The following is a 124,050-nucleotide window of genomic DNA, read 5'->3' as shown; positions in this document are numbered from 1 at the left end:
CCTTTCTCACTTCAATCCCAACCCCAGCATTAATAACAATCCCTTATAAACCTAGTGTCAAAAATATTGAGAACACCATATCAAATGAACAGATCCTATATAGCAAGCAATGTACAGTTGGCTTGAAGACAGATTCCTATCCAGAACAATCCCGATTTCAATCCTGTTAAAAACCTGTGGATCCACGTGTTGCACATTTCAGTTACATACAGCATCCTGCAGGAAAGAGTGGACAGGATTGTCCATCACAGACTCTGTCTGGCCCAAGCCAGTCGGGCGTGACATCTAGGAGGTGTGAGCAGAGGGCCTCCGACAGGTCGCCTTGCTCTAAGGCCAGCAGCATGGAGTCTCACTGTCCTGTCACTGATGCAGGCATTATGTCTGCTGGCAGTTTCAGCAGCAGTACGGGTGGCAGATCTGAAACGATGTCTCAGATGGACCAGTCTGATGCGTCGGTCCTACTCTGGTGTGGTCACTCGAGGGTGACCGGATCTTGGACGGTCATCTGTCCTGCTGGTCTGCTGAAACCTTCTCTGCAGTTGGGACACAGTGGAGCTGCTTACTCCATAGTTTCTGGCAACGCTGGCACATGACATGCCTGCCTGCAGCATGCCAATGGCCCTCTCCCTTGCTTCTGGTGACATTATGACATTATGGAATGCACACAAAACTGACTAAGGGTGGCCTTTTTCTTGCAGTGACCTCAACTTTGAATTAAGGTCTTTTTAAAGGTAACCTGATCAGGCATTGGTCCATCTGGACCCCGTTGGGTAATAGTGCACCTAACAAGCTTTTGTGTGATTGGCAAGTTGCAATGCCTCACTGCACAAGCTATATTGCTGGTCAGAGGGTTTAAAACAAATTGACAACTTTTTTGTGAAAGTAGATAAGCTATAACTATAGTATTCTCATTCCAGAAAATGTTGCATTTCTTTTTTCCATCAGTATATATGTCATGTGTTGTTCAAGCTGTTCCAGTTATTTGAAGAGGTTCAATACACCAAGAGATGGGTGTTCCTAATATAACCAGTGGAGCTGCATTTTATTCCAGAACAGAACACATTCTGGTGCTCTTCTTCAGCTCACCCAGAATTCATTCATGGTGCAAGAATCTGTAGCTCATAGTGAGTGAATTCAGGCTCTCAGGAGGACCTCAAGCAGAGGTAACTCATGTGCCATAGACCAGACTGACTTGAGAGGTCCTCCGATGTCTGCAGGTGCCATGTTGCACAATGGCCTCTGACCTCTGAAACAGCCTGAAGAGCTCTGCTTCAACAGAGCCAAACTGTGAAATATTCAATCTATACTGTGGCAAAACTTAAAAACCAGAGCAACACATTAGTTGTATGTTTTAGCCACAGCAGGGGATTATCTCCCCAATAATCATTACATCACCCCAGACGTTTTATTACTGGTAATTAATAGCTTTGCTTCATAAAAATTCTGAGATTTAAAATTCTACAAATAAGGACAGTGCATCCTATTATCTTAAAAGTGTTGATTAAAAGAAATCACATGAAGAGAATAACACCTCTCTCCACTGCTGATGTTGATTACACGCATAAGCATTTGTGTAAGACTTAGCGCCTCCAGGTGCGATCGAGGTGAAAGCTGTACTGAAACAGAATTTCCTAATAGTTTTTAAAGTGTCTTGTAACCATTTTAACCACCTGTCTTCTGATCTAACCAGCTGACCCCATTTTACCATTTCATCCTGATTCAGCCTATAAAGCACTGAAATGACACACCTGTGGCAGCTTAATCGATGATGGGGTGTCAACCAATGGTCATCCTTAGGGCAAAAATAGTGCCATTTCGAGTTTCAGAGGCTTCTATCTCGGATACAAAAATAATACAATACACATCAGTCGGGCTCCAATTATGCTGTAAATTGGTGACAATGACAAACCTTATTTCTCGCGAACAGCCCATCCCCAACAGCTAATGTGAAGTGTGTACAGTATGCAGTATTACCAATAGCCCACTGTGCCCAAATCCCCAAACCCTGCAATGAGCACACATGTGAGATGTGCAAAGCCACAGATCTGTGCTACCAGAGCTCCTACTTATTTTTTGTCTTTGACTGGTCGATTATTAAAAATCCCTTCTGCAAATATTTACTTCTACCACACAGTGTGGTCAACTAGTGGGAGGTAGCAACTCCTCACAAAAAAACCTGAAAGCGCTTTTAAGGCACAGAAAGACAGAAACCACATCCTTTTGGTGCATGTTTTGTATAAATACACACGTGTGAGAGGAGGGAGAGGAAGAAAGAGACGGTGGTGAAAAAGAGAAGCGGTTGTTTGTTCCTCAGCTCAAGACAGGACGATCAGGCGAACCGATGGCAACGAAGGCAGCATTTCACCTGCGCACCAGTGGGGAGGAGGCAGGCCAGGCCTACTTCAGGGTAAGCCACGAAGCAGAAGCCGGCTCGAGCAGCAGGGCGCAGTGGTGGAGCTGTGGCACAGCCACAAGTCCCATTAACCAGAAGGCAAACCTCAGGCCAGCGCGCAGCTTCGTGAGAGCTTGATTATTACATCTTTATTCTACACAGCAGGTGCAATTCTTAATCTGAATTTTTTATAAATATGTAGCTGTAGAACTAAGTATTCAAACCCTGCTATTTACTCTATCACTTGTAAGAAATACAGTAAATACAGAAGGAATATAATGCAGAATCCACGTATTTATGACTTATTATTATTAATGCTGTGGGGTGCAGAGATTAGGCAGCGAGACTTTGGTCTGTGGCTATATACACACATAGCGAAAAAGAAAGACAGAAGACAGTATGTGATGCATAAAGGTTTAAATATTTAAATATTTTTTTTCCAAATAAAATCTTTTTCAGCTGTGTGAAAACAAGGAGTAAGCAGTGCAGTAATGCCTTGTTTTCCAAAACATTTTGACAAACTCTACCTTCGGACATTCTTAAACATTAAATATAGAAGCATGTTCTAGGGGAATTACATTTTTTATTTCACTACAAACAACACACAACTGTCGAAAAGCCCTATTAGATAGCAGTAACCTGCTGTGCTCGGCTTTAAATTCAATTATTTTGGTTTTTCAGGATGTTAGATGTTTTTTGATATAACTTATATTCACTTGTATTTTTATAAAGCGTGCCAAAGCTCATGAGTTCAATATGCTGCTCACCTTGATGTTTAATGGCTAAGGTAATAGTCAGCTTAGCTAAAATTCAACCATATTCAACTTGGAGAATTTTCTGAACTTTCCTTAAGAAAACAGAACCAAACCCATTTTTTACTTATCCCATTAGGAAAATGCCTTTCCAGCTGACAACGTAGAAGGATTTTTTTCATTATTATTTTACTATAGTCTTGAATATTTGTGTTTGAGTCTAACACTGCATACAGATGCAAATACAGTGATACAGGGATCCAGAGGGAGAATCCTCTAATATCCCACAGTTTCGCAGAAGCAAAGCACCATTATCGTCACTGGGTACTGCCCAGCCAGGCATAATCCAGCCTCCCACTAAGAAGAAACATCTTTCCGGACGGGTGTGTGAGGAGCTGTTCATTCACTTCTTTCCCCTGTGGCACTCAGTGTATTTGAGCCTTCACAACAGCGGTGCTCATTTCGAGTGTCAGTAACACAGCAGAATTACTGAATGACATCATGGTTATTATTAGAAGTGGGAGAAAGTGATGATGACTGCTCCACGGCTGCTATGCCATTTGTTCCTCTAAACTTACAATTCAATCCCCCCGTAATAGGCTTTGTGTTTTTTTTTTTGTAGCGTGAGGTTAAAGATACTAAACAAGAACACAACGTACCCTTTCTCCCTTCCTGCCACTGGAGACACATCCTCCAAGCTTTAACCCCCAGGATAAGATCAGACAGAGGCTCTGCACAGCAAGGGCTTGACCACATCAGCACTTTAAGCCTCCCTGCCCGCAGCATGGAGCTGGAGATTCGAGAGCATCATGTGAACAGTACTGAGACAGGGCAGGACCCTGCCATGCAGGGGGGGGGAACAACATTTAAGGATTTTAATTAAAAGAACGAATCAAAAGCATAAGTAAAAACCTGCAGTCACACGTTCTGCTCTCTTGATCTCACCTGAATGCATTCTCTCTCTTTTTTTCCTGTTTGCATGCCTTCAGTTTGACCAGGCGAGGCAAACCGAGAACCCAATTCTCATTCACAACGATGACCCTTTCAAGACTCGTACAGAAAATCAATGTTATTAGAAGGACAGGTGAACACCACCAAAAGCACTAAAGCACCACTTCCATTTTTGATTTTGCAGCTGAAGACCATGATGAAGAACAACACCGAGTGGCTGGCGTCTGACACCTTGGAGATGAGTCCTAGCCTTGCCTCCTGTGAGGTGTACGACCCTGTGACATATGTACTAGTGCCAGTGGTCTATGCCCTGGTTTTTGTTCTGGGGTTGCTGGGCAACATCACGGCACTGGTGGTGTTCTGTAGAAATGGGAAACGGCTAAAGAAAGCTGTGCGCATCTTCCTGATCAACCTGACAGCTGCCGACCTCATGTTCAACATCACCCTGCCATTCTGGGTGTCGTACTACTCCAGGGGAGGGGACTGGCTTTTCGGGGACATCAGCTGCAGACTGGCTGGTTCCCTCTACTATGTGTCCACCTACTGTACCATCTCCTTCATGACTTTCATCAGCATCAATCGCTACTGCATCCTAAGGAAAAGCCAGCCCAAGAGGCCCATTCTCCGGAAGAGAGGAGCATCTCTGGTTTGTATTCTCACATGGGTCTTCTGGCTGGGCTGTGCTGTGCCCAGCCTGGTGACCAAACAAAGCTCCTCTGCTCAAGCTGGGAAGACCAAGTGCTTTGAGGCCTTCTCTGAGAGCACAGCCTACTCCCTGGCGGCCTGCATTTTCTTCACTGGCTGCTTCATTGTAGTCGCCACCTCCTGCCTCTCCATCATCAGGTCCCTGAGAGTCCGTCAAACCAGGCATGGCGCCCACCGGCAGACGGCCAAAGCCATGATTCTGGCAATGCTCCTGGTCTTCGTGGTGTGTGTGGCACCATTTCATATCACCTTAGGAATATGGTCCCTGAATCGGACGCCTGGGAATCTCTGCGAGTTTCCATCTACTCTGAACATCTTGCACCGGCTTCACACTGCCCTCCTGAGTATCAACAGCTGCATCGACCCCTTCATCTACTGCTTCTCTGTACGCCACTTCCGCCAGGAGCTGACACAGCTGTGGCAAGGGCTAGGGCGGGCTCTCCTGGCCTCCTCCTCAGCTTCCCAAGACATTGCCAGCAGCTGCAAACCTCCTAAGGCCCAGCAGCGGTACGTGCTCCCTAGCAGATCAGCCACCAGCAGCAGTATTTGCTCTTAGAGCTGCTCTTCTCAACCTATAGTCCCCAGGACTTCAAAGGTCTGCTTAAATAAACTAAGGGTGTCTCCAGAGAGGTCTAGAAATGTTTCACCTGACCCCAATGGCGTGTGCAAATCTACTGTATGTTCCATAACCCACAGCTTTGTGCTTTATTGCCATTTATTAGCATTATAAATAAAGAGCATTACATTACTAGAGGTTCACCTGGGTGCTAGTTTAAATTGTTAAGCAAAACATAGCAGTATGTTACAAAAGCAAGGTTAATTCGAGCAAGTACAGCTAAGGAAGTCATATCTTAAGACACTTGCAAGCTGTCTGGCTCCAGTCCCTCACAAACACTGTGCCATGTGGGCCAGCAAAGATGGAGAAGGACTGCAACACTCTCTTCCGTTGCACAACAAGAATCCCAGCTCAGGGCTTCCCAAGCAGACGCCCAGAGGAGACACAGAGGAGGTGCTCTCACCTCCACAATCTATGCAATGCCTATTCTGGCACAAGTGCCACTTTTTAAAATGATATCTGCGAGGTACAGATGCCAGGGTAGCAGAGCGGAGCCTGAACGAGTGTAATTATTTCTGCTTTGTTAAAGAATCAACCATCATGAAAGCACGTTGACTCAAGCTTCTGTGCTTTCTGTGGACTAATTAATAAAGCGTGGTGTATTATTTTTCATCAAATAAAGAAAAAGAGGTGAAGGTTTTTGCCCTTTATGGTTGGTTGGAGTTCAACTGCAAAGCTTAAACTTTTAACTTTGGGCTGTGATTTTACTGATTTAAAAGGACAACCTGAACATTTTCATGAATGAGTTCTTATAAGTAGCATGCCTGCATCATACTGTGTAGTGCACAAAATCTTGTTATACATATCTTACGTACAGTGTATTATATAATTTTTATTTTTGTTTTTTTTAAATATAGACAGGAAAGCTAGCAAAAAGGGGGGAAATAAATAGTTTGGCTTTCAAAACTTTTTGACCTAATTCTGAACTCAAACACATCCACAGCACAGTAATTTTTGCTTCCATACGTGTAAATAAAATATAACTTTCTAAATAAAATAGCTAAGGAAGCTGGCAAGTGAACACTGTTTAATAACAGGAGCACAATATTAGAATATTTTAGTGTGAAGAAAAGCAGTAAAGAAAACAGACTGAAGCAATGGCCTGTTGTAAAATGTGTAAACTCTACTGCTTGTCACTTTAATGAATAAAAAGTGTTGTTTATAAGACTGGCTATGGGTCTCCTTTCTCGTCCCTTCTCTCTTTTAATTTCTGCATTAGAAAACTCAAAATAAAGTGCCGTAAAAAAGTATCTGCCCCCTGATTTCCTCTATTATTGCATATTTGTCACACTGGATGTTTTCAGATCTTTAGAGAAAATCTAATATAAGCTAAAGGGAACCTGAGTGAACAAATAGGACTTTTTTAATTATGATTTAATTTATTTAATAAACAAAGTTATCCAACACCCATATCCCCTGTGTGAAAAAGTAATTGCCATTACTTAACATCTTAATAACTTAATAACTGGTTGCGCCACCATTAGCTGCAATGACCGCAACCAAACGCTTCCTATAATTCAATATCAGTCTTTCAGATCGCTATGGAGGAATTTTAGATCACTCTTCTTTGCAGAACTGCTTTAATTCAGAAACACTGGTAGGGTTTCGAGCATGAACTGCTCGTTTCAGGCCCTGCTGGCTTTAGGTCTGGACTTTGACTAGGCCACTCCAAAACTTTAATTTTGCTTCTTTTTAGCCATTCTGATGTGGACTTGCTTTTGTTTTTTGGATTCTTATCTTGCTGCATGACCCAACTACGCTTCAGCTTCAGCTCTTGGATGGATGACCGGCTATTCTCCTTAAGAATTTTCTGATACAGAGCAGAATTCCTGGTTCTTTTAATTATGGCAAGTCGTCCAGGTCCTGAGGTAGCAAAGCATCCCTTAGCCGAGGCAAGAGAAGCCTGCAGTTCTTTGGATGTTTTTTTAGGATCCTTTGTGACTTCCTGGATGATTTTTATGCTGCGCCCTTGGAGAAATTTTGGCAGGCTGGCCGGCCACTCCTGGGAAGATTCACTACTGTTCCAAGTGTTCTCCATTTAGAGATGATGGCTCTCGGTGGAGTCCCAGAGCCCTAGAAATGGCTGTGTAACCCTTTCCAGACTGATAGATATCAACAACTTTTTTTCTGATCTTTTCAGGAATTTTCTTTGATTGTGGCACAATGTGCTTGTTGAATCTTTGTGCTGGCACCTTGACTCTGACGGTAAGGGTCAAAATACAGTAAGTGAGGTTTATATTGAGCAGGGCTGGCTGTAATCAAGCCTGGCTGTGTTCAATCAGCTGACTCTAATTATCCCTTTAATAGGGTTGATTTAACTAGAGGGCAATTACTTTTCCACACAGTGCCAGTTGGTGTTGGATAACTTTCATTAAATAAATGAAATAAGTAAAAAGAATGTGTTATTTGTTCACTCAGGTTCCCTTTATCCAATATTAGATTTTGGTTGAAGACTTGAAAACATTCAGTGTCAAAACTTCACAATAACAGAGGAACTTGGGAAGGGGGCAGGTACTTGTTCATGGCTCTGCAGCTGTATTCACAATATGAAATAACAAACATGTTCTGACAGAATGGAACTAAGAGGGCCTGCTGAATATCTCAGGCACTTCCTCTTCTTTGTAGTGAATACAACTGACCATAATACCACTAAATACCACCCACTGCAAATCAGCACTAACCAGAAAGCCTGTTATTTTAAATTTGTACCGCTGAAGTTTTCAAATGCAAACACTGAATGAAATTTGATTAAGCTAATTCATTTGATCACCATGCAAAAAAAGGATTTAAACGAGTAAAAGTTCTTATAACGGCACGGTGCGGAGCCAAACTCAGGTCAATTAACTTTGGCCCCAAACTTTTAAAGCCACTCCAGCAACCCATCTCCAAAACAAAACAAAATGACAAAAGTTAAAAGAAAAGAAAGATGTGGTCAAAAGTGTAGATTAAGAAAATGCCAGTCGGTAGAAATATGTGTACTGGGATCACTACTGGTGAAGGGCTGATTTGGGCAAGTCTTTGGCAGGAGGGAATGGGTCTCCATGAATGGATCCGGGATAAGGGTGTCAAAATCAGCCACAGGGTTTCAAACAGGGATCTGCCATTTTTCTGATCTGGACGAGTCTAATCTGGCTTTACACACACTCTGCCTGGAGCAGAGAAGGCAACGCTTACTGAACAAGCTGTCCTGGTGGGATGCAGCTTGAGACTTCCTTCAAGCAGGTCTAGGGAGATGGAGATGGGGCAGGTGAGTAGGCCCACGTGCACACAGGAAGAGAAAGGCACTCGAGGCTCACCACCTGAGTTCCCCTCTGGAGTGATGGACGTCCTCTGCTCACCAGCGGAGACTCAGAATTTGCTGATTCTGTGTCTGTGTGAGCCAGGCACACAGGTCTGAGGGTGGGGTGCCTTTTATCTGTGAAGTGAAATCACAAAATTGATAACTGTCAAGAGAGGTTTTGTCATTTTTGTCTGTATTTGTTTGTCATTCTGATTCAGCGAGACGGTCCGCTAGACAGCGTCTGTTTTTTGGTGGCGGTGGCGAAGGCTCTTACCCAACCACGCACGGTATTTCTGTTCAGGCTGACTTCCTGTGGCTCTTTCAGAGACGGGCGTCGCCCTGATCGCAGGATAACAGCAGCTGTGCAATCATTTACTGCAAGTTACCAGTACCCACAGCGAGAAACAAGGAGGAAAGAGCACGTTGTCGCTCAAGTCTGCAGGGGCTCAGGGTGTCCCATTTCTAAATTTGTGTGTCACAAGGGTGCTAACGAGCACCCCAATGCACCCTTCTCCACTGAAGGGAATCACCCCCAGTTCGTCGTGGAACAGTGATGTTTCATGTTCTAGCCTATCAAAGCAGAGAGAAGATGCCATGGAGAATAAAATATTTACGTTAGTAAAATTTCACAGTTTTAAAATTCATATTTTATGAAAAACACATTCTCATTAGGCTACTTTATATTCATACTGTATGTATTCCAGGAATGCAATTAGTAATACAAAGCCCTGAATGAACAGAGACCGATATTGACAAGTCTTTCTTAGTTTACTTCGCCTGTGGAGTGGAGCCTGCTCAACACGAAGGAACACGATGCATCACTACTTTGATGCAGGGACAGACGAGATTAAATTCAATTTCATCAAGCTGCGAGCGGAGCATGAAAACTTCTTTTAAAAAAAACAATTATCTGCCGACGTGCACTTAGCCACTGAAAAAGCAGCATCATCAACAACAGAAAGCATTTTGACCCTGAGCCGTGCAACCGCGAGTGACATCATGCCCTTTGCTCTTTTTATAACGATGCGCCCTCGAATGCTCTCGCACTTGAAGTCCACGCTTGTTCTACGTCACAGAAGCACGGTCATGGAGGAAGGACTTGGCGCCATGCGAGAACTAATCGGGACACGACACGGCCACAGTCAGGGCTCAGTGTTAACGAATGCATTAACCCGGCTAAGTCACATGACGTCACCTGCGACTTACACGTACAGTCTCAAGTTAGCGTGCGTGAAGTACACTCAGGAGTTAGCTGTTTGTACTCGTGCTTTGGGTTTCAATTTATGCTCATTATGTCCCCAGATAAACTTCGAGAATCTACCTTTTCAGTTCAGATTGAAGAGGGCAGCCGCTCTCCCTGAACGCTGGAATCCGTACCAATAAAAGTCGCAGATCTTCCGTTGAACTTTTCTTTTTCTGCAGCAGCATCTCAGAAAATGCCGCCTTCTCCTCTCTGGCTTGTGCGTTAACCGACGCAATGTGATGACGAAAGCCGTTAACCACGCCCCCGGGCCGCCACCCTCCACCCTCGACCCGCTCAGAGCTGGTTTGAAAAGTCGGTTCCTGTGTAGAAGCTGTAACACGGGACGAAAATATTCTTGTGGGAAATCCTCTCAAAGTCCTTTTGTGCACCAATGACTCAAGGGTATAAAAAAAGCCAACTCTCCTTTCGTTCGGTAGGACGGACGGTCTCAAGGACAAAATTAATAAAAACAGAGTGGGATTGATAAGCGTTTTGTGTGTGTAACTCTAGCTAGGGCCTCCTTGCAAACTCGGAGCTTAAATCTCTGCGGCTAATATTGGCCCTCTTAAACGAATTACTAATATTAATACTTTGGAGAACTTTTTATCACTAATGTTTAAAAATTCCATCAGCTTTAAAGTTATTTTTTTCTACATATAAATACCTAGTAAAGATCTCTGCAGGTATCAGGGACGACTGCAGTTCAGAAAAAAACGTCAGATGGCAGAGTAGTCAAGGGAAGCGATTTAAAGCTCTGCCATGAAATCTGATTACTCAGAGGTTGGACAACGAAACCGGTTTCAGAAAAATCTTGGCCATGTGTCGGAAAATTATGATCTTGTTGAACTGTCTATTCAGAATGAAACAAAAGCCAGAAGACACTAGGCGCTCCAGGAAATCAGTTTGACACCTCTGCTCTTAAACAACCACTAGGAAATAGATGGATCAAAGAGATTCCTCTTGTTTGTCCTGTACAGCAGGGCTGCCACTCGGTGACCAGGTCGTGTCAGATCTCGGGAGCCAGGCAAGGCTGGGCCTCGTCCAGAAGAGACCAGGCCTGGTGCTGGAGGGCTGGAGTGCCTGCAGGTTTTGTAGATCCTTTCAATCCGGGGAGGAGCTAAATTGGTTGCATTAAGTCAGTAATGAGCTGATTTAGGTGAAGAGCTGAATTGGAATGAAAACCTACAGACATGCAGGCCCTCCAGGACCAGACCGCCCATTGCTGGCGTAGCTGGTACTGTCACAGGGACCAGACCGCCCATCGCTGGCGTAGCTGGTACTGTCACAGGGACCAGACCGCCCATTGCTGGCGTAGCTGGTACTGTCACAGGGACCAGACCGCCCATTGCTGGCGTAGCTGGTACTGTCACAGGGACCAGACCGCCCATTGCTGGCGTAGCTGGTACTGTCACAGGGACCAGACCGCCCATTGCTGGCGTAGCTGGTACTGTCACAGGGACCAGACCGCCCATCGCTGGCGTAGCTGGTACCGTCACAGGGACCAGATTGGCCATTGCTGGCGTAGCTGGTACTGTCACAGGGACCCTTAAGGCCAGGCTCTGTGAAGTTGGCCCTACTGCAAATAGCACAAATAATGAAACCCCCACACATTTGTTTGTGCTGTTGAAAGTATCCTTTGTGCCACTCTTGTCCCCGAGATATAGGCCTCAGCCCTCCCCCCCCCCCCCCCCCACAATGACAACGAGAACGGTGTGACTTCCCGGAAAAAAAGAGGGTGCTATATCTAAGAAACGCAAGTACCTCACACGCTACTTTCAACAGCACAAATGAAGCACAAACGAATGAGACCAGTTCAGTTTGCTTGAGCCTTTCTGACTTCACGTCCCCGCAAAAAGAAGGTGCTAAAGGTGCTATACACCGAGAACAAAAGCAGCACAAACGTAACACAAACAAAGGCGGTGTCACCTTCGCAGAGCTCTAAGAACAACCAGGTGCCGGTCTATGTAGTGTTGGTGGACCAGTAGGTGGCACTTTTCCCGCTAGACCAGAACTGCAAAGAGTAATCTTTGTGCAATCAAGTGTCTTCTTTTGAATAAGATGTTAAACTGATCCTGACTGCTTTATTCAAACCCTGCAGCCCTGATCATAGTGGTCTTGGGTATTAATTCAGCTCAATTCCTTTCGACTCTTTTGCAGTCTGGCCTCCCTAAAGTTCATCCCTCTTAACTCAAGCAGCTAGGCATTTTCCCATTTCTTATCCTGACCTGCTGAATGAAGTGGGTCCCCTTCTATTTGAAAAGCGATTCTTTGGGATTGAAAGTGCTATGTAATTATGATTTTAAGCAGAAAGGATTTTGTATGCAAGTTTCTCTCACAACAGTTTCACTCAAAGACACCATCACTTCACATCCAACTACACAGAAGGGAGTTCAAATGGCATCTTTTTATATTCAACTTATGGCTGCCCTTAATCTCTTTCCTTATTATCCTTGAGAAGTGTGATGTCAGCTGCTGCTCCGTCAAAGACCGTTATGAAAGATTAAAGTGTCAAGCGGTAGAAAAGAAGACGCAAACTCTGATGTCATTTCTTTCGCTAAAAATAGCTTTATAATAATAATTAGAAAAAGTTGACAACATCAACAGTGATACATTCTGTGTTTAATAAATCACATCACAGTGTGCCTTCTCTAGGAATTGCAGTAGCTTACATTTATCTGTACAGTTTGACAAACGAGAATATAAATCGGACAAAATCAGTAAAAATATTATACCCTAATACAGTTGCTTTTTTCCCTAACATTGATTAATTAGACCCCTTTCCCCAGAGCACTCATCGCCTGCTTTTTTGTGCTGAAGGATTTCTCCACTCACGTAGGCGGCCACACACATCCCAGACTGGCAAAGGGACTCATGGCTTGCTCCGACAGAGCCACGTGTTCGGAGCCCACTCCTGCGCCAGCTGTGTGCACACCTGCGTGCCGCGGCGGAGCCGGCCTGATCCACACGGGGACGGCCAAGGCAGGGACATCGGAAGTAGAGCGGGGTGGTGCAGCCTCGGGGACCCATCCCGAAAGGAGGCAGCGGACAGCCCGAAGAGCTTGAACCCCGATAGCGCGCGAGCCGGCCACTGCCAAGCTGCTGTAGCGGTAACGAGCGCCCCATGTGAACTGTCGGGGTGGCCCGGTGCAAGCGGAGGCATACATATGCATGAAACGCAACGAAATGGTCCCTGTCGTCAATGGCAGCCCGTGGTTCGTGAGTCGAGATTTTGCTCTTCTCTTCTTGGACAGAAGCGTCGTGCGTCTGTCGGGCAAAGGGAGGCCATTGTTTCAATCACTGTCATCCCTGTGAGGCCTGCGCTTTGCTGACAACGATCCACCCCCATACCAGCAGGGCCAGAGCCTATTCTTCTCTGAGGACTTCTGTTATATACTTGATGTAATAATAATAATAACAATAATAATAATAATAATAATAATAATCTGCTTCATAAAGGTTGGGCTATTTACAAGATCATATAAAAAACAAAGGTGTATGTAATTACTAGGTAACTGCTAAAACATTTCATGGGCACTGCAGTAGCACAGTAGTTTAGAATGATTTCAAACAGAAGGCTTAAGTTTCAACACAGCAGCTCACGTGTGTAGCTCACTGCCTAGACAATGCTGTTTAAAGAAGATTCATTCCTAAGATAGCTTATATGCCACAGAGATAACAATACTTTCCTTCCTCTTTTACATGTCGTAATATCCATGGCCTGATTCTGAAATTCAGCTGTCCCTGTTCGGCTATCAGAGTGCTGTGCCTCACCGGGCGATGTCCAGTCCTTTAGTATTAATCATTTCACACTTGTTCTAGAGCAGGGGTCTTGCGCTGAGACCCTCTAAGAACTAGTACCTTCTAGATTTTGTTCCAACATGAGTCACAGCATTCTTCACTCAAGATACAGCTAACTGTTAAACGTAACCTGTTTAATTGTATCAGAAGTCTGCTGCTATTGAGCTAATTAGTCCAACAGTAACAAAGAGCTCAGGTGGGACAAAAACCAGCGGACATTGGACAGAAAAATCATTAGATATCCCTGTTAAAAAGTAAAAGAGCCATTACCTGTCATCTCTGCCAAGTAAAAAATAAGATAACAACATGTCACATTAAGTGTCCCTAATTAGTGACATTTTGAAATATAAATGCTTACAAACCCATATGTAACTTCATGGAGCTCCTTAGGCTTTGTGACTAAGCAAAATGACATTTCTGGGAAGATTTAGATCACAGTGGTATAAATCTGGGGTTGCTTTTTTTTAGAATGGTTATTTTGCTAATTTGTATATAAAGTAACATAGTGGAGTGAATAAGAACAACTCCCAGTCACGTATTAGAGTTCCTGTTCCATTCCTGATTGCATTGAAAATGCCTGCGGAGCTGAAGGGCAGAGACGCCCCAGCTAAATCTGGTTTACTAATGCACTGTAGCTCACCTGCTGGGTCACATGTAGGAGACGGGTAAACTCAACTCACCTCACAGGCCAATACTTATTAATTGCATTTACAGTTCCTTTCAGTAATTTTAACAAATGGAAGGTACTGAATGGAGGTAAGGGGCACTTTGGTTGATCAAAGTTCCTCTTAGCTGTTGTACTGTACAGGGGTAAGCCAATAGCTAAAGGGAGTACGTGAGGTATTACTACTCTTCACATTTGGGGAGGACATGCTGTTGGCTTGTCCCTGGGCTTCTGTGCACCACCACAGTTATACATTTACAGTAATCTTGCTGCAAATGAAATTAAATGAAGTAGAGCCTCCTTTCCAAGGCAGACAGTCCTTTCTCAGACAGCTCAATTTCTACACTGCTGAAGTATCAATCAACAGCAATGTGATTTTCTGGAGCAGTGGATACTTCACAGCTGTGGAACATTGCTTTCGAAAGTCTTTGTGCTCATAAAAGAATCACTTTATCTTGCAATCTATAAGCACTGAAAACCAACTCCATTTTGCACTCTATATACACTTTCACACTAAATGCGATAAAGAATGTTTTTTTAATCAGAAACTGAGACAGCTGCAAAGTGTGAGCTGAGATGCATTGCAAGAAATGTGTTTTTCCAAGTCCTGAATGTGGTGGAGATCTTGGGGGTAACAGAAATGAGACTGTGTAGTATACAGTACCTACATTCTGTTTTGTTCAATTGGACAAGTGTCTGTCTGTGTTCAGTTGCAGTCATGCCTTGGAGGTTATAATGAAATAATTATTTTTAAAACATTTAAAGTTCTATATAGCCTATAAGTATATTTAGAATCGCTACATAATACTGATACACTTAAATTACCGATACCCCTCTCTTAGGCACGTGTTGCTTATTACTAGAAAAAGGAAGTCAAAGCAGATGTTTGTGAGCTGTGAAAATAAAACAGAAAACATCATTAAACACACACACCTCCAGCTCCTGAATTCTGGAGAGAGAGACCCGCAGACCCAGAGTCGCCAGTGTGAACATTGTTCATTTTCCTTCCTCGAGAACCTTGTTTCCTTGTGTTTTCTGAATTTGAAAGTTTTTCTTGGCTTGAGCTATTTATAGTTTTAATATTTCATATATGAATGTATTTGTATATACACTATATATATAATCAATCTCATACTACAAACATAGATAATTAAACTGTACTAAAATATACATTTCACATTAAAATATTTTATGAGATTTCATTCAGTTCAGTTAGCAGGGTTACATGATTGTTTATTAAAAAGGCAAGTGACACACCCCTTCAGAACAGCAGTACCCAGGTATCCATCAGGATAGCGAGTGTGACATTGTATTCTTTGTGATGGCACATTTTAAACACAAGGGGGAGCAGAGAGCTTCACCTTCCCCACCAAGAATCCATATTTGCATTGTTTCACCTAAAAGATGGGATTTGGCACAAATCGGCTCTGATCTGGCACTGATATGCAGAAATTTTCGCAAACATTAAAGAAAATTGAATTGTCACATTTGGGCACACTCACATATAAATGTAATGTATATATATAAAATTATTACCATACTGTTTCCACAAGCAACTGGTTTTCAGTTTTGCGGAAAATATACCACAGTACCACAGTTATAATTGTATGCATATTCTGCTGTTTCTGGTAGGAGAAAAAAAGTGAAATATCAATAATAGTAATAAATGCAACAGCAACAACACAGTGGTTTAAAAAAAACTCAATACTCATTTGTTCTGCAAGTGGTTTACAGTTACAGCAGATACAGTACTGCATCCTCAATAAAGACAGTACCCTGCACAGAGCTGGGGTCACCTTCTAGACACCCCACTATGCTTTGTGGTACTACGGAGATTTACACTGTGTGAAGACTGTGCTTGCACAGTTAATGGGATTGTCTTGATCCCCAACCACCACAACCACAAGCTGTTTTTTTACAGTATATACATGCATTCAACTTGATTGCAAAAAATCTTTGAAAGTGGCTTAGTTTCCAGTGATCCTGAATTCTGTGCTCAAGTGCTATAACAGTAATACTGATATTGTGTACTTCTCACAATGGATTTGTCAGAGACTGGCCAGCCTGGTGATGGTGGGAGAACTGTACCTTAATTTTGATGTTAAGAGAGTCTTCATCACTGAGGCTCACTGTGTCCACAGTCCACTTCCAAGACTAAAGCAACTGTGGCTACAGGAGAATATTAAAAAATAAGTATAAAGTATAATAAGTATCCAGTATATGAAGGCGAATTGTGCATTTTATATGTGTCCATTGTTAATTTTAAACACCTTGGCAATACTGAGTTGTTTCAAGACTTTTTTTTTACTGTTTTGACGTCTAGGAGCTCCACCCGGAGAATCTCTGAAGATCCTTGGAGTCCCTTCCCTGTGCCGCCGAAGTTTGGTGAGGGAATGAGACGTGGAGCGCGGCACTCCCTAGAACAGAGTCTGAATAAGCAGTACAGCACGAGCACCCTTGATCACGTTCTGATTTGCTGCCTTTCACGTCGTTCATCTGTCACTCAATCAGTGGGCCAATTAAAGGAACCTCACGGGGACTGCACATGTTCCTTGTGCGTGGAAATGAGAGAGCAAGTGATGATCTGAACGAGTCGTCTGTCTCGATCTGAACAGTCTGGTTATCCCTCTGCAGTGGTGTTGCATCAGAAGACTTTTAAAAAGTAACAGTTCATTTCAAATCATTTCTGTCCGTGTTGTGGGCACTGGGATGTCAGCTTGGTATGTGAGGCTATTGTCTATTATCACTCAGCTCAGTTCTTTTTCAAGCACTATAACGCTGACGATCCTTTGTAGTTCCTTTGCGGGATCTTTTCCATTCACACTGCTTAATTTTGCTATGTCTATTCTGTCTGGCTTTGTTAATCATTTCTCCTTTTTCACTCCGTTCCTGTTGAGCAACAAGAAATTCTCCTTCGGGCCAATGGGCGATGATTTAAATGTCTGTGAACAACATCCCTGCTCAAGTGTGACGACAGTGCGATGAGGGTGATTTCTGTAGCATGGGCTGAACTGCCTTCAGGTTTTGGTCGGGGAGATATAACTTATATGAAATCATTCACAGGAACCTAGTTCCAAGAAAGAATCTATGGTAGGAGAAATGTTTGAACTTTTTTGCCAAATCTTCATCTTTTGCATAGTCAAGACTATGCGATCCCCTGCCTTTCTGTCTGCTCCCTTACTGTCCTGCTGACAAAGTGGGAAGTTCGTGAGTAGGACCTGTGCGTACTTTGTCTGACAAGAAGAAGAGATGGGCAGGGAGGGGGAGAGGGAACTGTGAGCCCAGGTTTGCCAGCTGTGCTCAGAGCCGGGTTTGGGCCTCAGGGATGTAGATCTCGATGCTGTCGGCACTCTCGGTGGCAGAGTTTTGCCGGAAGGACGCGGCACGCTTGGCGGCCTGGAGTCTCCTTCGAGCTTCCTGTCGCTGCCGGTCTCCCAGGTCCAGGGACTTCTCTCTCACAGGGAGAGCTTTCCCCCCTCTTGAAACCAGCATGACCCCAGCTCCACTCGCGCCTCCTGCCCCCGGTTTCTTTGGTAACGGAGGAGGAGTCTTCTTATCCTCCTGAAAGCGACGGGGAGATGGAAGAAGGAGGAGGATGCATGGAGAAGCAGGGAGCATCGGAAGGAGGAAAACAGTGATGGAGAAGGTTGAAAAAAGCCAGAGCCAGGAGTGATTGGGTACAGCGAAAACCAAAGAGGAAAAGGAGAGAGCATGTAGACGGAGCACAGGCAGCATGAAAAAGATAGAGGGAAAAGAAGAGGGTGTAAGGAGATTCCAGGTGGAGAGGGTGAGGAGAGGGAGAAAGGAAGGAGAAAGAGTTAATTAGGTTGTCTGTATTTGTGTGACACTTCAGTTTTAGTCATCTTACTGTTTTAGGGGTTTGGCAGAGAAGGGAGGAGATGGGGGAAGGGAAAAAGGGGAAGAAAGAGAGATTCTTATGAAAGTTTACCATGCTAAATGAACACAGTATTTTGTATAGTAGCGTCCTGGTTTTATTGTGACTGTTTATGGCATGCAGCGCTTTCCTACAGGCTGCATTATGTGTCTCCACACCTCTCTGTTCTATGGCACGGATGTGATGAGGTTCAGCACACTCCAGTCAGCCTTTATCGCAGTATACCACAGGTCCAGCAAACTAGTATGGAGGGATGAGGCGCAGCCCAGGGAGCAGAGGGAAAGTGAAGCGGGAGCTAAGCAAGCAGAGGAGGAGGAGACGGAGATGCTCTTGGCTCCTGCCGTACCGCTCTCTCACTCGCCTTCTTGTCGGCCAGTCTCCAGCCAGCATCCTTTATCTTCAGCAGCTCCTGGAATTTCCCTCGCACGTCCTCCATGGCCAATTGGAGCAGGTCCCAGAATCCTGCCAGGTCTTGGGAACTCGGCTGTGGGTAGGCAGAAGGATCCTGGAAAAAGTGGACAGGCCAGCGTACAAATGCACATTCACAGACAGAAAGACACAGGGGAATTGAACCGATATGCAGTTTCTGAGATAAATCGATCCTAAATGAGCGGTCCAGGAAAAGTGATATAATTGCGAAATTGTGAGGCCGAGATAAAGCGCATGGTTCAGGAAAAGACGCACTCACCACGCTCTGCTGGCACAGCCGGAAAAACTGTTGCACCTTCTGGGACATCAGCAACTGGGCACTGCCCACCGCACTGCGGATCTTCTCCAGAACTGCAAGGGCAAGGAGGACAAAAATGCAAGAAAATCATTAAGACCACACAAAGCTGTTTAATCCCTATCAGGTTTGCCAAGCTGCAGCTTTTCTCCATGTATATATTTAAAAGAGGCAGATTCACTCAGTCTGTGCGATTTCTACCAGACCTGCAGTTTCTAAAAAACATCAAGCCGAATCTGGCCCCTCGGTCTCGTTAGAGCTGTAAGGCCTTGAAGAAGGCTGCTACGATGGTGGAAGCTTAGTTGGAAACTTGGAAAATGTTGATATCCAATATGACAGAGCTGTAGGAAAACAAACAGCTGGGTCACCCGAGGCTCTCCCCTTACCCCCTGGCCTGGACCACCTGCGCTCTGCTACTCACTCTCCTCGGGTAAGTCGTGCTCCTCTGCCTCCCTCTCCATCATCTGACACCAGCCCTCCATCCTCTCCACCTCCGTCTGCAGGAGGCGCAGGAAGAACTCTCCATCGCGGAGGCAGGGGGAGGCGCGGCCGGAGTCAGGGAGGCTGCGGGGGCCCTCCGATTGCCAGGCGCGCTCCAGAGGCCTGGGGGCCGGTGTGCTCACGGAGCTGGGCCCGCCCTCGTAGGCATTGTGGTAGTCCTCGCGGTAGGCCCACTGGCCCTGCGTGTGCACGGTGCGGTACTCGCTGTACTGGCTGGAAGACTCGGGCTCCGAGGAGTGCCGCTGGAAGGAGCAGCCAAACTGCAACCCCTTGTCCTGCGTAGAGATGCTCAGCCCAGGGAAGCCCTCGGTCTCCAGGTCAGCCTGCACACTTGCTGTCACACTGTTCGAGCGCTTGAAGCGGGCACGCCTGGCATGGGGCAGAGCACAGGGCAGGAGGGCTGTCAATCATACCGCTTCTGTAGACATCCACTTAACTTCACTCTTTCCCTGTCCTTCTCCCACTCTCTTTCCTTTCACCTCTCCATATTTCTTTCCTCAGTAGTTTTCTAGATCCATAGTCTCCTTGGGCACACTGCAGCTGTGTGTTGTGTGCTTCTCCTACAACAGTGCCAAAGAGACAGCATGCCAAACACCCTTCGTCACATACCCATTCAACACACTCTGCACCATCCGCCTGTTCAGCACATGATACACATCACACCTGCTGCCCTCTCCCTGCATGGCAAAGCACCTCCTACCCTCTCTTCCCATCCACTGGCCGCACTCCCCCTGTGCAGAGAGGTAAATGATGGTCAAGGAGGGTGGCTGTGAATCTTGCACACTGACAGGAGAGCTGAATCATCCCTTCACACCATTATGTGCTGAAGAACAAGCGTGGTTGTGGCTCACTCACTCCTAACACAGTCATTCCTTTAGCCCAACTTCTGAGCCACATTTCCTTTTTGCTCATATTTGTTCTGGTGAAATGTTTGTTTTCACAAATCAAAGGGAAAATCAAGTCGAGAGCAATAAATTGAAGGAACTTTTATTTTTGTAGCAAAAGTTGCCAAGCTGCAAATATAGTAAAAGGAAGTATGGAAATGTCTATTCCTATATTACTCAGGACGGACTTGTGCGAGACTCCTACAGTAGTTACCAGGTAGACAGGCAACATCAGAATCTACAGTAATGAAATTCAAACCTCTATACACCATCCATTTCCATATCCCAGACACCCCTGTTTCCACAGTGTCCTCAGATTTTTATGACATCAAGAGCTGCATTTAAATAACTGTTTAGTCACCTTGGGCTTTTTGGAGTTGGGCGCAAGTGTTCGTCTTAGTTGCAAAATCTGTAGGAATCCAACGAGGAGACGGAAGCGAGCAAATCTGCAGAGAACGGATTCTTCCAGGACTTACCGCTTATCCTCTTCCACCTGGACTCCGATGGAATGCACCTCCCGAAGTGCCTTGCTTTCCGTGTCCGAGTCCGAGAGTGTCTCTGAGCTGTCGACCTGCAGGACAAAGAACAGCAGAGTCACAGAAATACCCTCTCACACCCTGTCCACCATGCTTCTGGTCACTGCCATAACCCATTCACTCTGTCAGGTTGATTTCAGTTTAACGGAGGTAAGGTCATTCACAGAATGTGTTGGTGTTTATTATTTAAAAGACCCATCAGACAAGTTTAATCTTTACTTTTTCTTTTGTAACAAGCTCGTGAGCATGAATTAGAACTGGGGTCTCCAACCCTGGTCAGGGAAAGCTCCAATCCAGAAAATCCTATAGGTCAGCCTAAACTACTTTTTTTTGAAAGGATGGGAATGCCTGTACATTGTTGATTAACAGGTGTTGTGCTCAAATAAGGAATTAATGACATAATGATCTCTTATAAAACCGGCTAGATTGTGGCTCCCTAGGACCAGAGATGGAGACGCATGCATGAGAGCATATCAATTTTCTATCTGTTTTCAAAACTTTCTGAAAGATATAGTGATATTACATGAAATGAAACTTGGGAATTAACAAATGCTCTCAGTGGAAACTCTGTTTCAGCAAGTATTTAGAAAGGGGGTTTAGGTGACAGACTGGCTCCAGGATTAGGCCGACTGAAGCGTCAGCTGTCAAAGCCCAGCGTGCTCCTGCTGTTACCTTGAGATTGTTGGGTGTGCACAGATAATTCTGAGCCGTAGGATCTGAAAGCTTTTTCTCACTATCTACAGATCCTGCTCCAACACCGCTCTTTTAAGACAGCAAGTGATAGGGCAGCATGGTCTCTGGGTGTGCTGCAATGATCAGCTGTACCAGAGGCCCAAGATCGGGATGCTCTGTCAGAGGTGAACTGACCTGCACTGCGATGGAGGGCCTCCACTTCCTCCCCCGGCTGTCCTGCTTGTGTTCCTCTGACCCAGCGCTGCTGCTTGGCCTGCCCACGGAGAAGCTGTTCTGGGGGAGAGACGCGGACTTCCCCAGGCTGCCCCCGGGCCGGTCCCTCTCCCGCGAGCTTCTCCCCCCTTCCAGCAGGTTATCGGCGGAGTTACTGTGTTGCTTGGCTCTCGCAGGCCCCTGGCCGCTGTGGTAATAGGCATCCCGGGACCCTCTGCTCCCATCCAGGCTCTCTGCAGAATTGCTGTGCTGCTTGCCACGCCCAGTGCCTGTGCCAGAGCCGGAGCCGGAGCCACCCTGGTAGTAGCCGCTACGGGATGAGCGCCCCCCTCCATCTAGACTGTCGGCTGAGTTGCTGTGCTGTTTTCCACGTCCTGCTTTGGGCTGCCCTGTGTTCTGGAAGTAGGCGTCCTGCGTGGATTCAGTGCTGCTCTGCGCGGTCACTGAAATGAGTGGCTTGGACATGCGGGGCGGGAGAGGAGGGGGTGCCTTCCGGTGTGGGAACACTGCGAGAGGGAGAGGGACACGTGGGGCAAGGGGGGAGTGTTTGGTCAGGGAAAGAGAGAGAGGAGGAAAACGAGAGTGAAGAATTAGGGGAGATAGAGAAAATGAAGGTGAAAGAAGAGGGAAAGGGAAGGGGGAAGATGGGAGAAATATAGGATTTGGAAATGAATATGAAAGAAGGGATGAGACGACACAGTGAATGAGAAATAGGGCAGACAGAATTTGTATAAGAAAAAGGACTGCAAGGACAAAGCGCTCCCTTTCAGAAAATTGAATGCACATCATTTTCTTTGAAGAGACAGAACGTTATTTCAAACTGCGCATCACAGCCACAGCACAAAGCCTGCGCTGTGCTTTACGATTGTGCTACTGTACATCTGTATGTCTTGGACAGCTGTGCTGGACAGGGGGAAAAAACATCACACAAATCTCTGTATTATAACAACCTGGCCTCTCCAGCTCATTTCTGCCATTCTGAGAGAGAAGCCTGTCAGGGCTGTCAGAACTGAAGGCAACCAGATTGGAGAACATGGAATTTATCTCCTGAAATTGAGAAGATACCCTCTTATACCCTCTTTTATATATATCCTTTTTCTTTTTTCTCTTCTTAAAGCTTCCATCCTTACTACAGTGTTCGCAGCTCCCAGCATGACTACATTCTGTGCAGAGATGTACTGCAAAATGTGACACCTCCGCAGTTTTGAACAGATTTGCTAAACTTGCAGAAAGGAAGCCAGGCAGGGAGCTGAAGACTTAAAGTACTGAAGGAAAAAATCCCAACAACAAAAAAAATCATTTTACTCCCTGGAGGGTTTTGAAGAATTCCTGAGTGATAAAAGACGAGATGGAGACAGACAGAAACTGAATGAAAGGGAGAGAAGAAAAGAGGTGACAGTGCAGAGAAAGGCGAGGGAGAGAGAGAGAGCTGTGTCTCACTACCTGCCGACTTGCCCCCTCCCTGGGACGCAGCCAGAGAGAAGACAGGCAGACAGTCATCGTCCTGCGAACAGCCGGCCTGGATGGCTCGTATGTAGCTGTGGCTGCGCATCCGAAAACATCCCGGCAGGTCCAGGGCGTCCACGGCCTGAGACTCCACCTCGCCGAACACCGACTCGCACACTGCTTCGAACTGCCGATTCAGCGTCTCGCCCAGCTGCGACACAGGGCGCAGGGTTATTACAGAAGCCTTATTTCACTTCCTGGCCCAGGGAGGAGCAACAGTTATACAGGACTGAAAGGGCTGCTGTGAGCGGTCGTTGAGGAAGACACAGTGGTGTGTGCTCATTGAAGAAGCAAAAATGCCTCAGTAATGTAATATAGAAGATCAGAGATAAGATCACTTTGTTGGCCAGATACAATTTCTTGCATTAGGAATTAGTCTTTTCACATACCCCAACTCGCTCTCTATGAGACATACAGACAGGGAGAGAAGCTTGGGGTCAGAGCGCAGGGTCAGCCATTTATACGGCACCCCTGGAGCAGTTGGGGTTAAGGGTCTTGCTCAGGGGCCCAACGGAGTAGGATTCTTCTGCCGGCCGGAGTAGGATTTGAACCGGCAAACCTTCCAGCCACAGGGGCAGAGAACTCATCAGCAGTAGACACAGTGATTCACACCAAACATATCACCCTCAAGGTCCCTCAGGGACCAGAAACAATACCACTATCTTCAAAGATATGCTCTCTGCGTATCACATGGGATGGACACATGAATAGCGTTTAATAAAGACACTGACTGCAAATTCTTTGCCAGGAGATGTTCCCCTTTAGCACAAGTGTAACGAGTCTGCGTTTGGTATAGGGGACCACTGGCTTGGGAGAGGAAATAATGAGGCTCAAATAATGTGTTGCAGTTGGTGTGCAGTTTGGCCCATCTGCTGAGTACTGATGCATGCCCAGTTTCCAGTGTTCTAGCTGAGCTTTGTCTGAAACAAATGACCCCTGGTGGCTAGCTAGGCACATTACAAGAAATTGCTTTGAAGATTTTACTCAGTAAGCTGCTGGCACTCTTTGGTTGCACAGCATCTCCACATACCACACACACACATCCCTCGATTGAACGCATGCTTTGCACATGGAGAGTTACAGACAGTGGCAGGCTTACCTGTGAGCTGGTCAGCGAGCGGGTATAGCTGTGGGACCTGGAGCTGTTTTTTGGTGTGGTGCGGCTGGTAGGGTACACGTCGGTGCACTGCTTACAGGGGTGCCTGCAGGGTGGCAGACATGGAGCACATGAGATCAACAAGCAACCAGCCTGCACAGCCACCTCCTTTCGTAATGCCCTCCCTGCTTATTCCTGATTTCAGTGGCTGGTGGTTCTGTGCATGAAGGAAACACTGTCCTACCTATAAAAGGCTACTGTGTGAACATAATATAATATTTATATCAAAGCATGTGATTTAAAAGGAATTTGGAAAAACATATAAGAAAACAAAATTACAGGGTTTACTTATAATAAATTTAGTATTTTTAGTGCGATCAACTGCATGGGGAGTATAGGCTGTGCAATGGTCTATTATAGTGGTCCTCGTCACCGTACAAGCTATACAACGTTGAACGTTTAAAGGAGGTAATGAGCGTCTTAGGTGAACCCCAGAAAGAAAAGCACATGGCGGAGGGTACTTGATCGGATAGGCCGGAAAGAAAATGGCGGGCGGGGTGGGGGGGGTCTCACTTGGAGCTGCTGCAACGCTGATCCATGCTGACGGACCTCCGGAGGGCGTCCCTCTGGGCAATCAGTGCCGACTTAGGGGAGGCCTTGGGGCTGGCGTCTGAGTCCCCGCTGTCGTCGTCGCCCATGGCCTTGATGTAGCTGCCGCTGCGCATGCGCCGACAGGGGATCTCCCCGCCCGAGTCCGGGCCGCCGCCCGGGCAGCCCCCTGCCCAGTCGTCCGACGGGACCTGCGCCACATGGACAGCGTGATTGACGCAGACACGGGCATGTCTTCTCACAGGCATTGCGACTGAATGAGACGATGGCTTATTGGGACTTTGAATGAGCGGAGAAGATTTTTGCACCGGAACAGAATATTGTTGGCACTCAACCTAGTGATGCAGAAATGGAATGTACAGCCCTTCAGCATGACTCTCCTTGGACTGGACTGGATTTTGAACTTCTGAAGCATGCAGTCTCATTAAAACCTGTGTTGTTGCTATTCACTTCACTATTACAAACTAATATACTAATCACTGTCCCACATTTACTTGCAAAGCTACGAAGATGACGGAAGTATTGTCACTGAGGGCTGTCCTTAGCGGTAAATGTACAAAAAAAACATACACTAACAAAGAAAGTTTTCTAACTGGACAAACACACTGTAATACAGAAAATCTGCAGATAACAAATGTCAAACACTCAGAAATTAGAAACTTGGCCGCAAAACAATTTTTTTTGTTAAAAAAAGCATCTGAGCTGCTTCATTCAGATCCCACCAGGCAGACGGAGTAATGGGACTGCAGCCGCCTTATTGGCTAAGAAATAGATTTGCTTGATTTTTCAGTGTCACCGTGACTCAGAGGTAGCAGTTGAGTACAGAGTTGCTCTGTGAGTGACAATCTGTCTGCCTGTTTGCATTCTGCTGCAATTTTTCTGGAGTCCCGAAGGGCCCTGAGATGGGTCCCCCAGAGAGAGAATCTGTCTTAAAGTGACATGTTTAATAAAGCTTTTAATCCTAATTTCAGCGAGGCTCTGCCTGAGTGCCAGTATGATTCACCATCAGCAGGAATGGACATGAAAAACCAGACTGGATGAGCACACACCAGGACACAAATCTTATAAAGGGTCACACACATGTCTACAAGCTATCAGAGGTTAGGAGACGCACAAGCTCTCACCCAGTTATGGATCTTGTCACATAGTGGGATTTATAAATAAGAAGCTGCAAGTTGCGAGTGAACAACAAGATGTTTCAGCAGAGCTGGCCAAGGAGAGGGAGGGAGAAACTCTGGTGAAGAATGATCATGACAATGGTAGATATGATCAGTTCTTCCGCTAAGTCAAAGAGCAAGTGCAGAACGTCATGACACCTTCGGTTTCAAGAGGCAAAGGAGAAAAACAGGCTTCGCCCTAGCAGGCCAGCCCTTCTCAAGTACATGTAAAACTCAAATCAAATGTTAAATGACAGCAAGGACGGCATCTGCAGATATGAGTGAGGGTTAGACTGCTCACTTCCAGTCCGCCATTAAGGTTCTGTGTCTACAGGATGTGCTGAACTTACCACTTATGACTTAGGAACAGGGGCTTGTTTGCTGTTAGAGCTCATTTCATCCAGTCACTAGACGGTGAAAAGGGTTACAGCACAGAGTGCCGCTCTAGGACTGTCCTAGCTGAGTGGGGGCACTGCAGAGACGTGCCACAGAGACACGGCAGAGTCTGCAGGCTGGCACGCGCGGCTGCTCCATGGCGAAGGCATGCTGCTTGACACTTAATTAAACTGCTAATAAATTGTCCACCTGCAGTAGCTGGCAGAGGAGCTTGGCTGTAGTGCTGCTAGACTGTCACAGTGCCTATAATTACCTGCCTGGTGACAGGGCACCAGGTTAACCTGCTAAGTCTTAGCCCTATTTTAGGCTCCTCGGCTATTTTGGAAAACTGTATTTCCATACAGACATGCAGTAAAACGGTTATTTTCCCACCGGTATCACAGTGTCATAGCAGATGGTTCAGCTGCCTTACAGCTGTTCTTGGTCTGATTCTGGGGTGGGATTCCGCCTTTCCTGTGGAGTTCACACATGGGCTTCCTCCAGGTGCTCCCCTCTCATCCTGCCTCCCGCAGGCATGCAGGTCAGTGCTAAACTGCCCTTTTCCACAAAGAACAGGCACAGGGGCCTCACTTTATTAACTGGCTCCCTCTGGAGAAGCTCTACTGTCTCCAGGTGACCCCAGCTTAATTAGAATGAATGGAAATAAGGGTCAGATGCAGAAGGTAATGGTTATTTCCCCCTGCTCACAAGGAACTGTGTAAGAGCAACCAAACATCTATTCCTTTTATACTCTCAACCTTTTTTGCTGTTGATGTTTTCTAGCCAAAAACCTAGAAAATGTGTGTAGCTGACTTACAGCTGCAGGGTCTGTAGGGTCAGAAGTGAGAGTGTGTGCCTTGCTGTCGTTCCACAGAAGTGCTTCATTTTCTCACTCTTAATTCATTTCTTGGCCATCATGGGGCACCAGAGCCTGGGTGGTGCAATTTATTTGGAGGTGTCAGCTGCTCTGCGCAGCTTGCAAGTTTAGGTACGAGACCAACTCTGCATCTGACGCGCCGAACAGTAGAAGCATTGTCCTGGAGTGTGGGACACAGGAAAGGTCCTAAAGATGGCTATCATCAACCTGTAATAAGACTGGGATTGGTTATTTGATCAGTGGAGTGTACTTTTAAAGGTCAAGCCTTCACAAACAGAAAGCAGCGGACTAGAAAGAAGGCATTTTTTCTAGCTCTGCGGAGGCAATTTACAGAAAGGAGAGGGCGAGGGGCAGGTAGGGGCAGTGTGCTGAATGCATTATTTGGTGCAAATGTTTAGCCATTCAGTGTGTCACCACCCTGGGTTATCAGAGCAACCTTTGCAAGCACACAGGGCTCAGAGGGAAGGACAATGCACTGATGGCTAGGAGTTTGGTTTGGAGAAATGTGCTTGCTTCTAATGTGTTCCCTAACCCCTGCCCCTCCCTGCGCCACACTCGTCCTCATGCTCGCAGAACGAGAGACGCGCTCATTAACACCCCCACGGGCAGCCCAAGCGAACAATGACACTGCCATTGCATTTAGTAGCCAGTTAACGTCTCTCTCCTGGCAGCCGAGACAGTGACAAATTGGCTCCTGCTCCCTCACCAGCGCTACAGTCACAGGCTCTGCTGAGAGCAGTCGGCGTCTCTTCTGATCAGGCCCGCCGAGCTGCGCTGCCCATTAGCACTCACCGCAATGCCTTAACTACAGCTGGGCACCAGGTTAGGAGTGGAGCGGTGGTAAGGGAGGGGTGGAAATGGCATCGGGGGGCTGGTAATTCATCTTCTGATTGATGCTGACCTAATGAGGACGGCTGGAAGACTGTATGCTGGCTCTGAAGCCCTTTGAATTTTTTTCTTTTGTTTTTCCCAAAGGGCACCCAGAGCACTTATTACTGTCGTCGCACAGGCAACGCTGTTGCATTTCCCGTGTTCGGCGGTGATTCCCTTTTCTGCCTCATGGGGTTTATTAAAATATCGATCGTATGTTACTGGTCAAAGGCAGACATGTCAAGCCGGTGGTGTTAGACTTATTAGGGGCCTGGTATATCAGGTGGGGAGCTGCGTCAGCATGCGCAGGCTGCAAAGGAACAAGTGAAAGGTTTATTCCTGCTGAAGAGAGAAGAAAGAAACACAGCGTTTCGGCCGTGGAGCCTTCTTCAGGTGTGTGAGCCTTCTTGTGTTTCCTTTCGTCTCTTTTCAGCCTGGTATAACTCTAACTTGACAACTAAAATGAGCGGAAATGAACTTAATATTTTGGCTTTAAGAAACATTGTTCGGAGTTGAGACAGTTTAAGGGGAAGTGGAAGCTGCTGTCAATTATTTGATGTAAGAATGTAAAGGAGCCATTAATAATAATTTTACAATAGCCAATAATAAATCAGGCCATTTCTGCTTGCACTTAAAATGTTGAACAGTATATCTTATTCCCAACATGTACTGAAAGGCATTAAAATGCAACAAATACTGCTGATGCTAATACTCATGTGTTATATTTTTAATGCCTCTTAGTATATTAAGGTGTGGTATGTAAGTTAAGGTACAGCTATACCATACCAATGAATAAGGATAAGGGCAAAATCAATATTGTGGTTCCTTACCCTCACTCTCTTAAGAGAGTTCTACTTTTTAATTTTGTGAAGTGGCTAAAACCAATTATAATTCGAACGTACCTGTTATGAGTGTGTCTAACAGCTCTGAAACAGCTTTTGTATCTTTAATGCATCTTTAAGGGCATGGGGAAAACTTATAAAACAAAAGACTACAAAACAGGCACACATTCAAAGGTAAAGAAAAATCGTGGAGGTACAAAAGACTGTGCTCTTTCCTGTCAAGATAAGCTTTTTCACACAGTCTAGTGTACCTGCATGTGACAGTTCTGTTACTGTGAGAAAGCCTGGGGACATACGGTTGTATGTTAATGGTAACTTCAATAAAACTACAATTACCTAGACATTGTATTGAAATATCACTATTACAACAGTGTACTGAAGTTGCAGGAGCCTGCAGTAATAGTGCAGACGTATCTGGGATTAAATTGCAAGCTCTCAGAGTTCCTCTGGGTATATGGTCTTGAGTTATCAGCCTCATTGCAGATATAGTCCCCATGTTTTCTGTGGAAAAAGTGGCACGCATCAAAAAGGGAAGCAATAGGTCTGGTCCTGTCTGTACTAAGGATATCAAGGATACTGACTTTCCCCGCGCTCGCAGTTTAACATTCTGTTCATTCTTCAGTGAAACATCTGTCTAAAGGGAAATCAAACCAAACTGTTTCATGTCCGCCTTTACTTGTAGGTCAACATCAGCAGTACCACCAAAAAGGAACCCAAACAAAAAAATCTAAAACTCATCTAGGACAGTTAAACATGTCCTCTGTGTTCTGAAACAAGGTGTGCTCTGTCAGCACTTCTGCTTGTAGAAGGTGTGTGAGCGTGTGTCGCTGGAGGTGAAGGCAGGTGGCTTCCTCGCCTTGGATGGCCTCTTACCTGTAAGTAATGATAGCTGCGATCCTTGGCCTTGCCGGGGTCCAGAGGCACCAGCGCCTTGTCGTAGCCTGCTTTGGAGGAGGGGTAGACCTCCCTGGCCTGGCTCACTGTCATGGAGGACCAGGTGCTCCTCTTCAGGGAGTGGCCGCTTTCCCCAGCCAGAGCCATGCTGGTGCAGGCCAGGCACTCCCCAGGTGGCCCTTTGCCTTTGAGGGCCTTGAGCGTCAGGTCTTGCAGCGCCCCATCCAGACCCTCGGGGCCGGGGGGCACCCCTCCCCTCCCGGCCGCCCCGCCCCCCGGCACCAGGAAGCTGCTGTCGCTGTCGAGGTTGTCGTCGGAGCTCCACCAGCCGGCCGTCTTGCTGCGGTGACGCGACTCCCCGCTCTTGCTCCGCTCCCGGCTCTTGCTGCGGCGCGGCTGGCGGGAGACGTGGTGCTGCTGGGGAGGGTAGTGCGGGTAGGCACCTTCCTCGGGCCCCTGTCCGCTCCCCCCGCCCCCCCTCCGGGGGTCCGCCCGCGTCCCGTTGTACTCACGCTTGGAGGGCGCCTCCAGGGAGTGAGACTTGGCGAAGAGCCGCTGGACGGAGTGTACCAGGTGCCGGATGCGGCTGGGGCTCTCGCTGCGCTGCTCCCCGCTGGCTGCCCGCTGGTACTGCAGCGTGTGGAAGCCGTCCGGGTGGAAGGGCAGCTGCTTCTCGAACTGGTCCAGCAGGTTAGGGGGCAGCCGCTGCATCTTGCTCGAGGAAGAGGAGGGAGGGTGGTGCTGCGCCGCCGAGGAAGAGGCCAGGCATTCCTCGCAGGAGTCGTAGGTCTGGCTGGGGTGCGACCGGGGAAAAGTGCCTCCGCCGGACAGAGGCAGGGACTCGGGCGGACCCCCGGGGGGATAGTAGGAGGGGTGGTCACCCTGGTAATGGTCAAAGGAGGGGCGGGGGTCGTGGTAGAGAGGCATGTAGTCGCGGGGCACGTCCTCAGGGATACAGTGGCAGGGCCCCGAGGATGAGTGCTGGGACAGGCTGCGGCTCACATGGTAGCCCTTCATGACCGGGTCATGGTGGGTCACGCAGAGGGAAGGCACTGCGGGAGGGAAAAGACTGGCCTGGGATCACCTGAAAGAGAAGAGCCAGACAGGGAGAGGAATCGGAGAGTCAGGGGGGGCAGCCACGTGTGCTCTCTGCTTTCTCTGCGCGCCGAAAACGATTGAGCAGAATTGCATGTGCTGGTCGATGTCAACGACTCAACTCTGAGAACCGAGTGGAAAGTGTTGGTTTTGCCAGCAGTCTCGTGATCAATCTGTTTCTGCCATCAAAAGATTGTGGGTGAGTTGGTTACAGTTGAACTAAAGGTCTAGTGTGCTGATGCGTCTACTAGAAGGTCACACAATTTATTACATCTCACAGAACTATCTATAGATGGCTTTCCTTAATATTACTACTGTTTGAAGTCTAAGAGCCGTTAGAGTATTTTCAAAAACAAGGGTGCATTGTGTCTGACTCATAGCAGTGTTGAATGAGTCCTTGGACAAACTGTGTGAGGGTGGCAGTCACACACAGGAAATCACATCATTGTATTAATGGCATGGTCGACATCCCCTCCTCCAGAGGGCGCTCTAATCCTCTCTAGATAGTCCTTTTAATAATTACTTCCTGGTGTGTCTAGTTAAGTCTCTTATTTAAGTTTTCTTCCCCCAGCCTTTGGGCCTCAGCTTTGGAAAATGGTTGTCTCATGGCCCGCCTACCACCAGGGTTCACTTGGAAGTCTGAGGGCATAGGCCAGTCGTAGTCACCCTGACCTTCTGAGCCCGGAGCCTGGGACGAAGTCCCGTATTCCCTGTTCTTGTTTTTCGTGTGTCTGTTCCTGTTTTGTCTCCGGATGGATTTCCCGACAATGGATATGGACTGTTTCCTGACTCTCCTGTGGACCTCCCTGGATTTGTTGCAATGGATACCCACCCTTCACTTCTGCACGGAAGTCACTGTCATCACTGTTAGCACCAATAGACCTCGTGTGTCTTCCCTCAACTCCGTTCCCTATTCCTTTCTGGATTTGCTGCCTCGTATAGGGTCTTAAAATACTCTTTTCACGGGAGCCTCACCCGGCAACTGTTACAATTAAGGATTGCTTCTGTGGAGTAGCAGACTGTCTCTCCCCAGGTCTGTGGAAAACCAGGTAGAGACTCCCCTACCTCTAACAACAGTGCGTTCTTTGTGAATGTTTTAAGAATGTCCAAATTTGTAATGGCCAACATGGTTAGATTGGGTACGTTTGCTATAATCAGGCCATATAGTCAAATAAACAGAAGGGAAAAAAAACATTAAAATACCTCTTCAAAACTCATTAGCTCAGCTCTCTCCCTCCACTCACCCACTCTTCCATTTTGTCTCTCTCAGCCCTGGCTGGCTCTGAGCTGGCACAAACACTCTCAGCACCTGACCTTCGCTTGCCTGTTGAAATCCATGGATCACTGCAGACACACTACACTACGTACTGTATATTGACTGAGGTCTGGCATCTGTTAATGTGCTGGATCCATAGAATTACATGGAGTGGTGCAGCATGCTGTAGAAAGCATGGCATCAAATTAATAAAATAATCTGTCTATCCATCTTCACAAATCCGCTTATTTCTGGCTAGGGTCATAACACAAAAACTATTAATGATTATTATTTTTTATTAAGAGATTCAAGTTTTTAAATGCTACAGTCTTTAAAGCTAAAGCAATTAGATCTCTCTCAGGAAGCTTTTTTTGGATACTTTTTGTCTGCCAGCATTATTGCAATGTGAGTGTTTTCCCCATTCTGACACAAAGTGCGGTCTAGAGTCCTGACAGGACTGTGCCAAGGTAAATGCACATTGCTCATTCACAGTTTTCTCATGACTTTAGATCATTGATCTGGTAAAGTCAAGCTTTATCAGTACAATTAACATTTCATTGCATTAGCAAGTACTGCACTATGCACTGTTTTTACTATGGTGTGCCAAAATACACCTTTGTACAGGAAGTGCTTTGTGGAGACACTGTGACTTTAAGGCCACCTAGCTGCAGTGGTGCTGAGTGACAGATCTGATCAAATCCAACTCCCCCCTCCCCCCGAGGGATCCTCATTCGATTTTGCTTCTAATGAATTGATTTTTTTCATGTGTTAAAGCTGGGATGATACTTTTCCAGGCAACGGAAGCTCTTAATGCAATTCAAAGGGGGTTGAGTTGCACCTATCCAACAGCCGGAAAACTTAAAGGGCCGTGACTCCCTGTCCCAGCCGGGGAAGACTGACCCAAAATGATGGCTCCCATTGATAATGGCTGGGTGGGTCTGGCCACAAATGGCATCCAGCTGGTGGCCCAGCTCCCAAGAGTTAAAACAGCTAAAAATGAAATTTGAATGCAAACAAGCTGCCAGTGCTGAATATAGAGTAGTTTATATTCCTGAAATGATGCACACATTGCGTATTTAACGTTCTCAGAATAATTACCACAGGATATGCAATGGTTCAAGCAGTGGGGACATGCCTTGGAAACAAGTCAAGTCAATTAGACAATGTGGTAGGACAAAAACACATAAGAAAAGTTATCATCGAGGAGATGGCATTCGGCCTATCTAGACCTTTTGCTAGTTAACTGATCATAGTATTTCATCAAACAGCTTTCTATCAAGGAAAAAAAACACCCCAAAAGTAAATCCCCAGGGTAGAAAGGAGGAAGTGCTTCTTCAATCTACCCTTTTGTTTGTCTCAATTGTCCAATTGTCCGAACATCTCTGTGCATATACAGTACCTGCAGGTCCTGTGTATCTGTACATTGTGGCAGCAGAGTTGAATAGCAGTGTGAGCCTCTGGATTCCTAATGGGAAGGTTGAGGTTCAAATCCGACAGGTTTAATGTGGGAAGCAGCTGTAGTACCCTTGACCAAGTAGAAACCCCTGTTGTACAAACTCATCAACTAAGTTAAAGCACATTTGATTTGCTAATGTGTTAATTGCATTCGCTCGTTAAATGAAGGATAATAAAGTAAGGATAGGATCTAGGTCAGACAATCACAGGTGGCCTGGTTGAAGTGCAGCAATAAAGTTAGACCTGGCATCTTCTCCCCACACTTTTATCTTGCGCTGTGCATTTACTTGGTTTTTACCATGGTTTTACCATGATCTGATGGGAAGCAAAGGACAAGGGTGGTGATTTCTTAAAAGGCATTATGGCATGGCTGCCCACAGCACACAGCATACTGGTGGCAGCAAGAATCAAGCAGGGAAGGCTCCAGCTGGTGACAGCTGTGATGAGTTCAGCTAACAGGTGGATCTCATCAGGAAACAGATGTTCTGCCCTGACCCCACGGGCAGGGCTATCTCTCGCCAGCCCTTAGGAACTGTGAAGGCCAATGAGACTCTTCATCAGAAAGGGCGGTTGCTTGCCCAGGCTCACAAGGCTCCAAGAGGCAAAGTTTTCAAGGGAGTCAAATAGGAGGCATTTGGGGGATTTACTATGACATGCAAGAAAGGAGAAAGATTTTTAAAAATCTGCAGTCAAAATATATGGTACATGTAAATCAGAGAAGTTCTTACTATGTGGTTGCAGTGGTAAAAAAGGCTGATGAAAAGTGACCTTGCTCAAACATGGCTATTCGTGTAAGTGCCTCTGCTGAATTAGGAAAGGCAGCAGCAGACCTGGCTCATGGGTCAATTGTTGGCAGCCCAATCAGGAAGCAATCATCAGGACACAGGTACCCACATTTCACTGGTGTGGCAAGTGCTGCTGGCTGAGTGGTCAAACACGTGTACACCCTTCACGTAGAACTGTTGCAGCAACATTATGTAACTGCTATCACAGCCAGAGGAGAACTCTGTTTTAGGGACATTACCTTAATATTGTGGATTCTCCAGTTTCCACCCATAGTACAAAGAAATGCCGCCTAGGTTAATTGGTGTCTCTAAAGTGTCTGTTGTGTGAATGTGTATGCCCGTGATGTACTGACATCCTGGGTGAATCCAGCCTTACGCACATTTTCTATTTAGTTAGAATCCGGCTCAGTGTGACCCTATATTGGACTAAGCAGTTATTGAAAATGGATGGATGCACACATACAGTACAGATCCAGACAGAACGGATCATTGCCGATGTCAACAATGTCCTCTACACTCTATTTTTGCATAACTTTTCTCTGTGCAGACAAGGCTTGAAAGGTTTTGCAAAAGCTGAGAATGAACAGAGATAATGAAGAGCATCAGTTGGGAAAACTGAATGGTAAAGGGTTCAGGAGCCCTGCACCTGCTACTTGTATTTGTATAACAGTAACAATAGAAGAAGAGAATCACGAGCAAGCTGCAAGCCAGGAGATATTCTGTGCTCAAAAAGAATGTTATCACCATTTTACATATAACCCTGTGCATTCTCCTTAGAGTTAGAGTACTAGCCACAGCTAAAGAAAAAAAAGACAAAACAAGAAAAACATATACTTCTAAAAGTAAATGATAAGCACCCAAATATAATCCCACTATGAAGAAAATTGCAGTGGATTTTGGGACAACGTGGCTTTCAGAGCCTGTAAGAGCAGCACATTTTATCTCATTTTAAACGAGAGACCAGGGGAAATGAACACTCCACTGACTCTGACAGATACTGTTGGCTGTGCTCCCAGGTCCTTTCCTTGTAATAACATGCTCTTAGCTCCTAGTTTCTCTTGTGGTACAATATACTGAAGAGGAAGATGAAGAAGAAGTCAAAAAAGGGATGATAAGCACATCAAGTCTGGAAGGCAGACTGGCAAAACATCTTCCCTCTTCTTCTCTGGTAAAAGAAAGAAACAAGCTCGATGTGTTCACAGACATATTGTTACTCCTGAAAAGCTGGCCTGTGCTGTAATCTCAGCTAGACTGCAAACAGAGGTTTGGGTTTTTTAATTGGATGTCTTTTGCAGTTTGAGGCTGAACTATCTGTCCACACTATCTTGAACATGACAGAAAGGCTTGACTAACTCTCTCTCACTACAATCCAGAGATTCAGGGGAGAGCTGACAGTCTGGAGAAAACAGTAGCACTACAGAAAGGCTTATTGCATTTTCACAAAGTAATCAGGAAAATATGTTTGTTAAACTTTTCCTGTTGACTGTTGAAATGCTCAGTATTCAACAGAATTTAATGCTAAACACAACTTAAGCAGTCATATCTGATGAGAAGTGAAGAAGAAATGAATTTCTTTAAAAGACAGCAGTGGCATAAAGATGTACAGAACATATAATCAGATCTATATTTCTTACACAGATGCTTTCGCATTCACATCTATAAGAAATGGTGGTGTTTCTAAAAGATGTCCTGTACTTTATGCCTTGAGTTGAGCCATTCATGCAGAGATCATCCACGAGAAATGCAGGATGTGGAAGAGCACAGAAAGCCTAGATACACAACCCTGTACAGTAAGGTGACCTTGTCATCAAAGTGAAAACCAGACAGTCGACACCTGCCATTGCAGAAGGCATGATGGAACGGGATACACACCTGAGAACATGAGTTGGGCGCAGCAGGCTGTTAGAAAATGGGAAACAAGCACGACTTTTTAGGGGTTGAGGGAGAGAACTGGCCCTGGCCAGGCACATGAATGACACGACCACCTGGATCTTTGCAGATCAAGCACTCTGGAGACTCCTTCCACAATGTGACATTGCTTCACTAAGCACTCTGTCATGTCAGTCCTCAGGGCTATGCCTGTAATTGATAGTGCACCACTTTGACAAAACCACATATAGTTGCAAAAAACAGCAGCCACAAAAAATAGAACTAAAAATCCCAGGCTGCTTCACTTTGGCCCCTTTATGTCATGTGCCAGTCATTCAGCGCTGTGGAAGAATGTGGAGTTAAGCAGCTCCAATTCCTTTAGACCTGAAGAGCTGAACAAGCTTTCCATTCACTTCTGCCCATTCAGTCTAGGAATTCTCCTCCTGTAAGAGTCAATTTTGTTTTCTAACCTTGTTATGAGGAAAAATAAGCATCTTTATATACAATTTCTTGCATAAGGAATTTGTCTTTTCACATACCCCAGCTTGCTCTCCCTGAGACACAGACAGGGAGAGAAGCTGGGGGTCAGAGCGCAGGGTCAGCCATTTATATGGCGCCCCTGGAGCATCTGGGGTTAAGGGCCTTGCTCAGGGGATCAACAGAGTAGGATTCCTCTGCCGGCCACAGGATTTGAAGCAGCAACCTTCCAGCCACTGGCGCAGACCCTTAGGCGCAGTGGCGCCGCTCCACCCCCAATCTCGTTTGGTTTTAACTAGTGTCGCTTCAGTTTCCCGCTTCACTGCAGAGTCTGGCCTGTTACGTTTGAAATGGTCTTAATTAAATAGGCATCACCTCAATGCCACATCCTCCTGAGCAATGGCTGCCCACACTTTCTCAGTATCCACTCCGATTCCCCTGTCCACCTTTTGTAGCTTTTGTGATCAACTTGGTGTTAGGGAATATTAATGAGGACCCTATGCACAAAAACCAGGACGAACTCCAGAGGCGTAGTTGATTAAACAGTCCGAGGTCCAAAAGCCGAAGGTAAACAAACTGGTGCAAAAGTACAAAACCAGAAGAGGAGCCGTAAGCCGTGAGGAAGCCGAGAGTCGAAACCAGAACGATAACCAAAGTACCAAAACCAAAAGCAGGAGATGTAGTCGGAGAACAAACCAGGGTCAGGAAGCCAAAAACCACGTAGTAATTAATTGCGAAAAGTCGAGGTTGCTCTAACCAGGAAAAACCTAATACTGAGCACAGGGGAGAGTGTGAAGCAGCATTAAATAGGCTGGGGTAAATGGGCTAATTGGGAACCGCGCTGGAATGCGAGGTGGAATGATGAGTCCTCCGGACTTGGAGAGCCAGCTACTTACAGTAAAATGGAAGAGCTGAGTCATTGTGGGATCAGGCCTGGGTCATGTTACAAGCTGACTGTGGCTGGGGTTCCCCAGGAAGCATGTAATGTCACTACTCCAATCTGCAATGAACCTTCTGTACTTAGCTACATAGCCTGTGATGGGTTAAAAGATGAATGGCTCAAAGGTGGGCAGGTCAGAGGAGTCTGCCTACACTATCTCATTCTCCCTCTGCTCTGTGGCAAAGTTTGTAGCTATATGCCTAGACACGAAAAAAAGCACCACAATCTTCAGTAGTGTTTGCAGGAAAAGTCTCCATGACACTCCAAAGCGATTTGAAGCCCAGTGCATTTACAGCACAGGCGCAATTCAAAAACTAGTAATTCCTCCTGTTAGATCAATGTAAATCTAAGCTGACCCAGAGCCCTCCCACGCTAAAATATGCTGTTTTATCCAGCTCCATTCCTGACAGCCATTAACAGAGAGCTTTTTAGATGGCAGTAATAGTATTAACAAATACATCTGTTTAGTGTAATACAGTATAAATGTAAGAAGTGCATTATGAATTAACATACTGAGCAAACTGTGTTTTTTACACGTTTTAGTTCTTACAGTATATATTAATTAAAAAGTCAGCTGTGCAATAATATGCAAAGGAACAAGTAATAGGTTTATTCCACGCTGAAAAAAAGAAGAAAGAGAGCACGTTTCGGCCATGGAGCCTTCTTCAGGTGTGAGGGAAGAACACCTGAAGAAGGCTCCACGGCCGAAACGTTGTGTTCTCTTTCTTCTTTTTTTCAGCATGGAATAAACCTATTACTTGTTCCTTTGCAGCCTACGCATGCTGACGCAGCTCCCCACCTGAACTACTACTGTCTGCAATAATATGTTGAGCTGTAAAGCAATATGAAACCATATAAAAATATAAAAGGCCTGCAGGCTCCTAGCCTGTGAGAAAACCAAGCACTGCAAGTATAACCACAGTTTAAGGCATCTCTCTTCAACAGCGGCTAGCAGCAGTCCGCAGAGCTGTGCCTAAGAACCAGCCGAGAAATTTATCATCCGCATCAGTGACAGCAAATCAAAGGGAGCCGGAGCCCGGCGCTCCATGGAAATCAGCACTCCAGTGTTTAAAACAGCTGAAACCTTAATCTGCTGTTTATTAAAATCTAGCGCTTCTGGAGCCTGCACTCTCCTTTAATAAAGCAAGTTCCCTCTTCTATTCTTACCATTTCTTATATCCCCATGAGAGAACAGCAGCATTCGTTGGAAGCGACAGGGAACCGATCAATACTTTATTACATTTAGTGTGCTGGTTGTTATTACTGTGTTCTCCATTTGCTTTGTATCTTTGTGTAAATTTGAAGAATGGATCTGGAACCACGTGGCTCGCTGTTGGGGAGAGGCGGAGTGGCTGCGGTCAGGCCGCGGTGGAGAGAGTGCGGCCGCAGTGGTCTCTGCTCAGAAAGACCGGGGCATCGCAGTGTGTTTGCTGAAACCCGGGCACCTTATTTCTCAGATCCACTTGGCAAGCCTGTATTTAAATAATTAGGAATACCTTAGCCGCTGCATCTGCATGCAAGCTGCTTTGCTTACGCTGTTGTCCCCAAACAGAACTAGCTTTGGTTTTCCAACTCTGTTGATTAAATTACAACTGTCTTCTCTAACAGGGAGAAATAATGGACAAAGCAAAGGTTCATGGCTCCAAACTTACTGACAGCATCCAAGCTTTGGCCTGGAAAGGAGGTTACAACTGCGCTCATGTTTAGTAAATGGATCCTCTGACATGACAAAGGCTTTATGTTCAGCATTGCGTTCAGCAACGTTAGTAAGGCTAGTGACAATTTTTTCATTGCTTTTTCCCAAGCAATGGAGGCAATCTTTTCCCTCCTCTGGCTTCAAGCTGTTTGCCTTGTTAGCAGTACTAGCTGCTTGGGCTCTCATCCACACTGCTGTTGCAAATGAGAAAATTACTGATTTTCCAGCTTGCCATATAATTAACATCCCTTTTGTCAGCGAGCTCATTAGGGGGCCTCCAGTCTTACTCGGCTGTTCTGTAGAAAGATAATTAGCACTTTAGACAAATGAATTACACGCGGGGCAGTTTTCATAAAGAGAAATAGTCAAAGTTTCCTTTTTAACACCCCTCACACTGTTTGGACTGATGGTGCCAATTTCCCCGTCGACTCTCTTTGCTCGGCGTCGTTTTGGTGACCCCTGAGACCATCCTAGGAGTCTCCGAGTGGGGGGAAACACATTTCTCCACTTATCTGATGGTGCAGCCTCCCCCCCCCCCCCCCCCTTTAATGAGCTGAAACAGTCCTCACCTCAGGACAGGGCCTCTGATGTGGTGTGGTGTAATTTTCGAAATGCAGGAAAAGCACAACAAAAAAGGAAACCAAAAACAGGAAGTAAACTGCGCGGTAAAACAACCTGCTATAGCTGTCTTTGCCTTGGCCACGAGTGAAACTTCTATTGTGCTTCATGCACCAGAAACTAACACCGCTTTAAAGAGCAAATTACAGAGCTTCCAAACAAATACACTGTCCAGTACACCCTTACATCTTTGCTTGGAGCAATAGCTGGTCACTCACATTCCTTAGTGCAATATATATTATTCTGGAAGCCTACAACTTTCCCTTTACGAATATTCTAACACCGCTTTAGTTTTTGAGAAATCCTTTGTCCACCCGTGTGGTTGGAGAAGGTTTAGTGCACAGAGAGTTACTGGTGTCAGTGTGTGTTTGAAGCCTGTATAAAATTTATTCAAGAGCTCAGTGAAATCATCCACTAGCTCTATGCATTCTCAGCTAAAACATTTCTTCCTCTGTTGGACTGTTGAAAGAAATCCCTTGCGCTCTTTGATTTAATCTACCTATATCTTCTCCCAAGCACCAAAAGGCTGGTCTTGCCATACAGTATACTAGCAAGCAGAACTGAATTCAGGTCTGTAGGAGGGGAACTAACTTTGACATTATGTGACTCAAGTTAGTATGTCACTTTATAACTAAGATTTTCCTTGGTCTCCTTGAAATTGTTTTACAACCGGAAGGATCAGAATTACCAAGTTTCTATTCTGGCTAAGAATGCACACAGCTGCGCGTAACCTCTGTTGGAAAACAGGATTAACTGTTCTCAGTGTGATAAGTGATGCTCAGTTTGGTCTTTTCTTGGATGCTCTGCCTGAGCAGGCTGGGATTGCTGAGGATTACGTGAAGGAGAGTTCTGGGAGTTGAGGGTCCTCAGCAAGGGTGTGTGCATGTGGGGGTACATCTTAAGACTGGGGGAGGTGAGCAGTTGAAAATGGTGACAGCACAGGCCTGAGCTCCAGCCACATACCATACTCATAATTTTGAACTCAATGGCTGCTGTCCTTGGGATCGCAGAGCTTACAAGTTATTTGAGCCATTGTGCTGGGAGCTAAATGTGGAGGTAAAGTTCATGGCATGGATTGGGTAACCTTGACAACAGCCAGTTGGTCTCACTAGTGAGAGGCTTGTAATTATCAGGTGGGGATAGTGGGGGATGGGTTACTGCAAGAGAGAGAACTCTGGTCTCCACTGAGACAACATCTATGCATAATGGAGCTTGCAAGGTTTCAGTGACAATAAAGGTGAAGGAAGGAAGAAAACTGTATTGTTAAGAGCATAAAACACTCTGCCAATAGCATGCAAAGTTATTCCGATTACAACCAGAACAGTAAAATCTTTGCCATTGTCCTAAAGAGCAAAGGTCCACAGACGTTAAAAATAGTCAGAATCTGCAATCACTCCAGTAAGAGAGTCATCTGGAAAACAAAGCCCTGTGTGGCTTTTTACCCTGCTCACATTCAGTGGTGCCTCGCACACACAAGCTTGACATTTTCTGAACCTGGGTGCAGAATCAGCGAGAGAGAGCGCGTTGATTCCATGACTGTTTCATCATATGCAAATCACAGGGGGAGAAGGCGAAGGAAATTTTGAGGTGTTGAAGGAAAGCGACAGCTGTAGCATCTGAATTAATTCTAGACCTGCCACATGCTCACTGTGGTGGATGCTAGGGAATAAAGCTCAGGAAGCAAGAGTAGGAGAATGTGAACTATCTAGTGTGCAGGAGAACATGAGACGTCAAGCACAGAACATGAGATATTTACTAAGTAGGAGAACATGAGATATCAAGCACAGAACATGAGATATTTACTAAGTAGGAGAACATGAGATATCAAGCACAGAACATGAGATATTTAGTTAGTAAGAGAACATGAGATATCAAGCACAGAACATGAGATATTTAGTTAGTAAGAGAACATGAGATATCAAGCACAGAACATGAGATATTTAGTTAGTAAGAGAACATGAGATATCAAGCGCAGAACATGATATATTTAGTTTGTAGTAAAACATGAGATATCAAGCACGGGGCCCATCATGACCAACAGGGTACCTCAGGAGGTTCAACCCAGAGCCCTGTTTCAGTGAGTGGCTAAGCAAATGAGTATCTCCAGTGGGGACTAGTGATTGAACAGCATTTTCCTGTATGGTGCTCAGGTGTCAGGATCTTTTCCTTTCTTGTGCTTGTTTAGTTTCTATAATCTCATTAGAATTTCTGAAAAAAGATACCAAACTAGAAAAAATCAAAAACCTACAGTAAACCTATAAACCTACAGTGTAGCCAAGGGCTTCTTGAAAACTCTATAAAATATTTAGCCCTCCAAGAATTTTGTCAAGCAGAAAATGTAGGCTTATGAAATTATTACTATTGTATTTAATTAATGGATAGATTTTATTTGCCCAACATTTTTATTGAAATGCACATCAGAAAAAATGCTCTCAATGCAAATTTTGCACCTACGGCTCTTTCTCTCCCATGCACAATGAATGAGGATGCATGCAATTAGCTTTCGATTTTCCCAGACCCCTCTTATGCTAATATGGTCTCCTTCTTCAGGCCTGTGATTGTAGAAGCCTGGCCACTTTGATTCTGGTGATGCTGCCTGATGTGCGGACTTGGCTTTTCACAAGAGGAATATATTAAGATCTCTGCAGCCATGCTGTCATCCATCCTGTTTGATGTTCCTTGCAGGTAGTTGGAGCAGAATAACATTGCATATTCATTGAGAAGTATTAGGCTTTTAACGAAAATAACTAGTGAATCACTGACAGCCTAAAACACACTGTAATCGACAGCACAGGTGTTCCACAGCTAATTATGTTTATAATAACTGTTGCCAACTTCTCAATACGCTTTTATGTGAGTACTAACGATTTAGTTGAGGTCATGCAGTTAGAGGATAGCTTTATGTACGTTTTTGAGCGATGAGTGAGTAACAGTGTCAGGATTTCTGTGTTTCAGCATAAGCCATTTGCTCAAGTGAAAGAAGCACATTAAGTGAACGTCCTGCCCAGCTGTGGTACAATCACATGTAGAGCACAAATTAATACTAATCCATCACCACCAAACAAGCGTGATCCGAGGAGAACACTGGAGGTTAGGGTTTGCACATGCTGTTTCTCAATATTTGTAAACAGAATATATTAACAAAGTATTACGTCTGCTGCAGAGCAACAGACCCCTAACTCTGACATTGGGGTCTAACTACAACCTGAGCCACATACTTAATCCTGACATTGGGGGTATTTGCAAAATAAATCTTGTTCCTTGTGTGGAATGTTATTTTTGCAAGCATAAGCTAAAGTGTGACCATTTGTCATGATCATCTTGCACAAGCACTGCTAAAGGAGACCATGTCAACACTGCTAGGTGATGCTGCATTATACCTTTAAAAACAGCCATACTTAGCTTCTGGTGAGGAAGAATTTTAGCTTTTACCTTTTTCAAGTGTATAAGATAGTGACTATTTGGCTTTGCTAACATGTCTTTTACCTAGCAACAGTATGAAAGGACGATTGCAAGCATATTATTTGGCTTTTTGATGCTAATGCTATAAACCACAGAATATCCAGCTCAATTTCACACCTTTTATTTACACACTTCCTTTTGTCTATATACAAGGTAAAACTGCTTCTTAAGAATATAGTGGTCAATTACAAAGAAGTGTTTGTAGAGAGAAAACAACTCCTAATATGGAAATTTAGAATGAGCTAGCCTGAGTGAATTTGCTGTATAAATACAGATTTACCATCTCGATTGAGAGGCTGCTCTCAGATCTGTATGACTGTATCCGCTCCATGCACATGAATAAAGGACTCTACTGAACCACACCTAACCCGTGTGAATAGTTTTCTTCGACACTGGTGAGACATGAACTTAATACCTGCCAGCCCTAAGTCCTTCATTTTTGCTTATCAGTGTTGTTCCTCGATCTCTATCCCTCAGTGCAAAAAAGACCCTACTCTCCAGCAGAAGTGCTTTCCTTCCCAGCCAGCCAGTGGAGGGTAGGGGGCAGGAAACAACTGTGCTGTGTGGCAGCGTGGGCCTGGACGAGTGTGTGTTTGTGGACAGAGCCAGCCGGGGGCTCTTTGATGTCGCAGCGTGTGCAGCGTCTGCCTGCTGAGCTCATCGCTCATGTGTCAGACAGCCCTGGGTCTTCTTCGGGACACAGCATCGGCATTTTATTCTTCCGAGTATCAGGGGCTGCAGGATGGCAGATGGGTCGTGTCTGATAATCTTTAAAAAAAACCCATAAGAAACAACAAAAATATACTGTATCTATTTCAAAGCCTACTTTCTTTCTGTTCTATTGTCCTTCATGGCCTGATTCAAAATGGCACCACCCTGTATTGTACCGTGGCTCACACCCGGGCTTCACAGAGCAACAATGCGCGCTGTCCGGGGAAAAGCAGAAAATGAGGATTCAAGAGCCCTGAGCTCAGCTCAGCCCATCTCTTTGCTGTGTAGGGAGGTGCTCAGTGTACTTGGCTCCAGCGTGGTGTGTTGAAAGGACTCCACAGCCCACTGGACAGCAGGGGCCAACATGATGCTCCTTGAGAAAAGTGTGCAAAGCAGGAATGCCAGCTTGGCAGGAGCTGACTGAAACGAGTGTTACACCCAGGCAGGTTGTGAGACAGCTGCTGTTTCTTTATTCTGTAAGCTTTTCTCAAGTGGACACAATTACCCACTAAAACACACATGACTGGATCCAGAACACGGCACAGGAACAACCTGAATGAAGCTGAGCTAAGAGGCACCAAGGTGTCCGGAGAATCACATTACACGAGCATGAGTTGATTAGCAGGGCTTAATAAAGATGGTAGAACCCATCAAAAGTCTTTCTACTTGGAAAACCTCAACTTTAGATTCCTCTAAAACAAGGCCAGCTTGAATTCCTAAGCTTGTCCCTGCCAATGTCAGCCTGCGACAATGTGAAGGGAGACCATGCTGAGAGACGTAAAAATAAACTCTGCTGATTTCCTTCCTGTGGGTTGGAGATCGTTTTCTCTTCAGGGTTGTTTTTTAAGAAGTCACCATGGGAGAGCAAGCCACGTAAACGCTCCTGATGACTCTCGATGGCTCTAATTAACCTGGCTGCAGTTAATTTCTCCAGCATTACCTCGAATGAAGCTATCTCGTTGATGTCGTTGATTAACAAATTGCAAGGCGGTCCTCTCCGCAGGCGAGCGAGAGAGCGAGAGAGCGCAGGAGTCTCTGTCTGTGCAAGAGAGCAGAGTGATTTGGCCAGGGAGATAGATGTCAGCAGGACTGTTACATTGCGCTGCTGTTGTGCTATTTTTTAAATGTATTTGATTTGTTTTAAGAAAACTCAGGTGAGCAACTCTGCTCTCCTTCTGAGCAGGGCGCGTACAGGCAGGCATTCTGGGTCCAGAGCTGCCAAGTGACACACTGCTCTTGTTTTATTGCACTTTATTTATTAACTTGGCTGCGGTCTGTTCCTCAGGAGGAGTGGTGGGGTCGACGGCTCCGACTTAATTGTGGCACTGGGAGTTCTTTTAGGAGGCTGACCCTCCGGGCACCGCTGCCAAACTCTTCTAAATTGTTCTTGTGCTGAGATTTTTGTCAAGCGGATTAATGTCTCACCCGCTGGGGAAGCTTGAGCTGAACTCACCCATCTAATTTCTCTCATGGCCCGAGAGAGCCAGATCCAAACAGTGGCATATTTCCAGTGTCCTGATGGGAAAGAACTCGGAGCTGCCGAGCTTGTCAGTAATCTTGTTAAGACGCCTAGGGTTACTTGCAGGATGCTTCGGTGTAACTATTCTGAGGAACGACCCCGGTTCTGTGTCGCCTTATATGAAATGACATTTCCTGAATCCCTTTTTAATAATGATCACTGTAGGATAAACAAATTAGCTTCATTAGAACCTCAGTAGAAAGGGAAAAAAGGCTGTGCTTTCAACAATTTTTCTTACTGTGCATCATCCAAGAGCTCAGGAATAAAGGCAATCCGTTTCACGGGCTTAAGAATGCTGCATTTGTCAAGACGTTGAGAAAATCTGCGACAGTAATTCTGTCTTGTGACATGGAAGTCCATGCTGTAGCAGCACAAGAGCAGGCGTGCTAGGCTGGCTCTCTCTCACGGGACAAGAGCACCTTCTTCCTCTTTTTCCTCTGCCACTCCTCAAGAGACCAACCCCGAAAGAGCTCTGTATCGGGCGAACATTTTCCCTTGTTTCACCTGAAACACCAGACTGTAGCTTCTGATCCTGCTGCACATGGATCTCCGGGCAAATTCCACACTGCTAAAAACCACTGCCCAGGCCGCTCTGCGCAGATCGCCATCAGCATCGTGTCTTTGAGGAGCCCTCACATGGTTACAACCACCTGTTTTATCTCTTTGTTTTCTTGGCTTCTGAAACTGTCAACTAAAGCCAAGTTGTTTGTGTTTTTTGTTCTGCTTTTTAGGTGGATTTGTGTGCATACTGTCCACCGTAAAACAGCTAAAACATAATATTTACCTAGATAAATTCCCACCAGAAAAAAAGGAAATAAGCCAATGCAGACACACACATAAAAAACGTTTGCTTTTGGAAACAACCGGATTGATGATCTATTTATTGTTTGAGAGATTCTTCTTATGCTTTGGAGACAGAGCTGTGAAAGACAAAGACCACTGATGCCTGCAGCAGAGAAATCCTCAGGCCCTAGTCACATTTTCATGTCTTCTGTGACACAGGAGGATGTCTGATGCGACTGAAAATTCAACAGCAGGTGGTGGACATGCTGGCCTGCTGTGATTTGTCTAAAGAGAATGGTGAATATGATAGACATGTGATCAGGGCAGTCAGAACGGTTTCATGGGCACAGTTTTGTTGTGCAAGACTACCTCAAGCTGCACGATGCTTCATGGGGGAGGGTTTCGATGTTGGTGACTGACGAGCACCTGACACCTCCTCTCATCCCACAGCTTTTCTTGCCTTAAGGATTGTAACATTCTTTAGAACCAGCTCCTAATATTACAAAATTAAAGCATGCGTTTTAAACGGCCTTCAAGGGGACCTTAAATTACCCCCCTTAAAATTTATATGACACTTTACAACTTCATTGGGTTGTTTTTTATTAGCCAGAAGAAAAACAAACAGCTGTAAACTGAGCGTGGTGTTTAAACATTATATGAATATAGCCCCAAGCTGTCAGCATGATCAAAGCTCTGCTATTATTCAATTTCCTGAGCTTGCATGTTTTATTTTCATGATTTCTCTGCATGTTATTCATTATTATTAATTTAGTGTGTTGATGCTTTTTTTTCCCAAAAAGCTGACATTTCCATAGGTGGGTATTTCACTTAAATAAACTGAGGGAATTACCTTGCTCAAGGGGATGACAGCAGGGCCCTACCAGGCTTTTGGACCCACAACCTTCCTGTTCCAATCCAGAGCCCTGCCCACTCCTACCGGCCACTGCTTGTGTCTGTGTCAGTGCTGTGTGCTCTTGGTGACTCCAGCATCAGAATTATTAGAAGTCAAGATTATGAGAGAATTAAGACAGAATTATGTATAAGAAGAATAATAAGGAAAAGGATTAAGAGCTCTTCAGAGCCATGAACACTGTGGTGATCTTGATGACTGTGTGGCTTTATGATTTGCATTATAAATGTGGACTTTTCCCCATGTCTTTTCTTAAATAAGTACTTGTTCTAGCTAGAGCCACTGCCTCTTACTGTGATATAGAGCTGAGCCATGTAAGGTTATATAAATGCTAAACATCAATTAATTGATTAATTGGTTTTGTAAGCTATTATTTACATTGTTTTTGGATGCCTTTGTTCAAAATGGCTCACAAAAAGAGAACAACAGCTGTAGACCGATACACAGCAGCAATCATGCGGAGTATTAGAGAGAAAGACCTGTGACAAAGAGGCCAGAAGACACGGGACATGGTTCATGGAGTGATTTCACAGAGAAACCTGGAGGGCAGAGGGAGTCTGATTGGAGCAGATTAGATTGCAACGCCTGTGGTGGGCTTGATTAGGACAGATTATATTGCCTAATATGCGACAGAGCAATGGGCAATTTGTAACCACACGTGGCATTGCTTTCCCAAAACAAAGGTGTTACAAAAGAGCCCCCACCCCTTTAAACTCCTGCACTGTGACAAGGCAGCAACTAATGAGTTAGCCAAGGTGCCAAATGAGCTGGCTGCGTTGAGCAGATAACGCAGGAAATAAACCAGCTTACAAGAAATCCAGTTTTCATAACTGTACCTGGAAAAAAAATACTGAAAACTACTAACAAAATTATGAAGCCTTTCTAGCTGGGGGTGAGGAGGTAAGTCCCAGGAGTGGCTGCTCTGGTGTGTGCAGAGAACACAGGAGTCAGTCAGTCAATGGCCCAGCCACTGCCCTGCCACATGCACATATCCTGACTTCATTACATGTGATGTGCAAAGATCGTGGAGACAGAGATGCTGGCAAGAAGGTCAGTAGCGAACCATGGAGAACCACAAAGCCACCAAGAGCCTGAGTGCAGGGCAGGTTGGTCAGTAAGGACCCGTACTAGAGTGAAGAGTACAAGGAACTGTAAGACAGACTCCGGTACTGCTTCAGTAATCTATGTTATTCTAAAAATGATCTTTATTAATTTACTTATTCTCTCACATGACTGTGATGGGCTGAGAGCAGATCAAGTGCTGTCAGTGGTCTCCGCGGCAACTGGTAGATCTGTCTTTTGATGTGCCGTTGAAGAGCAAAAACTGTCAGGGCGTGTGTTCTAGAGAGCAGGGTTGTGATAAATCCTGGACTGGAGCTCTACAGAGAGAGGGATCCTGGTCTGCACAATGTCTTCGCAGGTTTTTAACTATATTAACCTCTTCTCCCTAGACCTTGTGGTCAGTCTGCTGAATATGTGCCATCTGCCACACTGTGTCCCAGAAGGACTGTGTTGTGTTCCACCTGGAATTAAGACAACAAAGTCAATGCTGCAACTGCAGACTAGGAGCACGCTATTTCATTGTTGTGGAGGTACTTATGCGAGTCACAGACTGCTCTAGGGACTGGAGATAGGCTATTTACTCTTAAGGTACAAACTACTGTCAGCAGCTGTTGGAATTTGGAGAAGCACTCCTAACCAATGCCTCTTATGCCAAACAGGAATGAGTCAACAATGGGGTGAACAGCACACTACCAAAACCTAAACTCCCAAAATACGGAAATTTGGAAAGCTGCAAACTTCATTTTATACAGCTTCTAAATGGCTCAGGATCAGGCCAGTAAAGACAGGCTTCTTAAAAAAGCAAAAGGTTTTCAAGGATTAGATGTGAAAAAAAGAACCCAATCTGTTCAGCTGTAAGTCCATTAGGTAGCATTAATGGACTCTGGCTGCAAGTTGTGAGGAGAACTCTGCTCTTCATTATCATGTAATGGGCCAAAATTCAATTTAGATAAAAAGGAGGATAATAAATGAAGTATGATAGAGAAAACACCAACAGCAGCACTGGAAGTATCTGCATCCTTTCCAGTAAGATCAATTCCCTGTCTGTGCTCAAGCTTACTCAGTCAGTACAGCATGAGACTCTTAATCTCAGTGTCTCAGGTTCAAGCTAGATATTGGGCATTTGACTTGCATTGAAGCGCTTTAATTATGTAGTACTGCTGCGCAAATATGATGCAATTTCACATTGTCACTCCCCATGCCTTCTGTCCACTGTGTAATTCTGATTTTACCCATACCCAAAATTCTCAAGACACTGATAAAGTAAATCCAGACATCTTCAGAATAATAGGTAAAACACAAACCAGAATGACATAAGTGCAAACTACGTGGAAGTACATTTAAAACGCAGGAGGCACCTCTTTAGCCAATGGCCTGTGGGAATCTGTTATAAGCAACCCTAGCTTCTGTCACGAAATGGCTGGATGAAATCGTTGGATCAACTAGCTATTAAGCCACACCAGATGAAAAGCCTCCTCTCATCTGTAGCCGTTGTAATGCTCCAAAAGCTCAGACATCCAATAGAAGTCCACTGAAGACCCTATCTTGGGAGGAAAATACAGTATTTTTTCCACTCCCCTAATTGAGGTATGTTTTCGAAAAGATGCCTCTGAAAACCAGCACCGCATCATGTTAATTCTCTTGATACTAAGCAATTTGTAGGACTAGCAGAGGTAGCTCAGCTTTCTTAAATAAACATGGCCATAACAGCAAATGAGTTGGGTATTCCAACTCAAACACCCAAGTAAATATTTGTAGCTCTGCACACCCAGCTTGATTTTCAGCAGAACTAGGTCACATAACAGTTTATTAAACCCTGATGCTTTTCCTCTGTAACTCTCAAGTGTGCGTTTTATAGTGCTAAATCTGCCCCAGGTAATTACACTCAAGAAAGTTAGAGCCTCCATGAAGTTGTAATTTCATTTTATGATAAAAAAAAGAACTGAGACAAACTTCTCAGATGCCAACTGTGAAGCATGACATAAATTAAATGAAAAGAATAAACCCTATGTGTAACTCTTGGCTGTGTGAACACAACTGTCACTCCTGCTCTCCTGCTCTCCAAAACCTTTTTTTTTTTCATCTCCTGCATCTGCAGAGACAGGGGCTGCTAGACAGGGTGTCACACAGAGCTGCCTGCTCAGACAGGCCCCCCTGCTCCCTGCCCCAGTACCACAGCTCTATAGGTCAGGACATGCTGCACTGACGTGGACAGAAGAAGGCCCCATTTTATACTCACAGCCTCACCTTTCATGTTTCATGAACGATGTGACTATGAGAAAAATAAAACTGGTTTAAAGATGAAAGCAAGCAGCTAGTCTTCTCTTTCATTGCGGAAGAGTTGCCACCCCCAGGGGACGCACTGTCTCTGCTCCTGATGCACTTGATCCATCTGCTCATTTCGATCGTGTCAGACGTTTGGCCTCCATTTTCTTTGGAAGCAAATCAAGCAATTGAGGCAGGGTCCTGCTCAGGCCAGGGAGTCGATCCTTCAGTGAACCGACTCAAGGCCAGGATCAAACAGGATTCATGTCGTGGCAATAACCATTACAAACACTCCATCCATCTGATGTAACAGAGCTGGCCTAGGGCCCTGCAAGCTAGGGGAGAGGTTGGACTGTGAAATTCTCTCAAATGACTCAGGATTATGGGCACAGGCTGGAGTTCTCAATCTGTTTCCTTGCATACTGTGGACGTGGTATTTCTTAGACAAGGATGAGAAATGATTCATTAAGTTGGTTTATTTATATTAACTAAGCTGACTCTTAAATTCTTCTCCAGAACTGCCATTAAATTAATGAATCTATCAATAAAATAAAATGGCAGAAACAAATTACACAGATGCACAACTATGGCACACACACACACACACACACACACACACACACACACACGGAGGAAGAGTATCGGCTATAACTCTCAGCATATTTGGTATAGCGGTAATTCTGAACCATTCATATGAACTTGATCATTCATAGCACTATCACTACAGCCAAGAACCCAGGAGAAGCTCAAAAGAAAACCAAGGCCCAGTTTTACAGCTGCCCACTTAATGCTGAGCAGCATCACATACATACTGTACATACAGTAGTGTGCGTATGTGCTTCTGTATGCTTAAACTGCTGGAACTATGTTACCATCAATGCTGTAGGCCTCTCCGTCACTTGCATTTACCTAAGCAGCTGTCAGCTAGAGGCATTAATATGAATGGGCTGTGTGAGGGATCATCATGCCTCTCAGGGACTTAGTTGCTGCTGCAGCGTACATAACATTATTCAAAGGCTTAGGAGCCGCAGCCCTGCACTTCTAATGTGCAGAGGCCACTGTTTCATCTGTGCCAGTGCTGAGAGAGAGGAGGAGGCTAATGCTGTACAGTAAGTCAACCTGGGACTAAGAGTAAAGCAGAAGAACTCTGAGGTGCTTTGCTTTCAGAATGGTTGGGTAGACCACGTGCTGAATGGAGAAATAATATCTAATCAAGGGGAGCAGCTCATCAGTCACTCCAGCACTATTTAAATAATTTAATTAATAGCAATCACCATGATAATGAAATTTGCCTCCCTGATTAAGTTATTACAAGACTACTTACTACTCTTAAGAAATTCTCCCTGGGAAGCAAAGCGTTTAGGAAATTTTTACTTTCATGACGTGAAGGGTTGGATTTTTTTTTAAAGAGACCTTTCAACATGACGGAGACCGATACAGATCGAAACAGGCATTGCCCCCAGTGGCCACTCTGGGAGTGCAACAGGCCTCATAGATTCGACTTTTGCTTTTACAAGAGTATTACATTGACATCACTCCCAAAGACGGTGTTCAGTCCCTTGCAGTGCTGGAGCACTGGGGCACTGGAGAAGCTGCAGATCGAACCCAAAGCCGTGACTGCACACAGCAGAGGAAATCCTGTGTACCCCTCTTCTTCAAGCCTTGACCTCTACAGCATCAAAGGTCACCAGCTAACACCCCAAAGGACTGTGGACCAGCGTGTTTTCAATGTCTCTAAAGTCGTCCAACAGTTTAGGACCAGGTAAATGGCAGTCAAATTAATTAAACCTACATACCCCTTCTCCACAGTTCTCAGGCTGTGGGTAATTTCAACAGACCTACTCTAGAAACCCTGTTGTACAACAGCCCTAAGGACCATGACTATAGTTTAAGAAATAAAGTGAGTTAACCAGAGAGCACCCGGGCAAGGTCATGTGGTCCATCCTTTTAACTGTGTGACCGATGCCTACAGCAATAAGATTTATGAGGGATTCCTGGGACACAGATTTCTCTGATTTGTCCAGCTGACTGCTAGTGGTAAACTCATTTTTTATATAGTGTGTCCCCTTCTTGGTTTTCTCAGAGGACAGTTTAAGACACTAACTAAAGATGAGTACATTTGTCCTGAACAACACAATTTAACGCTGCACAAATGTTCGCAGTCAGCGTGAACATTCAAAGCTGCTTAGGGCAGCTTTGAACCTGATTTGGGAGAGTTGAAGGGCTTGAAAGAGGAGGGCGTATTGAGATCTTGGAGGAACAAGAGCCCTCTAGTCTTTTTTTATCCATGTACATGAGGACAACTCCACACTCTCTGGCAGCTTTTCAATTAAATCAACCGCAGAGGAAAATGAGCTCAATCAATAGAAAGAAGAAATGCTTCTCTCGTTGGCCTTTGCATGCTCTGAAAAACATTTCAAATCAAATCAATGTGCTACTGACTGCTCAACACATTTAATTATCGGAACATGCCCCATTACATATGATTTACGTGTCAAGGAGCACAAAAAGGTAATTTTGTAATTAGTTGGTGATTATGATATGCCTTTAACAGCCAGCCGGAACGCCATGATTCCCACTCCTGGAGCCAAAGCGGTTTTCTGTTGGCTGCCAGAGCTGCTTGGTATGTGTAGAATTTATGGAAAGTACAAAAAATGACAGTCGGATTTTAATTGGAATAATGAATCAGTGTTTGAACTAATTAATCAAAGTCATCAGTTTCATTCAGTACCTTAAATGAGACGTGAAATGCACGCTTCATTAAGTTGAAAATCTGCCATTTCTGGTATAAATGTTTTATTTAACTCATAGTGCTTCATTTTCGTATCTGCACAACATATATAGACCTACTATAAATGCAAATATCATATGTTTGCACAGAAATTTCCATTTTCAACGGCCATTAATGCAACAGAAATAAAAAATAAAGTATTAATGAGTATTTACCTTTCATTATAAGTAAGCTGTTCTTTATTACATTTTTCACATTTGCTAAGGGTGTTTTTGAAGATGGATATCTTGTGTTAGGCTACTGATGCGTAACAGTTAATGTGTTTGTATACCACTCGTGAACCAGTAATGATTTCTGTCTTTATTACACTAAGCAGGGTTTTGCAAAATGGTATTTCCAACATAATGCATTGCTGTTGAACAGTCCTGTAACAAGTCAGTAAACCAAGACATGGTATTATAAAACATAATTTGATCATTTAGACTGCTTTTTGCAAAAAGAAAAATAGTCATCTCCTGCCCACAAGGTAAAAGGGAGTTTACCAAAAAGCACTTTACTTAAAGTGAATACTGACTAGCAAAGTAAAAGCATTTTCAAATGTTGCTGGAAGGCAGTGGTTTGTTAATTGGAGACCAAATGTTATAAGCAATGTTTTTACGACAGTACCAGTAGGTCCCAGTTGGGTTATGCGTATGGTTTGGTACTGTTAGATCAATGTGCTGTGAGTCAATTAGCTACTAACTGCCCAATGGGATCGATAAGCCAAACAGCCTCATTTTTGTGGCTGTTCTCCTGACAGATGTTCAGATGCAAGACTGTACCCACACTGCAAAGGCTTAAGACATTTTTGTTATATATGTATTTTTAAAAGACGTGACTTGAGAGTGTTTTATACCCAGTTATTAAGATGTCAGAATGCTACATCATCACCTTCTGGCAAGTGAAAACTGCAGCAGCATTATTAGTTAAAGTTAACTTTATTAGTTAAAGATGTAAATTACTTTGAACAGGTAAAACACAATTTGCTTTACATGTGATTGGGATATTATTGTTTTATCTACAGGATGTAAGAAGGGTTAGAAATGAGAGGGAGCTGTTCGACCCAACTGGCCGGTTTGGTAATGTGTGCGCATTGTTATCAAAGACCACCTGGAAGTCCTAAAGGTCCTTACTATATTAAAAATACATTGGTACAGAAACAAAGCTTTATAAAAAGAAAACAATGAAACATTTCTGGCATATCTTTCAAATATGCTGTGAGCTCTGGGTCAGCTTCGAGTAAAGTATAGATCAAAACATATTATTAATGCCAAAGAAGAATGAAACTGCTTCCCTTTATATAAAAAAATCCAACTATTAAAAAGGTTCTAAAAACTGGATTTAAAAATAGAAGGACTGAAAGACAGAAATAGCTAAAGTCTGATGAAATGTCCCTTGGCAATGAGTACTGAAGTCATCTGTACTGCTCCTCCGCTCAAATATAGAGATTAAAAAGCCTGATCCATTTTAAACAGCCAGTTTAAACTTGCTGGCTAAAAAGTGGCAGACAGATGCACTTCTGTCTTTCAGAAGGCTTAATGTGTATCCTACTGTGCCCCCACAATGATTTCTATATTTCTGAAGAGCCGAGGGGAAGTGGGTCACACTGTGAGGCCACGAGTGTCTGCTCCTGACACCAGTGACACAACGTGCTCCGTTCTCCAGACTGGTCCTACTGATCCCCCCCGCCCTCTGGCACCACACGGTACACCACTGTCACATGATCACATGCCCACAGTGGGTGGTCTAGTTTCCAGCAGGTCCTGAGTCAGCAGACATAAGTGATCCATATATAATTCACAGAACAGTTATGTAGTTATGTACTGACCGCCACTATGCACAGACAGCACTGTGGCATTCAGGAGTGCAGGACAGGGATGTCCAGTAATAACACTGATTAAATAAAATACAAAACACGCCAATGTTAGAAAATAAGTAGAAGATTACAGTGCTGATGGCTTTGTTTTCTGCTGAGAGGCCCCCGGTGTGTTAATGGAAGGGAATAAAGGCTCGTATTCTGATGTTGCGAAACAAGGTTGTAATATATCTTGGAAATGCTCTGCACTGAAACATGAAAGCTCGTGTGTCTCTGATCTGTATCTGATGGAACTGCGGGTTGTGAAAGCAGCTACACTAACTGTACACTTCCCTTCAGAAGGTGACTGTTGTGCGTTCTGGGAGAAACAATGTAATGTGTAGCAAAACATGGTCATGTCATGTTTAAAACACAATAAAGGATAGAGTATAAAAAAGCTGGACTCAGATCATGAAAGCATATGCACAGTATAGGCACAGCAAGCCATCACATACTATATCAGAGGGGTGGATGTGAACAAATTGAGAGGCTTGGAATTGTTAAACCAGGCATTTAAGGAATTACTCCCAGCTTCTGTGTGGAGAAGGAGCTTGCTTTAAATCATAAACTAATGTAAAGTGGTGATATAGTGATAGAGGAGAATTTCCTACTGGCATGCATTGAGGAGAATGGTTTGATGAATCAGTGGTTTGCACCAGAGCGACTGGAAATGGACATACCAAAGCAAGGCAGCTTGTAGGCTCGTCTTGCAGAAATGCTGAGGGAATGGAGTTGCTATTGCAGCTGTTCTAGACAGACCCCAGAATTAAAACTACCATCCCAAAACACTATGACACAGCCACTTACACAGTCACAAACCCAGAGGAAATTCTCTGGGTGAGACAGCAAGCTGTCAACTCATCACTTTGGCCTTGCAGCAGAAGAGAGCAATTAATAAAAAACATATCAGTTTTATTCACCACGAGCTGCATTTACAAAAGCCCTCTGTTGAAACAAAAGTGGTCCAGTTGAGCAATGAATATTTCGGCGTCTGCTTTTGTCTGTACCATCAGCTGTGCTGCTCGTCTCGTTATCGTTTTATTCCAAGACTAATTACTGACGCCGCCTGTTAGGGAATCTGGGGTTCTTTCTTGTGCACATTTCAGATTTGCACACCCTTCTGTACATTATCTGTTTGCCTTTGCTATTATTCCTAATTGAGCTGGTCTATTAATCATGATGAGCAATATCCCAGCATGACTCTGGAATGGAGATGGGGAAGAAAACAACCGAAACAACATTCTCCTGCAGCTTAGCTGTCACGTTTTGAGATCCTCCGATTCTGTGCAAGAAGCCTTCAGAGACACAGACCGGCACAGTCTCTCAATCTCTATCTGTAGGCCCCCTTTCACTCTTCTTATTTGTTCAGTCTCCTGTAAGATTCCCATGTGGGGGCTGTTCAGAATTTGCCTTCAACACTTAGTAAAACTCATTAACATTTCTCAGATCAAGGAGGGGAGGGGGGCACTACTGCTTTCCAAGCTAAGACGGCTGCCGCGGCAGCAGAATCAGGAGACTCACAACGTCAGGCTTTATCCTGAAAAAGTCTCCGCGCATCACTGCCACCGCCAGGAGACACAGCCCCTCCGTGACAGCAGCAGCAGATAATCATCTTTTTATCATTGTCTTGTGATTTTTAAGCCACTTAATATCCCGTTCGGCTTTCATAAAAGCATATAATACAAAGATGATTGCTTTTGTGTCACTGTAAGGTGGCCACCCCATGTTGCTGGGGTTGCGATGAGCAAGTGGGACACCTACAGTACAGTGATCAGGTAAGAGGCAGAAGCTGGACATGACCTGGAATGCTTTCTGAAACTCATAATCAGCTTTCTGCTTCTTCTCCTCTGTCTTTCGCCATTTTTTGTCATCTTTTATAATAATAAACTTTTTTATTTTATATAGCACCTTTAAAGGTGGCTTCTCAAACCGCTTTTGTTTCTTTCCTTGCGGTGGAAGATGTTAGGACATGCACAAGCTTTCCTACACATCCTGGCTGCCAGTTTTCAATGTGATGACCCAGTTCATAAGGAGGAAAAAATACATTAAAATAAAACAAAAACAAGGAGAGGAAAAAAAACAACAGCAAAACAGCTGTGGAAATTGCAACTGAAACCTCTACATTATGTTATTCAGCTGCATTTTTGCAAAGAGACACCAGGTACTTTCAGCCTAAACCTGCACATGTTTTTATTCATGCAGCTGTCCAGCTCAGGCACGTCACCGAGTTTACATTCCTGCAGCAGCTGGTATCATGACTGAAGGCTCTTGGTGCTTTCTAACACAGTCACACACCAGTGGCACCTGACAGTCTTACACTAGGGGAGGGAGCAGCTTGCTAAACTCCCACACCCCCTTGTGACAAAGCAGGCCTGGTTTTTATACCAGCACATTGCCACTTATTTTTGTGCATTCAGCTACCTCTGAGTATATTTAATTCCTCCATGACACTAACCCTCTAAGTACATTTGTTATGAGCCAAATGTTCAATGGGTGATGGACCAGTGCAGACTCTCTAACAACTCGGTCGCTGCTCTGAAGTGGCTGAGAGCAACACAGCAGAGCCTCTATTCCCATTTAAGCAGAAGACGTCTGCAGTGAAAACGCTGGGCCTTCCACACTTTGCTGTTTGTCCCAGCACTGCGGCCATATTCCCATGTGGGATTTCAGCAGGCTTCCGAAAGAAGGGGACCAGATTCCCAGCCTCAACCTGCAGTCCCCCAGAACAGCAAAGCAATCATGAAGAGATCTGAAGACTGAGCTGCAACAGCGCACTGCTGAGGACGTGAGGGAAAACAGGCATCTTGAGACTTTTAGAAAACCAAGAAAACACCAGTGTAGGTATCCCACATGATTTAAAAATAGTACTGTGGATATGGTACACCCCTTCAAAAGGCCACCCAGAGACCTACTGATATTACTTTCCCGGCTTTCCTAAATACATACAAAATTCCTCCTGTAAATCTGATTGGATCTGGTGCTGGGATCAGATGTGACACAGATTCCACAATGTGTAAAATAAAGGTCAGCTTCCTAAAGAAAAGTTAAACAGCCAAGAAAAGAAATGGAATTGCAGGGATAGCAGATCTATCTTTCAGATTCTATTTTTCTGGCACTAATTGGCGAGTGACATAAGGTGCTTTTGTTAATGTCTCCTTTTCTGACCGCATGTGGACCTAACCTTTGACCTTTGACAGTGTAAGATCAATGACCTTGCATGAGCAGGATTTCAAAGGAAGTTTTATGATGATTATTCTTAATCATATTGGATAGATTTTTTTCAGAACTCTGCACTTCAAAGTAAGAAAGGATCCTTTATAGTTTGTGTGTGCCCTGTGATGGACTGGTATCCCATCCAAGGTGTATCCTGCCTTGTGCCCGTTGCTTGCTAGGAAAGACTCCAGCTCCCTCATGACCTTAAATTGGATACAGCAGTTAGAATAATGGATGGATGGATTCCTTTCTGTTCTAATTGAACAGGAACCTCATAAATATGAAAGCCACATGATTTATTATAGAAACATCACAATGACTCAATACTCAATATTTTTAGTGGGTTGATGAAAAATTTATTACAAAGCCATTCCCATAAAAAAGAAGGTGTGGATATTAATAAGTTAGTGTAAGTTGCTAATTTCCGACATGAATAGAAACCTGTATTCCTTTTAAAGAAAGAAAATGGAGGATAAATACAGGAGCTTTGTGCAGCACATGAGAGAATTTTGGAATTCTGCTTTAAATTGTTTAGTCCCTCCCCTGATGTCAGAATCTGCTCCCTCCCCTGTCTGCATCTGGAATGAAATCCAATTTATCTGGAGGTCATCACTGCGAGCTGCAGCAGGGACATAAGAACAGAGTGCAGCCTGTCACAGTGCAGGGCTGCTGGGAGTTTCATATCTCAGCGTTACAGTGCTGGGTTAGCAGCGTGTTCAGAAGCTCTGAGTTAGAATGCTTGGCTTCCGGGTGTTCAGTAAGTTCTGTGTTAGTGTGTGTTCAGTAGCTCAGTTTTACAGTGCAGGGCTGCTGCACAGAGTTAGAATGCCTGGGTTTCAGTGTGCTCAATAGATCGATGTTAAGAGTGCTGTGCTACAATGTGTTCAGCAGCTCAATGGTTCGACTGCCGCACAGCAGTGCAGAAGGCACGGGATTTGTTTAAGTCAAGCCCTGTTTAGAGCTCTCGCCCTCAGAGTGGCAGGAAGCACTTTATTTCTCGATGTAATAATAGTCACAAAAAAACTCCGATGAATGAAACTGAGATTGACACTAATAAAAGAGTGTGTGATTAGAGCACTGGGGTGTGGATGGCAGCCTCATATTATACCGGAGATGGAATTAAAGCAGACAGCTGTTGAGCAAGGACTGAGCAGTGCACGGGCAGCAGACTGTAAGATTGAATATCAGGTGCAGGAAACAAATGGCATTTGTATCAGTCTGAAGCACAGATCCTGGCATTTTGACTAGGATCAGTGATAGCAGAGTAACCTTTGCCACATGTGAGTGCCTGTGTGTGAGATGCTGTAGATTTTCACAGTGTCTTTGCTCTAATTTATTATGCCTTCCTACAGCAATGTGATACTCAGCTGTAAAAGGCTTCTGAAGATGCTAACAGGCTTAACAGTGCATTGAAGTGAGCTTTGGGAACTCAATAACAGGCGATTAAACACTGACTCTCTGTACAGCTTCCAAGCTGGGTTCTGGATTCACACTCTTACATATATTGTAGCACATTCATGGGTGCCGGACACAAGGCATGTGCTAGCCATTCACTACTTGCAGAGAAGCACTTCATAGGAATAAACACAACCATACACTGAACTACTGCCCATTTCTTTTCTGTGTGCTGCAAGTCGGTCAAGAAACATGCTGTCACTTTGAATTAAAAAAACAAACATCTTGCTGCCATGGAGTTTTAACCTGTCTGACACACATGAGCCTTCAATAACTCATAACATAAACATTGCATAATATGAAGCAATGAAACCTTGAATGCTCATTAAAACAGGACTACTAATGAGATGCTTTTATGACCAATGAAAAAAGAGGAGACATTTCGCTAAGAGCTGTAGAGGAGGACTGAGGGCTGGGCAAATTAATCATCTTTCCACAATTAACAAGTGGCTCTGACAGGACATTATCACAGGTCTTTGCTTGAGTGACCGAGACGGAAGGAAAGCTGCCTGTTCGATTAGCGCAGAGTGCTCTTCTGTGCTGCGTGGTGGGAGTTGCTGTCGATAAGCCAGCGCAAAACAACGGAAAATATAATTTCTGGAAGCAGCCATCAAATTAACACCAATTAGAGGGCCTGCACTGCAATTAGAGAGTGGACCTGAGAAGGAATCAGTTCACCTTTGACAGTGGCTTGAAGTCACCAAGAATCCATGCTAAACGTGATGAACATTAATGCCTCCACAGCAGAATGTAGGCACGTGTCTTCTTTGTCTAAAAGTTTTTTTTGTTAAAAACAAAGTATAGCTGGTGTTCTTTAGCCCCAGTTTGATCGTAGAGGAGATACCGAATCCTGACAAAAACCAACTGCTTCCTGGTAGAGATTTGATAATCCGTTTTGTAGGGACAGCAGTAACTTTCAGCCATGGGCCACTGTATTTACTGACAATGGACACACAAACGAAGCGGTCCTGACTGATCTAAAGACCTGTTTTATGATTGTCTTGATGATATCTCTCTCCCTCACTCTTTTCCTGGCGAGTCTTTAACAGAAAGCAAAACCTAACTGGAAAATGTCATACATGATAGATATGTTTAATTTTCTTTTTTGTGGGCCAAATTTTATTAGCTTTATTTAAAAAAAAACCCAAGACAAAATAAGAACCATCAACAATACCTCTTCACACACAATTATTAGTGGTACCCCCTTCAGGCTTCGACACGAAGGACCCCTACGCAGCTTGAGACAGCTCCGATAGAGGCAGCCGCGGTGAGAATGGACTGTATTGGCTGCCTCCATCTCCAGCTCCTCGAATCCAAGTAGTTGATAAGTAATAACAGTGATGCATTGATGAATACAGAGGCTCTCAGTGCAGCGCCAGGTCTTTTCAGATCCAGGTAAGGCTGAAACCAGACCCGTTTCTGTCACTGCAAATGGCCACAATCTGAATAGTTAATTAGTATAAGAATATCCTTGCTTATAGTGGTGGACAAAGAAGGGGAAACCCATTTCCAAAACATGTACACAGATGCCCTCGGTGCCCCACAGCCAAAGTATATAGAACTGACTAACTTCATATTACAGAGTCTATGAAGAACAAGAATGATTTTTTTTTAGTTTTGGAAGGCAAATTTGTACTGTCCCAAATGCTGTCAAAGGAGATTTGACTATTCAAGTGCATATTTCAGATAGCAACAACTGTTGAGCCAGTAAGAAAAAAAAGGAAGTTAGCTTGTCTGGCCTTGAGGTTCAGTAGATTATGCATTGGGTGCGTAGGGACATTCTCTCTCCCCAGGAATGAGAATGAGGAGTCCTAGAAAAAGCAAACTAAGAAGCACACGCGCTGCCTGTTAACACCATTTATGAAGGGTTGACATTTAAAAATTTAATCATATTAATGAAACCTCTTCCTAACCAAAGAAAGAGCCACACAGGGGAGGCAGTATCTGTAGCTCTGTGAATAAGTTGGAGGATGCAGGAAACTTCAGAGGATGTGAGACGCCCTTCAATAAAATCTGATTGTGGTGAACTAAGTTGGTTACACAAACATGCACTGCAATGGAAGCAGAGGAAATCACACAGGCATGACAAGACCCAGGGAACAAGGATCTTTCTTGAGTACAAGGGTTACAATTAAAGTATTGGCATCCCTCCAAAACATCACCTTCTCAATGGAAGTATATTTTCAAGCTGAAGGGGCCCATTTAGATCTAAAATCTTAAATAAAATTAAGGAAATGTGACAGATTTATACTTTTCTCATAATGCAAACAACCTCCTTTAGCTCAGATGGAGATATAGGCACCTCCAGCACAGGCATGTCTGCAGAATAAAGACTGGATAAATGAAGATATTGGAGAATCCTCAGTATTGGAGAATACTCTTTGCCATTATATTGAATCCTCAACATTTATAATTTAGAAGAGAAAGGGTGAAATTTAGAGATTATTTGCATGGGATCTAAGAGTAATACTTTTTTGCCAATCTGCAAATACAGTATTTATTCATTGTTGAGGGGTCTCAGAGCTAGTAAATGAGTGGTCTGACTATTATAAAAGAATTAATCCTACCCTAGATTTACCTATAAGAAATCTGGTAAGATACCTAAGCAACACATTTAATTCTTTTCTTACAAGATTAATTTACAATTTACAAAAGGTTAAGCACGTTCTAAAAAAGCCAGCTTGGTTTAAAAAAATACTGAGACACAATTTATGCCATTGTGAAGCAAATATAGTGTAATTATTTTTTAATAACGCCTAGAACTGTGTCCCTTAGAATATGGGGGTGGGTGTCATTGTCTGTGCCATAGTTACAATTAAAATAATACTCCTATAATTCACTGTGGAGTTCATCCTAAACCATTCCATTGTATAATAGAAGAGTATTAAAAATTGCACAGGGAGATGTGAAAATGTATCAATTATTAGAAAAGATCTGCAGACACTGCTATAACAAGGGCAGTATCCCAGCATGGGAAATTCTATTGCATTCACAACACTGTGCTTATTCTTTTTTATTTGTAGTTTTCCATGTGGAATTAACCTCAGGTCATTTGTTTTTGTGGCTCGTGTGCTGAGAAAGTTCCCCATTCTAACCAATTCTGGAAATTCGTTGGTTCCTAGCTGATTTTTTAATTGCTGATGGGTTAAATTACTAAATCTACCATACCCTGATGTGACGTACTGTACAATTCAATAGTGCACTAAGTATCGGAGATGAGGCAATGAGGCAACCCATCCTAACTCATTTTAATAAAACAGAAACAGCAATCTATCTCAGCTCTGACTGACTCAGCTACACAGTTGATGTAATCCTGCACACATGAAGCTACTGCTGAAATCTTACAAGAACAGAAAAACAAACAGCCCGTGTATTGTCTAGATGGTAATGATAGAACCGTGGGACATAAAGTTAATTTTGTACTCTGTCCAGTGTACTGAAAATAGGCAACAGTGCCGCTCTGATAAGCCTGTAAGACTATTGGTAATTGTGTAACAGATCTCACTAGTTCAAGGCACCTTCAGCTATTAACATGTGTTTGCCATTCATCTATGGGTTTTCAAATGGATTAAGCTGCTACCCTCTGTTTCCCAGGCTCAGAGGGAGACATATAGACTTCTGACAGTTTTATTTGCACTGCAATTCTTATCGGGTAGGCCTGCCGCCTGCCGCTCTTTCTGTTTTATCATTACAAATGAGTTCATTAATAATGTACAAGTTCAGCCTTTAACAAGTGCAGAGCAATTTTGTTTATTTGTCTTTCCCTTCCTCCAGGGTTCCAACTCCTCCAGAAAACAAAGGGAAAAGGCAGGATGGGTTCAAGCGAGAAGATGGGTAGATGAGTGTGATGGTGACGACACACTCTTTTTCACTCACACATACACGCACACACACAAGCAGGAGGTAACAGCACAGAAATAAGAAGCAGTGCACAAACATGCACTTTTGCACATCTGTGAACTATAACGGGAGCCAGTCCAGGCTCCCGAAAAGGCGTACTTCAGGACCCTATGCAGACGGTATAATGCGGAAGTGGAGAAGGACATCAGGGGAGGATCGAAGAGGATCAGGACGGGTTGACAGACAGGGGGGCGTAACTACGGTGATCGGTGCTCGGGGGGTGTGGCGATGGCAAACAGATCCAAATGGTCCAAAAGAGGGAATCCGGGGCAGGTGCACGTAATGAACTAAAATCCGAAAGGGTCGGAGGGCCCTTAAGAGGAAGGATACCGATCGTGACATGAACAAAAACAGGGAGGTATGTGTCACCTGACAGAAGTCTGCCTTTAGGAAAGTGAAGCAAGGCTGGGTAGTTTGGTCACAAAGCCTGGGTGCCTGGGCACCACGTTCCACAGGTTAGAAAGTGAGAAGGGCGCAGGTTCATAGTTCGGAAAGGGCGCTTCAGGGTTTCCATTGAATAAATGGCTAAGTCAATCCTTGCATTGCACATCCCCGCGAGGGGAAATGGGAAAACAAAGGATTGTGTCGGGCCTGCAACAAGCTGCCCAGCCATTTAATTGACTCTGGCTGGATGAGATCCATGGATCACTGGCCTACTAGCAACCGGAGGAGACAGATAGGCAGAATGTCCTCCTTGTCCTCCTTGTCTGCAAACATTCTTATGTTCTTAAGGAAGGGTACTTTTTGGGAGGAAAAGGACCCGAAGAAATCTACGAGTGTTCTTTTGGAAATGTGAATTCACTTGATTTTAACATACAGTACACTATTTAAAGCCGAACCATACGACATAACCTTTGTAAGTACCTGTAGATATTTCTTCTTTAATTTAAGATGTTAAATTCCTGTGTGTTTTCCACCCCAATATGAGGACACTGGTCAGGGATTATGAAGCAGACACTGGCGGTACTGTATTTTAGTGCCCTGAACCTAAGCAGTGTTTTCCGTGGCATTCAGGGACATTGAATGCAGTCTGTAAATGTGCAGTCAGAATAGGTTTCTTATGTATCGTGTTACACAGATTTTCAACACAGTTGTCCTGCCCAGGAGACACAGCAATAGTTTATGTTAATGAGATGTTTTGTTCCCTTCATCTGACCTTCCTATCATGACTGGAATTGTGAAGATGCATTGTGTGGAGCACATAATGGGAACTGCATCAGGGGCAGCCTGCTTGCATCCTGTGCTTTACATTCTGTAACGAAGGGGGGAGAATCTCTCTGGTTCACCTTGACCATGCTGTCACTCCACGGGAAGACATTTTCCTTCAATTCTAAATATAAAACAGATGGGCACTTTCCAAATAAATGATAACAAGTATAAAAGATTTACTTTAAAATCGTTTGATGTACATTTGAAAATCATTCCAAAGGCTTAAAAGGCAACAAAATGAGAATGCAAAGCACACAAGAAGAAAAGCACCATATGGGTGAGCTTCACTCAGATGTGTAGAAATGGACAGATCTTTATAGATAATGGCAGTGACGGGGTTCCTTATGGGATAAAAGAATTTATAGGTGCAATAGCACCTTATAGATTGCAAATAATTTATAAACCTACAATAAACAAGCTTCATTATATATTTATGAAGTGCTTATTTATAAAATACATTTTGCTAATTACAAGCAATTAGTTATTGGTAAAGTTATGTCCAGATTAATAAAACTGTCATTACTCTATGAATATATACTGGGATATAAATAATTTAGCAATGCAGTTTATAATCTAAGACATTTCTGAATTTAATGTGCATCTCAGCATAGATACTTAAATGAAAATCTTACATTCAGAATGTTCTATAATGCATACATCTTCTGCTCACAAATGCTGAAGTAGAAACACGTCTGTGGGAAATGTCAGGACCTGTGTAATTTTGTTAGAAAGACGCAAGAGAAATTATTAATATCAACGAACAACTGCGTGTTGTTCACAGAGCAACACAATTATATTATATGTGACGCAGAGTCTTCAGGACCCACTTTTTACAAAACTCCCTCCTCCTAAGAAGTTGGCACTCAAAGTAAATTAGAAACTAAAATGGAATGCTCTTTAACATTTTATTTAAAAAAGGTGTTTCTTCAGTGAATAGAAAGTTGTTTTTGGTCGTGTTTTTTACTGAGTACAGTGAGACAGCTGATTAAGAATCCAATTTGAGAGATTTTTTTTCCTCCCTCAAAGCGAAGCACGTTGGAATGAGATTTCGAAACTGGGGCAGAGCTCAGAACGCGCCCAAGACTCCGGAGCACATGTTGGCGAACCGGGGCGCGCGAATCCGGGACGGATGAGCGCACAGAGGCATTTGTTGTGAAAATATCGGTTTGCATGAACAAACAAACAGGTCCCCAGACAAATCAGAGCACAGGCTGGCTGGCCGCGTAACACACGGAGCGGAGACGTCGTCATCTCGCACCAGGCTTTGTTGTCGTGGAAACAGGATGACTCTTCCTCAACCTGTGTCTGTTTGCTCCGAGTTGTCACGGAGACCTATCCTGGCCTTCTTCTTTCCTGCTCCCTCCTCTCATAGCTGCTTACTCTGCCTTGAAGGAATGGTAGCCTGCTCTACCCTCAAACAGACACAAGAGAACTGAAACACAAATTGAAAAGTGTGTTCCACATTATGTATCTCCAACTCCCCCTCAAAAGGCAGGGCTCAGGATCCCAATGAACCACAAATTACCTCTCCACACACTCAATGCTCACATCTAAACTTACAAATGTGGTGAAGTGCCTACACTTACACGGCGGTACTAAAGTTGTAAGATATCTGAGACACAAATAGGAGCAACAATATATGCGTTATGAGCATTAACAATTTACACAACGCCTCCGCTAGTGTCTTCTCCTGTCATAAGAATTGTTGACACAGCTTAGTTTGGGTGAGAAGAAAACAAGACTGTCACCCAAATTCGCTTTGACCACAATCTTCAAAAACCTCCCAGAACTCAAGATAAACTATTGCCGAGCAGCCATTATGAAGTGTTGCAGAAGCTAATCCACCACGTTTACCAATTAAACCTAATCAAGTCATTATCAGCTGTTCCTCATCAGTAACATCATCCATCCTTTTTTACACATCCAATTATAACACACTAACACACAAACACATTCTAAAATGCTACTAGAAAAGCAAGATCAGGATGAACTGTTCAAAATTCTGTTCAAAATAGCTTCATAGGAAATGGCTAAAATTGCAGCAAGGTCAACACAGAATTGTGTTTCTGCACTGAAGAGATAAGACACTGAGCAGAAAAAAATGAAACATTTGTCAGACCTTGGCACAGGTGCACGCTGATCACTACAAACGTTACACACTAACCTGCAGCTGTATGCAAAGTAAACCACAACACAAGCGCTCATACGGTTAAACAACACGTTCACCTGAAAATAATACACAGCACTCTTTGCTCCCACAGTCCTCCAACCCTAACCTCTTCAAAGCTGTGTACCCTCAGTATGAGTCATGCTGGCCTTAATGACAAGCTCATTGCAGGTTACAAGGAAGAAGAGGAATAACAGGGCCCTCTTGGTTTAGTAACAAAATCTCTCTGAGATTCAAATGGACTGAACATGCTTTGGTGTTCCCGTGTCACATACTGTACACTGGCTCAGTGGTACATTAATTGGTCATTCTTTAACTAAAAATACCAACGTTTTTGAGAACACAGAGGTGTGACAAACGCAGACATGCAATCCTCAACTTGTTCCCTTCTGCTCAGTTGCCCGACCCCCTGTTGTTGGAATGATAACTCATTAAGGAATAAGGAAATGTAGTTGTTGGACTGTGAAGCCCAGTTGAGGCAAAAGAATGCAAAATTTTACCCAGCATTTTTCCATTCCATCTCCCTCTCTCTCCCTCTCCACACTCTCGCTTTCTCTCCCTGATTATCCAGGTCCCTGTTTCTTGTGGAAGGACAGAATTTAACCTCCTAGACCTGATCTCATCATCTGATATGCAGAAAGTTAGGCTGCCAGCAGATAACTTGAGCCTTTAGAGAGTACAAACACAGTGCTTGTTTTCCAAAGTATGCAGCATTTGTTTTCTACCCCCAGGAAATTAGCTAAATAAAGAGGACTTGGTGGAGATCACTCTGTACTCTCTTCTGTCGTTTACTCACTTAACAAACAAGGTTTTTTTGTTTCTAACTCTGTTTTCCTGTGTTCAGATGCTCAGAATGAGCTTGTCCTCATTTGCAAAGGCAGTACAACAACTGGCAGAGCACAGATACAGGCTGAGAGGTCATAACTGCTTTTCCCTCACAGCCATCTCTCTAAGGTGTTTGTCTTATCATGACTCAGATTTGTGTGGAGCTCTGTTCCAAGGATTTTCAGATCATTGCAACAAATTCCAGATGAGTTCTGACTGTGTGCAGGGGTTTCTCTTTCTCCTGAGTAGCTCAGGCTCTAGCTGTGTGCTTTATCACCTCCAATACAAGCACACTTAAGGTATATCCTTGGCAGATCTGACCACAGATGTCACCGCACCCTCAGACAAGTTTTCAGAAACCACCTCAATGTTTAGTAGCCAGAAAATGGGAAGGAAGTGATATTTCAAACCAGGCTCCCTACCCTCTATTATTCTTTACCTGTATTTCTTACTTTGCCTAACAAGGGGAGTGACAGCAACACTGATCCCTGTCCTGGAACCTGCTAACAGACAGACAAGTGAAACGGGGACAAGTCTCTTTCTGGGTGGGGGTTACAGTCAAAGAGCAAGACCAAAAGTCCAAGGTCAAGTGACTGTGAGCACATCGTGAGCACATGGCAGCCATTGATATATCACACTGGAATGTGTCAAGTGCACGGTGCATTAAAAAAAGTAAGAAGTGGCACTTGATCTGACTTTATTACAAACTTGTGGCCATTATTACTGGCACTGCTAGCAAAGTGTTTGCCTTGTAAAGGAATAGGGTTTACAACAGGCATGGCACATTATTAATGTACAGTATCTTTTAAACGGTGCAGATCAATAGTGAGGAGCCGATAGTTGCCATCCTTGGTAATGGGTTATCAGACAGTTGTAAATAGGGGGTGTGTTAATCTCACTGTGGCTGTGAATTTACAACAGCGTGAATCTATGACTCCAAGAAGAGCCTTTCTTAATGTCTATTATTAACGATTGACTTCGATATCACCTTGCTACTCTCCTCTACATCTCTGGGTCAACCACGCTTAATGCTCAGTTTACAATGTTCTGTTTTTTGTTTGGCTCAGTGCTGGGATTTAAAACTCTGCAGATTCACTGGCAGTTATCGAGCAGGGAAGAATGATTTTTCGATTTCATGCAGTGCTGCAACCCTTTTGTAGGCAAGATCTGACAGAGAGGAGTGCACTCAAAAAAGGCTTCATTCACTGCCTTAAAATCAGTCAGAAAAAAAGGAAAACCTTAATATCCAAAGATGCAATATTTAAGTTCTGAGGGTTGCAAATAAGCTTTTACTTGTTCCAAAATAAATATGCCATCAATGTACACAACAGCACATCTAACAGTATGACAAAAGACTTATAATGAGAATTTCCAATATTATTAATCTGAATGTGTTGAAACTTCTAAGCAACTCATAATTGTGCATAAATAGAGGTTATTTTGGGACATATTCCTTTGCAGAGAAAAGCCTCTCAGGTGATATACTGTATATATATGTGTATTACTCCAACAACTACTTTTGCAGGCAATTTAGTAAGTTCCATTGTAAGTTACAGGAGAAAGGCCTTATTAAGGTGTTGTTTAGTTCCTTAATTTAGATTCCTTAACTTAGAACATTTAACTGAGGCATAAGGGGAGATGTGCCAGCTATATGGACAAGCAAAAGCTGTTTTGCTTTTAGAATTTAGAAGTGATTTCTGTTAGGAACTGTAATTGAGGCTCTTAATTCAATCACACAATTAAAAATCACAGGATGTCTTACAAAGATGTTTTTTTCAATCCAAAACTTGCTGATTCTCCTCAAGAAAAAAGAACTATCCTGAAGTGAAATAAGAAATAATTTATCGCCTCCATTACCCGGTTTTCTCTCAAGTCACCTGCTGCATTTGACTTGAGGGGTAACTTTCCAAAAACTAGTGGGGGGGTGGGGGGGCATACATTTCACATCTGGAGCAGCCCCTCCCCAGAACCAACACTAAATTGCAGGGAGGGTCTGAGTAGTTAAAATGAATATTATCATCACGTGATAAAGAGCCTGGAGCATTCTGACTATTCCTCTCCAAAAACACTTGCACAGAAAAGACAAGCAGACTGTGAAGAGCACTTCACATCTACTTGACTTTAAAGACAAGAGGGTTACAGCAGAGAAGTGTGTGTATGTACATGAGCCTGCTCTTTATATTACAATGAATCAAGGCCTGTACGTTCAGATTGCTATTAAATTCTCTCAGAAAGCAATGATCAATGAGGTCTACACTGACGCAGGCCATGTAACTCACTTAGAATGAGAAGTGCCAGATCATTGCAAGAGGCCCCTGTCTGACAAAATGCCCAAGTACGAGCAGTCAGGGACTATAACACACAATAGGAACAAGCAATAGGTTTATTCCATGCTGAAAAAAAGAAGAAAGAAAACACGTTTCGGCCGTGGAGCCTTCTTCAGGTGTGAGAGACAGGGCAGTAAGCAAAGGAAATGTAGCAGGAGAACAAAGGCTGGGAGAGAGGAGGAGCAAGAGGCGGGAGCAGGGGACAGAGAGAGAGGCCAATCAGGAGGTGTGAAGTCAGAATAGGTGAAGAGAGGTGTGAAATGAAACCGCCAATGAATGGAGAAAATTTAGAAGAAAAGTAGTCTGTCATTAAGAGAAGGGGGAAGGTATGATCCCCGCTGCAGGATAATTTTGGTTTCTTTAGTCTTTCTGATGTTTGAGTTCGTAAAACCGTCTTTGAGAGCACAGACGGAAAGATTAGAGTGGGCATGGCCGTAGCCATGGATACCACCTGAACTATAACACACAATAACTGCTTTTCCAAATATTGGATAGCGATACAATCACAGGCTAGAGCTGGGAAGCCTGGGAAAAGCATGTTACAGGTGGTAACACAGGATTCAAGCTATCAATCCATTAAAAAGTAAATATGTGACAGGAGGATGAGAAGACCATTAGGAAACTGCAAAAATAACATGCAAACTGATCAAGATCTGGGGTACTGCCTGGTTGTATGATTAACCCTTTAGTGCAGGTCCTGGTTCTGCTGAATCTGGTTAAGTCCTGGTTCTGGAGGGCCAGTATGACATTTCAATTACTGTAGATTCTGCTGCTAAAGTTATATATATATAAACAATATCAAATCCGATGACACACCATTTCTCCAGGAACAGGATTGGGCACCCTTGATTTAACGTACCCTTGTGCGTGCAGGCAAATAACTTTCTGTTTTTGACTGCCAATTTAGTGAGCAGTAATAGCACTTAAAAATATAAAGTATTTTCTTTCCTGGATGGCGCATTTCATGTTTTGGTGCCTTGCATACTCTGTGATCTTTTCCGAGGGCTGAGGCAAACAGAAAACACTGTTCTGCATCCGCTGTATTGAGACCTTCATGTCTTTATTGTCAAACACAAGGTCAGCTGCATGCCTGGGAAAGGTGTGCAGCTGGACTACAGCTAATGAAGAAAAGGGGCCACTCTAGCCTGCCTATGCAAGGATTGCACTAACACACTGATATATAATTCATAAAACCACCGTTTACCATGGCTACGTCAAAAATGTCACAGCTATGCATTATTACTGAGCCATAAATAAATCACAGTGAGACTCTTGTATTCCTCATTTACACAGTATCTTCCTGGCTTGAGCGCAACTAAGCAAATTAAGTTGTTTATACCCGTGCTTTGTGCACAAATTCACCCAGAGCAATGAGCAACAAAAAATGCTTTCACGGTCACAAGGAATTATTATTTTGCAGTCTCTGTGAAAGCTTTCTTTGGTTCAGATCTTAAGATCAAACAAACAGAAACTTTTATATGAAAAAGAGCTTTGAATTGCCATTTTGTTTGTTGGAGAATGCAGTTGTGAAAGATTTCATAACAATAATCTTGCAGTGCCTGTATGAGCTGAGAGTTACTACAAAGTGAGCAGTGGACTCTGCAGGACTTACTGATTGATCACCAGGGCACGGTCCTCCATGCCCTCTCAAATGTGTCGCTTGTGCTGAACAGCTTCTGCCTTCTGCCCGCACAAAGAAACCCCTTGAAGCTGTAAGGAAACACAAACACATTGTGAGAAGCTGCTTTCATGTCTGTTTGTAAATGCTGTATCAAGAAAAATTAAAGTACATTTATTTGCAAATAAAATTCCATCTTGGTCAAACATGATTCATTCATGAGCTCTAATCATGCTTTCGAGGTTGAATTATGTTAAAGCAAAAAACACTTAGAAATAAATAGAAGAAACACAAAGAAATAAATTAAGCACAAAAGTCAATATGCATGCACACCAGTGTGTGACTGGTGTATTAAAATTCATTACGCGTGGAATTTGCAACTTGCACACTAAAGTGCTTCTCTATGATGCTCCGGGAGGTTAATTAGCACAAATCTAGGACTGTCTAATTTTAAATGCAGGGGTGCAGATAAAAAATCATTGCTTTCGACACTCTTTCTCAGAGTTTACAGTAGTACACCAAAGACAGTAAAATGCAGCTAAAGATGAGAAAGATCATACTACAACCAAGAGGATTAGGAGGATACTGATACAAGATACTGATTGGGACAGCAAGGCGAGGCAAAGCAAGTGAACAGTATATACTTAGGCCATGAAGAAACAAAAATAGGTACGTTCCATTTAAACACAGAGGCATTCCTGGCAGAGCACAATAGAGTCAAAATTAGTGAGATTTCAGCTGCATTTCATTGCACCTTTGTAGGATATGAGACAATCAGGGTGTAGGCTGGGCTAGCTTCCCACCTCAGGCAACACTGGGACTGAGGTCCTGGTAGGAGCAGGGCTGTGCAAATACACCCAGCACAGTGTTGACACTAAGCCTTTGCTCAGGCCTGGTGTCAGCTTTGTTTGTTCAGTGTGAACTGTGCGTGTGTGTCTGGTCCCACCAGATACAATAGTGTATTTTTCGGTTTTATTTGAATTTGGAGGTCACAAATGGAAACTACTTGGAAGCACATTTAAATCTGAAAGCAGGAGGTACTCCTTTACTCAGGTTTGCAGGAGTGTGGAACAAGCTACCCAGCCACGTTGGTAATGCCATTCAACAGCTGGATGAGATGCTCAGATCAATTACCCACTACCTGTCAAGCAGACTGGAATGGTCTCTTGATGTTGACCTTTCTTAATTTATGACCTTCACTGTTTAGACAGAGGATGCAGTAATTTTAATTCCGGGCTTTGGAAAGACATTTCATTGCCAGCAACTACTGCTGCACGCTGTATTGTTGTGCATTTGATAAATAAACTTTGATTGATTCCTGGTTTATTAAGTACTGATGTGAGCCTTTTCTCCCCTCAACGGGAGTGCTCTCCCTTTCGATCCAAAAGCTAGGAGGCTATTACTACAAATGCTTCCTCAGCCTACAGCCCTGAGGTCACTTTCTGTGGTCAAAAACTGCTTACCAGTAATCTGTGTTGTTCACATTAAAAAAACAGTTATTGCAAAAATAAAAAAGCAATTCCTATCTGCCATGCTAATCTTATTCATGTTTTCTTTGTTTCAATTGATGAACAAAACAATAATCTGTTATTTACACCTCTCTTCTGTATTCATTAAAAGATTCTTATTTAGGAGACCTTTACGAGTCCTTACAGTCTTTCTTTTTTGTTGTGTTTTCACATAGATGATTAGATTCAGGGTATTGGTACAGTATTTCCTCCCTGATGAACAATAGTTCACGTAAGATTGCTTTATACAGTAGTCAGTTAGGACCCACGGTTTCTCCTCAGCTCAGCTAGTGGGACCACAGCTGAGACTTTGATCTGTTTCTTTTTTCAAGTTTTCTGCTTGTTACAACGTGTACATATGACGTTTACAAGGGAAAACAAGGGAACTTTTTCCAAGGGAAAACTGGGTGTCTCATGAAATCCAGTATGACAGCAGTGTAACTGCGGGGTCAGTCCCCTTCCGGGGTCACTCCAGGACCGACATCACTTTCTGTCCTGCGATGAGATGAGGTGCTGCAGGCTGCAGGTCACCTCTGCTTGCACCACAGTGCCTCGTTGCTTCAGGTGAGATTACTGCACAAACTCAACATCAGGCTTGCTTGTCCAACATGGCGTGAGAAGAATCTATAAGGAAAGCTGCCGCCCTGCAATAAAGCTGCATGCATTTTATGCAAATCCAATGGATGCCCTTCGCATGCAGCTACTCTATTAATGAGGCTTCAACGGTACGCCGGGGGTTTTAATTAGGAAGCGAGAGGTTTTCATCATACAGAATTCAACAAGTAGAAATAACATCCAATTAGTTCATTCCTTTCTCCTGACAATGCAAGGGCTGATCCAGGGGGTGGACAAGCGGGATGGCACGGGATGGTCATTAGCTCAGCTCCAATGGGCTCACCGCAGTGCGACTCCCAGGCAGGGTATCCTTTCGGAGAGCACCTGCTGACTCAGAGGGCTTTCCCAATCAGTGTGGCACTGAAAGGCAGGAGCTGAGGAGCTGTAGGACTGAAGAAGAAGCATCCATATGGAACCTGCCTGAGAGGCACATCCTGTTCTTCTACTTTTGGAGAAAAGAATCCATGTTTCTTTTAAAAGAAAAGCCCCAGACAGCCCTCTTGCAGAGCTGCTGGCACTGGATACTTTTGGTTTAATGTCCTTAAAACAGATGTTGATCTGTTTTAAGGACATTAAACCAAAAGTATCCAGTGAATAATAACGTCTTATTATTTTAGTTGGCTTCCAGCGGCGAGATGCAACGATTTGAAAAACTGTCTGTGATTCTTGGAAAATCCTTTAACCCATAGCTGCAGATCCTGGAGCTGTGATGCTACAACATGGCAGACCCAGTTCCCAAACTGCATTCACATCACTGTGCAAACAGGGAAGAGTCTTTTAGCAGGACGTGGTCTCGTGGGCGGCTGAATGAGGCTTTGTGGTTGCAAGCAGAGGGTAGGTTGCTTTTGTTTCTGATGCTGTTTCCCTAAAGGCCAGATGGGAAGACACAAGCCAAAAATAGTTACCGGGAGTCAACAGATCCTACTGTGTTCATTTCTTACAGGTTCCCAAACAGATAGGTGAAACATAGTCCAGATTAATAAAAAAAGACAAATTTTCACAATAACTATGTCCAAATATAACTGATTCCCATACCAATTTGCTATGTTTTAATGCCTATTGAAAATGTCGTGTTGAGGTTATTGCAATTTCTGGTTATTGCAGTCATTTTCTGGTGACTTCTTATTTTATTTATTCGTTTATTGCTTTGTTTGCTCCCAAATGCCTCTGTTGAGAACAGCTCCTGCCAGGAGAAGAATAAATATAAAGCTTATTAAAAATGGCATTAAGCTGTATTTTGGCTGTATTTTGTCCATTCCCTGCATGAACCCACATACAGTATAAGGTTCATATCCTTACATATAAGACTCATTCTTTCACTAATTCAAAATAGTGAAGCATCTGACACATTTTTAATATTTAGAACCAAGATCCATCATAGAAGCATACTGTAGGCTTGTATGTCTGTGCATGTGTTCCCTTCGTTCACAGGACTGCAATTAGGTAAGCAAGTTGTGCATTTTTGTTTTGTGCATTTTCACAACCTTTCTCAACTCAGCTCTGGAAAAAAAAACCAAGACCACTCCAAGTCCACACTCAGAGATGATCAATATTTCATACTCAGGTTGTTGCATTTTCCTGCTCCTTCTTCTTTTTTAATTTCTTCTTCCTCAGCATCTCTGCCCCCTCCAGAACTCCCTCGGCTCTCATTAAACAGTTCTTGAGCAGCAGAAAAGAAACGCTGGCAATCCTGTTCAATGCATCTGGTAGTCAGCAGTGAGCGAGCCAGTGGAGAGTTCTCTCAGCAGCGAGGAGTGGTCCAGTTCGCCATGGCATGCCAGGCAACAGACAGGAACATCGGCTTCCCTGACTACAAACAACCTGCCTGCAACTTCACTTCTGCAGAGTTGTCTTTGATGGTTTTGCTGACAGTACATCTTGCTGCTCAGAACAAAAAGCAGAGTGAGCGATTGGAGCATTCAAGTGTAGCTGAGCTTCTAGAGTGAAACGTTTGCCTCATCACCCTGTTTGGTGCAGCCATTTGGGGATGGGTGGACCAAACACCCTTGATGCCTGTAAAGTATTTTGGAAACAACTGAAAGGCACTATATGAATGTTAAGTAATGCAGTTATTATCAATGTAATGCAATTAAAAAAAAAGTCCTGTAATGGCCAGGAATTCCACACAGTACACAGGGTCTACTTGTTTCATAGAGATCTGTCAGTAATGGATATGATGTGATGTAAGTACATCATAACCACAAAACAGCTGTTGTTTAAAAAAATACCTTCCTATTCCATTGGAACAAAGCCAACTTGGAATGGAACCTGCAAACACTTCTTTGTGTGCCACTTCCTACAAGCAGGCGAATCTAAACCCCCAGTGAAAGCAGTGGTTCTGTAAGTCAACAATGAGTTATGCAAGAAGACGAGGCTGGCAGGGAACACTAACAGCAGCCTTCACTTGGTTAATGGCAATATTTCAAACTTGAGGTCAAAAACAGTTTTCTATGTTCTTCATACATAAAGATGTTATTTCTCTGGACTCTTTTGTTATCCTGTGTCTTGCTTTTGGCTCGTTTGTCATGAAAAATAAAAGATTCATGGAGGTAGCTGAGTTAATTAGAAACGCACCAGGTGCTGTTTTACTGTCAAGAGTAAGCAAGTTGGCAAAGAAACAGCAAAGCCCTTGCATTGATTTTGTTTATTTTCCTGGCAGAAGAACAAGGCAGAGCTGTGTGCAGGACACACACAAGAGATCGGGAGCACACAAATTGAAATCACAATATAAGAAGATGGCGAACAGGCTCCTCAGTCTCCTGCTCAGCCAGTGCTTTGTGAAGCGACGCTTACTGCCTGGTTATTTATACTCCCTCATTTTATTAAGTGTCTGGAGGGGGTGTTCCAGCCCCCATTCTATTAACAGTGAAATAAAGCAAAGCTGTGATATTGCAAAAGTTGATACCATCAAATTGGAAGTGATTGGATTTTAACTGGTCCATTGATTTATTGTTTACGTTATTGCAGCAGACACTCTTGCAGGGAGACTGGAGTTGCTGCAGCCGCAACACCTTAGGATCCAGCAGTCCCTTCTCACACCCTCCAATGTCTCCCTGAAACGTCTCAAAGGCTGTTGTGCTGGATTTTAGAGAACAGAAAAAAAACAGCACTTGAATTTCTGAGGGTGAGGTAGAGAGAATACAGTCAGGAGATTGTTCCTGCTTCTGTGTCTCCAAACACCCTTGTTCGAGGGAGAGAGAGGAGGGTCAGGGGTACCCGTGCAGAAATGGCTCAGGTCGAGCTCTGTCGTCCTGTGCTCACAAACTTGCTAGTATCCCTTGATTGGGTTCACTGCTGCCTGAGGGTTGAGAGGGCACTCGCTTCAACCTTTAATCACTCTCTGACTTATTTCAGTTGTGCCGGAGAAGTTTGAAGAAGTGGAGGATAGGATGATGAGCTGAGGATGATGCAAACTCCAAGATAAATCATTGCATGTATCTTTTACATTTCAAAAATCCAGGCCTAGGATGTCTAGGTGAGCCCAGGTGACTTACAGGACTACAGTTTCAATTTCCAAAGACTTGAATTTTAGTTAAAAAAAAAATCGTAGTGGATGTTGAATGCTTTCAGGGATACCTAAGCAACCTAAGCAACTGGAAAAGCAGGTTGAGCCAAGCAGCTTCCTCTCATCTGTAACCCTCATTATATTCTTAAAATCACTCAGCAGGACGAACAGGGAAACTAGAAAAACACTGCTCCAGAAGTCCTCTTAATGATATTACTACGAGCTTACTTTCAGCTAGTGTTTCCTGGATGGGCTGGCTCACAGAGAGTACAGGGGCAAATGTTTGGGATGAAGCAGTGCTTCCCTTTCTTCCAGCTTGTCCGCTGTAATGGCGTCGGCGAAACACAGCTGGGCCGGAAGATTGCGCAATCACCCTGGTACAGCCCCGAGGGGCGACGGTGTTCCGTCCGCCGACGAACGCCTGTGATCACGGTGAGATGCGAAAAAGCACATCATAATGTGCTCATTAAAAGCAATCGCCCTGATGCCTTCTGCGGTACTGCGCTGTGCAGTGCGGGCTGGGAAATGTGCCGTTATAATTAGCTGGCTGAGGCTGCGCCGGGAAGCCGTGCAAGAATTTTCTTTGTTTTCGCTTAGACAGTTTCTCCCACCCACCCCTTCCCCGACAAACAGTAATTTTCAATTAATTGTTAATTATGGTAGCTAGTGAAATTTATCTTAAACCGAGCAGCCTGCCCTCTCACCCGTATCCATCTGTCTCCAGTAGAGCTGAACGCATTCAGCAGGATTGTTGTGGCGGCGGAGGAAAAAAGAGGCTGTTGTTTACAGATTTGCATATGTTTGTCTGGCTAATTTCAAATTAAGAAGCTTTATAATGGATTGCGCGATTCAATATTTGGGACTTACAGGACGTTAATATAAACAGTAAACACAAATACAACACAGTGTTCACTTAGAAAAAATTACAGTGCACTGGAAAGGCGAAAAAACATACTGTACCTTCGGTGTAGCAAATGTTTCTGGCAATATGCTAACAAAAAGTTTTTCTTCTTTTTATAAATATTAAACTTTCATAACAACAAATGTGCATCAGTGAAGTGCCAAAGAACAAATCTCCAATGTTTACAGCTCTGTTCACTCAAATACATGTAACTCTGAGTTTGTACCATCTTGGTTTGAGAGAATATCCATTGCAGGCCCTGAACACAAGATTTGAGAATTACAGCAGCATGCTCCAGCAGAAGTGATAACAGGCTATTGCACATTAAAGGGCAATACAGTCACAGACACCGATTAACCTAGCTGGCATGTTTTTGGAAGGTGGGACAAAACTAAAACACCTGGAGAAAAGCCACATGGACACGGGAGACTCTGTGAACTCCGCACAGATAGGAAGCCAGTCTGGAAAGGAGCACAAGATCCACGAACTGTAAGGCAACTATGCTAAGCACAATAGCACTGTACCTTCTACGGAGACATCCTGATAAAATTAAATAGGTAGATAATGCTACAGTAGATATTCAATACTAAATATAACTACTCAATCATTCATAATTCTTTCCTTAATATTTCTAGAATAATATTGGACTCGTAATTACAGTGCATTGGAAAGGCAAAAAAAACATACTGTACCTTAGGTGTTCCTGTCAATGTACTAGTATTAATAATTGTAGAATTAGTATTAATATTTGTATGTGGCTATGCAGCAGCCGTACAGCACAGTATGACCTGTCCTCTTATTTCTTCCCAGGCCAGGCTGCACTGCAGAAAGCTCATCCTCATTAACTGTTTTTCACTGAATGTATTTAGGGCTGCCTGCTTAGAAGCTGTCCTAATAGCAGGTAGGTGAGGTATATACAGCATCCCTCTCTTCATCTCTCCCAACATTTTCTCTTTCCTTTGAAGGTACACAGCTGTGGATTCCATCCAGAGAGGGAGGACGTGGGGGTGCATTGCTCCTCTCCATGCCTAGCAGAGCATCTAAAGCCAGGCAAAGAAGACACTGAGGTGCTGTGCACGTATGTGCAAAAGTGTTTGAATGGGGATTCAGAGTGCACCCATTTGGGGTCTTTCTCTCCTCGCTCACTGGTGGTGGCAGCAGAGCCTTGCTGCTAGTGGTCTGATAACCTGCACAGGTGAGTGGCTCTTCCTGCAACTCACCAGCTGGATTCACATTTCGGTGGCTGAAACATACTGTAGAAGAACTGAGGGGCTCTAATTTATATTGTAGTTACAGTGATGAGAATTGGAGAAGTTACATAAACACAAACAATCTGAGTCTTTCACAAAATAAGGCGTGCACTCCCTTCTAAAAGTTTACAGTGATACTGTATATGGCTGAAAAGCAGAGTAAAGTACAGGGAAATATTGTGACATCATAGAGATAGCACTGGACAACACTTATAGCCATTTTAAAGCATTATACAAATTACAGGAAATTATGACAATGTAAAAGTAAGATAATACCATGGTAAGTGTAGATAAACAGTACAAATTCATTGCATTGAGCTGTCTTAGAAGTGGTGTGCTTACACCTACCTGTCAGTAGGTGACATAGAATTCAGGACAAGAGCTTAAAGAATAAAAGATGAAGAGCCAGTGAAATGGTGGTGTTTCTCAACGAGGAAAATGCTTTTACCCAGAGCTGTGACTGAGCCTGGGTGCTGTGCAGCTGAGACACTGAAATGCCTGCACTTTGGAGATCAGTATGTCAGAATCTCCCGGGCTGGCGAGTGGTGGCTGATTCGGCCAGGTGGGGAAGAACACCATCACACCGGCCATGTCTCAGCCTGTCAGGCCAGGAGATCTATGTTATGTTACCACAGGGGGCAGACTGGCCCAGAACCTCACTGGACGACCGATTCACAGGGGTCATCAGCGTCCAGCTTAGTAAGCTACTGGTCCTGGTGGTGGGAGCAGGGGTTGGGAAACAGAGGGAACATGTCAAGGGCTCTTTCTGGACATCGCAGGTGATGGTGTTGTAAAGACCCAATGGAAGCATGGCAGAAACAGCCCACAGATGCTCGGGAGGTGAAGCCATCTTCAAAGGACCGTATTTGTGGTTCAGTGGTGCCCAGTTCAAGCAAAAAAGAGTGAGCAACGTGCAACAAAGGGAATATATTTACACTTGTAAATGTTAGCACCATCTGTCTGAAACAAAGTGAATTGGTAATTAATAAATATTTTGCTGAACTACACGTATTTGTCAAATAAACCTCTCCTACTTTTGCTGTACACCAGGCAGGTGGTAGTCAAGATGTTCTAATTAGTATAAGGGCTTCCGTACTGTTTCTAATAGGATAGTTCTGATTCTGATCTTTTGAATAGAAAAGCTAGCCTGATCTAAAACAGTTGTTTCGCCAGATGTATAATGCTGTGTGTATGCGTGCTTGCTCCACAACAAACAGAACATTAAAAGAAAAAAAAAAACTTTTAAAAAGAATTAAAAAGCCATTCCCTGATACGCTGAGCCGCCGAGTCGGCAATTACGCTGAGTGGATTGGCGGAGGCACCAGAGGGTCAGAGAGTGACTGGAGGTTTCATTCATTAGAAATGAGAGGGGGTAAGCAAATGAGAGGGACTGACAGAGACAAAGAGAGCGAGAGAAAAGCAGGAAGAGAGAAGAGAACTGGGCACCAGTCAGGCATCGGATAATGGCTAAGATGTGGCCACCGAATGGCAAGTGATACAGGGCGACAAAAAACACAAGTGAGTAGCACCATGGTTTCCTGGGTTTAGGAACAGGCATGTTTTGCAAGAGTCTATTTTATTTGACTATTATATTGATTTCTGGGGCGTCCCCATATAGCCACAGCGACTGCGGGTAGGGATGAGGAGCAGGAACTGGAGGCACCAGCTGGGACTGCGCTAGTCATGTGGAAGCTAAACACAGAAGTCTTTCTGAATAAATGGAATTATCCTGTTAAATATTTGTCCTTTCTTTCGGTGTCTCGTAATGAGATGACCAGTGCTGTGACTAAACTTTTCACCTGTGCACACTCTATCAGCTGACATGTTCTGCGCATGTCTCAAAGAGCCCATTTACCAGGGAGCCCCCAAGGATCTCAGTGGGGTCTCCAGTGTTACCAGTGACCATGTTGCCACATATGGGTCAGTCCCCCTTGCAAGGCCATAGTCATTCCACTGCCACTACTGCCCAGAAGGGACCAGAACAGCTGCAAGTTCCGGGCAAACCTCAGCAGTTACAGCACACACAACAGAGGGGCCGTGGCACTAGAATCTCAGAGTGAAACAGACAGCTCGGGTGACATGACTTCATGCTGGTAGGATGGAAGACATTCTCCATCAGTGTGCAGCAGCGCAGAGAAGAGGAAAGAGAGGAATCGGGATGAGTGGCGGCCGCTGTCACAAATGTTCGGCAATGGAGGTGGGGAGGGCCAGATGGAGCTGGCTGTCAGACCCGACAGGAAACGAAATGACAGGAATGTTCAATGCGGGGCAGACCAATCCCACCGGTGAGCACATCACAAAAAAAAACCCAGGAACAAGCAGAGGCTGAAAATTGAAGACAAAATCAGAAAAAAACACATAACTCTGGAGACTCGCACCAGGTACAATGAGCCTTGGAGAATACATAATGAGTTCATTGTGTAAAGGAGCAGAACTTTGCCGTCAAAAGGCAAATTGATTTCAAAGGCATTTCTATTGATATTGTTCTGTTTTGCTTCCTAGCAGCCTCTTTAAAGGCACACTGTGAGCATCTTGTGATCAGTGCAAAATAGGAGAGAAGACAAGAAGCATGGGGGTAAGTCACAGGGAAATCGAAGCTCCAAGACTGGCTTTCACACATGAAAGAGAGCTCTTCAGGCTTCTTTCACAACTTGTCTCACAATCTGAGACAAGGCGAGGGAGTGGGAGGGGAGGGGACAGTACTTGAAGTTGGATCTGCTTAACGTATTACCTTTATGTCATTTAAAGAGATGTCCTTCTAAGCCAGCTTTTCCACTGCCGCGAGACTAAGGCACAGCACAGCTATTTCCTTCAGTAAAAAAAGCTACTGCCTTCATTACTGAAGAATAACGCAGTGAGATAATCCACTGGCCTACACTGGCCCGATAAATTATACAGCGCTCTGCAATTATTACAAGTGGATTCACTTATCCTAGGAGATTGCTTATGACTTTCCAAAGCTGATGGAGGAATGTGCCTTTTCCCGGAAGGAAACATATAAAAGATATTAAAAGTCCTGGGATAAGTGTCAAGAATAAGTTATTGGCAGTTTGATTAACTGGCTACAGGCGATCACTCTATCTGCAGATTTTGTAAAGCTTCATGATTCAATTTTTTTAGTTACGCATTAATTAAAGGGTCCATGCCCAAGCTGAGACCCCTCGATCCAGGTCTCCCTGATCGCAGGGCAGTGCTCTGCCGCAGTAGAGACAGGAGAAACAGGACCTCACCAGGCTAAGCACGATTGAGCTGTGTGGCACCTTCTATGTTATCTTGCTCCTCAGTATCCTAATCACCTGTTCTTCAAAGGACATTAATTAAAAACACTAGCCCTAAAATCAAACAAGTTGTGTTAATGGTTTGATCCTTGTGTTCTCCTTTTTTGCTTTAATATAAAACACGCATTGTAATTTTCATCTAATGTGATAGAGATCAATAAAGCACTGCTGATTTCAGAAGGGTGCACCCCATCAGTGCCTGCAGGGTAATCAAACTAAATAAAACAATACCACTTAAGTAATCAGTTTACTCTTTTAAAAAAAAATCCAAAGCAAATGACTAGAAATGTACATATTCTTGGGGAAAAAAATGTGTTCTCTCTCTACCACAGTCAGCTAAACACCACTTACTCAAACCATGAGTTTGACCATTTTCTAATTTTCAAGAATACTCAGATTTTGGGTAACATACTTACTGTACTTGGGCTTTTCACTGGGAAAACTCCAGTTTGCAAGTCTTCAACCTAAATGTTTGTCCCTCTCATCTATACAGTATGTACACACACACTCCTGCGTGCACTTTGTATGACAATGAAAAATGATGGTTTGGAAAAAAACAACATTCAACCTCTCAAAAGTTCTATTAGCGTGAGTGATATGACTGCACACTAAATTAGGCCAGCTCATCTTTTCTGAATAATATAAGCCTGTCCTCCAACATCAAGTTAATTGCAAGTGCAGTAAAACCATGAAGTATAATGTAAGCTGTCACATGGCTCCATGCAACTTCAACTAGGTAAAATACAGAAAAGAGCTACTATATATGGCTCCCCTGTCATCTGCCTATCCTCCCACAAAGCATTTGTGCTTTGTGTGACAATTAACGGCAAAAAGTCAGAGTAATACACTTTGCTACATTGTATATAAACACATCTCAACATGAACGTTAGACCTTTATCTTGAATACTTTACATAATAAAGTTAGCACATGCTACGTCTTGACAACCGTTCACCTCCCTGCACACACGTGTGTCGGCTGGGTTGCTCAGCTGCAACGAGCGAGTTGTTTAATTCCTCAGCACACTGCCTGGTCAGACGGTGGGGGGGGGAGGGGGTGCTGAGTTTCCCTATTAATGGAGCTCAGGTGAAAGCTGAACACACTGTAAATCCCCAGTGAAACCTGTCTCTCTCACGTTCTTGATATGCCTTACAGAAAAAAACCCCAAAGTTATTAGTTCTCATTTGAGACTGGTATTACTTTATACTCTTTGAATCCATTATCCACATGCATGTTCCTGGGTAATCATCTCTAGGACTGGGATTTCTGTTCCACTAATGAATCAATACCTTAGCAAAAATACCACTACAGGTATGTATGAATTCATGATGAAGGCATTTTCGTGTGGTTTGCGCAATACAGTAATATTTGCAATCCAGTTATTTTCTAACCACTGACGGGAGATTTTCCCTGCAGTTCCCTGAACGTGCATTACACACACTCCCACCCCGCACCTTCCCCGTCCTAATTACGCACGGTTTGAGAAAATCATTACAGCGCTGTCCTACAGCTCAGTCCCTGGTGCGGAGAGGACGGGAGTAGCGTTGGAGGGCAGCCCCTAGGGAGAGAGCACATCTGCAGCAAAGCTATTGAGCCACCATGGTGAAATTAAATTGGAGTTCCAATCGCAGCAGCCCCCCCCCCCCCCCCTCTGTCTCACTATCTGTCTTAACCACGGTGGAAAAAATATCATTTTCTCCCTAGCAGTCCTGACCTCCAGAGGTTTTTTATTCTACCTTCCTGGAAGATCTACGCCCCAACTGACAGATACCTTTCACACACAAAACAACACACAACAACTCCTTATATCAGCCGTGCTCCCCCTCCCTACAGAGAGTGGCTCAGTGTGCCAGCACGGAGCTTAGTTTGAGCACCATGAACCAGACAAGAGTGTCCAGGCTTTCTTCGTCATAAGCTGTATTATTACTGGGCTTAGGCCCTAGACATAGGCCCTAGTGAAAAGGTGAGTTTGAAGTTTAGATTTTAAAAGAGTCAAGTTATTTGTCTCTCGAAGTGTCGGAGGAAGGGCATTCCATAATACAGGAGCATTGACAGTAAAAGCTCGGTCACCCAAAGTCCTGATTTAGTCCCGGGTACAGCGAGGGAAGGAGCAGCCTCAACTGAAGGGACCCTACAGGACTGAGCATAAGCATGAAGGAGTTCAGGGATATTTGATGGAAACAGAGTATTTTAACCCTTAAAAGTCCTTAATAAGATCTAGGAGTGAAAGCATGACTTTACAGGCAACCATTGTAGAGATATTAGTGTAGGAGAAATATGCAGCCAGGGCCTGTTATGAGCTTGAGGTCTAGCTGCAGTGTAGGTCTGAGCACAGGCAGGACATATTGGATGGTCAAGAAACTAAGAACATACTGGAGGAAAGATTACAAGTGGCCATTTGTCCTACCTGGTCTGTTTGGTAGTTAGTAGTTCACTGATCCATGGGCCTTCTTGAAAAAAGGGTATTGGCTTCTACAACACAGCTGGGTAACTTGACCACAATGTGTTCCCTTTGGTGAAAAAGCCATTTGTGTGCACTTTCTGCAGTTGGCAATCATTGCAATTCTGTGGCCTCCTGTGTGCCTGAAGTATCATGAGGTAATGGTGCATGTGTCCTGACTTCATTGCCCTGCGCCTCTTGTGCTGTGAACCAAAATAAACAGGTGGCCTAACAGAACATGCAAACCTCACAGGACGCACAGTGAGGAAGGATAACTTGTTTTAGAATGTGGAGCAGTGAAAGTGGAATTATGGGAGCCCAGAAACTCTTGGTTGCAACAGCAGTAGCTTTACAGTAATGGAGCACAGCAGGTTATATTGCATAACAGGTTGAAGCTCTTTCGTGCAGTGACCTTACAAAGCCCAGATATGGAGGATTTTGCAGACAATCAGTAGTCTGTTGTCAGCTCAGGGATTCTCCTGCTCATCATTCAAGTTAAACATTAGAGACAAGTGCAAAAAGTATTTTCTTATCCAGTGGATGGTAAAAAGCATCAATAAATCAAAGGGCTACACCTGGAGATAGAGAAAACTTAAAGTGGGCAATTCAATGTATGATTTAAAATATTCCTTGTGATGTACAGAATGGATATTTTTTACTTTTTGCATTTGGATGTGACCATCAGAGGTCCTGAGGTTTAGCCTGTAGTGTCCCTGGAGATGAGTTCTGTGTGCAGGAATAATGAAGATAAACCACTCCTTCCTTCTTTACCCTCAAGCATGACAGGCACGGCCACACTCGCTCTTCACAGACAGAGCTCATGAAAAATTTAAGGAAAAAAAGAATTGAAATTTTGCTGTTGTCAACTTAACTGTAACCAAGCAGAGGACTGTCAGAAATAGGCCACAGCTGTACGATATCCCCTGGTGAAAAAAAAGCCTCATAATCATTAATTATCTTTTAAGAGAGCCGTATGCTCTCTAATCAAGGCTGCAATCACTCCCGAGCGATCAATAGGATCTGAGCAGTGAGTTATTTTACACCAACACTTCTATTAGTTGTCATTTCACCTGTTCGTTGGGGTTTTGCTTCTCATCGTTGTTAATTATAATTAATAATTCGTTGCATTTACAGTATATAGCACCTCTCATCCCAGAGGACCCCAAAGCACTTTACATACAGTAGGACGACCACCACCCAGCACTGAAGTGCACTTGGGTGACACATGTATTCTGTAAACATTAGCAGCATTAATACACAGCACATCAGTGGGAGGAGTGAGAAACGCTGCACTAGTTGACTTAAAGGGGATCTATACAGTAAGTGGGTCTAATAGTGCAAGTCCCAAGTGGAACTTAGCCAGGCCACCAGGGTAAACACCCTACTCCTATGAACAACGTCATGGGACCTTTAATTGCCAAGCAGCCAGGATCTAGAGTCAAGATCTGATTTGAAGGACAGCACCTCTTTCAGCTACTGGCCATTGGCTTGAAAATTAAGATGCACAGGGAAGAGTTCCACCAACTGATACATCAACATCCAAAACAGCAGCAACCTGATTTTAGAAGTCTCTCCTCCCAGAACTGTGCAGGCAGAGCTTAGCAGAGATCTGACTGTCACGCCCTCCACAGCCGGAAGGCGCTCCTGCTCTGTCCTGCTCCTAGTTTCCCTGGGCTTTCCTTGTACTTCTGGTGTGTCTTGTGTCTGGGGCTTTATAGAATGCCGAGCCTACCCTGGACCCCATGAGCGGTCTCCTGGCCACCCTGGCTTCTTTTCCTTGTCTCCCTTTACTTCTTTCCCTGGCTTTTGTTTTTCTGGCCACCCTGGTTTCAGGTCCTGATCTATCTTGTCCTTTTTCCTGGCTTCTGGTTTCCCAGCTTCTCTGGCTTCTGGTTCCCTGGACTACCCGGCTTCGGGTTCCTTGTCTCCCTGGTTTTGTTATTGTTGTTTGTCCCCCTGTTCCGTCAGGGATTTTTTTTGTTTTCTCTGTGTGATTTTTTTTTATTGTTCGTGTTTTGTCCACCTGGGCTCCTACAACCGCTGTCTCCCTATATGTTGTCAGTCATTTGTATGTGTTTTTTGTTCCCCTGTTCTGTCAGGGCTTATTTTTTGCTATGTGTGCTTTTTGTTCTCTGTGGTTTTTCTCTCCTGGAGCTTTACTCGCCCCCTCCTCCACTCCAGTTTTTTTTTACCCCGGAGGAGGGGGTAGCTCTCAGCCATGGACTCCCAGAGGTTTCCTTTCAGTTAAATGAGGTTTTTCCTCCCCCCAGTGCTGTGCAGCTTATATATTTTTGGGGGCGTCAGAAGCCGGGGGTGGGTACTGTCATGCCCTCCACAACCGGAAGGCGCTCCTGCTCTGTCCTTTTCCTAGCTTCCCTGTGCTTTCCTTGTACTTCCAGTGTGTCTTGTTGTCTGGGGCTTTATATTTCTGGGTCTCTCCTTCCTCCTCGCTCGGCATTGGGATCGGTTGTTGAGAGGGTTGCCTCACCAGGTCGCCCCACGTCTGCTAACTGAGGGCTTATGTCTCGCTACGACTCCACCCAATACCTTGAGACTGGACGAACCCTCTCATTCGCTCCATTCCTACCACTATGCATAGGGTCCTACTACCTCGCCGGTCTCTCTCCACGGCTAACCCCCAGCTTCCATGACACTGACCAGGTCAGGCTGATGGTGATGATGGTGATGCAGCAGCCTCACAATTCTTTGTTCATTCTCACAGTTCTTAAGCTCTGTGACAAGTTATACTAAATGATCTCCTTGACTAGAATAAACAAAACAAGTTCATTGTGAAAGAAGTGTCACTAAGCCAGGAATAATATCAGAGAATAAATAAATCACCCCTGATACTCCAGCCCTGAAGATGCCAGAAGAGAATGTTTTCCTAACACAGAAGGTGCTTGAGGCTAAAAGGTATTTGCCAACACTCAGTGAGGGTATACAATGTAATTTAACCAGCCAGTGCATTAATACATTCAGAGGCTTTGTGTGACACAATTGCAGTAAACAAAAAACCAAGTAAACCAAGTACTAAGGTAACACTTTGGAAGAGTGGTTAGGACTCTGGACTATCAGGCTATGGGTCCAAATACCCAGTCAAGTAGCCTTGAGTACAAGGTATTTTTCTGTGGTATACAGTAAATATATAAAATCAGTATGAAAATAACCTGGTGTTCTGTTTGTCACAGCAAATGAAAGCTTATTCTCAATGGACATACTTGGCAAAATAAACCAAGGAATAAAGCCAGGAAAAAAAGGGAAATCTTAGCACCTGAAGTATTCTCACCTCGGTACACAGAAGGCAGAACACACTCACGACAATCCAAATGGGAGAGACTGCTCTGTCTGAAAGCCCATCCTGTAAATGGGCTACTCCTGTCTCCCACAGTAAACACCACTATTGTATTTGAGGAGGACGAAATCCGCTGGGTTTCCATATGGGAATATCACACTGCCTTCCCTGGAGTTCTGGCCCGAGGCATAAAATTGCTTCGTCAATATAGACAACTGCTTTCTCCAAATTCACACATCTTGCAAGTCCACAGCTCTGTCCACAGGGCCCCGAACTATAGCTATCAGGAAAACACCTTTGTTTCAATTTCTGTTGCATAGCGACGGAGAGGCCAGATTTACGTAGGTGTCACTTCATGGGGGCACCCTGTTTCCCACATGGAAAACAAGTGTGAAGTGAAAAGGTGAAACAAGGAAGAAAAACCCAGGTGTGGAATTTGCATCGCGTGAAATCAGCACCTCCCTTTATTCAATAGAAAAAAAGAACAGATAAAAATTCAAAACCATCAGCTTCATTACTTTTTAAAAGATTTCTCATGGTTGCATGTTCTCATGCTTTTGCTTAAATCGTTATTTATCAGGCTAAAGACTTCTAGCTTTGCCATGATACCTGACAGTTTGCATCATGGTTTATGAAACCCCTCCCTGCATTTCCATGATTTCACCATGTTTTGCTATACATTGTCATGGTCGATCACCTTTTGTTAAGATGGTTTCTTGACTGAAAAAGTAACAAGAAGGACAGACTCATCAATGGCACACCGACGTTGCAAAAACTTTGTGCCAGCTGACCATCACTCATTATTCTCCTACTCTAGTTTACTATCTTAATTTGCACACGTAACTGCTTTAGTGTTAATGGTTGGGTGGCTGCTTGACGCTACCCCAGCCCAGGGCCCACGGAGCCGCTGAATCAAACATTTATAAAGGCTTGCAATAAATAATACAAACAGCAATTTGCTCAATGAAGTAAGGAGCAGAGAATTCTGGTTTAGGAAATAAATAGCTCCTGTGTTCCCGTGCTACTCCATTGAAAGGGTGAAAGCCCTGCTTAGGAGGTAAACTGTAAATTGATGGTTTAAGGGAAAAAAACTGAAAACATGCAAGACTGGGACTCTACAGGATGAGGACAGGCCAGCTCATTGGCCTTCAGCTGAAACTGTGTCACTCAGTAATTGAATGGGTTTTATATTGCAATGAATAATCCATCCATTAATTCTCTAACTGCTTTATCCAATACAGAGTTGCAGGGGAGCCAGAGTCTATCCCGACAAGCATCAAGAACAAGGCAGGATACACCCTGGATGGGATGCACATCCATCACAGAGCAGGCACACACTCACACCTAGCGCCTGTTTTTCCAGAAGCCAATTAAACCACCAACATGTTCTGGGACTGTGGGAGGAAGTCCAGAAGTCCTGGAGCACCAGGGGGAAACTCACACCAACACAAGGAAAACATACAAACTCCTTGCATACAGCACCCCAGGAACTGAACCAAGGGCCCCAGCACTGTGAGGCAGGAACACTAACCAGTGTGCTCCCATGTCACCCCTGCAACATACTGTATAACATTATTGATATTGCTAACTGAACTTCTTATTTTTCAGAAAGGTAAGTGATTAAACCACAGCAAGTAACAAGTCCTGAAGAACTGAGTTCAGACTGGGCTGCAACAATATTTCTACTGTATCTGTAGCTCAAAGATTTAGCTGCCTGATTTCACAAGAGGGCATTTGTGAGGAGCGTTAACTGCGGCATTTCTTGTGCTCTTATGACCCTACTGTACAATATTTTATTCCAGATTTGGCGGCATCGTAGTCCATTGCAGTCCATTTCTAGTTAGAACACTAGAAAATGCTGGACATTTGAATGTGATTCCCAAATAATCATATGTATATAAAGAAAAAGAACATATGCCAGGATATAAAATGCCAGAGCTGAATAAACAAGGTGCAGATAAGTAAACATTTGCAGACAGTAGAATTTGCCCCACTAATCTTTTAAGAGCGACCACACAACAATATCTTAAGGGGAGATCATTGGGCCCATGAGATCATTTGGACGATAGAAGCTCATCAATCCAAGGATCTTGTCCAGTTGTATCTTGAAGGAAACTGGCTTCAACATTTTCAACATTGGCATTAAACTAACCCATAGAGGCCCTCCAGGCCCAGCACGTAAAGTAAAGCAGATATAATGTGATGCAGTATGCACAAACACAGCAGAGTGGAGAACATCTGGCACCCAATTAAAGTCAACGCTAATGCCCAGCACAGCTCTGTGAGCTACCGTACAGGAGATCTGCTGTTTCAGCCACACTTGTGCCTCCTGCTTTCAATGACCTCTTCACCCCTGCTCTGGGGGTCTGCCAGTAAAAAAAAAAAACAATCAATTATATCCAGAGACTCGGTGATACATCAAGAATTGCTGGGAGCTCGTCGTTGGCGTGCTAACATGTCGGCAACAGGAGCTGTTACAGCATGTCACGTGCCCGGGATGCCTGGGGCCGACTCGCGCCGGTGCGCTCCAGCCCAGGCTCATGGATCAGGAGGACCAACTCCCTGTGAGCTCATTGCTGCACGGTTCACGTGACATGCAGGTAGGGCGCACGCGTCGTTTACATCAGCTCCGTTATCTCTTGTGTACCTTGGTGTGTTTAGGTTGCATCTTCATGCACAGAATGTGCTTCTGAATCTCTCCAGACATTCTACTGATAAGATTGCAGGGAACATGTACAGGCTTTGACCATTTAACAATTTTTCCACTGGGTTTTCAGTTAAATGATTTACTGGTATTTCTATATTTTTTGGGGCTGGCTCTATTGCAGTTCCGTTCAACCACGTGCTTTCCGGTTACCCATAGTGCTCAACTGGTAAACCCTGTCCTCACCCCTTCCCTCTCCTCGATCAAGCCTAAACTGAAGGCACGCGGCTGCTGCTTGGGACAGAGCACCGAAAACTACAGAGCTTCAAGCCTCACATGCTTGGAATCTGAAGCTCTTTGAGCTGCCGGTTGTTTATGGTTTGTTAGCTTTGTGTCATTTATTTTGGAACCCAGCTGATTGCTTGGTCGTGCTTTGGATATAATTATTGTACAGTAATTTGGTTTGTTCCTGTTTACCATGACTCACTGTAAAGCCCTGTGAACAATATGAGAATGCTGGGAACTGAAATAATAATAATAACTATAGTAATAATAACAACAGAATGAGCAATTGCTTTCCCACACTGTCTCCTTTCTACTCCCTCAGCCATGACTCCTTTATCTCTCCTTTCCCTTCCTGCCTCTCAGTCCTAGCTAACTCCCATGCAGCCAATCTCTCATCTGCGTCTGTGACAACTGCTTCCTCAACACACATACCTGCCCATTAGCACCACCTGCACCCTCCTCTTGTTCACTGTGACTGTTTGGTCTCAACATTTATAGATCGCGCTACACACAAAGTGCATACTGAAGGACATGGCCTTTAAGAGGTGTTCAGTACGTTAACGTGTGCGGTTGCATCGTTTGACAGCTGAAACATGTGAGCAGTTTCAATTTAAAATGCAATTCCTAACCTTTTCCTTCAAGTGAGATGGGTTAAGGTTTGTGAAAGAAGGACTGTAGTATATTGTCAGCAAATGCCAATGATTTGTATCCTCCTCCCCCCCATCTCTCCTATAAACACACACGTCCATGTTTAGGATTAATATAAAAATAAACAGCGAATTAATCATCATATTTTTCACATTGTTGACATTTTGTTCAAAAACAGAAATGTCAAAACTCTGTTGACCTCTTTCCAGAGGCCAGTTTGCTGTTCTGTTTCGCCTGTGCTCCCACAGAACTAAGCTGCACCTTTAGATCTGAGCCACGGCCCTCTCTGTCGCTCTGCTGTCTAGCACCTCTGCCCCCCACCCGTCCCCGGCACACTCCTCCCTTCTTGTGCTGCAACATTTTAATCTGAGCTTATTAAAAAACACAGTCGAGGAGGAGGAAGCATCGGAGATATTCAGTTTTAATAGCTTCAATTTACAACTGAGCGAAAGTACAATGCAGCCAGGGTTCTCTGAGGACAGGAGAACCCTTTGAGTCAGGATGGAAGGGAAACTGGGCACTGAGGGCACCAGCCCTGGGTACTGCGGGGTGCCAGGTGGGCGGTCCTTGCTTGAAAGAGAGACAATACATGTTGAAAACTGAAGGAGAAAAACATCCACCTGCAACGCTGAGGAACCATTTGCACATTCAGGATTTCTGTCAGCTATTGGCAGCCTGTTCTCCTTCTCTCTCCGTTTGAATCAATTTTAATTGCTGGTTTGCGTGCCAATGGCAAGTAAGAGGTGTTATAGCTTTACTTTCTCAACTCACAGCCAGGTTTTTCGCCTCCAAAACAGCCGACACCAACTGGCACACGTAGAATACTGAAGCCACACATGAAACGTGTCCACACGCCCAGTGGAGCAGACGAAACATGTCACATCTGCATGCCATACCAGTCATTTTCCAGGTAATTACTAAGACACAACTCTTCTTCCACAATTATGACTCATAACTGCCCTAACTCACTGCTATTCCCGGTGTGGAGACCGCTAAATGGAAATTCAATAAAGTGACATTAAAAACAAAGTTTTGATTGACATGTGGAGGGAAAAAAAAACCCTGCACTGTCTGGCCACTCATTTAAAATAAGCCGCAATATCAGATTGCCCCATGGGTTTCCATGATTCATAGACTAACACAGCGAGGCACAGAATAATAAGGTCACGGAAGGTGTCTTGAGGAACATTTATACCATGAATTCATAAGTGGATTCACCATCAGTAAAGCTGAGCACCTGGGAATATTTAAGTGTTGTAACCTTAATCCTGCCTTTACCCATACTCCCAGAGCAAGGTATTGTTCAATGCTCAAATGCACCCAGATACACAGGAATACATTCTGTCTCATGTGCGCCATTAACTCATCTCATTAAGAGTCTGGCAGAGAGGAGAAACAAAGCACGAGTCTCTAAGCTGGATCTGAGGGTGGGTGGAAATCAATGAGCCCCAGAGCCGGCTGGTACTCGGAGGTCTGCGCAGATCTCGCATGTCATTCTGGTCATGGGGCATCATCTCGAGAGCAGGCGCTGCCATAGGTGTTCAGCCGTGTGGTTAAGTGTTTAATTACAGCATGAGGAAGGAGGAGGGCCGCGGTGTCAGCAGAGAAGCAGCCCTGGCACACTGTGTAACTGCCACAAACAGGACAGGGAAAAGCTTTCCTCTTTCATTCGCACCATGTGGCCGGTGCCACAAAGGGTAAATCTGAACCGGCTCCCATGAAAAATGTAACCTTTTTTTGTCACCTTTAATAATGGGTTTGGGGCAGAAGCTGAAAGGGTTCTTCTCAATGTGAAAGTGGCCTTCTTTTTAGCTGTCTAAAGCTTTGCTAAGGTGTTAAAAGCTGCAGGAGCCACCTGCTCACCTCATCCTTTTGACACCCTATGTCAAGAGAAATAAGAAATAGCAGTGAATGGTAAACAGGTGTCACCATCGTAAACCCCTCCTCTTAAGGATGCTCCAGCCCTTCCTTGTTGACCTGATCTCCTGCACCTGCCTCCGGTTCCTGCCCCCGTCCTATAAGAGCCAGACGTTCCTGCCAATTTGGGCTCAGCATTGGAAGATGGACACCCGGAAGCTCGAGGGGCTCGATGGCATCAGCTTCACAACGGCGTCCTGACCATCTGGGTCCGGGGCTGGGAGCACCTGGCCCCATTACCCTTTTATTCCCCCGACACTTCGCCAGATCCTTCCTCTCTTTCCTTGGGGTTTCAAGGAGAATAAATTAAAGGTCTTTTCTGCGTGCAATTCAAAAAAGCTTTATTTTGATTAACATACCAGATGCCTCTGCAGATTTAAGTTCCTGTGCTCTTAAACACTTGTTCATATTTTGAAGGTCTTTGCCGACATGCATGTGGAAGCAAATCCCCCTACTGGAGTTCTGCAAAATGGTTTTGCAGCGTGAGCCAGATTTAGCCAATCTTTCAATTCCTTAGGTCTGTTGTACAATGGAGGTCTGCCCCTGTGATCCCAAATGCTTTTCAGCCTAATGCTGATCTCAGCAATAATACAGCTTAGTGCACTCAGAGGGCTCTGTGGACAGTCATGATAAGGTACTCTGCTCAGGGGTACAGACAAGACCCACAGTTGGGACTTGAATGCACACCCCTCCAGTTCAACTTGAATCATGGCTCTGTGCTGCCCCTACAGGTCTCGTACAGTAGGCGATTAACATTTCTCACATGTAATGCCCACTACTCTCTTTCATCCCACAGTCATACCCATTGTGCTGGATTAGTGACTAATCCGGCATGTGCTTTAAGACACCTTCAAAGAGATGCACATTCTCCTATTTCCCAGGCATTTAGAAAGGTAGTTTAAAACAACAAAGAGATGCACAAGAACACATACGGTAATACACAATATGCCGAGGTAGCTGATTAGTAATTATATCTAAGCATTCTTGGAAAAGTAGGCCTGAAAGACATTTATGATAGCTTTAAATTAAAAAAGACAGGTGAATGCATTTAATGAAAGACAGATGCATAACAAAATGCATAGATGGATGGGTTTTCTGCTGTTAGGTGGTGCCCTCTGAGCAGGTCGATCCATTTTAAACAAAAGTTTCACTACATCTCTTCTGCTGGATGTGACGGGATGCCACAAGCTGATGTGTCTTCTGTCAGCTCCTTAAAAATAATTAAAAGCGTTTTTTTTTAAAAGCAGAATGCTTTTGGCAAGAAAGAGAAAAAATGAAACCATCTGTTCAGCACAGCCTGTTAACTTCCATCTTGGTATTGTATTTACTCTCTTATTCAATATGCATACGTTTGGGCTTTTTTTTCTAGAGCTGGGTTTTCTGTGTTTTGTTCCAGCTCATTAAACTCAGTATGATAGCACCACGAAGCCAACAGGATCAATGCAAGTGTCAGGTACCACAGGACTACTGCATCCCTGTGTTGTTCAGCCAGACTGACTTATCTTTATATCCCTTTCAGCTATAGTTTCACAGCCGCAATTAAACATTTATGATCTGGTATAAAAATAATAATCCGATGACACTTAAGGGATGAGAATACAATGGCGACCGTGTGAACACAAACCACGTGCCGCTCAGGCGGCAGTGGAAGGGCTATATTTGGTCACAAATCAATAAATGAGGACAGGACGAGAAAATGGTAAACAAGTATGAATAGATAACTGATAAAAACGAAGGCAAACATTTTTAGGCCTGTTTTGCAGGTCCCGACGTCTCAGCACTAAGCGTGGTTCTGAAACCTCTTTGAGAAGTTCCCATCGTATGAGGTGGTTCCCTGTCCCCCCCCCGGCTGCAGAGTTTTTGTGATGGAAAATTCTTGTGCCTCCAGGCGCCCTCCCAGATTGCCTGCGTGCTGTGTGTCCTGGAGCACTGGAAGCAATTGGAGTCTCCGTGTCCCCCAGTTCTGGGTCACTCATGGTCGTGACAACAAATACGTTGCTCTCAGCCATTCTCTGCGGCCCCCCATCTGCGTCTTCTTTTCTGCCTGTGCCAGGGCTGCTGAGGGAAAATCGAGGCCTGGCGGATAGGGAGGAGAAGCAGGAGGAAGCCTACAAAGCGCTCGTCTGTTTTCCAGCTCTGATTCTGGCAGGAAGCATACAGGTGCAACAAGCGATAAACTCCAGAGGAAAACATGTTTTATTGCTTTCTGAAGAAATGCCTCATAGGAGCCAATATGTCCATCTCTCCAAAGTGGTGTTGTCAAAAACTGAACATCTTTTATCATGTTATAAAATGATAAATTAACCAAAACATGAAGTAATCGTGGTTCATAGTGACTTGCTGAGTTATTTGTGCAGGTAATTAATCAGATGTAAGGTGACCTTTTGCTACACTGATGATGAGTACTCATTGTATTTAATCTTGGATGCTGTCAGTGGATCCCTTTCACTACTTCAGATACTTTTGAAGAATGATACTTTTAGGGTGTCACTGAGTACATGATAAGAAAACACTCAAAAATGCATTTATCAGTCCCCATTTCCAACATCCACTCAGATATGGTTCTTTCCTTTTGAAAGGAATGGGAGCTGTTCTCCCAAGAAAATCACGCATCTGTAGGACAATATACTTCTAAACCAGCAGGACTAATTCAATAACCCCACTGCACATTCAATAAGGGAAAGGGAGACGTGAGTAGATTTTAACGCCATGACATACAGTGTACCAGGATGTATGCAAGCACTGTAAATTCAATTACTGAATGAACAGGAGGCAGTATATTGAGAATTACAGGAGAGATAGATTGATGATGGATGAAATTTGAATTTATTTTGTTCTCTAGAAGTGCAGGTCCTGACATTTTTCTCAAAAGTCTTGTACAGCAAAGGTGTCCCACAAAATGATGTGTTTATTGTGCTGCTACTGATCACTTAAGATGAAAATCTGCATGGACACTTCTTTGTTCATTCCTGGATTATGCTGAGGATTTGCATGATGCGTTGGAGAGTTATAATGAGCTGGAAAAGGATGTTCGCTATCAAGGGCCCAACTGATGACGTAGCCTTTGTCACAAGTCAGAGGAACAGCACTGTCTGCAGGCCCAGATGTACAGGTGTGGGTGGCCTCACTAGTAATTAGTTACTGATGTTGAAAAGTGTCGAAACACCTCTTGCTTTGGGAAAATAGAGTTTAATAAAGCTGCTTCTTTACACTTCAGAGAACTCAAGACTGTTTGTCTGGTGCAAGCGGCCGGTTTATATTGGATTCTGACACTTCTACTGCGCTGCAATCCAGTGTCGTCCCAGCTGGCAGGATAGAGGCCGAGCAAGTGAAGCCGTTTGGCATCCTTCTGAGGATAATAACACATTTCGAGAAAGATTAGCTCAACGGGCCACAAATCCATGAGCCCAGAATAAAACAAACGCTCTGCATCTCATCGACTGGAATTGATAACGTCTCAAGCAAATAATATTTAGTGGTTAGAAAACAAAATCGGAACAGAAATTTGCATGGGGGTGGAGTATAATTAGAGGTACTGAGAGCGAGGGATTTTGGTTTGTTAATTACACAGTTACTGCTCCTCACGTCTTTGAGAGCTCCTCTAAAGGGATGGAAACCCTGAGTATATAAAACATATTTGTTGAACAAATATTCATGCACATACTGAGTAGGAAAAAGTAGGAAAAAGACCTTTGAGGTCAGCCTCAGGACTCTGCAGCGTAGATAAACAGTCTGAAAATTCACATTATCTTCCATATTAAAAATCAGAAGCTTTTGCAAGCTTATCAGACCAACTGCTATATCCCATTACCACACAGCCTGGCAGTGGAGCCGAAGTGCTGTTCAAACCCCTTAAAACATAAAAGGAAGAGAACAAAACTGACAAAGGAACATTTCTCTTTGTGTCCGTTGGAAGCCACATTTCTGCCCTCCTTGAAAATGTGTTTTATTTTTACAACCACAGACCTGCACGTCAATAGTCAAAATACCAACCAACCTGCTGAGAAAATGCCATAAAAACCTCAAAATTGTCTTCCAGAAAGGAAACAAGTAAGCCATTCAACTAACAAAGAAGTTGGAAGAAGGTTTATTATGGGCACAAAGGAATTAATAATTCTGTTTAAATGAAAAGGGAATCATCTTCATTCAAAGCCCGCTATCTGTGAATAAGTCATGTCTCTGCCTGCCTTGCCTGTTGCTAGGGGATTCTGTAAGTTGCTCTATTATTTTGGTTTACTCATTGCAGAAAGAGAGAGAATAAAATAACAGGTGAAAAAATTAGAAAAAGAAACCCAACAAAGCCAACCTTCCAGTGGGGACTGTGAGGGGAAAGGAGGTAATACTGAAAGTGATAGAAATACTAATGGAGCAAAGTCTAAGGATAAAATACTCATTGATGGGGAAGCACAAATAAGAAAGGAAGAATATTATTAAAAAATGACAGACGTTATAGAATGTGAATGATAGAATTATAGAAACAAATGTAGAATTGTGGGTATTTAGGGCAGCAGCCTAGAGCAGTGTTGTGCAGTTGTAACAAGGACGCTGTGGGTTCAGCTTCCAGCTGAGACACTGCAGCTGTACAGATGAGCAAGGTAGAGTACGTCACTTCAATGGTTCCAGTAAAATATCCAGCCACGTGTGTGGACCAGTTGTTAGCTGCTTTGGAAAGTAATAAGTAGGGGATTTTGCATTCTCGCTTTTTTTGAGACCAGCGTCCTGCCACCCTTCCGGTTTGAGCTCCAAGAAACATTGTACAGGGTGTGCTGGATAATGTTCTGGACAGGCACACACAAGCACAGCAGCAGGACAGAGGAAAACAGGAGGACAGATACGCACTAATGTAGCAGTATCAAAAGTAGTACAGGCAGTCCCTGGTTGTGAAGATGATCTAAACATGAAATTGAGGCAAGAGAAGCTCAGCATATGAGCTGGGAATAGATCTCTTTAAAACTTCCATTTAATGACATGCACACATGATACTGTCTATAGGCGTAATTGAGAGGCACAGAGAAAGGGCCAGTTCAGGTCAAGGTTCTGCAGTACATCGTGCTGTACAGCAGGGGCTTGAGCTGTCCTTGCAGACCTGGCAGGGATGTGCCTGCAAGTACGAGTGTGAGTCTGCATCTCAATGGTGCATGGTGCTTTTTCCAGCTTCTACTGCACTGAAATAAAAGGAAGCTTAATGTAATAAACTCCCGTGCCAATCAAGGCATATGATAATACTGATTATGTTATTGTAATGCTCTGCGCCCTCTTCACTTCTAATGGGAGCTGATGGCGAGAGGCTTTAACAAACCCAGCTATAATCCTGCTCAGCTGTGCCCCCACCCTTCTTTATTGGCAATCAGGTAATAATGAGCTCTCACACTGCCATGCTGAAAGTCCGTTATGATTGCTGTTCTTCTCGTTACTGTCTTTGTATGGTACACACTTCCACAATACATCGGTCTGTGACACCCCTGCTTTTGAATCATTTTTCAAAATGTGGAAGCTTAACATAGCATTAATAGTTGCACAGGCAGATACATCTGATTTTTCTCACACTCTAAATTCATTTGATGTGGCTCATAATGCATTGCTTTTTAATACAGAAGACAATACCACAGCAGAATAAATGCAGAAACCATACAGTTGTAGACAAAAGTATTGGATCTCTTGTATCTTAAAAGAGTTTACCCCCTCTAGTACCACTCAACTTACATGACTCTGCATTCATATTATTATTAATTTATTTGGCTGATGCGTTTGTCTAAAGCAACTTATGTTCGTGGCCATCTATGCAGTTGGGTAATGTGGTGGCAACTTGAAAGGGTAATCCTACAGTGTCTGAAATGGGATTCAAACCTACAACTTTCCAGCCAAGAGTCTGGACATCTCACCACTACATCCTCCTAAAATTCGAGATTACTGTAAATACAATTAGATGAGGTGACACCGAAAACGTCAGTGCGGATTAATGCAGAAAAACTTTGTTTTAGTGCTGAGGATGCATTTCAGAGAAAGGAGCACGACGTCTAAGGGAAGCTGGGTTCGGTGGGGCCCTGTTCCCAGGAGATCAGTTTCTAATATTTGGCCGACATGAAAAGACTTCACTGGGGTAGCTGTAATAATATTACTGATATACTGTATTGACAACAGAATATAATTTAAAAATCAATTTTAATACGGTTTATTTTTAGTTCATAGTTACAGAATAAATACATAGAGGTTGGCACCAACACATTCAGCCGGAGCTCGTGGAGATTAACCCCCGTCTGCCTGCACTCCTTCAGCTTGGCAGCAGTGGGAGACTGAAGGGAGGAAATATATCTGGCAGCATGGGTCAGGGTCTGAGACTACCTTTTGAAGAAGCGAGTCCTGAGACTTCTTTGCGTTCACGAATGGCGCTGGCCGACAGTAAACATACGTGTCATGCCGCACTCTCACTGGCTGACAGCTGGCACCTGCTTTGTAATTAAAATTTGCCTTTAGCAAAAGGAGGGGCAAGATGTGCAGCTCCAGGCTGTGCTGAGTGTGCCCCAGAAACTCCCACCTGGCCTGTGTACACATCACAGGCATTCTGCTTTTATACAGGTGTATTTGGAGTCATTATAATAATGGCCAGGACAAACAGCTCTCAAATCTGCGTTAATAGAAGCAGTTCTAAGCCCTGGATCAATAAATGTACAAGAGGTAGCACAGACAAACACATGTAGTCCTTGGAACAATATTAATTATGCTAAATAAGTAAGTGGAGTGCTTGTGATATAGAGTTCCAGGACTAATGTATGCAATTACATAGTCATTACATTACTCAGACACCAGGACAGATTGTATGTCTTGCAGATCACCACTGTAATTCTAGATTGGCTCTCTCACCTGAATCCCCACAGCCTGCCACTTGAGAAGAGATAACGTGATAATTAACTTAATTATTAAGACAGTTTTGCGAGTTCTGCGCATCCACTAAAGTAAAGAGTCTTCATTTTCAAAAACGCAGGAGTTGACTCACTGTTACTGGTTTGTTTTCATGAATGCTGCAAATGTTCTGGAAAGGGACAGAAGGGACTGACAGAGCCGATTGAAGCATCTTAGAGCACAAGACAAGAGGAGAAGATGTCACGTTTGCCTTGACTGAATTCACAGGCCTAAGTCACAGAGCAGCAGGATTATGTCCTCATCATTTGTGATATACAAACGTTTCTCTCAGCGGAAATTGCGCCTGCACAAATGCACGACTGATCAATAATTGATGGAGCTTCTGCTGCTCAAGAAACAAGCAACCTGGTGGAGAAGAATGCAGAAGGAAGCTGGTTCTTAATGAAGACAGAATACACGCCACACAGCTCATTGTTGGAGACCAAACACTTTTCTCCCATGGCACAACGGGGAGAGGAGAACTGGACTTCAGGTGAAGGTTTTTTTATAAGAACATAAGTACAGTTATAAATCAGAGGTGGCCATACGGCCCATTCAGCCTATTCAGTTAGTAGCTAATTGATCCCAGAATCCATACCTTCAAGGAAACCCAGCCATCAGCTTCAACCACATGGCTGGCTACTTTGTTCTCTTCTTATAGCGATCTCAGCCTGGATCCTTTTCCTAATAAAACTGCATTCCGTTTTTCCACACATTCTGTAAGGTGCCATTTAGTGTCAGTTTATTAAAAACATTTTCAGTCTGTCACGTGTTGGATAGAGTGACATAACGCACTAAAGTAGCATCTGTTAATCTGACTGAGCAGTCTTTTAGCAATGTCTGACCATAAATTTCCACCTGATTTAAAGAAATTAATTGTCTCTTCATGTTTTAACTCCTCCGTCCACCACTGACTGAAGATCCTCTGTGTAAAGTGACAACAGCTGATTTTTCCTAAAACTTGCTTGGTAATAGCTGACCGTAACACAAAAGGCACTGCACAATCCCCTGCAGCTGAAGAGACTGCTGATATGGTTTAGCTACCTTGCGCTGTATTCCCAGGCCAAGCACATCATTCAGAACTTAAATCATCAAATGTGAAGAACGCTTCAGGAATCAGGCCAGCTCCAATGCGTTTTATCATTGATCTCCTGCTACAGTGCACTCTGCAGTTCTGAGAAAGAGAAGGCAATTTTGCTGATTTACGGTTCTCCTATTTGTATGTTGACCCACTGAAGGCTAGATAGAGTGTCCCAAAAGAAAAAAGAAGAGTTATGCTCTTCGGTGCTTCTGAATTGCTCCCTCCCATTCACCTCCTGCAGAGATGATGAGGTCTTCTGGCTGAGCTCTGCTACAGTTAATTAAGACACTATGTCAGACCAACAGCACACCAACGTTCCCTACAATTTTAAGGCTCAGCGCGCTCGTATAAATTAACTATAAACTCTGCCGCCTGATATTAGAAACCCTTTTTCTTTTTGTTTTTCATTTCTCGATATCACGTACTGTATAAGAACTGTTATTTAGGAGAGTTTTTCAGACTCTGAACTCTGTGGGCTGTCTGTGAGGCAGCGCTCCCTTCTTTCCGTGCAGTGCCAAAAGACGCCGTGAAATGAAAGAGCATGACTGATGGCCCATTTGGTGGCACTGTTGGCTAGTGTCTGTAAAAGATGAAAAAGGAACAAGGGCACCCAGGAGCCCTTGTGGGTCTCAGCTCCCTAGTGTCCCCTGGTAGTTTATCTTCCCAGGAAAGACTCCATGCTGCTGTGTAAGCAAGTAGTGCTTACACACTTAACTATGCATGCAACATGTGACAAGGACGAGTCATTGAACAGGTTCTGCACCGGCAAAACTCATCCCTCTACCGGTGCACGCTGACTGCTGGGGCAGAGTGTGCAAGAGGCACTGCAGCCGCTGGTTTGTACGAGTCTTATCCAACAATCTGACAGCTTTTCTGTTTTTCCCTGTTTGGGCGTCTCTGTTATTTCCTCATTCCGTTTGCCTTTATCTCCACAGTCATCATTCCTGCAGGATGCAGGATCACCTTAAAAACAATTTTTGGCCAGAAACCGCATTAAAATGTGTTCTTTGAGGTTTGCAGTCCAATTCTTGGACAGCAGTTTTCCAAACTGACAGTAACGCCATGTTTTCCTCTAGTTAAAAGGTGACTTAACTGACATCCATAGCATCTTAATGTATGGCTGCAGTCTGCTACACAGCCAAGTATGGTTATGGTGCACTTCAGTGTTGTTTATAAACCGGCTGTCAAACTGATAATGTCTTGTTTAGGGTGTGGTAGAACAATATTTCATGCACCACAACATGCTCACCCAAATGCTCTTTTGAGTTCAGATTTATTTAAAACCATCACAACAATTACACACCAATTCTGTAACTCCAGTATTCTAGTGTGTGACATTTTAAAAAACATATAAAGGCTGGAACGACTGCTTAATCCAGTATATACGTTTTTTATCTATTCCTATAAAAAGGGCAGGGAATTGAAAAGCCATGATTATTTAATGTGCCACGATGGGGTTTGCTGGTTATACATATTTTATTGTGCCTCTGTTCTGCTCAAGCTGTAAGAGGGTGAAGCAAGCCAGACCCCCTGCGAGAAATAAGATACACCATCTGAGCTCTGCCCTGAGGAGCTGTGACAGATCACGTGATGATCACACACATTCACAGTCATATAAAAGGAAGACGCACTAAATGTTTTTTAGCATCTCATTGTAAAAAAATCAAATACTATAACTATCAGTTTGGGACAGCGACTAGCTGCATGGCCCTGATCCTTCACTTCTTCCTTTCCTATCACTGAAGAGACCTTCGCTTTTCGATTCTGACAAAGCTGTCACTGACAAATCCAAACCTTTAAGCAAGAAAGGTGCAAAAATCCATTCAGGGCAGAGAAACACTGCTGCTCAGTTTTATTAATAAATGGGAAAGGCAGCCTGTGCCCAGAGAAACACGGTCCAGAGAAATTACTCTAATAAAATAAAAGCACCCATACAGAATGCACAGATGACTGTTTTGCTTTAAGATGTCCCTAGACATTCTCTGTCTGTGTGAGTAATCTCACCCTTCACGAAATGTCAGAGGTCGACACTGGTGTAATCTCACTTTATGGAATCTATTAATCTTGTAAATTTGTAAGCAGCTAATTTTAAATTAAATATTTAATTCTGAGCAATTCCTTGCCTATCTGTAAAACTCATCAGATAACCTCTTTCTATACACAAATAATGTGTGTTATTACTTCTTGAATAAATCAAAGGGTCTTACAGCATGTGCCATTTGCTTCACTGTGAAGAAGCCTAACATGCTAATATCTATAAAATCAGTGAGCTTCATATTCCTGAAAACATTTCCTCAGCCAGGATGTCAGAAATTCCCATAGGAAATTCACATCTACTGTATGTGTCCATTAATAGAGTTAATTCCCAGAACATTCCACATGTATCAATTATTAAGTCAAGCAGACAAAACAAGTGGAGTTGTCACCTTAGGCCACGTAATCCTGATACAAGGAAATCAATAGGCATTTGTAGTGCCCTCTGGTCATGCCCACCTGATTCAAACCTGCATGCAAACCACAGCTCAGGCCCACCCCCCGATCACTCTTCAAGCAGTTCATTTCTGTCGTTCTCGAATTCTAAAAGTGCTCTACTCTACAGATAAAGAGAAAGAAAGGAGGTCACATTCTCTGCGAGGTCTGTGCAGTGTGCTCTGCCATCTCTTGGCGCTGTTATCTCAGTGGAACACATGCATTCGCTTCCTGCTGCCACGGGGATTAAGGAAGCGGTCGAACACGTCTCTGAAGGGAGGGAGCGGGGGCTGGGCGATGGCGGTGTGGATAAGGGGAGACGGTCCGAGTGCCGGCTCAGTGGGAGCACTGGCCTTTTGTTGGCTCTCCTCTCTCCCATCCCTCCCTCCGTCCTGCCCAGCCACAGGTGTCGAGCTGCGCTGCGCCCGGCTCACCAGGGGAATACTCCGAGCAGCCACGCGCCGAGCTTTCCCTGCATAGCTTCAGCTTCACCCTTGCTCCTTGCAAACAATACTATCTGGTGTCTAGCTCCTAGCTGGAGCTGAAGGATTAGCATGTTGAGAAGTCCGGAGATTACTTCCGTTTACTTCCTATCTGGGAGTTGACTCTGAAGCACAACAAAAAAAAATCAATACAGATCAAATAGCGACAAACCCGCCAGCATGATCTGATCAGCCTTCCCTGATTTCTAACCTTCTTAGAAGGTTGGTGTGTCCCATTTGTCACTTCCTTCTTATCTTCAATCTTATTTCATATCAGAAGGCAATAGCTTCTTTGGTAGGACTGAGTGATTGGTTGGTAGGATCTTCTGAAGCCTTTGTACAGGTAGCTTTGTTGGGATGTCCATCATTCATAAAAGGGGCTCTGGGAGAGCAGTTTTATTCTTTTGTCCCGTTGGTCTGTTTTGTTTCTCCCCTAAATACAGCCTTAGGACACTAGGATCCTGACAAGATCCCCATGAGTTCCAGCTGGGTCCAACTAATCACTTGCTTTCCAAGAAGCAGGAGCTGAAAAGAACAATGTGCTTGTTACACATGGAGAGAGTTTGAGCAGGTGTCAAGGAGCTTAACGGAGTCACTGGAGGGGGGAAAAATAAACCTGGTATCAGTACTGAGTCAATGCAGACACCATGGAGGAAACAGAAAAGGATGATAATATTTTTCTTTGCAGTGGTTCCTCTTCAAACAGAATCTTTACTTTTTATCCTGAGCCTTCAGCTTCAGTTGAAGTGTTGTACGGTAACCTTGCAGTGTCTCACAATTTTTTAAATTCTTTAATCTTCTTTTTCTGAACATTCCTCTGTATTTTCCTCTGTCACTGCCTACCCATCCTAAGGAGTCTGCTAAGATGGCGATCTTTAAAATCCTCTGTCCATGTCATCCTGAAACACATTATACTATATTTCTGGGTGAATCCTTGTTTATGTACCTGTGATTAAATATATTTACAGTACAAGCCCAGGTAGGGGAGTAACTACAGTGTCTTAGCCTTTACCCATCATGGCCTAATCCCATCTCTGAACTGGCTCCATCACTCTGCTCTCCTCCCCACTGAGAGCTGGTGTGTGGGGAGGGTACTGGAGCATCATCCAGGTGGGGCTGCACACTGCTGGTGGTGGAGGGGAGTCCCCCATTACCCATACAGAGCTTTGAGTGGAGGGTCCAGAAAAGCACTGTATAAATGTAAGGAATTATTATTAATTATAAAAATGAGAAAAATGGCATCCTCCAGATACACCTCCTTTTAAAAGGAAATTCTCCAGACCTGTACAGTCCTGTTGTAATTAAAGATTTACAACAAGCATTTCCGAGCAGCATACACACATTGTTAGAAATCTAAATAGCAAAATGAATACAGGAATTCAGCCTTTTCTAAAGCAATCCCCCATCAGCTCATTCTTCAAGGAATTCCTCGGCACTGCTGAGCAAGGCGTTCGATCCAGCACCTCGAGAATAGAGGGAAAAGGGGAATGAGAATGAGCTCCGTTGGGGGTGTTTGATCTGCTCTGAGCTGAGCTGAGCCCTTCTTTCTCTGGAGCTCATGAACCTGCAACCGTTTCAATCCAGCCACTCAGGTGTCTTTTAATTACCCAGCAGGCCGTTCTTACTGTGCTTCTGCACAGCAGCCCCAACACTGACGCAGAACTCTCGCGCTTGCTGGTGCTGGTGCTGGTGCTGGTGAGTTAAACTCCGGGCAATGGTACGTTAACTACCTTTGCATCTTGATAAGAGATTCCATTGCTCACGTGGTCATTGCTCTGCTCTTTGGCCCTTTCTGAACAACCTGTACATCCTTAAACCGACCATGATCGCCGGGTGACAAGAAGACATAAATTCTTAGATGGCTGTGTGGATCATACTGAGCCTCAGAAGGACAGGAAGAAGAGCTGTTTCAGATCTACAAGCCCCCAGTCGGCACGTTAAATACACGGCTAAAAGAGAGGAAACATTTTGTTTCTTCAAGCAGCCGGCCAACTCACTTACCATGAATGAAAAAAAAAAACTGTTCAATTTCAAACCTCCCCTGCAACTTAATGACACACAGAACCTATAGCTGGTGTTCTGTTCTGCCTCTGATTGCACTGGTGTTTCGCTCCAGGATGTGAGCACCTTCCTTGCTTAATCATCTCACCTTCAATATGACAGCTCCAGAGATACAGGGCTGCCTGCCCGTCCACGCTAATGATGAGGACTTCTCCAACACACTTTCCACTGTCACTCGCGTTGCATGGAGTGGCTACGGCTGCTGCTGGTGATACAGCCAGCGGTGGCACGGACTTGCTGCTTATTACCTTCATGGGCTTCATGAGGGCTTCATGAGAAACAAAACACATGGCGTGTTAGTAGAACAGCCTGTTTCTCCTTTCTGGACTGTCTGCTCCAATGATCGAAATTTGCTGGTCGTTTCAGACTTCCATCTCCACGGCGGTCCAGACATTGCCCGTGACATTTTTTTCCTTCCATTGTCCAAAAAACGTCTTGGCCCTTATAGAAATAATACTGTTGCAGACTCGCTTACGTTTTAGCTTCTGTTTGTTAAGCAAATTTCTTAATCCCAGTGGTCACAAAACATTTCACAGAAGAATTTTTGCTACATGGGAAATGAGGAACTACACAGCTTCACAAAACACACCTGTTGTCACTAACACCTGAATGAACTGTTTCTCCTTTGTTTTAGATCAGTTACAATAATAAGCAACAGGGATTCTAAATGCATAGTTGAGAGGCCTTAAAAATGCAATAGATGAATATGGGAACCAATAGCATTGGTTGTGTTTTTAATTCCTCTCAGTATTTAAAAAGTATTAATAAGAAAACAACTAATCGAGCAATGCAGATCACTTTGAGCTCCAATTTTCCTCCTCAATTTCAGTACTGTTTCCTCATTTTCATGTGCCTGAACCTCTCCCTCTCTTTCTTAGCCCTCTGTGGATACTTGCTAATTGTCTTGCCCATTAGCCTGACATTTTTCACACATTATCGAGAAGCAGAACTCAGCCCGTTATTTTGAGAGAAATGTGCTAAATCTGATGCATTTAACCAGATGAATGCAATTAGTAAGGGCACTTTTGAGAGACATAATATCATATGGGGTCTGACCAGCCTGTGAGCACTTGTGCTGCGGGGAGTGTGTGGATGTGTTTGTAAGCAGGTGTGCTTACCTTTCCTTTCCGCCTTCACTTGAAATGTCACAGAGTAGGTCTAATCCCGACCTGTGCTGCCTACGCTAGTCTAGATCCGAACCAGCCTTTCTGTTCTTTGCAACTACTTAGTCACTGAGTAAATAAGGCTTTCAAAGCGTGTGAGGAGCCAAGCAGGATCCCTGAAGGGTATCAGCCTATGCACATGCTTGTTTGCCTGCTAACTAACGTGTCAATGCCTGCGTGATACATTAACATCCATCTCCTTTACAAGGCAGCCCTGGGGATGTTCACAGCGGTGGCGGGAACAGAAATGCAGCAAAGCCTGGCTGCCAATCACATGCAAATGATATTTCAGCAGGTCGGCGGAGGCGACAACTTGATCTTTCTAAACAGCGGAGGAACAGCGAGCAAAGGTAATTTGATCCAGCTGGGAGCCCCTGCAAGCCAGTGTGTAAATCTGGCTTTTGTTTATTTACAGATGCCTGCCATCCATCTGGAGCTGCTCACGGTGGACGGTGGAAGAGAACAAGTGTTGTCACCCTGTTCACACTTCAGGGCTGGCTACTATCGAGGCTGAAGAATGCATTTCCTGGTTGCATTTTACAGTAAATCAAGGTGGCGTACAGATTTGCCATCTTACCCTGCTATTCTTTAATTAAGCATTTACCCACCTAATTATTTACCTAAGTAATTAGATGCTGAAGGTGCATGCAAAAGCACAATGAATGTGGCCTTTCTAGAAGCCAACTGTGAAAGAATGCTTTATCAATCATCAATTGGCATACACACAGGGTGCTGAAATGGTGAGCTTTTTATAACACATCTGATCATGAAAGCACATCAATTTTAAATTTAAAATGGATTTAATAAAAAGAAACCTGGGATTTTCAGATATTTCTCATTCATTATGGCGCGTCTCTCTTACCTCTACTAGAGAGGCCTTACACATTCATATACAGGTTGATTTTACATACTACTTAAATATTAACTTAGTCCTAGTCAAATAAATCATTTCTCTAAAGCAAGAATATATATGAAATTCTGGTTGGCTTTTGCACAGTCCTTATAGCATTACAAAAGGAATTCAATAGGACAATGTGCAACCCAGCTGAATTAATGAAACCCCAATGGATTTTTAGGGCTTTAATTAAAATCCTTCCTGTGGGAGTTCTGAAGGTGCGAGGTTGGTTTAATAACTAACTGAAAAAAAGAAAACTACACTTGCATATAATGTTGTCGTCTTGCAAGGGAGAAACAAAAGTAATGTTGCTACTTGAATTAGCAGCCACAAGTTACAAAGAATAACATGACAAAACTGCAAACTTAGAGATGTGATTCCAAAAGACGAAGCAAAAAAGGTTTTTTTTTTAGAGCTCAAATCAGCGTATATACAGTATTCTAAAGATACCAACGATCAGAAATTCTGGCCTTTCAGAAATGGCTTCTCTTCTGAGATACTTCCATGACGGTGAATCGCAAATGGAGTCACTTGGATGCAGCGCACTTAAAGGCCATTTCAAAGAAATAATGAATTTCTCCTAACGATGCCTGGCCCTGACATGCTTGTCTTTTCGCTGAGCCGTGGCCATTTGGTGTCTATTACAGCCCTGGCAGGAAGTGGGTGGAAACTTTCAGGACACCCCAGAGCCATGGAGAGAGGCGGAAACCCCTTAGTCCTACGCTAGGGGGCAACATGCTGCAGGACAGGCTGACGTAGTACAAGCCTGAGTGCGATATAAAATTCACAGCAGTACAGACACAGGTCGGGCGTGACACAGCGGTCAAGCTGAACGCAGCGCTACCGTCAACACGGGAAATAAGAAATTGCCTTCTGAGAAGCCTCGATTCTTTACATAGTAGGGGTATAATGACATGAAGTTTAAACAGGAGAGGACTTGTTAAATTTCACCCTGATTACACGCTGCATTTCCAGGGTTGACTTACAGGGCGGCTGGCTTTTATTTATTTTTTTCTGGACTCATCCACAAATATCGCATTGTCTGTACTTGTGGCGTACAGTAGGCAATTCAAAGTGAAGGCTTTTGAGGAGGGAGCTGCGTCAGCGTGCGTAGGCTGCAAAGGAACAGCTCACAGTTCAGCCCATGCTTTACCTTTCAGCATGGAATTCAAAGTGAACTCATTCTATCTGTCCACAAACTGGCCACAGACACGTCTAATGTGCAATTGGAGGACTTGGCATTTTGAGACTTGGCTCTCTTACAAGATCTCTCTCTCTACTTATGCCATCTGATAAGTAGAGAATGAAGCACAAATCAATGCTGATTCAAATGGGTCCTTTTCAAAACATACCGAATGTGAATGTGAATGTGATCCAGTAGGTTTTCAATGTGTTTTTATGTTATAAACAGTTATTCAAATGGGAGAAGTGTGGATTTGATCCAATGAAGGTGCAACTCAACCAATTTATCCTTCAGCTTTCAGGTGATTTAAATACACATAGAAAACTGTAGGTATGGGAACCTCTGACATACACCATTCTAATCACATAATTGCTAATTACTCACATCGGTGTACAAAGCTTAGCTGCTTAAGAGCAAAAAAGGAAACTTAAAGAGAACTCAGCAAAGTGCGCATTTCTCATCCGTACTGAACCACATTCAACCCCCAAAGATCTTGAGTTTTGCAGATGACTGCACTGACAAAGCCAACCCAATGGACTTCGAATACGAACCAGAGGACTCAGGTGGAAAGTATGGGGAGATGCATTTAAAACTGAAAAGGGGAACACTTTGTACCTAGAGGGTGGTGGGAATTCCAACAAACTGCCTAACCATGTTGTTGAAGCTGACACCCTGGCTTCCATCAATAAACAGCTGGATGAGGTCCTTGGTTAAATCATTTACTAGGAATGATTGATCTTCTATCATTTGTAATCATTCCTGTTTTCATTTTTATGGGTTTTCTACAGGCATGTAACTCATAAATAAGAGCTTCTGCTCTCAACAGACATGAGGATAATTTTATGGTTCTATTTATTTATCTGCAAGCTGTACGTAAATCACCTGTCAGCAAGTCTAGGGGTGGTCTAAGAAAGCAGAAGAATAGACTCTGCACAGAAACGAGTGTTTGTTTTCTCAGGTGCTCTAGTGTGGGGACTGAAATATTTATAAAAGCAAAAGACAAAAAAAGTAACAAAAATGTCTCTTAGGAACTCCTGAATAAGTGTTAAGAGTTCTGGCCTAGTATGTACCAAGATGTGTTACAGCACACAGACGATGATACACTCACCACGAAGCCTAAGACAAGCAAGACAACTTGGTAAATCACGAGTGCCTGGTTAAATCGAAGCTCCTTCCCATTCTGCTATTCATGAACATGTAAGCCTCAATTTAAAATTCAAATCTCATTCCAGGGGTGAGTCGGGTCTGTAACCTGACACAAAATGATGGAACAGAGAGAAAACCAGGACAGTACTGTAGCTCCACAACAGGCAAGATATTTCAATGCAGAAGTGAAATTAACACTATTTATTTACACTAACAATCAGTAACATATAAATACAAAGATAGTGTATAATGGCCTTCCTTTACATAGCTTCCAGGATGCTGACCATGAGGAAACAGGTAAGTGAATTATTCATATGAGGCCGGACGCTTGACAGGATCAGGGTGAGGCTGGGAAAAAGCGCCAGCAGGGAAAAGCAGGAAGTATCAGGAAATCTCTACTGGGAAATCTTAGCTCTTGGTTCAGCAGGGATGAAAAAAAAATATAATTCCCAAGATGCCACACAACTGCCAAAACACTTTGTTTGCAGTAGCACTTCTGTATGTATGACGCGTTGACAGTGACAAGTCACACTAAAACACAACAAGCACAACCTGCGCTGGAATCTTAACATGCACCTGCACCTTTTCTGTTAATCAATTTTTTGTTGTAGTTCAAAGGTCTGAATAAACTTGGAGGCGAATGTAACTACTGCACTAACAAATGAGCAAGATGAGCCAAATGTCTTCTTCTCATTAGCAGTCTTGCTTATGATCCTGTTTCATTGAAATTACTGTGGGCCTATGTGCCTCAAGTGGGAGTCAGAAAGTGGAGTATAATCCTCTCTGTGCTCACTTCTGAAGGTATTTGAGCTTCTAAAACTGCTTTGCTTTTGTTTTCTATTGATTCAAATGCTGCATTAAGCTTTTTCTGACTGCATAGATCTGCAAAGCTCCAAAGAAATGGCAAAACAATATGAAAGAAACAGTAGGGAAGGAAAAACAAAGCAACTTTTGAAAATTGAACCATGTCAGCAAAACGACCCTCTGAAGCAATCTCAAGTTTAGACATCCCTTCTTTCAGATATTCACTTTAATTGTATTTATGAGACTTGTTCAGGTCATAACACTAAATTAATCTGTATGCAGGCTCGACCTACTTGGTATCATCATCTACAGTATAATGAAGCACATTCCTTTATTCCAAATTACTCAATTATTTTAATGAGCAGTGTACTTGTTGAAGAACTACAAATGATCTACTCACTGATGCCATTTGTCATATACAGTATACACAGTATATACTGTATTATATTCCCTAACAGTCTATAGCGCTGGGGTTTGCTGTTGAGAAAATCAGACCCTTTAAAATCCCCAATGACAGAAAGTGTTGGTCGCATAATTTTAATGAGTGTTTCCCACATGGAATTTATTTCAAACACAGAGATAAGGAACTGACAATGTTGTAGAATGGAACTGGATTTGTGATTCATCAGAAAAACTACAATAGTCCATTTTGCTGTTCCACCTGGTAAGAAGCTGATTGAGCAGAGCTTTTATATTCAACAAGATAATGAGAACCCAAACACACTTCCAAGAAATTATGAGCTATTTTGTTTTTTTTTTGGTAGAATTAAATTTATGATGACTCTGCGATTAAATGAGTAATTAATCTAATAGGGAATTATTTTTGTCTATGTGTATTTTATAAGCTTAACACTTTTTTAAAGCTTTTTTTAGCCTAGGCTGAAAAAAAAGAAGCAATTGCAGATCAGGAAGGTATAAAATTAGAAAATAATCGTGGAGTCCAAACTAAAATAAGAAACAGAGTTGCAAAGGAATTGCCAGCTTTGTTTTGATATAAAATTAGAAGGGTGACAGGTACTTGAAGTTCTCTTGCATCCCAACTGGAGAAACTCACCAAAAGAAAATGGTCTGCAGTTTAACAGTGGCTGACAGTTTCATTGTTTGTTTCTAAAAAAAACAGATACATTGTCAAATTGACGGCAGTCTGTGAATTAACTGCTTGAATGGGGACTGGAGGGCAGGGAAAGAGGATTTTCCAGATTTCTTTCTTTCAACAGCAAACTCTGTGGCTAATGGGAGCATTCTTGTGCTTTTGAGGTAAGATGTTGCTAAGCTCCTCTATGCTTAATTGAGCTCCTGAGAATTTATCGAGCAGATTTATGTTGTTCCTAACAATGCTGTTTTTTTGTTTGTTTTATCTAGCACATACTGTTTTGTCTCCTGGACCCTAATTGTCTTAATCGCCTTAATAGTGTGAGGAGTTTTCAGTGCACCAGCAGGGAAACTCCTGGCTTTTCTTCCTGAGGGGTAAAACATACACAGGTTCATAGAAAGACCATCCCTTCTTTTCTGACAGCAGCCTGCTAAAAAGTGCAGATGTATTATCTTCCAATTCCCATTCAATTTTAATTCTAATTGCTCTACAGCTTAATGCTCCTTCCTCACAAGGCCCCAAATCAAATACCCCAGTTTTTAATATTGATTTTAGCTCCTCTGTGCTGTGTAATGAGTATTGCTCGAGTTTCCCTGTGGTTTGCCTTTTTTTTTCCCCCCATCTGACAAACTACATCTTGGTAATGCCTCCCACGCGCAGGGGGCTGAAACAGATGAGGAATTGGACTTAGTTTGATCCTGCAGGGTTGATTAAGATTAATCGCTGGTCTTTAAAGCAAGCAATGCAAACAGGCTATAAATGGTTTCACCAGGCCTCTGTTTAATTTATTTATTGTTCTTTTTTTTTTTAATATGCTCAGGCCCTTTGACCCCTGACCAAAGTGGCTTAATTGCATCAGGGACCGGTCTTTAAGGGGTTTCCATAGCAACTGCTGGAATCCATGTTGCCTCTCCTGTCTCCCTGTGCTATCTGCTGCAAGCATTCTGCTCTCTGTTCATTAGCCAGTTATAGCGAAAGCTCCCCAATGACACATAATCTGCTGTTGCTGCCATGATGAAGCAAGCTAGGGTGTCAAGGAGTGCATGTTGTACAGGCTGGCACCCCTAGACTGTTCTTGTCCAACTGCATGAAGGGCTCTCCCTGCCCCTGCTGGGATTTGATCCCAGTCACTTGCAAGCTCTGAGCATGGTCTGTGCCACTCCCTAGACAGCAGACACTTCCGTCACACTAAAAGGCCCAGGGCTTCTGCAGTGGCAGAGCTATAGATTTCAGAGGGTAGTGATATCACTTCTTGACCTCAGGAGCACAGGAGTCCTGCGATACCTGCCTCTGACCTGCCTGTTGGAGGATTCTGCTTGTCCCTGGAACTTGACAGAAAAACCAGAGAGGCCGAGTCAGGAGATGAATTTTCTGAAATGCAAAATCTGCATGGGCATCCCATCCAGGAACACAGTTCCGCATTGTGCCCTCTCTGCCTAGGATCTGGCTTTAGGCTCTGGTTTACCGGTAATCTCCAAGGATGAAGTGATGATTGACAAAAGAAAGAAACTAACAAATGCTGTAAGTAACAGGAAGGTGAGGTGGACATCAGCACAGAAGAATATTTAAGAAAAAGTGGGAAATTGTCAGCAGGAGCAATAAAAGCAATAAGACTGTAAATAGAATATGACTTATTTCATCTAAACATCTCTGCGTGAAGCCTACAAGAATCTCATACAGTAAGTAAAGCTATGAAGCTACTGTGAAATATGTATTCCTGGGGTTACAAGGAAGGATAATTCCCTTTTTATTTATTACAGGTACAATTTCAAAGAAGAAGCTGAGGAGTGAAAGTCTGTGTTACACCAGTTTCTGAATGCAGATGGCACAGTCAGTCAGCTTCAGTGGGGAAAAAAGTCTGTAATGCGACAACAGCAGGAGTGCTCAAAAATCAAGATCTTCAGCCAGTTGAAATCAGGATTATTGTTATTATTATGTTTCATGCTTGTGGAAACATGGCTATTTTGAGAGACTGGGGCAGTGTTATCAACTGGGGGGTGGCCAGGGCTTGCAGATGGCACCCTGTGCCTAGCGGCTCAGCCTGCAAAGATCTGCAGAGCTGCTTGCCTTGTAAACAAAGCCCAAGATAGGAGGCGGCAAGTCAGTAGTGGAGCTCTTGCTAGCTGAGCAAGACAAGCTGACAGGCACCTGTCACTACATTGTACTGCATGGAGAAAGTGATCTCCACAAGTAAAACAGGCTAAGTTCAGAGAGATGTGACCACTGAGAACTTGCCAAGCTACTGAGAAATTAGACAGTTATGTCCACACAGGAGAATTTATTTTAAAATTGGATGTCTGCAATTAATTTTCTTTTAACACTTTCCCACCTCCTTAATTTAGATGAGAAAATTTACAGGAAACCTAGCTCATTCTCATACCAAAACAATCCTTTGATGTGTGCTTTTCTGTGCCACAAGCCACTTTAACCACTGCCGGACTCACCTTGCCTACAGGTGGACAGAGGATTGATGTATGTGATTGGGTGCTAAGCATGTTAGGAACTTGTCCCTGGTAACACAGGAAACCATGACTGACTCAAGTCTTCCCAACCTAAGCAGTCCTTAACTCATTGTTAGCAGCTGCCTGGAAATCTCAGACACAGTTGGCGAATGACTTACGGTGGTGATGTCAGGACCACAGAAGTAAGTCGTAATGAATGTCTCTGTTGGCAGAATCACTTGATAGCCAGCACAGGAGAAATGTAGAAATCTTTATGATCCACAGAAAGAAACTTGACTTTGTTCTCAACAGTAATTGTTATCCTTGAAATGCCTCCCAGGTTATTCACATAAAATGAGACAGCTTATCACATGAGACTCTGGAATTGCTTTCCTTATGTATCATTAACTAAATAGTACAGAGGTGAAGAGTGTGCTTGATTCTGAGTTCTCTATCACATTTCTGTTACGAATTAGTAGTGAGGACCCTATGCAGAAAACCAGGGTGATCTCCAGAAACGTAGTTGAAAGAACAATCCGAGGTCCGAAAGCCGAAGGTAAACAAGCCGGTGCAAAAGTACAAAACCAGAAGCGATGCCGTAAGCCGTGAGGAAGCCGAGAGTCGAAACCAGAGCGAGAATCAAAGTACCAAAACAAAACCAGGAGACGTAGTCGAAGAACAGATCAGGATCAGGACGCCAAAAACCAAGTAGAAAGCAATCACAAGAATAGAAATAGCTCTAGCCAGGAAGAACCCTAATACTGAGCACAGGGGAGACTGTGAAGCAGCGTTAAATAGGCTGGGGTAAACGGGCTAACTGGGAACTGTGTTGGAATGCGAGGTGGAATGACGAGTCCTCCGGGGGCGTGGCGTAACAATTTCAGTTACTTTCCCAAATGTTTGAACTGTATTTATTCTTATTCATCATCCATTACATAGGATATGAAGGCATTATCTGCATGGGGAATGCCACTGTTAATAAATTTAAGACCTTATTTGGTGTCCTTTCTTTATAGATACAGCAAATGAAGCACACAATGGTTTGCAACGTACAAGGAACGGGTTTGAAGACACTTATTTCTTATCACGCCAGTCAATGCTGGGTTCACAGGTCCACTGTCTTCATGGCAATAGTTTCATTATTGAACTGTCACCCCATCTCCTGTCTGAATACCTATTGTAAAACTAATCCTGCTATTCAAGATAGTGCCAGCTCAGCACATTAAGGTTTGCACATCCCATGCTATTCACCTAGAATAGCAATGAACTATTCAATTGGTGTCCCTGCAGCTTTAGATAGGAATGCCTTTGGAGACTGCAAAAGATTGCAGAAGTAGATAATTTCAATCCAAAGCACAGGCAAAATGAAAATCAGAGCAAACAGGTCTCACTGCCGGAAAATTCTCAAGTGTACTGAAATCCAGAAAAGCATTAAAAAAGCATTGCATGTATGAGAAAACTGAGATGTGCATAGCACTGGAGTTAACCAAATCACTTGCTTTCTGCTGAGCTCTACTTCATGGGAAAAGTTAAGGGGTGTTGCTAAATGGAATTGGCCTAAGCTTACATCTGTCAGTTTGGTACAGTGTACTCTTCATGTCTTCAAAATAGCAGCTGAAGGTGAAAAGAAAACATGCAGTAGTTTGGAACCAGCATTTATAATGGGACACAGATGGTGCCACTGTCAAAGTTTGTCTTTTTTTCTGCAAGAGTGGCTCGGCAGCACTACTGATTAGAGGGCATATCTTCAGGAAAAAATATTTTGATCATTTTCAAAAATGCTAGGGTTGTGGGAAAGAATGTTTTATGTAATAGATATGCCTGAATCCATTATCAAGTGGACTGAAAAAGCTGGGCTTTTGAATATTGTTTCAGCTCAGCTGAGTTCATGAATCACTTGGACATTTCCATTAAAATAAAATGTGTTCCTAGATGTAAATAAGATGATGAGGCATGTGTATACTGTATGATGCCAAGGGCCCTTCATTCCTTATTTCCATAACCTTTTACGGAAACCACTCTGGTACATGTTGAAGTACCTGAAAGAAGGAAAACCTGTCTGAGATCAAAACTAATCTGGTTAGAATGTAAAGAATTTAGGTGACAACTGTGTGATGCATACCGGATACTCCTGTAATGGGTGAAAAAACAAAGGTTTAATTTCTCAGGAATATGATGTAATATTTTTAATACAACAATGCAGTAAATTGTGGCATCTCAGGACATTGTCAGAAGCAGCACAGGGGATTGTTAATGAAAATCCTGATTGGTACTATGGGACCTATTGTGTTTTCGGTTTAACATTTTGTGCTTTAAGTAGGCTCGTCAAACTTTTAGTCAGCACATCAACTGCGATAATCATTTGTTCATTTTCCTGTTATTTTTCAGTAACATTTTAAGACCACTTCTTCTAAAGAAACAGGTAATCGAACGTGTTCAAGTTCCTAGAACTTCCTGTTTAATTATTAGGTATGTGTTGGTAGTGTTGTAATTTTTCCACCTTGTTAATGCTCTTTCAATTTTGCAATTACCACCTGACATTTACTTGTCGAGCTATACATAGGCTTTTCAATAAGGATTTATTAAGCTATACTTAGGTCAGTGTGTTGTATGTTAAAATCAGAGTAAATGACACGAGATCAGTAATACCCTTTTTTATTACCTGGGATGTTTTTATTCATCCAATGTGAATGTTCTCACATCATCCTTTGTTAAGATTTATAGACTGCTCAGGCTTTCCAACATCGGCACCTTAGCCAGCTCAGCATCTCAGAATTCTACACTGGACGATTTCTGTGTGTATTGTTCTGTAGCTCCTCTTTTATAAAGTGGATTATTTTCAAAAAGGATTGTACCAAAGAACATATCTCTTGATTTTAAAGCATCATGAAAAGACAACCAGATGCTATTTATATGCTTTGACATTTTAAGGCAACTTTCCTGTATTGAAAGTTTCAAAGAGTGGTACACTATATTTTTTATGTTGCAGGGCAAAACACAAAGTCCTTGTTCCACTCCTGTTTAAGGGTCAAAGAACTGATGTTGAGGGTTTGCATTAGTCTAAGTAAAGTTAGTATAGTTATTTTTTGACAGCAAAACATATTAATTGATCCTGTGCATGTGAATTACCTAAGAACTGACACAGGTGCACTGTCTGCTTGAGAACTGTCATGTTTGCCCACCATCCATGCTAGGGCTGCACTGGACTGAACATTTCAGTTACAGAAGGTAGACAAGAGTTTGTCAGCCAGGGCCACATTGTCAAAGCATCTGTGAACCTCCTGTTTTCCCATCCCCAACCTGATTAAATAGGTTCCATAGCCACTGGGACAGCTTGACAGATTGAGAGGAGAAACCAGTGTCTTGATTAAAAACACAGCTCAATTTAAAGGCATGCTGTTCCTTTTCAAGCGCCCTTCATGCACTGACAAAGTAGCAGGACATCTAGGGCCAAGTGGCCTGATCTCTTGCCTGGGCGCAGGGGAAGAGGAGCTGGGATCAACACATTAAGCCAGCTACCCTCTCTGCATGTGGAGTCCCATCCCCCTTCACTTCCTTTCATTTCTCTGCCTTTTTCGCCTCCTTACCCTTCTTTGATCATGCCTTCATTTATTCTGTCCGTCTCTCTCGCTCTTTCTCTCAGAATGAGATGCCGGAGATAAGAAAACTGCTGTCAGTTTTAACACCATTTAACAGACCTGCAAACAGGCTTAAGTCATGAGCTTTGCAGAACACAAAGCCTCTGTTTTTCTTCATGAAGGTTACAGAGTGTAGATAGTCAGGCTCTAAATAATTCATTTGCACTCATCTGAGCAATGCAACTGATATGACAACATTGCAGGAGTTTTCATTTTCCACATCTCCACTGATTATATCTATTAGCAATAGCTAATGCGTAGCTAACACTTTTTGGAGTCCACTGAACACCGTCATATTGATTAAAATAGAATCATACTTGCACACTCATTAGCTTGTCATTAAGGCAGTACTTTTCTGTATAAAATACACTTTCATACCTACAGACCCCTCAGCTTTTACTGAAAAGTAAAAGGATCCTTTCACAGTGCTAATTGTGAGTTTCCAAGTGTGCAAGCTTGTGCACAACTTTTTGCAGGAGCTGACAGGTGTTTGAAACTGTCTCATGTGTAGTCAAGAAATAAACTCTGAAACATTCTGTTATTCCAACCTGAGTGAGGAGGCCTTCTCAGAAGCATTATGAAGCCAATACAACCCAGTAGTGCACAAGCAGTACAGGAGGGGAACTGTAATTATCCCCCTGTCCCTGCATGTGATATGCCTGACCTGTCATGTTCTCTTTGTCCACAATGGGAAATCCATTGCAGACTAATCCACTGTTTTACTGGTCTTGCAATTCAAGTCCCATATCATAGTCTGTCTACAATGCAATAAGCAGCAATGGATATGTAGCGTAACCCTATAACTTGTGTGACGTGCTTGTGGTTAAAGAGCAGCATGCTCTTAACTGCTCATAGGTGCAGTCTGAGCCACTCAGATGACAGCTGTCAGTCTCTTCCTTGCACTCATTCACTCATTCCCTCCAGTTTTCAACATAAAAAGTAATGGATATCATCATTGGAATTATAACATAAGTTAATACTTTTGCTAGCCTATGCAAGTCTTGCACCCAGGAAATACAGGACACTTTCGTGTATCTCTCTCGCATCCCCCCACCTACGGTCTTGCAGCAAACTCCCTACCTTAATCTTCACAATAGTGAGGGGGGAGGGTTTGAGCAGCCTATCCAGCCTCAGACTGGCTGCCATTCTCTCACCAAATACTTTTTATGTATTTATCTTCCTCTTGCATTCATTAGGATCTAACCAAGCTACTAAACTGAAGATTCTACTAACTGATTATGATAATATATCACTGTCTGCTCACATTTTGTTTATTTATTAATGCATAGAACCACTGCTTCCAGCATCCTGAAAGAAACCTCTTCCTTTTACAAAGACACATTTTTCAGCCTGTTCAAGTCCTACCTCAAATAAAAAAGGAGGTTTAAAAACAACCCTCTGTATAGGAATACACTTCCTATCCTTCTAATATACATATATTACTTTTACTGATTTGCTGTCAGGGATACAATATCAGACTCACTACCTGGTGATACACACCTGGGCAGAGGTAACAGAGTCATGCCTATCTGTACTTTCAACTCAATGACAGGACCACAGACAGTAGGGCACCTTTGTGGGGAAGACTGAATCTCAGCCTCCAGAATAATTTGCCTTACAAAGCCCTGTCCTAGAAAGACACAGCAGAACCTCTGAGAACTGATACTGGTTCACACTGGTTCACAATGGTAACCTCAGGGGATTGGTGAAGGAATTAAGCCATGATTTGTTATTTAAGCCACTGAAGTGCTTGTTGCCCTACTGGGAGCACCTGTCATTACTTAAGGATTCAAAAACTGTGGCAAAATTTATTTGTGAAAGAAATGCAACACATGTAGTTCTGCTGGAACAAGATCCAGAAAGTCCAGATGCCCTTAATGCCCTTAAGAAACTGTTACATCCCCCGTGACAGAGCAGTGGGTTAAAACTTACGCACTTACTGTATGATGAAGATCAATTACATTTCCTATGGAAAAAAAGATTGTCTGGTATAAACTTTTGACATCCAAGGCTCAAATCTCTATCTTCGTGTCAAGAAGCTGTTATTCATTGATGCTTGAAAATTGCTGCAGAGACAGCTCAGTGTTGATGTCCTTATGAAATTTCTTTATTGGTTTCCTGGCTTTGAGACATAATAGCTCGTGTCTGCAGTTTGCTGTTCTTATATCCGGAGAAAAGAAGTGTGGGAAGGGAAGCCTTGGACTCCGTGATGGACACTGGCCTTTGTGAAAGTGGAATAAACAATAAGCTGGAAGAGCACGAAGGGGGAAGTCTGTGGGGGTCCTGCAGTGTTCAGAGATGCACACCTGACAAGTGCCATCCCCCTGATGGGGAAACAAGCACACACAGGAAACTGCAATGAGCAGCACGCCTTGTCGGCAAACCCATCAGCTGAATGGAGTACCTGGGACAGGAATCGTGGCATCCAAAGACAATGAGATGAGACTCTGCCAGCTCTTTTTTTGGGGATGCGCAGGAGCTGCCTTTAAAGCTCCCAACCCTGTGCATCAGTAGAAGAGCAGGGTCTCTGTGTCTTCCTTGCTTTTAGGAGCTCGGGGTTTGGTATCGTCTGGCACCTCCTTTGGTCGCCTTGCCCACATTGCGTTTCAGTCACCCATCCCCGTACAGTACTTGCACTGTTTTAAACTGTCGTGCTGCTCCGCATCTCTCCATGTGATCAAGGCAGAGCGCTGCTGTAATCGCTGATTTCCCCAATGGCTCCTTTTCGGTGTACAAAGAAGTCTCTATTATCAGTTTCCTGTCCGCTTCCATCACCATCATCTCTGGAACAAGCTGGTCTCGTTCACTTTTGTCTCATCTGTCTACATACATGTATTGATGTAGCTTGTATCCATATCATGAGTCATTCCTGATGAAGGTGTGTCAAGCTCTATTGACAAAAATCATATTTGCGTGTTTCACAATGCCTTGGATTACAGTTTAGGTTTATGTAGGTACAGCATCATTAAAAAAAAACTTATTATTAAGTACAATTTATTTATAAATTAAAATTCAAATTCAAATTTTATTAATTATTAAGTACAATTATTTCATTAATCCAAATAATAATTTCAAGGAAGTGCTATTCTAGTCAGCTTGTTTTACATCTGTCCTTCATCTCTGATCTCCAGGAACCCTGCTAGACACTCTGATAGGTCAGGTTACAATTCAAGAACCAAGTCTCCTGCTTGAGCTGCTTTATGTAGTCACATTTCCTGTGGATTTGGGGTGTCACTTACAGGAGACGTGATTTATGATATTATTTCTTTATACTGTATGTATATGTCTCCCCCCCTGTGAAGTGCTGGGGTTGGTTTTCAAATCACAAGGACGAGCATGGCTCAGCTAGTGCTTTGCTGCGGTGCTCTCCGCTTTCATTCAATAATTCAGCATTAGAGCACCATTGGCGAGCCATTATAAATTAAAACCAGGGAGCAGTCATCTCCCAAAATGATGCTGTAATGACGGCGCTGACCTAGTACACACACGTATACATAAATATGGAATAATTAGATAAGCAGGACGTAAAGAGAACAGGAAAAGAAAGATTAAAGAAAATTACACCACTTCTATTCTTTGCATGCTGCTGCTTTTTTTCGCTGTCATTCTCAATCTTAGTCATCCTCCCTCCTTCCCAAACGCACTTCGCCCTTTCATCCTCTCTCTCTCTCCAACCCTGTCTTTCCCTATCCCCCTTTCCTCCTCCTCCTCCTCTTTACCCTTAGCATTGAATGTGCAGCGCGGGGCTGTGGATAATGAAGTCAGCACAACGGGAGAGCTTCCCTGGCAACAGCTGTATGACAACTGCGCTCAGATGGGAGTTTGGGGACACGCGGGCCCGGAGAAACCGGAGCACCCAGGGAGGAAGGCAGCTCCTGCGGTAACCGAGAGGCAGAAGAGGCGAGAAAACCTTTCATCTCTGCGCACTAGACTCTCCTGTGAAGACAACGCGGGCAATGAAATCATTTGCATGAAATCTCTCTGTGCTATCAGGATGCTCCTGGTTTCCCCCCTTTCACAGGGTTTTTGTTTTTGCAATGCCGGAGCAAGGAATCATTTGAGGATTCAAAACAAAGACTTTGGGAGTAAAAGTGAGATA

The 124,050-nt window shown here is 43.7% G+C and overlaps 2 protein-coding genes and 1 long non-coding RNA gene across 3 annotated transcripts; 1 reads left to right on the top strand and 2 right to left on the bottom strand.

Annotated features, from left to right (window-relative positions):
- The first annotated feature begins 3,132 nt into the window (after positions 1-3,132).
- On the top strand, positions 3,133-6,677 carry LOC148820370 (platelet-activating factor receptor-like). Its single transcript, XM_088932826.1, has one exon. The coding sequence runs from the start codon at positions 4,211-4,213 to the stop codon at positions 5,354-5,356; it is 1,146 nt and encodes a 381-aa protein (XP_088788952.1). The 5' UTR covers positions 3,133-4,210; the 3' UTR covers positions 5,357-6,677.
- Positions 6,678-6,966: 289 nt separating this feature from the next.
- On the bottom strand, positions 6,967-10,147 carry LOC148820369 (uncharacterized). Its single transcript, XR_016094135.1, has 3 exons — positions 10,018-10,147; positions 8,971-9,266; positions 6,967-8,831 (listed from the first exon to the last, which is right to left on the bottom strand). It is a non-coding gene; the product is annotated as an uncharacterized LOC148820369 (long non-coding RNA).
- Positions 10,148-17,701: 7,554 nt separating this feature from the next.
- Positions 17,702-72,370, bottom strand: dlgap3 (DLG associated protein 3). Its single transcript, XM_088932710.1, has 11 exons — positions 72,309-72,370; positions 30,053-31,157; positions 25,023-25,249; positions 24,453-24,555; positions 23,291-23,504; positions 21,809-22,353; positions 20,882-20,976; positions 19,442-19,890; positions 18,985-19,076; positions 18,643-18,801; positions 17,702-17,962 (listed from the first exon to the last, which is right to left on the bottom strand). The coding sequence occupies exons 2-11, from the start codon at positions 31,088-31,090 to the stop codon at positions 17,702-17,704; spliced, it is 3,183 nt and encodes a 1,060-aa protein (XP_088788836.1). The 5' UTR covers positions 31,091-31,157; positions 72,309-72,370.
- Positions 72,371-124,050: the final 51,680 nt, after the last annotated feature.

The sequence above is a fragment of the Atractosteus spatula genome, chromosome 14, assembly GCF_055471065.1.
Source record: "Atractosteus spatula isolate fAtrSpa1 chromosome 14, fAtrSpa1.hap1, whole genome shotgun sequence".
Taxonomy (NCBI): domain Eukaryota; kingdom Metazoa; phylum Chordata; class Actinopteri; order Semionotiformes; family Lepisosteidae; genus Atractosteus; species Atractosteus spatula.
Note: the sequence above shows the minus strand (reverse complement) of the source record. Positions and strands in the feature narration are given on the sequence as shown.

Coding starts and splice junctions, on each gene's coding strand:
- LOC148820370 (XM_088932826.1), top strand. CDS start 4,211: ATGTTATTAGAAGGACAGGTGAACACCACCAAAAGCACTAAAGCACCA.
- dlgap3 (XM_088932710.1), bottom strand. CDS start 31,090: ATGAAGGGCTACCATGTGAGCCGCAGCCTGTCCCAGCACTCATCCTCG. Junction 22,354..23,290: donor GGGAGGGGGCAAGTCGGCAG/GTAGTGAGACAC, acceptor TCCCTCTCGCAG/TGTTCCCACACCGGAAGGCA. Junction 18,802..18,984: donor GGCTGTGCCAGCAGAGCGTG/GTGAGTGCGTCT, acceptor CACTTTTTCCAG/GATCCTTCTGCCTACCCACA.